Source organism: Loxodonta africana, chromosome 19 (genome assembly GCF_030014295.1).
Source record: "Loxodonta africana isolate mLoxAfr1 chromosome 19, mLoxAfr1.hap2, whole genome shotgun sequence".
NCBI classification, from domain to species: domain Eukaryota; kingdom Metazoa; phylum Chordata; class Mammalia; order Proboscidea; family Elephantidae; genus Loxodonta; species Loxodonta africana.
Genome location: NC_087360.1, coordinates 75,388,641 through 75,532,819, shown reverse-complemented (window position 1 = coordinate 75,532,819; position 144,179 = coordinate 75,388,641). Strand labels below are relative to the sequence as shown.

Here is a 144,179-nt window from a genome sequence, read left to right as displayed (position 1 = left end):
TGCTGTAGGCCAAGATTTCTTCAAAAATTGATCATCTTAAAGAAGTTAAGAGAGATAAAAGCCAACTGCTACTCTGGAAGCAGATATTTGCCGCATGTATTTGACAAAGGGCTCATACAGAGGAAAAAAAAATCTTCTATAAATCAATAAGACAAAAACAGACAACCCAATACAAAAATGGGCAAAAACCTCAAAAGTCATTTCACAAATGAGGATATCCAAAAGCCAATAAACATATGAAATATTGCTCAAATTAGCTAATCATCAGGAAAATGCAAATTAAAATAACATGCATAGCAGAATGGCTAAAATAAACAGGCAGAAAATACCAAATTTTTGTGAGAAGGAGCAGTATCTGAAACAGAGAGAACGTAAATTGGTACAAACACTTTGGAAGATTGCTTACCTTTGTCTACTAAACCTGAACATATGTGTGGCCTGTTACTCATAAATTTCACTCCTTCATGGACACCTGTTATGGATTGAATTGTGTTCCCCAAAAATATGTGTTGTAAATCCTGACCCATAGACCGGTGGATGTAATCTCATTTAGAAATAGAGTTTCTCTGTTATATTAATGAGGCCATATTAGTGTATGGTGTATCTCAAACCATTTGCTTTTAAGATACAAAAGGAGCAAATTAGGAACAGAGACAAGCAAGCAAAAACAGGGAAAACTGACACTGTGCGGAAGACACTAAGGAATGCCGAGAAGAACACTGGCGAAGCTAAGACATGAATTCTCCCCAGAGCATATCGAGAGAGCCTTCCCCTAGAGCCGGTGCCCTGAATTCAGAATTCCAGCCTCTTAAACTGTGAGAAAAGAAATTCCTGTTTGTTAAAGGCACCCACTTGTGGCATTTCTGGTATAGCAGCACTAAGAAACGAAGACAACACCGAAAGTAAAATGTACATCCACATGTATTTTATGTTTACATGTGTTTTACACACGGAATGAAATGCCACACCATCACCACGATCGGTTGCAGATCAGATCTCTGAGATTCATAGGGTTTTCACGGACTGATTTTTCAGAAGGAGATTGCAAGGCCTTTCTTCCTGGTCAGTCTTAGTCTAGAGCACCACTGAAGCCTGTTCATCATTACTGCAACCATGAAAGCCTCCACTGACAGGTGAGTGGTACCTGCGTACGAGGTGCATCGGTAGGAAATTGAAGCTGCGTTTCCCACATGGAAGGTTAGAATACTACCACTCAACTACCAATGGCCTCATAAGTAGATACCTCGGGTATTTCAAAATTTCATAGCGAGTTGTCAGTCATTCAACTCATTGGGTTGTTCTAGACAGGCCAGAGAAAAATTCAAACCCCAGGTCACTGTTAGCCCCACAGGCATCAGGATGAATCTATATACACACAGAATGTAGGTAGAGCTCGTTTTAAATCAACTCTTTAGATATTTCAAGTATATGTGGGCTCTTGTTATATTTTCTACTGAATTACGGAAATAATGTGCATAAAGAAGTCAAACATTTACTCAGGCTCCATTTTTTATGTTTTTCAATTGTGGTATAAAATTGTATAAGGGGCACAGCACTGTGTTCTTAGGGAGAAATGCGTAAATTGGACGTTGAAGACCATTGGTGTTATTAAATTTGGTGTTCAAAATCTAAAAGGAAGCCTTTCCTTCGGTGAGAAATTAGAGGTTCTCCATGGGTGCAACCAAGAAAGAAGGAGCCTGAGAACATGCTGATGTTGAGAAATATGTTATGTTACAACATGAGCTTGAAACAAATATTTTAAGAGAAACTCCTATTTTTTAATAACGCAAATGTATTGATGAGACTAGAAATGTGTGAGACATAAAAATCTATTTTAAACATTTGTTTTAAACATATATTCTATGTGTCCCCAAACTGAAATGCTTAGTTATTTACAAAGAAAAAATGAGAAAATAAAAAGGAAAATGTGATGTTTCCTTTTCTCCTAAAATGGATTAAAAGGAAAAAAAAAAAAACAATCTGACCCTTCATATTGCTGGTTATGTCTTCCTGCCTGCAGCCTGATGACGTGCAAAGACAGAGGAGACAGACAAGGGATGAGACATTATTCTGATATTCTCAAATTCCCATAGAGGATGTAGTGGAAATGACAAAGCGGGTAGTCTCAGCACTCTGTTCTGCTGAGCTAATCGCCCGCCATTCAGGCTGTTTTGAGAGGAAAACGTGAGATACCTAAAGATGGCCCCGTCTAAGGTGAACCATAGAAGAAGCTATGTTTAGTTTCCAGTGCCAGCCCTTCTGCTTTAGATTCTGTGTTAGAATCCTACCTCGTATGTGTGTAGCTGGGAGCCCTGGTGGTATAGTGGTTAAGAGCTTCGGCTGCTAACCTAAAGGCTGACAGTTCAAATCCACCAGCCCCTCACTGGAAACCCTATGAGGCAGTTCTACCCCGTCCTATATGGCCGCTAAGAGTCAGAATTGACTCAATGGCAGTGGGTTTTGGTTTTTATACAAGCAGCTCCAAATCTGTATGGAAATAGAGTTTTCTTTGTGATGCTAATGAGGCCATATCATGGTAGGGTGTGTCTTAAACCTAACCACTTCTGAGCTATAAAATCAAAAAACTTGTTGCCAAATCAAAAAACTTGTTGCCGTCGACTCAATTCCGACTCATAGTGACCCTGTAGGACAGGGTAGAACTGCCCCATAGAGTCTCCAAGGAGTGCCTGGTAGATTCAAACTGCTGACATCTTGGTTAGCAGCCATAGCACTTAACCATTACACCACACCGCCAGGGTTTCCTCTGAGCTATAAGGAGCAGCATAAACACAGAGACAAAGAAGCATAGAAGGGAGAAGACAGATGACATGTGAAGATCCACAAGAAACTGAGAAATGAAAGGGGTACAGATTCTACAAAAGACAAGGATCTTCCTTTAGAGCCCACAGGGAGAAAGCTTTCCGTTGTAGCTGGTGCCTGAATTCAGACTTTTAGCCTCTTAAACTGTGAGAAAATAAATGTATGTTTTTTAAAGCCACCAACTTGTGGTATTTCTGATACAGCAGCACTAGATAACTAGGACAGCTTCTAACCAGTACTTGGCTGTGGGTGCTTGCAAATAGAAAATGGTCTGAGACAATGATCATGCTCAGGCTTGCCTCTGATATTTCATCTTCTGTACAAGGAGTGGGAGCCCTGGTGGCATAGTGGTTAAGAGCTTGGCTGCTGTCCTACGCTAGGGTCTCTAGAGAAGCAAAACCAGTAAAGCGTATAAGTATATATACAGAGAGATTTATATCAAGGAAATGGCTCATGCGATTGTAGAGACTGGAACATCCAAAGTCAGTGGATCAGGATAGAGGCTTCTCTTGATTCACATAGCTGCAGGGGCTGGCAAACCCAAGGTTGGTAGGTTGGAGAGCAGGGCTCTTGCTCACAGGCTGTGAAGACTGAAAAATCCCAAGACTGCCAGGCACGGCTGCAAGGCTTCTCTTGACTCACGCAGCTGCAGGGGCTGGCAAACCCCTGATCAGAATATCAGAGGGCATGGCTCCCACTCACAGACTGTGAAGATCGACTAATCCCAAGATAGGCAGATAAGCTGATAGCTCAAGTCCCAAGAACCAGAGATCAGACGAACAGGAGGCAGCCACAGGATCCAGAGCGAGCAAAAAGCCAGAAGTCTGCTTATATTTGGGTGCAGGCCACATCCCCAAGGAAACTCCCTTTATACTGATTGGCTACTCGCAGCAGATCCCATCATGGGAGTGATCACATATAACACTGAGAATCATGGCCCAGCCAAGTTGACACATAATCTTAACCATCAGAGCCGCTAAACAAAAGGTCGGTAGTTCCAATCCACCAGCCAATTCTTGGAATCCTATGGGGCAGTTCTACTCTGTCTCATAGGGTCACTATGAGTTGGAATCAACTCGACTGCAATGGGGTACAAGCGCTGAGGAAGGTTTGAGTTTGTGTGCAGATATGAGCACAAATCAGGAGTGAACCTGAAAAGAGAACAGTTCTACAGAAAGATAGGAGGAAAGTGACCTAGAGGCACCTGATCCACTTAAAATTGATAAGCTCGTATGCCAATAAAAATACCTGAAACACACAAAATAAAAGTTAAAAAGATTGCCATTAGTATTTTCTTTCAGTCTCCATTTACATTGTACAAGCCAATATGAAGCAATAAAAACTTGGAGTAACTATTAATATAGACTTTCTTCACTTTTTCATGGTGGGCAAAAAGCTAAGTCTGTGAGATTAGATCTTGGTGTAGATTTAGATAGCCTATAAGTTTTTTCCTAACTTAGAATAAAAGTCGATGTACTTTAATTTTTAAATGATATTAAAGTAGTAGGAGTTACAGTTGTAGTGTTTCAAGAATGCTCAGGTATAATAAGCTACCAACCCCTAAACCCCGCGCTCTCAAGTCAGTTCTGACTCATAGCGACCCTACAGGACAGGGTAGAACTGCCCCAGTGTTTCCAAGGCTACAAATCGATTCAGAAGCAGACTGCCAAATCTTTCTCGGTTGGTGAGTTTGAACCACGTACCTTTTGGTTAGCTGTCAAGTACTTAACTATTGTGCAACCAGGGCTCCTTTAAGAAGCTACAACCAAGCAAAAATTGAAGTGTTTCACTCCCTTCTGATTTGTCTGTAGACTTGGCCTCAGTGTTGAAATTTTTTTAAGCTTAACGATCCATCCTATTACTATGTCCGTATACATACATGCATATATACAAGTACATATACCCTGTTGCCATCGAGTCGATTCCCGACTCATAGCAACCCTATAGGACACAGTAAAACTGCCCCCATAGGGTTTCCAAGGAGCGGCTGGTGGATTCGAGCTGCGAAACTTTTAGTCAGCAGCCAAGCTCTTAACCACTGAGCCACCAGGGTTCATACAAATACATACACACATCTACAGTTAGAGAAACATACAGATACGTGAATGCACAAACACCACAGTGTAGTGATTCTCACTCTGTATAAAGGTGAAAACATTTTTAAACTCTGCACGTAGCCATTCTCGTTCCCAATGTAGTGATTCCCACGCTGGAGAAAGGCAACAGTTTTTCTGCTTATTGTTCGCAGTTGCCATGTATGAGCCCCTAAGCTTAAGATTACAGTTTCCTCTATAGCTAATATGTCAAGACAGTTTTCCCAGTTGCCTACAATGTTTGGCTGTCGTGCCTCTATAGTGATATTTCATTTCGAACAGTTATGGCCAATTACAGTAAAATCTATTGAACCTCATCTGGCAATTTTTAATGAGGAAGGGGGATTATGTGAGAAGAAGACACTCTCTGTGTTCTCTGCTTTTTAGAAATTTCCCTTCTATCTGGACTATCATCAAGAGGGAGAAGAAAATAATTTGGCTCCTGGCTGCCTGAGTGAATGCTTAAGATTGAGTACACTTATGTGTTCATATGTTCATCTAGTCATTCAACTGTCTGCCATTAACATTTACTCTGGATTGTGCATTAAACTAAGGTGAGCTATTAAAAGGATAGGGAGCTACGGCCTGTGTTCTCTGCAGCTGACGCACAGAACTTCCTGGCTCAGCAAGTGAAGAACCAGTTGACACAGACCAGGTAAAATGCGTGAAGGATTTGTAGTAAGGAGAGACTAGGGTTCAATAAGACATGTCTGGTGTGGAAAGTCCATCTCAAATAATGGAATGTGATCATTCTTATTCATTCTTTAATTTCCGTTTCACCTCACATGTGCACATACAGAGAGCAACTTAATGCCTTTAGCTTTGTTTCAACAGGTTGCCCCACCGCTGCACCCCCAAGAAAAACCTGGTACTTTAAAGGCTCATGTGCTGGTAGTTTCTTTCTTTTTGGGGCGGGGGGGACTGATCCTAGCGAAAGACTTGAGAAAGGGAAAAAGGAAGGAGTTAAAAACTGAATAAGAATATTTCATCAAGTTGGCCAACGATATAGGTGACTTAAGCTCAAGGCCAGGACTTCTAGAGTCTTGTGAACGTCACTGCAGTGACAAAGCTTCCATCCAGTGTTCCTTCTTGGTCCCCTTCTCTGGATTTACCCCCCCCCCCAGGCTCTCCTGGGGCCCTTCCTATATTCTCTCAAAGCTGTTTCCCTGCTACATTTCCTGTACGTTTAACACCGCCTAGGAGTCTGCTTCTCGAGAACCCAGACTAGCATACAGGAAAGAAACTTTGAAAATAAATAAAAATAGGAACTTCCAAAAACAAGACATTCTATGATTCTGTGCTGTGATCTACATTCTACCCACCAAATACGTCAATTAGACCTGAAATGCAGGCCTATGTGTACGTGCTTGGGTATACTTGTCAAAAGACATAGGTCTATACACAAAATTCAGATGTGAATATCTTTGTGCCTGAAAGAGAAGATGAGTTTACAAGGAAAATCCAGGATTACAGTCAGGGGTCTACTGAACTCTCGCCCAGAAATAAGCTGAGGAGTTTGGTAGTGAGTAATGGAAATCAAAGACTCACAAAAGCCATGGGATAGAGAAACCAGGCTTTTCTACTGCACGAAACCAAAGGCTGAGGCAGAACTTCCCTTATGTGAAATGAACCTGAAAAAGAGCAGAACAATTCTGGAACCACTCATTCACTGCCTGTAGACTCCATGGAACTGATCAGCTGAAGTGAATCACACACACACACACACACACACACAACACACACACCACACACACACACACACACACACAGTGAAAACAGCTCTGAGAGGACCTAGTCAAACCCGACGCTGGCTACCTAGATCAGCCCATTCTCATTGCACGGAAGTTCATGTCGGCCCATAAGCCATCTGATTTTGGACTTTACCATCTTGCTGGCAGAGTCCTTGTGTGGTACAAATGGTGAACATGCACAGCTTCTAACCGAAAGTTTGGAGGTTCGAGTCTACCCGGAGGTGCCTCAGAAGAAAGGCCTAGTGATCTACTTTTGAAAAATCCGCCACAGAAAACCCTGGGGAGCACAGTTCCACTCTGACACACGTGGGGTCGTCACGAGTTGGAAACGACTAAACACAGCCGATGCTGTCGGCTGAATGGACGCAGCCTCAAGGCTGCCAGACAAAAGGGGCAAGTGGCGAAAGAGGGAGACACGCTCCAATCAAGATAAGCTTTGAAACCAAAATTTCAAATCACCTGAGGAAAACGTACACCAGGGAAGACTCCAAAATCAGCAACAAGATCCATTTATGCAAAACGAATTTTTTTAAACGCATAATGTCATACTTTAAAATAAATATGTACAAAATCTCCCCCAAAATAAAGGAAAGAATCACATCAATAAAGATAAATGAGAAAATAGGCAAACGATTATTTTAAATATGGTCCATGCATATTTGTTTATTTATTCCATACTTATGTAAGGAGATAAATAAAATATTAAAATATATATATATATGGAGGATAGACTTAGAAGCTCCAATATAAATTCAATGGTGCCAGGAACAGAGAGAAAAATAGGGAATTGGAAGAACTAAAGTTAGAGATTTCCAGAGAGAAAGGGTTGTCTTCCAAGACTACACGAAGTGATGAGAACGGTGGAAAAAGAATCACACCCAGACACATATCGTAGACTGCAAAACACTAAGAAAAAAAAAAAAGGAATGTTAAAAGCCATCAGAGGACAAGTAAAATTATCTGCAAAAAGAAAAAAGAGAAAGACTGATGACAGCCTATTATTAAGTTCTCAAAGATAAAATTATGAGATTAGCTTATAACATAAGGTAAGGAGAGAGAAATTGCAAGTTACTTTTTTCCCATATAAGCTATCTTCAAGAGTCATTGTGAACTAGGCATTTAAAAATTGAGTAAAAACTAAAATCTTTTGTCTTAGAAGAGGTACAACCAGAATGCTTCTTAGAAGCAAGGACGGTGAGACTGCGTTTCACATATTTCGGACATATTGTCAGGAGGGATCAGTCCCCGGAGAAGGACATTAGGCTTGGTAGAGTACAGGGTCAGCGAAGAAGAGGAAGACCTTCAACGAGATGGACTGACACAGTGGCTCCAACAGTGGGCTCAAGCATAACAACTGTGTGGATGGCACAAGTCCCGGCAGTGTTTTGTTCTGTGGTACATAGGGTCGCTGTGAGTTGGAACCGACTCGACAGCACCTAACAACAACAAAATATTTTACCTGAACCTTTAGAGTACGCACTTGTAGCACAAAGAAAAGTAAACCTAGAATGAAGGAGTGAAATGCAGGAAGCAAAGCACAAGGAACAATGTCTTATAAAATTGAAATCATGTTATACACGTACAAGTCACATAAAACAGAAGTGATATAAAATATGTTTACATTTGCTTTGTATTTTACATAAAAAAAATAGTTTGACTTCAAAATCTACAGCCACATTTCTTGAAGGTAATGGTAAGCACATACTTAGAATGCCAATACCATTGTTTTAGTCAGCAACATGATAGTGATACTAAAAATACAGACTTGTCTAGAAAGATACACAGTGAAGTACAGTATAAATTAAAATTTTAACGGCTACCACTAAATCCAGAAAACTAAAACATAAAAACATGGAAATCAAGAGAATGTGGAAAGGAAGAACAAAGGAAAATGTTATGACCTGCCAACCTTCCCTCTTAGGGCCTTTCCCCAAGCTAAAATCTTTGCCTCGGATCACTTCACTTTATGACTCCAAGATAGGCGGGGTCCAAATCCATTCTAATTGCATTTTTTTTTAAATAACATCGGGTTTTTTTTTTTTTTTTTTAAGCCAGCAATGAAAAATAACTTAAATTTTAAATAATTGATGTGTGGCTTTCTAGAGTCCACCTTGAATGTTTACCTGGCAAGGGAATTAATTTCAAAAAGGAGCAGGTGTAATGCGTAAGAAATCCTCAGATGGGAGGGAGACGCCAGGAAAAACATTAGTATCTGAGCAGAAATAAAAGCGTGACAATTCTGTGACAGAAGTGTGCACTGGGGGCAAAGGAGCCTCAGGAGGTGGGGAATTAAATCCCGACTTTTGTCTTTTAATCCCTGTGCACACATCTGCCAAATACTGACCAAATGTTAGGCGGTGCCACGGGAAACTGTCAATATTGATATTGCTTATAGATAAAGGGAACTCACGAAGGAGACACAGACTAAGCAAACCAACTTCAACATGTCAAAGGATTCCAATTAAAATCATTTTTTGACACTGTCCCACATGTGTGTCTATTCATTATGCTTTTCACTGGTGTATCACTAAATGTGTCATTTTAATTTAATCATAAATTGATGATAAAAATGATCCATGTTCCTCTTTAGTATCTTGATCATCCTGTCTCAGGTCACAATTTATAAAATGATACCATCTTGCTAAAAAAAAAAAAAATTTTTTTTTTTTTTTTGCTGGCAGCATTTAACCAAACAGAGCAATGTTTTTAATTACAGTTTTCATTCCACCATTCCGTCTGATGTTTTAGAGGGAAATTACCCATAAATAACTTTTTTTTCTTTTGTAGATTGTCATTATTGTATCTTAATTGATGTTATGTTTTCACAATACTTACAGACCGGCAAACTGGATTAAAAAGCAGGAGGCAACTATAGGCTGTCTTTTAAAAACTAACATTTTAAATGCATGAAAATGAGCATACAAGGTGAAAATATAAGCAGTCTTAATGTTGTTGTTGTGTGCCGTTCAGTTGATTTCAATTCTAGCGACCCAATCAGAGAAGAACTGCCCCCTAGGGTTCTCCTGGCTGTAATCTTTACAAAAGCAGATCGCCACATCTTTTTCCAACAAAGCCACTAGGAGGATTTGAACTGCCAACCTTTCAGTCAGCAGCCAAGTGTTTACCTGTTTCATGAGAAAAATTACAGTTGTCCCGTTACCTTTAAAATGTTTTGTACAAGCATTAGAAACTCTTTTACTGTTGATTTTAAATATATAAGATGATTTTTAAAAAAGTAAAACTAATATTTATTTAGTTGTTGTTGTTAGGTGCCGTCGAGTCAGTTCCAACTCATAGCGACGCTGTGCACAACAGAACGAAACACTGCCCAGTCCTGCACCATCCTTACAATCCTTGTTATGCTTGAGCTCATTGTTGCAGCCACTGTGTCAATCCACCTTGTTGAGGGTCTTCCTCTTTTCCACCGACCCTGTACTCTGCCAAGCATGATGTCCTTCTCAAGGGACTGATCCCTCCTGACAACATGTCCAAAGTATGTAAGATGCAGTCTCGACATCCTTGCTTCTAAGGAGCATTCTGGTTGTACTTCTAAGACAGATTTGTTCATTCTTTTGGCAGTCCATGGTATATTCAATATTCAATATTCTTCACCAACACCACAATTCAACGGCGTCAATTCTTCTCCAGTCTTCCTTATTCATTGTCCAGCTTTCGCATGCATATGATGCGATTGAAAATACCATGGCTTGAGTCAGGCACACCTCGGTCTTCAAGGTGACATCTTTGCTCTTCAACACTTTGAAGAGGTCCTTTGCAGCAGATTGACCCAATGCAATGCATCTTTTGATTTCTTGACTGCTGCTTCCATGGCTGTTGACTGTGGATCCAAGTAAAATGAAATCCTTGACAACCTCAATCTTTTCTCCGTTTATCATGATGTTGCTCATTGGTCCGGTTGTGAGGATTTATGTTTTCTTTATGTTGAGGCGCAATCCATACCGAAGCCTTGGTCTTTGATCTTCATTAGTAAGTGCTTCAAGTCCTCTTCACTTTCAGCAAGCAAGGTTGTAACATCTGCATAACGCAGGTTGTTAATGAGTCTTCCTCCAATCCTGATGCCCCGTTCTTCTTCATATAGTCCAGCTTCTCAGATTATTTGTTCAACATACAGATTGAATAGGTATGGTGAAAGAATACAACCCTGACGCACACCTTTCCTGACTTTAAACAAATCAGTATCCCCTTGTTCTGTCTGAACGATTGCCTCTTGATCTATGTAAAGGTTCCTCACGAGCACAATTAAGTGTTCAGGAATTCCCATTCTTCACAGTGTTATCCATAGTTTGTTATGATCAACACAGTCGAATGCCTTTGCATAATCAATAAAACACAGGTAAACATCCTTCTGGTATTCTCTGCTTTCAGCCAGGATCCATCTGACATCAGCAATGATATCCCTGGTTCCACGTCCTCTTCTGAAACTGGCCTGAATTTCTGGCAGTTCCCTGTCGATATACTGCTGCAGCCATTTCTGAATGATCTTCAGCAAAATTTTGCTTGCGTGTGATATTAATGATATTGTTGTATAATTTCCACATTCGTTTGGATCACCTTTCTTGGGAATTGGCATAAATATGGATCTCTTCCAGTCAGTTGGCCAGGAAGCTGTCTTCCATGTTTCTTGGCATAATTTATTTGGTACACCATAATTAAAAACAGAAGGAGCCTTGGTAATGCAGTGGTTAAGCACTTGACTGCTAACTGAAAAGCCAGCAGTTTGAACTCATCAGTGGGTCCACAGGAGAAAGATGTAGCAGCCTGCTTCTGTAAAGATTACAGCCTTGGAAACCCTATAGGGCAGTTCTACTCCATCCCACGGAGTCATTATGAGTTGTGAAATAACTGAGAATTTCTTCGATATTAAGTTCTTGCCAACATCACTTCCTCTGGAATATCTTAATTCTTTTTGTCACAACCATTTCCCTCATTTTGTTGGAAAGTTCGCCTTCACTGAATTCCACTAGCTCATATCTAAAATCTCTCAAACAGCGCAGTGTCAGAATTCCCACTGTTAGCTATGTCTTCTGTAACTTCATTTACATTCAACTTGAATTTCACTTCCAGCATTATCACCTTTCATTTCTTTGTTGCACTTTAATCTTTTCTTGACCAAATTCCCTCTTTTGATATCCATTTTTATAAAATGCCATGTGGGTTTATCACTGGAAGACTTGGAGTGATTTATGGGCTAAGGAGCTAACGGTGAAGTTGTATTTTATGCAATTACTCATGGTGAAAATACCATGGTAACTGAAATTTAAACCCTGCTGTTTAGGGAGCTAAGATTTAGTTTATTTACCTAAATCTTGGATTGAATTATGTCCTCAAAAGTGTGTGTCAACTTGGCTAGGTTGTGATTCCCAGTATCATGTGGTTGTCCTTTGATGTAATTATCCTATGTGTTGTAAATCCTAACCTCTATGATGTTAATGAGGCAGGATTAGAGGCTGTTATGTTAATGAGGCACAATTCAATCTACAGGATTAGGCTGTATCTTGAATCAATCTCTTCTGGGATATAAAAAAGAGAAGCAAGCAGAGAGGTGGGGGACCTCCTATCATTGAGAAAGTAGACCTGGGAGCAGAAAGTGTCCTTTGGAGCCAGGGGCCCTGTACTGGGAACTCCTAGACCTGGAGGAAGACTGATGACAAGGACCTTCCCTGAGAACCAACAGAGAGAGAAAGCCTTCCCCTAGAGTTGGTGCCCTGAATTCAGACTTCTAGCCTCCTAAATTGTGAGAGAATAAATTTCTGTTTGTTAAAGCCATCCACTTATGGTATTTCTGTTATAACAGCATTGGATAACTAAGACGGTAACTGAATATTATCCTTATCAAACTCATTCAAAGTAAAGATGGCCTCTACAGAGACATCAATTGGTTAAAAGTTAAAGGATAGAAAATAATATTTCATACCAAAACATACACATACAAACACATACAGGCTATACTATATGTTAATATTAGAAAAAGTAGATTTCAAGAAATATAAACAGGGATAAAAAAGACATTTTGTAATAATATGGACAATTCATCAAAAGGACAACAAAGTTATAATTATGCAAAAACATAAAAAGAGACACAAAACAAAACTTATTATATATGAAAGGAGAAATAGACAAATCCACAAATATAGATGGAGATTTGAATATCCTTCTCTTAATAACTGATAGAAAAAAGGCAGAAAAATGATTAGAATAGTTGTTACTGTGTGCCGTTGAGTCAATTCCAAATCATAGCGACACTATAGGACAGAATAAAACAAAACAAAAACTAAACCCGTTGCCGTCCAGTCGATTCCAACTTATAGTGACCCTCTGGGACAGAGTAGAATTGCCCCACAGGGTTTCCAAGGAATGGCTGGTGGATTCAAACTGCTGACTTTTTGGTTAGCAGCCAAGCTCTTAACTACTACTCCACTAGGGCCTTACAAGGACAGAACTATCACATAGGGTTTCCCACAGAGCAGCTGATGGGTTGAACAGCTGAGTAATTTAACACCAGAGCTCTCCCAGGGCTCCTTAGAAGACTAAAAAAAAAGCAAACCCAGTGCCGTATAGTCAATTCCGACTCATAGTGACCCTATAGGACAGAGTAGAACTGCCCCATATTAGAATGCTAGAACTAGCTAATATACACAGGAAACTTCACTCAACCACAGCAAAATATATATATATAATGCACAAAGATAATGTACTGAGAGATCATATTTGGGAAAATAAAACAAGTCTTAATGAATTTGAAAGTATTGAAACCATTAAATTATACTCTCTGATCACAATGAAACTGACTTAATAAACAAACAGAAATGATATCAGAAAAATCCCCAAATATATGGGAATTAAATAGCATTACTTTTATATAACCCATGGGTCAAAAAGAACAGCACACAACGAATTAGAAAATATTCTGGATTGAATAAAAATGGAACACAAATATCGAAAGTGTGTAGGGTGCAGCTAACTGTCCTTAGAGATATATTTGCAGAATTAAACATTAGAAAATAATGAATTTAACCAAAATGAGTAGAAGAAATGAAATAATAAAGCCACGTCCAGAAAGCATTAACACTGAAAACAGAAAACAATACAGAAAATCAATCAAACCAAAATTTGTTCTTTGGGAAGATGAATAACACGTATTATCCTCTAGTTAGGACTAATCGGTAGGAAAAAACAAAAGGGAAAAGGCAAACTACAAATAGCTAGCAGGAGAGAGAGCACGTTAGTCAAGATCGCAAAGACTTTAGAAGATAACAAGGGAGTATTATGAATATCTTTATGGCAATAGATGTCAAAGCTTAGATAAAATGGATAAATTTCTTGAAACAAACTAACAAAATTACAAAACTCACAGAAAAAAAAAAATGTCCTATAACTTCTGAAGAAATTGAATTTATAGTTAAAATCCTTCCTACAAAAAAAAGAAGAAAGTTCCTGGTGTCTATGCTATTGAATTCTATCAAACATTTCAGGGAGAAATATTATAATTCTACTCAAACTCTGCCAGGAAAACACAAAAGGAGAAAACACTTACCACCTTATTATATGAGGTCAAAATTACTCTGATACCAAAACCAGACAAACACATTAAAACTACTGACCAATATCTGTCATGAACATGGTTACAAAAATCCTCAAGAAATATTACCAAATTTAACCCATACATAAATAATTAGGATAATTCATCATGACCCAGTGGGGTTTTGCAAGGTGATTTAAGTTTCCAAAAAAAAAAAAAAAAACAATGTCAAAAGATTAACTAACTAAAAAAGAAAAGTGACATGCTGATTTCAAGAAATGCAGAGAAAGATTTTGATAAAATTTAACACCAATTCATAACAAAAAATCTCAGTAAAATAATAATAGAAAGGAATTTCTTTAAGCAGATAAAGGGCAATTAAAAATTATAAATAACAGCGTGCTTAATAGTGAAAGACTGAATACTTTTTCCTTAAATTTGGCAGCTAGGCTACTTTGCCCACTGTCACCATTTCTATTCGACATCATACTACAAGCCATACCTAGTAAAGTACAGCTATAAAAAGGAATAAAACACATAAAGATTAGAAAGAAAATCTGCCTTTGTAGAATGAATGGTGATGTATAGAAAAACTTAAATATACATAAAAACTATCAGAACTAATAAGTGAGCAAAGCCATAGGATACAAAGTCAACACACAAACCTCAGCTGTATTTCTATATATTAGTAAAAAGAATCTAAAACTGAAAAAGAAAAATAACCATTTATTATGCATCACAAGGAAACCCCAGTGGCGTGGTGGTTAAGCGCTACAGCTGCCAACCAAAAGTTTGGCAGTTCAAATCCACCAGGCGCTCCTCGGAAACTCTATGGGGCAGTTCTACTCTGTCCTATAGGGTTGATGTGAGTTGGAATCGACTCGATAGCAATGAAGTTTTTTTTTTTTTTATGCATCAAAAAACAAAAAAGAAGAAGACCCTCATTAAGATGGACTGACACAGTGGCTGCAACAACGGGCTCAAGTGTAACAGTGATTGTTAGGATGGCGCCAGACCGGCCTGTGTTTTGTTCTGTTGTGCATAAGGTCGCTGTGAGTCAGAGCCAACTTGATGGCACCTAACAACAACAACATGCATCAAAAAATGTGAAATACTTAAGGAAAATTACATAGAAGCTATGCAAAGATCTGTGCACTAAAATCTACAAAACATTGCTCATAGAATTTTGAAAAGGCTTACATATTTTGTGAAATATTGAGAAGAGTCAATATTGCAAAATGCTAATTCCTCCAAATAGGTCTCTAGCTCAACAAAATCTAAATCGAAATGTCAACAGCCCGTGAACTGATGTTAATGGGAGAGGAACAACTCCGAAAAGGAGGGTGGTACTGTTTGGACAGCTCGAAGAGTGTAATCAATGTCACTGCATCGTGCATGTAGAAACGGTTGAATTGGTGTATGCTTTGCTGTGTATATTCTCAACCACAACAAAGTAAAATAAATTATTTTAAAAAATCAGCAATTTACCCTAAAATTTACACAGAAAAGCAAAATAACTACAAAAAGGAAATCAATTTGTAACCAACTTTGGAGGATGTACATTACTTCCAGACTTATTTTAGCTATTAATAAACCAGACATGTGCTACTGGCATAATGTTAGAAATACAGGTCAGTGGAACAGAGTAGAGACTGCAGAAATAGGTCCACATATATGGGATCAATTGAATTTCAAGAAAAGTATAAGGGAAATTCAATGGATAAATGAGTTTTTCAAAAGATGGTGCTATAAAATTTCGATATCCATATGAGAAAAAAAAGAACCTAGACTCTTCACTTACATATGTACAAAAAATAAGTTGAAATAGATTAAATATCTAAATATATAAACTAAAACCATAAAACTTCTGAAAGAATACATAGTAGAAAATCTTAGTGACTTTTGGTTAGGCAAAAGTTTTTTAATAAATCAGTGATAGCATGGAATCTAGAAGAAATAAACTGATAAATTGGACTTCATCAAAATTGAAAACTTCTTTTAAAGACAATATTAAGAAAATAAAAAGACAAACCAGAGGAGAGAAAATATTTGCAAAATATATTAAAAAGGACTTATATCCCGAATATAGAAGAATGTTTACAATAAATAATAAAATGACAAATAATCCAGTGAAAGAATGGACAAAATATATGAAAAAACACTAAGAAGATATACTGGTGTTAAACTAACTGATGAATAGATCCTCAGCGTTATTAGACTTCAGGGAAATAACAGATTAAAACCACAACAAGATCCCAGTATACACTCACCAGCAGAGCCAAAATTAAAAACATTGAATAAATGAGGATACGGAGCAACTGGAACTCTGAGCCAGTCCCGAAAGGTACCGAAAATAGTACAAACATTTTGGAAGTTCTTATAGTTAGACATATATTACCATAAAACACCCAGTGCCGTCGAGTCGATCCCGACTCACAGTGACCCTATAGGACAGAGTACGCCTGGCGGATTGGAACTGCCTTATGACCCAGCAATTCCACACCTACGTTTTCCGCTCAAAGAGGAAGATCCTCAAGGAGATGAGCTGACACAGTGGCCTCAACAATGGGCTCAGGCACAGCAGTGATTGTGAGGACGGCGCAGGACCACAGTGTTTTCATTCTATTGTATGTAGGTCACCGTGAGGCAGAACCAACTCAAAGGCACCTAACAACGACAACATGAAATAAACTAGTTGATGAAATTATGACTATTAAAGCAAGTAATATGTTTCCTTTTTCTTTTATAAGATCCATACTGCTGATAACTCATTTCATGGGTTTCATTTTTCCAGGTCAAATATCTTAACTCCTTTTAAAAAGTTTCATAAAAGTTATAGTCTTTTATGCCTTCGAGTATTCTCTTCTAGAATCTCTTCAGTGTTTCTACCCTTCTTCAAAAATAATACACTAATAAATCTACTAAGTTCAAAAAAATTAAGTTGGAGGATATTTGGAGAAAAATTAACTGTTACAATGAGATAAAGAAAATGAGCTAAACTTAATCATCCCCCAAAATGTGCATACTAGAAACTTGAATTATTAATAAATGTGCCTTCATAATTTTTACTTATATCACTGTTTCAAGCAATATTTTTATGATCTAGGAGAAGCAATGTTTCATACCCTAATTATTTTATGAGGGAAATATGCCCCAGTATTAATTTGTTCACTTATTTGTCTATATGCATATTTGTTCAAAATCACTAAGAGATGTTAAGGAGCTGCTCTTAAGAACTGAGTCTCTGGAACTGAGCACTCTGGCTTGGATCTCAGCTCAGCCACGTAGGAACTGGGTGACCTTGTACAAGTTCTACCAACCTCTCTCTGACTCACCAGACTGTATCATTAAGGTAATAACAGCACCTAGGGCGGAGTAGAACTGCCCCATAGAGTTTCCAAGGAGCGCCTGGTGGATTTGAACTGCCAACCCTTCGGTTAGCAGCCATAGCACTTAACCACTACGCCACCAGGGTTTCCTCAAAATGGTTACGAGTGTTAAATGAAATGCTGCAGACTGTCAAACATGTGTTACAGCTGAACCAGTTGCCGTCGAGTCGATTCTGTGCAGCTAGATTATTTATGTTCAAGAGTAGTCAAAGGTAAAAACAGCCCTAACCAGGAAAAAGCCTATTTAAAATCTTTATGCTGAAGTATAAAAAGGTATTCATTTTTCTTTTTACTCTAAAATTGAGATTTTTGTATCTCAAAGGATGGTCATGGTCACGCCACTGAATTCATAGTAATACAGTTCCTTATTTAACCTGAAAAAAGAAAAAAAATGCAAATTTTATAATGCCGATATCCTGTGGATATTTCACTCACGGATGATTTGATAACATTCCTCACTAATCCAGGCATATATATTCTTAGATTGGTGCACATGTCGAATCTGGTGATCATTCACCTTCTGACTTAAGAAACTTTATATGTATTTCAAATACTGATGTACATCGTTATGTCAATCACAGATTACACAGTTTATAACTTTATTAGTCAAGTTCAAAGTCAACAGCCTTCTAGTTTGTTAGACTTACAAAACTACTCTGGAAAAACTGGGGAGTTATTATATTTATCAGACAACAAACATAAAAACAATTGGTATTGTTCAATAACGAATTACAGAGAAAAATAAACATGAAAGTATAACCAAAAAAAAGAAGATGGGATTAACCATTAAAATACGTTTCTTAACCAGACTTTATTTCTGTGTTTTAAATTCTAATAAGAATGCAAAATATACTCCCATGTTACTGTTCTCCACTCATGGTTTATGACATGCTGTAAAATTTTCTTATGGTTTGATTCAGTCTACATTTGAACACAGAAAAGTTTTCAAAAATATTTACCTAATAAAAATTAAAACATGCTAGCTGGTTTGCAATAGCAATTTAAACCAGTGAGAATATTCTCTGTTTTAGAAAGACTCACAGTTCACTGGCTTCGACCCTGTCACAGATGTTACCTCATGAGAAATACGACCCCTCTTACATCCTGATTGAATAACTCTGAAATTTCCTATTAGGTTGAAATCTCTCACTAGTTCTAATGGACTCATTATTCTCAGCACCAGCTAAAATTCTAGTATCAAAATACTAACAAGTGATTATTCTATTAGAATCTATTTTTCTAAATGTGTCATTTTAAAAAGGCAATTTGCTACCTTTCTTCACTTAAAAAAAATTCTTTTCACATATACCAGAGATCCCATAGTAATGAAATATTAAAGACACTAGTGAACAGCTTTTTTTTATACTTTCAGAAAATGTTTTTAGAGAATATCACAGGATCCTGATTACCTGGCTCTCTTCAAAATCACGACACCTAACTCCTTCACACCAAGTGCTGCATTTCTGAAACCCTTTCTTTTTCTCCCAATATTTTAATCATTCCTTTTCCGAGCCTACACAGCAGCTTCCTCATATTTCAATTATGCCGTTCTTCTCACAGCCACATTTCTACATCAAATGGTCTCCAACTCCCTATCTCTGTATCTCTGCTCCCCTCCTTTGATTCTGTCCTTGTCACCTGCAGACATTCTACCTGCTCTTTGCTCTAGCCTAACTCTCAGGGACCCCTTCAATGCAGCCCGTGTGTCAATTAACCTGGTAATAAAAATAGATGCATTAATCGTGTAAATATACTTACATATTAATAACAACATTAATCTTTTGTACTGTGTAATAGTTTGCAAAAGGCTTCTACACGTTTTCTGATCTGGTCCTCACAATCTCTGTTGAAGCTATGCAGTCACGCCTGCATGCACGAACGAGTTAATTAAAGACGTCATTAATATCTGGAAATCAATAAATATATGCTGATTGTTTAGATTACTATTGTTTTAATACAAACTCAAATAACATCTAGTTCAATCTAATACATTCTGGATCTATTACTGCTCAAAAGTAAAACAGAGGAAAGAAATTTCAAGCTTCAGTCCTTAGCTTTAAAAACCTCTCTCTCTCTCCCTCTCTTTCTCTCTACATATGTATAAATATATATATATATATATAAACAGGAAATCCTGGTGGGATAATGGTTAAGAGCTTGGCTGCTAACCAAAAGGTCGGCAGCTCGAATCCACCAGGCTTTCCTTGGAACAGTATGGGGCAGATCTACTCTGTCCTATAGGGTCATTATAAGTAGGAATCAACTCCAAGGCAATGGGTTTTTGGTTTACATATAAACAGTCATGGGATGATGTTTGATTTAAACAAACATGACAATCTGGGAACTCTTAAAATTAAGGAAACGTATTGTTTTTCTCGTCTGGAATCAAACTTCCCATTTTTAGCTGTAATGCTCAGGTGGATTTTCAAAAACATTAAGGAGTAAGAAAACTATAGCAGAAAACAATTGTCTTATACTACCTTTCATCTTCAATTATCTTGGTGAGTTTCACACTAATTAACATAAATTTTGCACTTTTATCTAAGTTTTTGTTTATTCAATCTCTTTTCCTTATCAGTACCAGCTGATTGATTACGTTCCTTCCTGATCTTCTGTTAAATAAAACGCAGAGTGAATTTAGAGTCCCTGCATAGTCCCTGAATAACAAAGTTACACTGATAGTGTCTCCTTGAGGATGGTGTGTCTGTCATCCATTAGGTTTCTCACCAACTTCACAGCAAGGTGCCTTCTAAATTTGTGACTTAGCTAATTTGCAAATAACTACATACCCTGAACCTTCAGATCATTTGCAAGTAGTCAAACCTCAAATACCCAGGACTATGGTCCCTTTTCTTGAGCTAGCCAGCCTTCTGTTGATCTATGGATTCCATCACTAAAGAAGGAGTAAGTAGTAAACTTTCTCTGACATGCAAAATTACGAGAAGATAGTCAAGGTCACCTCATTGTGCTATGTCTGGAAAAGGCAAGGAAAGTAGGCACGGACAGCAATGGTGACAGGATGAGTAAGAGGTAAAACAAATTAGGCAACAACTCTTTTGGCGAATATTTTCAAAATGAAGGAAGCTGAGCATTGTAACTTTAAGTTACACTACTCAACATGCAGGCAGCATTATACATGGATATAGAAAAGAGAAGAGTTATAAAGAACATAAACATTCCTTTCTTGTATGGGTTTTCAAATCAACAGGGAAAGAATAAATCATTTAATAAAGGGTAGTGGAGAATCTAAGGAGTCTTTGTGGCTCAATGGGTAAGCGCTTAGCTGCTAACCTTGCAAACCAACCCAGTGGCTCCCTAGAATAAAGACCTGTGATCTACTCTTGTAAAGATTAAGGCCAGGAAAACCCTATGGGGCCGTTCTTTCGTGGGGCTGCTGTGAGTCGGCACCAACAACAACAATGGAGAGTTTGATGATCGTCTGGCAAAGAAAAGCTAGATCTATGCTCTACACCACCAAACATTAGAAAAGAAATACACAAAACTAGAATAACTATTAGTGCACCAACTATGTTACTTCATTTTGACATATGATGTATGTACATAGTGATATGTACAGTTTAATTAATTATACAATGAACACACAGGAAACCACCCTTCAGGTTCAGAAATGAATCATTTCCAATCACAACTTCGTCCTTCCCCCCCAGACAACTGCTATTATGACTTCCGTGATATGCATGTACTTTCTTTTCTATACATTTTAACATATGCATGCATCCCTAAACAATAAATTCGTTTTGCCTGTTTTTGAACTATATGATAACCCATTGCCCTCGCGTTGATTCTGACTCTTAGAGACCCTATAGGACAGAGTAGAATTGCCCCATATGGTTTCCAAGGAGTGACTGGTGGATTTGAACTGCTGACCTTTATGGTTAGCAGCCAAGCTCTTAAGCATTGTGCCACCAGGGCTTCTTATATGATAAGAATCATATTTTATATATTTTTTGGACCTTACTTCTTTTCTTTTTTTTTTTCAAAGTGATGACTATAAAATTGGTTTGGGCTGTTTTCTTCATCTGAAGTTTGCCCATTTTCATCAGTAATTTCATCTTAAACTGTGGCCCGTGGACAACTGTGGTGCTCAAAATCTTTTCAAGGCGTTCACGAGGTCAGAGCTGTTTTCATTATGATTTATAATTCTATGATACCATTTGATTTTTTCACTGTCTTGACATTTGCATGGTGGTTCAAAGACACGAGTAGGTAAAACTGCTGGTGCCTGGTGCCTTATGCTTGAATTAATGCGATGACACCAGCCTTAGCATGAACCAACCAAAATGTCACAGTAGCCATTGTGGCCTTCTCCACAACGCCTTCACAGAGAAAAAATATCTGCCAATTTTACTTAACAATGTCCTGATGAAGCCCCCCAAAATATTAATTTCATGAATGCTCAAAGATTAAGTATACTTTTTAAAATATTCCATACGATGAAATGAGAAGTATGTGCAAAGCATCTCTGCTGCACTCCAGAGTACAAAGGAAAAGCACATAGGCACTTATAATGTGTGAACTGCACTAGCCACTTTTTCATAAAACACCATTTTTGCTTGAAAGAATGACTGACAGGCTTAAATAATTCAGACTTGAGTATGAGACCAGCAGCCTGTCCACCATCTTGAATAAGCAAAAGGCTCTGTCTGCCATCTTCTGTGATACATGAACTAAACCCCTATCTTTAAGCTATCTCCTTATTTAGGTATGCTTCCTGCTTCTGGCCAATTTGAGGAAAATAAGAGACTGGGGTCACAAAATCAGCTGAAACTGGCAAGAACTAGATCTGGCCTGCCTGACATGTGCAGAACCATTGGCCCCTCTCCTCTGAATGACCCCAGAACTCTTCTCCCACTGACAGAACCAAACTTTAGCTTTCCCGAGAATGGGGGAAAGCTTTCATAAGTGAGGGGTCCGAGCCTAAGATCCAGTCTGAGAACCCCCCCCCCCAACTCTCTTTAGACTGAGTAAGCGCAGAAAGGCTGAACTGCCCCAGAAAAACCTTTTTGGGCCAGGCCAATCAGGAAGCTGGACCCACCTTGAGACGTTCCTAAAGACCCCAGACCCAATTTACTTCACCCATATAAACCCCTTGGGCTATTGTTCTGGGAGCCACCTTGGCTGCACAAGTCTCGGTGTGGTCCTTTGTTGGCCAACCAAATAAAGCTTCTTTCGGTTTCACCGGTTTCGTGCCTGTGTGGCACTTTAAGGAAACAAAACTGGTCATATCTGGTGCCAATGATATAATTACCCATTTCAAGCAAAAATTAGAATTTTTGAAATTGTAGGCTTGACACATTTCCAAGACTACATTACAAAATTGTGCAGAGTAAAAGACCCATTCAAAGTGCAAGAGGAGGCCATAGTTTTTAATGTAACAGAGTATAAACCATTAATAGGCTCTTAAAACTCAGCAACAAGAAAACAAACAACCCAACTAAAAAGTGAGGAAAAGATCTGAAAGAACACATCACCCAAAGAAGATATACCAGTGACAAGTAAGTACAGAAACAGATGTTCAACATCAGATGTTATTACAGAATTGTAAATTAAAACAACCATGAGATGCCACTACATACCTGTGGGAATGGTTATAATAAAGAAAAAAAAAAAAAACTGATAACATCAAATGCTGGAGAGGATATGGAGCAACAGGAATTCTCATTTATTGCTCACAGAACGTAAAGTGGTACAGCCTCATTAGAAGATGTGACAGTTTCTTACAAAGCTACCCATAGCCATACCATATGATCCAGCAATCCAGCTGCTAAGTATTTTCCCAAAGAATTTACACATGAATGTTTATAGCAACTCTATTCATAAATGTCAAGAATTGGAAGCCACCAAGATGTCCTTCGATAGGTGAACGGAAAAACAAACTGTGGTACATCCACACAATGGAATATTATTCAATGATAAAAGGAAATGAGCAATCAAACCACAAAAAGACAGGGAAGAACCTTTAAATGTACATTCCTAAGTGAAAGAAGTCAGTCTGAAAAGGCTATGTTCTGTGTGATTCCAACTATATGACATTCTGGAAAAGACAAAACTGTAGTAAAAAGATCAGTGGGTGCCGGGAGGTACAGAGACAGATAAGGGGAAAGGAATGAATACGTGGAGCACAAGGGATTTCCAGGGTGGTCAAACTATTCTGTATAATATTGTAATGATTCATATATGACATGGATTTGTCAAAATCCACAGGATTGTACTACATAAAGGGTGACCCCTCATATAATGTATGGATTTTAGTTAATAATGTTATCGATATTGCTTCATCAATTGTAACAAATGTACCACAGTAATGCAAGATATTAATAATAAGGGAAAACTGGACACGGGGAGAGAAGGTACTTGGGAACTCTCTGTATTATCTGCTTAATTTTCTATAAATTTACAGCTGCTCTAAAAAAATTAAGTTTATTAATTAAAAATGTTTTCATGGATATGGCTTCAGATTCCACGTCGCAACTAGCCTGTGAGAACTATGACTTGTTGAATTTTGGTGTGATATCAAAGAATAATATTTACAATAGTCTTAGAAGGCTATTAAGATACTTCTCCCCTTTCCAACTCTGCATCTGCATGAGACTGGGTTGTTTTCATATTTTGCGATCCATACAACACATGACATCAAAAGGAGACATGCAAATCCAGCTGTCTCCTATAAGCCAGCCATTAAAGAGACTGGCAAAGATGTAGAGCAATGCCAGTCTTCTCTCTACTCTGTGGTTTTGGAATATATTCATATTTTTTATAAAACATGTTGTCTTAGTTGCCTAGTGCTGCCATAACAAAAAATAGAAGAAGTGGTTGCTTTAAAGAGAGAAACTTATTTTCTCACAGTTCAGGAGGCTAGACACTCGAATTCAGAAAGTCGGTTCTGGAGGAAGTTTGTCTGTTTCAGCTTCTAGTAGCTGCCAGCAATGCCTGGCATGCCCAGGCTTGTAGCTGGATCTTCTGTGTGTGTCTGTCTTTATGCTCATTTTCCTTCTGTATGTGTTTATTCTGCTCTTTTTATAAGACAACACTCAGAAGTGATCAGGTTTAGAACCTGCCCTGCTCTGGTATGACCTCGTTAACATAACAGAAGAAAATCTGTTTCTGGGGAATGGTGTCCGTGCTTCAGCTTAGTGGCTGAGAGATGCAGTTATGGCCTGGCCCTCCTTCTCTGGCCCAGATCCCACCAGAGAAGGCCTCAGAGGTAGTACAGGCAGTCCCTGGGTTAGGAGCGAGATCAGTTCCTAAATCTCTCTTTAAGTTGAATTTGTAGGTAAGCTAGAACAGGTACATGTGGTTCTTATTTAGTTTCAGTTAGTCAAATGTTTGTCTTAGTATATAGTATATATTTTGCCTTTCTATGCATATAAAGCACTTAAGAAACACTTCCAGACCATGCAATGTTTTCATGAGCATCAAAAAGTAGTGAGTGATTCATTATCACAAACCACTGTATTTAACTCAAATTTTTAATATAACAGGCTTTAAGGCAGGACGTTCTCAAGGGTGAGTTTTCCATAAGTCGGATGTTCAAAACGAGGGGTCTTCCTATAGTTCCCTTGGTGGGTCAGTTCTGAGTTGTTCTCAGGGTCATATCAAGAGGCCTGGTCTCTAGAATTTGCCCCTTCAGTCCTTTCAGCCATTTTGTAGTTGTCTTACTTCCTGAATCAAATCATTTTTTTTGCTTAAAACTCTTTACGTGCTTTTAAAAACCCAGATTTTGGTTTCATGCATTGATTCTGAGTAAAATCCAAAATATTTAAGATTGATAAACCAACAGAATTTCTTATCTCTATAAGCTTATAAGCCAGGAATCAGAAAAAATTTTCTGTGAAGGGTCAGATAGTAAATATTTAGGCTGGGGGGGGCGTGGGGAGAATGCAGTCTCTATTGCAAATATTCAACTCTGCCAATTTAGCATAAAAGCAGCGATACATAGTACTTAAATGAATGGCTGTGTTTGTGTTTCAATAAAACTTTATTTACAAAAACAGGCACTGGGCCACAGTTTGCTGACCCATGCTACAAGGATAAAATAATTCAGGTTTTAATAAACATTTGATTAAAGTATCTTAAGAATCCTAAATGTAGTTCTAGAGTGAAATACATTTGTAAGATCCCTTGACTCCAAATTTATACATATACTTCCACAATTTACCTTCTATTTAAGTAAAAAATAGAAAGTATGATTTGAGTGTCTGTGATTCATAAACAAAAAAAGTATGTATCTTTCACAGGATCTGTGAGTCTCATAAATTGAAATCGTATTTCAAAACACTTCTGAAAGTTCTGTAGAACTCATTTTATTTGGAATTGTATAAATTATTCTTAATTACATTTTGTGAAATACTCTAAAATTTTAAGGTGTTTTACCTTATTTAAAAAGAGACACATATACCGCACTAAGAAATAATATTTTTTCCATGCTGATTTAAATACAGTATGCTTTCTGCATGTTATGCCATGTTATTTTTTGATGTCATGTAACTTTCTTTGCCATCTGTGATTGAATATTAAATACACTTAGCAACTACAAAGTTCTAGCATATTTTGCTATCTGAACTGGCACTTTTCATTGTTTCAGCCCAAAATGACTCATGTCACTTATGTTTATATTTCATTGGCCATAATAGTCAGGTGGCCCAACATGTAGTCTTGGAAGTGTGGTCTCTAAAATACCCAGGAAGGAAAGGAGAATCTACTATTGGTGAGCACTAGCAATATCTTCCACTCTCCCTTCCTGATTTTAAACCTAGATGCAAGGAGTGTTTCATATTTACGTCACCCACTTTGTCTATCCAGGTAGTTAACTAGTAATGTTGTTATTGGGTGTATCTGAGTCGATTCCAACTTACAGCTACCCCATGTGATCCCATGAAACCCACAGGGTTTTCTTCAATGTTATCTTTACAGATCACCAGGTCTTTCTCCCACACAGCTGCTGGGGGGGGGGTTGAACTGAAAACCTTTCAGTTAGCACCCAAGTGTTTAACCTTTGCCCCACAAGGGTTCTTTTAACTAGTAACAGATCTTTAAAAATGTAATTTCAAAATACAGACCATGTAAAAATATTGATACCTTACAAAAATGTACTATATATACATTTTCAAAGGCCCTGAAATGGACACCAAAAATTTAAAAAATAGTGATATCACCGCAAGCAATATTATAATAACAATAAAGGTAATTGGCACTTATGAATTTTAACTAAATGGAACACACTTCTAAACTCATGCAATTTCCACAACAACTCTCTGAGTTAGGTTACTCTTTTATCCCCATTATACAGATGAGGAAAACTGAGGCACAGAGGCATTAAATAATTTGTTCAAGGTCACATAGCTATTAAGAAGTAGATCTAGGATTTAAAACCAGAGAGTTTGACTATATAGTTGGCTTTAACCATGATGTTAGGACACTATGATTTATACGCATCACAAATTAAGTGTGATGTTATACATAACAAGAATCCTTCCAATTGCTGTAAGATTTAAATCACCAACTTGAATTGCGGAATTGTCAAAGATGAAAAGAATTCTATTTGAGATAAGTAAATAAGAGACTAGAAAATACCACAATGCATCTCCTTTACATCATATTTCCCAGTTGGGTTTACTGGGTCAAATATCATGCCAACACTTATTCTCCTAAAATTAGTTACTGAAGATGAAAGAAGAAGATTCAATGGTTTTACATTTTCAAATTTTTACATTTCAACTTACTCTTCACAATTTAACAATACACTTAGAGTGGGTGTACAAGATGTCAAGCATTGTCATATACATTTTACAAACAAGTTGCTGTTGTTAGCTGTCCACAGCCCCCAACCCATGGTAACTCCATGGACAATTGGATGAAAAACAGCCTGGTCTTGCGCCATCCCCATGATTGGTTGCAGACTGGACCATTGCGATTTTCAGAAGTAGATTGTCAGGCCTTTCCTTCCAGTCTGTCTCAGTCTGAAGGCTTCACTGAAAACTGATTAGTGTCATAGCAACACGCAAGCCTCTCTGACAGACAGGTGGTGGCTGCCCATAAGACGAATTAACTGGGAATCGAACTTAGGTCTCCCAGATGAAAGGCGAGAATTCTATCAGTGGACAACCAATGTCCTCTAACAAGTATGAACTCAGTCAATTCTAATAAGTCCTAATTTTATCCTAATTTTACTGATGAGAAAATTGAGGTGAGGTAACTTGCCTGATGTCACTTAGTTTGTGAGTTCCAGAGAAAGGATTAAAAAATTTGACAGTCTGATACTAGATCCCGTGTTGTATTTTCCATGCTATTTAAATAAAAATTCTGTGTATAATAATAAGTTATTAAAAGAAAGTAAAAATGTTTAGTTGCTGAAAAACACTACAGATTCTATAATGTGCTTTAAACAAATAAAATACCATGTTCCTTTATTACAATACTTTTTACTTATTGATTTATACTAAGTCTTTAAAAGTCCCACCTTGCTCATTTTTCCCACGTTGTGTGACCCCAGCAAGTGATTTGTACATGAGCACTGTATTTTGAAATGCCAGAGCTATCATAACGTCAGCAAGAATTTTCTAACAATTGGTCCAACTCTGCCTCCAAAACTCAAACCCACTGCCGTTGAGTCGATTCCGACTCACAGCGACCCTAGAGGACAGAGTAGAACTGCCCCGTAGAGTTTCCAAGGAGCGCCTGGCAGATTCGAACTGTCAACCCTTTGGTTAGCAGCCGTAGCACTTAACCACTACGCCACCAGGGTTTCCTGCCTCAGCTGGAAGAAATTTTAAAATAATATTTTGGTATAGGTTTAAAAGGCTGGGTGAGTGGAGTAATTGATAGCCCAGCTTCTGTCACCCACCATCACAGTAAAACAAAAATAAACAAAAATCTCCTCCAGATGATAAGAAAATAGTCAGAGAAGACTATGCCCCTTGGTTAAGATAAATGCCATTTCAAGTGCTAGATAAACTTGTTGTAAGCACTATGCCAGATGGGAAAGGATTCATGTAAACTTTCAAGAAGCTTTTGCCTTGTGGAAAAAAAAAAAAAAAAATTCTTAAGATAATTTGTAATCCTACCTAAAAGAGGGCTAAAGATTTAACATTGCAATTGCCATTTATATTGTAAAGAAAAATGCAATCGTGAGCAGTTTACATCAGTTCCTTCTCTTCAGTTGTCTCAGTCATTCTCTTCTTGGAACTATCATTCAAAATACGGTGTTGCCTTTGTGTCCTTTGTGAGATATACTGCACTTCGCTTGATGATGAAAAGTTGCCATTTTCTTTCATCTGCATTATCATATTCCTTCTTCTTAGGTGCTTTTTAGATGATATCCTCATCCTAAAGAGAGCTGCAGGAATCCATCAGATCTGTTCAGGCACCTGAGTCTAATTAATGAGGTTCTAACTATTGTTTTTATTGGTAAATTAGGGTTTCCCAGTCTCTAAGCATTGAGTGGTTCTTTACTAAAGATCGCAAAGCGTGTTTCATACGCATATTACATATCTAATGAAGAGGACTAAAACGTGACAAATTTTCATGCAAGAACCCATGTATTCATACTGCCTATGATTCAGTAGACATAACAAACCATTTCTAAAGTTAAAAGTGGAATCACGTAAACTTCTAAACTTTGAGCTATCACAATGGAAAAGAAGAAAGGGGGAGAGAAGCAAAAAACAAAAAAAAAAGTTATGTAATCACAGTGGTGATTAGCCAGACAAGAATACTGGCTATTCTTGGAACCACCCTGTGTCTCCACAATCAGCTTCTCTTTGGTTACATCAATTATCATCATTACTGTAGGAGGAAGAACTCTGGCTAATATAACCAAAAAAAGAAACAAAAGGAAAGAGAAGCAAGCACCAGAGAGAGGGGACCTCATACCACCAAAAAAGCAGTGCTGGGAAGCAGAGCACATCCTTTGGACCCGGGGTCCCTGCACAGAGATGCTGCTAGTCCAGGGGAAGACTGAAGAGAAGGAAAACAGAGAGAGAAAAATTTCCCCTGGAGCTGACATGCTGAATTTGGACTTTTCACCTACTTTATTTACTGTGAGGAAATAAACTTCTCTTCTTTAAAGCCATCCACTTGTGGTATTTCTGTTATTGCAGCAGTAGATGACTACGACACCCTCCTGCAACATCAATATTTTATCATGGCCCTGATTTCACTAGTTCCCCAAGAGGTGCAGCATTGTTTTCGGATTACTATCCTGGTGGGGAGGGAGAAGTGTTAGCAATTCCATTTGGTCCTTTCCACCATAAGAGTTTTCACTCCACAGATCAGAGAACCAATGTGGATTCTGCCAATTACTAAACATGTATATTTTAAATACACTTTCTGTGCCTGGGAAGATAAATGCAGGTTGGGTCTGCCGTCCCCAGGACTGAGTACGACACCTTAAGCTAAAACTGTCCATAAGTTAAGTCCCCAAAATGGCCTCAGTTCAGAGCTTACACTTTTTTAGTGAATCACCTTCATATATTGCCTCTGGACCCTCTGGAGATGGCATCAAAAGAGGTCTGTACTGTAGTCCTGTATTAATTTTCTACTGCTGCTATACCAAATTTGCATGAACTTAGTGACTTAAAAGAATACAAATTTATCTTCCAGCTATATAGGTTAGATGTCCGAAATGTATCCTACTGGGTTAAAATCAAGTGTCAGCAGGGCTAGACTCCTTTACAGAATCTCTGGGGGAGAATCTATTTCCCTGCCTTTTCCAGCTTCTTGAGGTTGCCAACATTCCTTGCCTTGTGGCCCCCTTCTTCCATCATCAAAGCCAGACTTCCATGGTTCTGGCCATTCTTCCATGCTCACATCTCTCTCTCTCTCTGAGTCTCTTCTGCTTCCTACTTCCACTCTAAGGGCCTGTGTGATTACATTGGTCACACCCAGATAATCCAGGGTAATCTCCCTATTTAAATGTCAGCTGATTAGTAACTTTAATTCTATCTGAAACCTGAATTCCTCTTTGCCGTGTAGCCTAACATATTTGCAGGTTCCAGGGATTAGGACACAGACATCTTTGAGTGGGATAGTAGGCATTGTTCTGCTTACCTCAAATCCTATCATCAAGTTGCTGGATCATTTCTCAAAGGGCCCATCACTCAAGAAGTGGTGGATTTTTGAACTGGCATAGTTCTGGAACTAGGTAAAATGCCATGAATCTCTATTACAATGACAGTTAGGTTTCGGCCCATCGGGTTTAGACATTTTCTGCTTTTATAAGTCAAGTAGCTTCTGAAAAGGCCACCCAAAATTCATAAACAATAAATATGTATTTCATTCCTCAATAATTAATATGGAGGACAAACTCTCCTTTCTTTCACAAATCATCTGCTGCTCTATCCATTTGTCAAGAGTAATTAGAAACCAGAGATCACGGGAGCCATCTGATTCTGTCCCCAAAGGTCAGCCGCCTGGGGGAAAAGAGAAGGGTCAAGAAGAATAAAGAATAGATCTAAAGGGGCAAATGAGAAAAAATTCAAGCCTACCATCTCTCACCACTTTGATCTAATCCATTATTGAGTACCATTAAGTTTGCCTCTGGATTACCTTTATGAACTTCTCTCCACACTGCTGGCAGTACCTTAGTCCAAGGCACCATCTTCTTTCTGCCCCACTACTGCACTAACTTCCTAACTAGTCCATTTACATCCAATCTGATTTCCCACCTCCAATCTATTGTCCACATTGCAAAGAAAATCAACTTTCAAGTCCAAGTCATCTGTCTTATTCACCTCACTTCAAAACCTTTAACGACTTTCCACTGTTCAGAGAAAAACCTCTCAATCCACTGGCCTCCTACCTGACTCTCAGCCTTATGTGGAACCTTGCTGCCAACTTCTGCTTCTTTTTACTCCAGCCACACTGGCCTTCTGTTGGTCCTTGGGCTCTTCATATTCTCGGCTTCTTCAGTCGTGTGGCTACGCTCTTCTTTCTTCTTATGATGTTCTCTTTCCCTTTCTACCAATTCCATTTCCATCTCTTTTTCAGATGGTAGAAGTCCTACTCTGTGTCCCCAAACTAAGTAGCTATGCACGTTTGTTTTTTGCCTTCCTAGACATCACAGCCATTCTTTTCTTACTGTCTTTTCTGCGCCACAGAGAAAATTCGAGGAACAGCATTGCTCAGAATTGCCTTACCCATAAGGCTTCTGGTTAAATGGTGCATTCAAGAGATTTGCAAGGCCAAAAAGAAGAAGGCCTTTACTTTCTGAAGGTAATTGCAGGCAGATGAAAGAGCAAAAGACCGATTTGAGCTTTGGTGGCACTCCTGGAAATCACCAGCAGTAGCTTCTAGAGATACAGGGATAATGAAGATTTTTAGAATAAGCAATTATGTAAGTTCATGAAGGCTAAGTGACTTCTGTGGCATAAGGGAAAGGCCATCACAGAACGTACGTTCAAGTTCATTCTTGGTCACTGGTCAGGCAGCCCTAGATAATTTATCTGAAGAAGCTTTCTGTTCTCTCATTTTAAAATAAAGAGGTTTCCCTTACAGAATAAAAGAACATGGAGCACGTGAAACAGCAATAAAGTAAATGGCAGTGTCTAGCTTGCTACAATCTACTGAGTTACGCATCCATTCTGTTCTCTTTTTGATCCTGTAAACTTACATCCCATAATGTCAGGAGATATAAGGGAAAGAACTTTCTAAATGAGTTTTCCTCAGGCTTAAGTTAATTGTTTTTTTTTTTTAACCACTTTTAAGCTTATTTAAACGGCATTTATTTCTCACTATAATCCTGAAGACATACTTCCCTAAACTCAACGCAGTGTGCATTCGTGTTTTTAAAATATCACCTAAAATGAGCTCAGCGTCACATTTTTCTTCCTAACTTGCATTTTTTTTTTTTTGTTTTTTTTCATAAGGCACAATCACGAGGAAAGGGTGATGGTTCATGTTGCTTTTGGGAGACAGCTGAGCTTGCAAGAAAATGAGCCACTAGTATTTCCTACATGTCCTGCCCGTTCTACTTCCTCAACTTGCAGGAGTGTGAGACTTCTAGGCCCTGGATGCACTCTTTTGCCTTTTCATTTTTTCATGAAAGCCAGACATGATATACCAGGTAATAGGGATGTGAATAGGCCTTGAGTGTGAAGTTTTATGTTAATGTGAATTTGGCTAGGACTTGGGCTGTGTTTAATATTTGCTATAGCTACAGGCTCATAGCCTACCCATTGCCGTCGAGTGGATTCCGGCTCAGAGCTAGCCTGTAGGACAGAGTAGAACTGCCCCATAGAGTTTCCAAGGAGGACCTGGTGGATTCAAACTGCTGACCTTTTGGTTAGCAGCTGTAGCACTTAACCACTACACCACCAACGGGTTTGGTTTTGGTTTTATAGCTGCGGGTGTCAGAAGCTTGAATTTCCTCTACTGTCTTTACTTTTGTCTCTACTCTTGTCTTTGGAAGGAGTCCTGATGGCATGCAGTTAAAGCTCTCAGCTGCTAACCGAAAGGTTTTGGGTTCAAACTCACCAGCTGCTCTTTGGGAGAAAGATGTGGCAGTTTGCTTCCGGAAAGATTTACCGCCTTGGAAACCCTATGAGGGCAGTTACTTTGTCCTATGGGGTTGCTATGAGTCAGAATTGACTTGACAGAAGCAGGTTTGTTTTTTAATTGACTTTGGCTTTCCCTATGGTTGTTGTTAGCTGTTGTTGAGTCAGCCCCTGACTAACAGCGACTCTGCACAACAGAACATCACCCTGTCCTGCCATCCCCATGACGGCACTGTTGTGACTCACAGGGTTTTAATTGGCTGATTTTTGAAAGTAGATTGCCAGGGCTTTCTTCCTACTCTGCCTTAGCCTGGAAGCCCTGTTGAACCCTGTTCAGTATCACAGCAACATGCAAGCCTCCACGGACAGAGCTATGGTGGCTGTGCTTGAAGGGCATTGGCCAGAAATCGAACTCAGGTCCCCGAAGGTGGGAATTCTACCACCGAAACTAAAAGCCCTTAAATTAGATCTGAACCTTGCATCTCTTTCAGCTTCAATCCCATTACTACACTGCAGCTCTGTTCTTGTGGTGGTAGAGTTTGGAGGAAGGGAAGTGTCTATCATTCTATAAATCTTAGTCTTTTAGTGGGCCTCTACCTGAGCACTGACCTCCTTCACAATAGGTTTTTAGTCCCCTGCCCTCCACGCCCTCTCCCCTTAACAGGAAGGCTAAAGAGGAAGGCTAGAGAGGGCTGGAATCGGATCATTGTCCTCAGGCTGATCAAGTGAGATAATGCTTGAGAGTCAGAATCCACTCGATGGCAGCTAACAACAAAGCCACAGGGTCTGAAGAGCAGCCTTTATTACGGAGAACGCACTGGGTGTATTTCAGACTGGTTACTTTCCACCTCCCCCTGCCAGAGGCACCAGTGACTTTTCCTGACTCTTTTTTTTTCTTTTCTTTTCTTCACCTTGAGGAGCTGGTGGTGTTCTGGAAGTAAAACCCACGAGTGTTGGGCGTTCCTGTGAGACTGCAGCCCCCAGGAGCCTCACAATCACGCTGGTCCACGCTCTGTCTCCAGCTAGCTGCTCCTGCACCAGGTAAGCTGATCTGGGCTGCGATTCTCTGCTATTGCCTGTCTCTCAGGAGCTGGGGTTGGCCCTTTGCCCTGATACCTCAATTCCCTGGTGGGCCCAAGGAAAGTCATTGATTTTCAGTTTGTTGAGCATTTTTCCCTCCAGACATGGGTGACAACTGCCGAGCTTGTTAGATGTAGGAGTTAAAACTGCAAGCCTTCCATACACCCCCTTTCAATAGTGACAGTACGGTAAAGGCAGAGCTTCTCAAAGGAAAAGAAGTATATCGGTCCTTCCACCCCACTGAGAGTTGGCATGTTATTTTATTATAATTTTATGTTATTTTTAGAAACATAAATTTAGACCTAAATTCCATATCTGGAGAGAGACAAATAGAGAGAGATGATTTTTTTTAATGGGCATTTAGATTGGCTAAAGAATGTGGAAGTAAAAGGGAAGTGGTTGGCATTCTGGAAATAAAGGTCTGTGCATAAAAATACCTCAGAGACATGCTAGGCATACAGCCCACTCTGATGGAAATAAACCTCATTAGGATAGAATTTGGATCCCTGGTGGCACAGTGGTTAAGTGTTTAGCTGCTAACCCAAAGGTCGGCAGTTTGAATCCACCAGCTGCTCTTTGGAAATTCTGTGGGCGAGTTCTACTCTGTCCTCTAGGGTCCTCCAAGGCAACAGATTTTTTTTTTTTTTTTTTTTTTTTTTGGTTTAGGATAACCAAAAAACCAAACCAAACCCAGTGTCATCGAGTCAATTTTGACTCAGCGACCCTATAGGACAGAGTTTAGGATAACATTTAAGAAAGATTGCAGTCTTATTTTTTATCCCCAGAACTTGACTTTCCTAAACATGTAGCATTGACCCAAAACAAACAAACAAACGAAAAACCACAAAAACCTGTTGCCGTTGAGTGGATTCCAATACAGGACAAAGTAAAAGTGCCCATAGAGCTTCCTAGGAGCAACTTGTGGCTTCGAACTGGCAACTTTTTGGTTAGCAGCTGTAGCTTTTAGCCTCTGTGCCAAAAGGCTTCCCCAGCACTGACCAAAAAAACACCTGTTGCCATCATGTCCACTCTGACACACAGCAACCCTATAGGACAGAGTAGAGCCGTCCCACAGAGTTTCCAAGGAGCACCTGGTAGATTCGAACTGTCAACCTTTTGGTTAGCAGCCATAGCTCTTAACTACTATGTCACCAGGGTTTCCATAGCATTGACAGGGGTATCCAAATTTAACAGTATGGGAAGGGGTTGTTAAACTCGAGACCTCAAAAGGACCTCACTGTAAAGTGAGAATTGTAAAGGAAATAGAATGAGTTCTGATGTTAGTCTGCAGGTCCTCTTTACTGAAAATTTGGTAATAAAAACCTAAGGGAGTCTTCATACCAGCCCTTCCTGGATCCACCTCTGCCATCCTGCTTCTTCTGGTCTGAAGACTGCCTGGCTAGAGCTGCTGGTGCTTGCTTCATACTGATGACTCATAGCGACCCCATGTGACAGAGGAGAACTGCCCCTTAGAGTTTTCTAGGATCTAATCATTACGGGAACAGATTGCCAGGTCTTTTTTCTTTTGAAGCATGGAGCCACTGGGGGGGGTTCAAACAGCCAACCTACCTAGCACTTAACCATTGTGCCACCAGGGCTCCTTCTATTACTCTTAGCTTTTTAATGATTATTTGAAGAATGGTTGTGTGACATTTTGGGTTTCTGTCTCTGAAACGCAGTACACGGTCTCTGCCTCCTTTCTACCAGGCATTTTATCTTCCCAGAGATATGTTCTCTGGTACCTGTGGGCATGCTAAGAGCTTTTGGGCCACCTTTTGACAGGAAGTATCTCACCTCCTGTTTGGAGCACCAAGAAGTGCCTGTGGAACTGAACACCTTCCTCAGAAGTATCAGGTCATTAACGTGTGTTATATTCTTTCTGCACCCAAGTTTGTTTGTGTTGAAACTTGAAGAATGTGATTTAAAAAATGAGATGAAAGTGTGAAATTCTGGCAGGATGGCAGAAGGCGAAGGGCATTCTTCTGAGGTCAAGCCTGAAACATCCCCCCACCCCCTTTCCTCCACTGTAGGTCTGGGGAAACAGCTTGTTAGGTGCTCAAAAGAGGTCTGTAGCTAAGGCTTACATCAGTAGAGATGGAGCAGAAGTGGGCATTGTTACATCAGTACTTCCACTGGGTAGCATCCATATCTTTTCCTCCCGTGTCTTGTGTTGAATCAAGAGGAACAAGAAAAACAAATCACTTATGTATGGGGTCTTCCCTCAAAATTATATATTATGAAAGAGGAAATACTGTGAATTAATGAGTATATAGCAAGCATACCTAATTTAGAAACAGGAAAAGATGAGATTTTTATCTGTCCCGTATTATCTGCCCTGCTTCAATAACCCTTATTTTCCTTTTTACTTCTCTTTTTCTTTTTTAATGTCCTAGATGGGAAGAGGAATGAGTTATCAGACAAATTTAGATTTTGCAAACTATTGCACTGATGAAAGTATTATTGAGATGCTTTGTTAAGGAAGATTTTCAACACAGAGATGTGTCATTTCCTTTCCTCATGGACCAGATGCTGAAATAGTATGTAATAAAGATTTTAGGTTTCATTTGTAAAGAGAGAGAAGTGGATAAATCAGTGCTGCCTTCCTTAAGACAATAGGTAAAAGGTTTATTTTAATGTTGTCTCCAGAATTGTTTTTTTAATGTGTCATATATAATATCTGTGTGTGTGTATCTATCTATTTGTCTGTCTATCTATCTATCTAAAAGGAGTTCTGGGGGCACAGTGGTTGGAACTCACCAGCCACTCTGCAGGAGAAAGATGAGGCAGTCTGCTTCCTTAAAGATTTCAGCCTTGGGAACCATAGCGGGCAGTTCTACTCTTGATGGCAGTGGGTTTTTTTTTTTTTTTTGGTTGGTGTGTCTGTGTGTGTGTCTGCAAATATTTATATATACACATGGGCACATACAATTTTCTGGTAGAATATTTTGTTTTATATTTGTTTTTTGTTCATTTTAATGATAAATATCAGACATTTCTGCTAGGTTCTATGAGTGAAAAACGTGTATGTGAATAAATATACATGAAATATACTAAATACTTGGTAGTTTAAATTAGCAAGACATTTCTTCATAAAATTGTGCATATTTAATTTTTTTATATTGGCTTTATTCAGAAATATGATTTAGCATATTTTAATTGCTTTTGGTATCTTTTATGTACCACTTTGGTACTCAGCCAATTCCCTGTTTTTACCTTCACTTGTTCATATAGCAAATATTGGCTGGGCATCTACAATACACACTTCACTGAACTGCTTGTGGGGAAGGAATATGGGGGATAAAATACATGTTCTCCCTTCAGGGAGTTCATGATCTAAGGCATATAACCAAATAGGCGTAATATAATTTGATCACCTTAAGTGGCATCAAAGTGCTTCAGATAACTGCTGTGGGAATACCTGAAAGGACAAAACTGCATTAAGGGGAGAAATGACTGTCAAAAACATCTTCATGGAGATGTTAGAATCTAGGCTCATCTTGAAGAATGGGTAAGATTTACACAGTGTGAAGTGGGGCTTGGTATCTCATTAGTCATGTGAGAATAGCAATAGAAAAGTCATAGACCTGAGAGGACGGATGTTTTATACCATGGTTCGGAGCTGAGACTCCGAAACTACGCTGCCTGAGTTTAAATCTCAGCTCCACTACTTCCTAGTTGTGTAGCATTAACGACACAAACCATTTGTAGGTTTTGGCTTCCAAACCTGTAAAAAGGGGAAAATAATACTACACATCTTATTGAGCTGCTATGAGGATAAAATAAGAAAGTTCCATATTTTTTTTAACGGTACTTTTAAATCATGGGGATTCATTTGTTGACTGTTTTCTGTGTACCACGAAATTCACAAAAAATTATTTTTAAAACTCGTAGTAAATCTTTGAGTTGATATTACGTATAAAGAAACTACAATTCAAAGAGGTTAAAGATTTCCCAAAGGTCATACAGCTAGGAAACTGTCCAGCCCAAATTCAAATCTAGATTTCAAATTCTAAAATTGATGCTCTCTCTCCTCACTACCAAGAAAGAGCACCAGCTGAATCCGCACAATACGGACGTTTCCATTTCGTACAGACAGGTTTCTTAAGCGTGGAACTATTTATTTCACACATAAGTTAATTCTGTTTCACCTGACATACATTTTTAACTGGCTTACAAAAAAAAAAAAAAATTTTTTTTTTAATGAAATTGAAGTTTTTGTAAGGAAGGTTATAAAGTGAATATTTATTACAAATCTTAAAGATGAAATAAACTTTAAATGTATGATGAAAAATCTGAATAGGGAACAATCTTTGAAGAGAGAATGTTCATCATATATGGAAAGAAAGATAGTAAATATCCATGACATATAAAGAGTTTATTCACATATATACATAAAAGATAGGTTCTCTGGGATGTATAAGAAATGTGTATGAATAAACAATAAACCAAGAAGAAAAAAATAATAATCACGTAAAAATATACCTTCCACACTAAAATATCATCATCTCTACTAGTAAAACATTAAAAAAGAGGAGGAAAATATAAGAGTTCCATTATAGGAAAATGGCAAAATAAATAAGATACATATATTTGATGAATGGTGGCTTAAACGGTTTAAGTGCTTGACTACTAGCTGAAGAATTGGCCCTTCAAACCCACCCACAGCCTCAGAAGAAAGCCCTGTTGATCTCCTTCCTAAAGGTCATAGCCTTGAAAACCCTGTGGAGTAGCTCTGCTCTGCACACATGGGGTCCCATGAGTCAGAATAGACTCGATAACAACTAACAAGAACGACAGTCATTGTAAACATGAAAACATCACATAAGGAATGAACATGTTGATACGATCTAAAGAGAAAAGCAAAATGGCAATAATATGTACACTATGATATCAACTAGAAACCCTGGTGGCGTGGTGGTTAAGCGCTACAGCTGCTAACCCAAAGGTCGACAGTTCAAATCCACCAGGCGCTCCTTAGGAACTCTGTAGGGTGGTTCTACTCTGTCCTATAGGGTCGCTGTGAATCAAAATCAGCTCCATGACAATGAGTTTGGTGTTTTTGTGATACCAACTATATACATGATGATTATGTACAAAGACTTGAATTTAATCTAAAAATGAAGGTACTTTTTCTTGTGTTAAGGTGATGGGAATGACAAAAATTTTGTCCCAGCCAATCTGTAACATTGCTATTCTGTTTTTATAACTAAAAATAGGAGAAAGTAAAGGTAGTTCTAAACAAGTCATCAGTGAAATTCTTTCATTATGGTTTTTCTCCTGTTGCAGTGTCACTCCCTTGTATGAAAAGCTGATATTGCAGAGATGTGTTTCACTTCTGTGAGAAAGTGCTTTTAATAGATTATACAAATGCAGGAGATTTCATAATTCTTTCTCAGTGCATTGACATTTGGTAGGAAAAGTAACTTTATGTGAAGGTGCTTTTTCTCCCTCCTTTGGAAATGATATTTAACGTTGGAAATGATATTTAAAGGCACGCTTGAATTGTGTCTATTGGTCACAGGTGGCTGGCAAAGCCTCTTATGTTTGTTTACTCTGACATGACTAAAAAAATTCAGATGATGATAATGGAGTAAAGAGCTGGAGGAACGTGGAATAACTGATGCCTTTGGGGAGGAGAGGGAATCGATTGTTGGGGGTGATTTTTTTGGTTTAGTTTGTTAGACGTACACAATTCATTTTATTTTCCAATTGAGTAAAAGAACTTTTACAACTTCCACATTAGTGAAACATATACTTTTCTTAAGGCATAACCCCAGACGTGAAGTTCAGTCATCTTGCAAAATACTTTGTGTTTTATTTTTTTGTCTTTGTCACTCATTTACTCAAATGTTTGTAAGGGCACCTACTAACTACCAGGAGCTGCTCTTATCGCTGAACTAAAGAGATAAATCCTGTATTTTGGATGTAACTGCAGCGAGAGGAGGCAGACGATAAAGAAGATAAATCAGGGAAACATTTTATATTAGATGATGATGAGTTCTTAGAGAAAAATCTAGCCAGGAAGGGGACGAGGAAGTGAAACAGGGTATAGGCAGTCTGGAGGAGAGCAGAGCTGTTCCTAAGTCTGTCTTTATGTCAAATTTGTAGGTAAGTCAGAACAGGTGCACACAGATCTTACTTAGCATCCGTTAGTCAAATGTTTGTCTTAGTATATAGTATATATTTTACTTTTCTATGCATATAAACACTTATGAAATACTTTCAAACTGGGCAATGTTTTCATGAGCATCACAAAGTAGTGAGTGTGTTCGTTACTATGAACTACTGCATTTAACTCAAATTTTTAATATAATAGGCTTTATGGCAATTCCTTGTTCAGTACTAGTTGTCTGTAAGTCAGACATTCCTGACCCAGGGACTGCCTGTAGTCAAAATTTGAAAAGCAATGTTTAAGGGCCACCCTGAGAGTGAGATTTTAGTCTGTACCTGAGTGCCATGGGAAGCAAAGCTCAGGTTTTGAGCAGGAGGTGACAAGATCTGACTTCCTCTTTAAGGGTACCATGCTGGAGGCTGTGGGGAGGATGAAGTGGAGGCAGTATAAATACAGCTGGAAGACCAGTGCTATGAACTGGATTCTGTCTCCTCTCCTACAAAATATGCATTGAATTAATTCCTAGCCTTTGTAGGTGTGTATGTGGTCCAAAACAGGGTTTTCTTTTTTTTGTGTTAATTAAGTCATAACAGTGAGGGGTTGGGTGTCCCAAACTGAATCATTTCTGAGGTATAAAAAGACCAGAAGAGTTGCGAGTTGCTCACAGGGGGAAGAGAAAGACAAAAGAGAGAGATGCATCTACTAGTCCAGGGAAGCCAAGGATTGCTGGCAGCTACTAGAAGCTGCAATCATCAGAAAAGGACCTTCCCTAGAACCATGCCCTAAACTCGAACTTCTAGCCTCCTGAACTGTGGGAAAATAAATTTCTGTTCTTTAAAGCCAGCCACTTGTGGTATTTCTATTATGGCAGCGCTAGGTAACTAAGACAACCAGTTAGAGAGCTATTAAAATAGTTGAGGTGAGAATAAGATGATGGTACTTGGACCAGAATGGCAGTGGAGGTGCTCATGAGAAGCACTTGGCTTTTGCATGGGGCTTGAAAGCAAACCAACAGGATTTAATAAGGGATTGGATATGGAGCATAGAGGATGTGGCGGATGGAGGCCAAGGACGACACCTAGGTTTGGGTTATACCTGTATTAGAAATCCAAGTAGAGATATTAAGCAGTTGAATGTATGGGTCTGGAGAGGTCTAGGCAGGAGATACTCATTTAAGAATCATCAAGGGTATAGATTGTACTTAAAACAATGAGGCAAAAGAGATAAATAAGGGAATGAATATAGAGGGAAGAGAAAACAGAATAAAACTGAGGCCTGGCACTCACTGATATTAAGAGATTGGGGAGTTGAGAGGAATAAGCAGAAAAAAGTAAAACTCCCCTCAATGTAATATCTCAGTGCAACCATCAGCATCTGTCTTCTCAACAGAAGACCCTTCATTTTTATACATTTACTATTTTTTGATGTCTCCAGAATCTGCTTCTGCCGCCATCATTTAAATAAAACAGCTCCAGTCCCACACAGCAGGCTATGGATGTCCTCACATGATATCTTTTTTTAAATTCCTTTCATTTCCATGACCCTGACTGCCTCTTGTTCTTCTCCCTCACTGTCAAAGGATTCTTCCTTGTCTTTAGTACTGGTTTTTCTTCCTCTACCTGCCCATTAAATATGTTTGTTCTCGAGTTTAGGTTACTTATATTTTTTCTTGAAAAATATGTTATACTGTTTGATTTTTTCCTCCTATTTTTTGTTAAAGTGTTATATCTTAACACTTGATCATGAGTTATTTTCAATTTTCATGTCCTCTTTTTAATTGCCTCTTGGGTGTTTCTCTTAGCTGCCTTCCACATTGCCACTACCCAAGATGCCTGGCTGGGGTAGATGAAAAGGAAATTCAAAAATTAAGACAGAGTGGAAAGAATGGATTAAGGGAATGTTTAGAAAGCAGAAAGTCAAGACTTGCTAAGGTCTCGGATCTCGGGGTCTCGGGGTTTCGGGGTCTCGGGTCTTGCGGATGAGTGGTTTACAACACAGCCCCGACTTCTGGTTTGAATGATCGCTTTGCTAGCTCTTACCTCTGTCTCGCAAATATGCCTGACTGAATCATATATTCCTTGTTACACAGTAATAAGCAGATGATAGTAGTAAATGGTTATAATAACAAAAAAAAGAATACTGAATATACCATAGGCTTCCAGAAGAAGGAATAAATCAGTCTTAGAAGAAATGCAACCAGAACGCTCCTTAGAAGTGAGCTTGAGAAGACTTTGCCTATCTTACTTTGGACACATCATCAGGAAAGACCAATCACTAAAAAAGGACATCTTGTTTGGTAAAGCTGAGCGTTGGCAAAAATGCAGGAAACCCTCAATGGGATGGGCTGGCACAATAGTCACAACAATGAATATGAACATGCCAACGAACATGAAGATAGCACAGGACTGGGCAACATTTCCTTTTGTTATACATAATGTTACCGTGAGTTGGAGCCAACTCACCACCAGTTAACAACAACATAACAAATAATTCATATAAATGGACGATATGCTGACATCTGTCTCAGAAGAAGTACAGCCAAAATGCTCCTTAGAAGCGAGGATAACAAGACTTCGTCTCACATACTTTGGACATGTTATCAGGAGCAACCAGTCCCTGGAGAAGGACATTATGCTTGGTAAAGTGGAGGGTCAGTGGAACAGAGGAAGACCCTCAAGGAGATGGATTGACACAGTGGCTACTACAATGGGTTCAAGCATAACAACGATTATAAGGATGGCACAGGACCAGGGAGTGTTTCGTTCTGTTGTGCTTAAGGTTGCTATGAGTCAGAACTGACTCGACACACCTAACAACAATAGCAACTAGTTGCATTAGAAAAAAAAAATTCTGATTCTGAGATGTGAGATCTGAGCTGGATATATTGGCTCTATCAGAACGCAGGTAGTGTGGTTCAAGCCTTGAAGGTAGATGAGATTCCCAGACAGAGTATGAAGACTAAGGGCAAAAGGCAGTAACAGCGGGAAATGCCAGCAATCCTATGATGGCACCATCCGTGACAAACCTAATCTTTTCTTTTTCTGGAAAAATAATGCTAATATTTCATGATGCTCTCCCACTGTAAACTGCCCCCAGAAAACAAGCAGAACTTCCCATGACGTGCCAAAGTAGCCAGAAGGGGAAGACTTTTCAACAGATTTTAGTGTTCATCTTACTTCCAGCCTTCTGCTCCTGTCAGGGGTTTTATATAACCCAGTGTGGTCAGCTAAGTAATCCATCCACAGACATTTACGAGATATTTTTCAAAGTTTTGATCTACCCAAACAGACTGTAGTTTGAGATACAGTAATCTGGAAAATATTATCATCTATATTGTTGTTGGTAGGTGCCATCGAGTTAGTTTCAACTCATAGCGACCCTATGCCCAACAGAATGAAACACTGCCCGGTCCCGAGCCATCCTTACAATTGTTGTTATGCTTGAGCTCATTATTGCAGCCACTGTGTCAATCCATCTTGTTGAGAGTCTTCCTCTTTTCCACTGACCCTGTACTCTGCAAAGCATGATGTCATTCTCCAGGGACTGATCTCTTCTGACAACATGTCCAAAGTATGTAAGACACAGTCTTGCCATCCTGGCTTCCAAGGAGCATTCTGGCTATACTTCCACTAATACAGATTTATTCATTTTTTTTTTTTTGGCAGTCCGTGGTATATTCAATATTCTTTGCCAATACCACAATTCAAAGGCATCAATTCTTCTTCGGTCTTCCTTATTCATTGTCCAGCTTTCGCGTGCATATGATGTGATTGAAAATTTCAAGGTGATATCTTTGCCTTTCAAAGAGGTCCTTTGCAGCAGATTTGCCAATGCAATATGTCTTTTGATTTCTTGACTGCTGCTTCCATGGGTGTTGATAGTGGATTCAAGTAAAATGAAATCCTTGACAACTGGACAATCTTTTCTCCATTGATCATGATGTTGCCCATTGGTTCAGTTGTGAGGATTTTTGTTTTCTTTATGTTGAGGTGTAATCCATACTGAAGGCTATGGTCTTTGATCCTCATTAGTAAGTGTTTCAGGTCCTCTTCACTTTCAGCCCTTCTATAGATGAGGATGATCATCTATAGAAGCCTATAAAAGATAGATCAAAGTTGAGAGATTTAAAGAAAAACAAATTTGAACTCAGTCTCTATCTCTGCGTGAAAGGGGAAAAAAAGCAAGATCTTTAATGGACAATATATGTAGATTGTGATGCCAGCTGTATAAACCCAGGTCATGACTGCCAAAAGAAAAAAAATTTTTTTTATTTTTACTTAATTTGTGTAGGTAACAACTTCAGTTTATATTTTGGATAGTTTGTGAAAGCAAGACTGATTAATGTGATCAGGAAAATGAAAGAAAAAATCCACAAGCAGGATGGCAGTGAGCCATTCCTGCTGGATCCTCTGCCTTTTAGTTTGTGCTTCCATGATACTGATCCAGTCTACAGTCCCATATTGTCCATGCTATCACGGCTTTTAATACGTTGTTTTCCATTCCTGGATTATTCTTCTTACCCAAATCACTGTTCATTTCTCAAAACTCTAACAAGGTGTCATCTTTTCTGTGTTCCTACCTTTTTTTTTTTTTTTTACCTTTACTACTCACTTTCCCAGTGGACTTACTCACTCTTTCTTTTGTCTATATCTGTGCCTTGTATGTATATGTATCACGGTGTCAGGTGATTATCAAGTTTATTGTCTCCCGTATTAGTATGAGGTCTTTGATGGTTGAGAATATTATATACACATTGATCCTGTTGACTTACAGAGTACTTGATACAATAACACACAATATGAATTTGTTGAACTGAGCTGCATAGAGATACAGATACTTCCATCTTATTAAAGTCATTGATTGAAAACAGTACCTTCCATCTCTGTTTTCATTATGTAGCAACTGGCATTCTAGGGTTCACCTAAAAAAAAATGCATGTTTGTAATTTTCCCCCAGAAAAGTCCTTTAAGCTAATTTGGACCCTGTAGTTTCTGTGCTGCAGGTTTATATGAAAGACCATGTGGAGCTTCTGAGCAAATACACAAATAAAATTAACCTTTTTCGTCTTTTTTTTTTTTTTTTTTCCTCTTTTAGGCCAACTAGACCCCTGAGTTATCCTTCTGGAACTGCCACTGTCTCTTCTCTTTAAAATAATAAAATGTTTAACTTTGGTTGAAAAAAAGCATTCTTAATTGCTTTAACAAAGGCCTGTAATGCATATATAAAGTCTTTAACAAAGGCCTTTAATGCATATATAAAGAACTAGACACACAGAGTGGAATACATTCCCCCAAACAACTCTGAGGAATGTATACTGTTGCTGAAGCTCATGAAGATACCTTTTTCCCCCATGATAGCAGGTCTTCGTTTAAAGGTGTCTTAACAGGCAGGTTGCTGGAGGCAGATATTACAGAGAGAGGCGATGGGAGAGAGAGAGGTTAGGGCTCCTGTCTCTCCATCTACGGTCAGGATATGTGTTAAACAGTGGTTCTTAAAGAGGGCTGGGTGTTTGGAAATGTGCAGGGATGAGGCTTGCTTTGTTTTTTAAGAGGGGAGAAAGAAGAGGGATTAGGAGGCAGAGCAATGATTGCACATGGTTAAGCTCTCCATTGTAAACTGAAAGGTTGGTGGTTCGAAACCACCCAATGGCTTGACAGAAGAAAAGACCTGGCAATATGTTACCATAAAGATTACAGCCAAGAAAACTCAGTGGAGCAGCTCTGCTTTGTCATATTGGGTTGCTATGAGTCGGAATCGACTTGACGGCACCCAAGAACAGCAACTGACATTTAGTGGGTGAGAGCCAGGGATGATAAACCTCCTACACAACCAAAACAGTTCCACACAAAAAGAACTGTCCCCCCAAATTATTGGTACCATTCCCTTTAGAAATACAGAGGGATGTGGCCTAAGCTAGTTGTCAACTGGACATGACAAAATAAAAACAAATACTGGTTAGGCAGTGAGTGGCAATGTCACAACAGCAGAGCACAATCTCTTTTCCCTAAGACTTGGTTCATGTTCAAGGAGGCTATCAAATGAGTAAGACAGACGTAGAATATGAAAAAAATCGAAATCACGTACAAAACCTAGTTGCCAAGAAATTCCCTACCATCAAAAGCACACCATTTTGATCCCTCTATCCTCCAAATGGCAGCGTTTTATTCTGTTGTACCATAGGGTCGCTGTGAGTAGGAATCGACTCAATGGCACCTAACAACAACCATCTTTACGGTGAGCAGATCACCAGGTCTTTTCTCCCTCAGAGAGCCTGGTGAGTCCAAACCTCCGACCTTTAGATTAGCAGTCAAGGGCTTTAACTACTGTGTCACCAGGGCTCCCCTACATATGGTAGACATACAAATTTAACTAATTAAGTATATTTATCTTCTTCTTAAAATTGCATTCTAATCATAAATTTCAATTTGACATAAAAAAAAAAAGCCTTAAGCATATATTTTTCCATTTGTTTGATAGAAGCCTTAAGCATATATTCTTCCATTTGTTTGATAGAAGCATGGAGCAGTGGGACAGATTTACCAATGAACAGGAGGAAGCGGATAACCGCTCAGAACCTGTGAGATTTGACGCTCGCTCAATGACAGCTTTGATTCCTCAGAGTAAGTAGACGGGGGGTATGGGGATGCCCATGGAGGTTGTTATTAGAGTTGTTGACAATATGTAAAATTATAGTCTTGAGATTTATCTTAAACATGTATGAATGTTAAAATAGCAGCTATCTGATGAGTCTACCCCTCTCTTGAGACAGAACAGAAAATGAGCTTAAACCATTAAGTAAAGATCCATTGCATTAGGTTAAATTGGTTCACAATAGATTGACATTTCTGATTTCCAAGTCTCAATACCAGTCCTAGAGATGACTATGGTCTTACCATCATGAACTAATATTTAAAAATTGTAGGTGGTAGGTACTGAAACACACGTTTGTACAGGTTACAACTGGAAATCAAAAGAAGCGCTATTCAGCTGTAGCTGGACAGGCTTGTTCAAGGAGGCAGGACAAAGGACTTCATAATTCCACTAAGTTTTGGAAACCTTGGCGACTTAGTGGTTAAGAGCTATGGCGGGAGAAAAAAAAAAAAAAAAGCCCGTTGCGGTCGAGTCAATCCCTCCTCATAGCGACCCTATAGAACAGCGTAGAACTGCCCCCATAGAGTTCCCAAGAAGCGCCTGGTGGATTTGAACTGCCAACCTTTTACCAAGGTAATAGATGAGATGAAGGCAGTCACAGAGACATTTCAGTAAGAGGAAGTAACATATGCAAAGATAAAGGGCTGTGAATGAGTTCTTGGCTAGGCAAACCTGAGATACAAGTCACAACTCCAGGGCAAGGTGGACCTTTGTGCTGTGTGGAGGATGGAGGGGGGTGTGTGGCTCTAACCACAGAAGCAAAAACAATAATAGTAAAAGCCGTTATAGGCAGAGATACTAAAATTTGAGAAGGACACAGGCATTGGGGACAAAGAAAAGGCAACAGAAACTTTTGATCCCTATTTAAAAGGTAGAATTCATACAACTTGTGATTTTAAATCGGAGATAAGGAAGAAGACAACTCATTGGTTTCAGGCTTAGTTGACTTGGTAGGTAATCTTGCCCCGATTGTGGGTTCTTATTTTTCTTTGCTTTCTACCTTTTTGTTTGTTTTCTTTTTTATTTTTTCATCTTCTTATCTTTTCTTTTCCATTTAATCCCACATAGAACATTATTGAACAATGTCTAAACTTTTATTTAGGAGTTTGTAACCTGAAATCAAATTTTACTCCTTTTTTTTTTTTTAAATTGAACAATAAAGACAAAAGCCATTGAAAAGAATTTTGGAATAGATGTTTTATTCACCTACTCAGAGAAAGGTCATCTCATCTATTAAGTTTCCAGTCCATATTGATTTATCTCTATCATATTTAACATCTCATTACGTGAACCACCGTTGCACATAAATGCACAATGCTAAAACGTTATTGTTACAAATGTGTCTTGAAATGCCCAGAGAATGGGCTTCAGGGATCTGTTCCAAAGTTTAGTCAAAGTGAAAATGTTTGAAAAATTCATATTGTCTTAAAGTACTTGAAAATTTTTATCTTAACCCAGAATATACAATAGCCAATGTTTTCTGTCTAAAAGTAGTTTGGGCTTTTGTTTTTTAGGTCCTAAAAATGGCCCTAATCTTCAAGAGAAACTGAAGTCTTTCAAAGCTGCATTGATTGCTCTTTATCTCCTTGTGTTTGCACTTCTCATACCTGTCATCGGAATAGTGGCAGGTACTGTATTCTAGAGTTCTGAAGCTCAGCAACTCACCTGTAATTATTTATCGCAGAAGCAAAAAAATAACTGTCCTTTGCATATGGTAGATTCATAAGGAAAACTTCATATTACAAAGTATTCCTCAAATTTATTAACTGGAAAAATAGATTCTGAAAATTTAAGTGGAAAGGGTAGTTTTTTTTTAAGTCAAATACTACCAAAATCTCTCTCTATATATTTTTTCTGGGTCTAGCAGCATGAAAGGAAATATATGGGTGTGACGGTGGGTGTGTGGGTGGGTGAGTGGACATGTTTCTCTCTCTGTAATGTGTGAAAATGTCAACAAAGGGGCAAGATTTAATACATATTTAAGATTTAGTTGTTTTCAGAAGTAAAATGGTTTAAGTAAGAATATGTAAAAGCAAATTAATCCTTAAATCTTTCCCCATTTTTGGTATCTATGAGAATTATTTTTTTCTATTTTATATTACCTTTTTGTAGTCAAATCTTAAAAGTTATCCTGCTACAAAGCTACTGAGATGGAACTGGGAAAGAAAACTGTTCTTGCATAATAGGCGTTTACAATAAATATTTCTCCTCTCAGTTCTGATCTTCATGTTTACAGTAGAATTTAAACTATCTTTGCTAGTTCTGAATTTAATCTTTCTCTGAAATACCTGGAGTAGTATATATATTATTCCTGAAGAAGCGTAACACAGAAAAATCCATCCATTTTAGTGATTAATGTGATTTTAAATCATTGAAGTGATTGCTATTGATTATTACAAATTTAGCAACTGAGCCTATACATTCTCACCATGAATCATAGCTTTTGTCCTTGTTGTTGTTGTTAGTTGCCATCGAGTCGGTTCTGACTCACAGCGACTCTATGTACAACAAAATGAAACACTGCCTGGTCATGCATCATCTTCACAGTTTGTACCACGTTTGAGCCCATTGTTGCACCCACTCATTGAGGATTGTCCATCTCAGTCCATCTCATTGAGGATTGTCCTCCTTTTGCTGACCCTCTACTTTACCAAGCATGATGTATACTTCTTTAGGTACTGGTCCCTCCTAATAAAACGTCCAAAGTACACAAGATGAAGTCTTGCCATCCTCACTTCTAAGGAGCATTCTGGTTGTGCTTCTTCCAAGGCAGACTTGTTCATTCTTCTGTCAGTCCATGGTATATACAATATTCTCCACCAACACCATAATTCAAAGGCATCATTCTTCTTAAGTCTTCCTTTTTCATTGTCCAGCTTTCACATGCATATAAAGCAATGGAAAACACCATGGCTTGGGTCAGGTGCACCTTAGTCCTCAAAGTGACATCTTTGCTTTTTAACACTTTAAAGAGGTCTTTTGCAGCAGATTTTCCCAATGCAACACATCGTCTGATTTCTTAACTGCTGCTTCCATGGGTGTTTATTGTGGATCCAAGTAAAATGAAAATCCTTCACAACTTCAATCTTTTCTCTGTTTATCATGATGTTGCTTATTGGTCCAGCTGTGAGGGTTTTTATTTTCTTTATGTTTAGGTGTAATCCATACTGAAGGCTGTAGTCTTTGATCTTCATCAGTAAGTGCTTCAAGTTCTCTTCCCTTTAGCAAGCAAGGTTGTGTCATCTGCATAAGGCAGGTTGTTAATGAGACCTTCTCCAACCCTCATGCTTCATTCTTCTTCATATAGTCCAACTTCTCAGATTATTTGCTCAGCATACAGAGTGAATGAGTATGGTGAAAGCATACTTTCATACAGCTCTGATGCGCACCTTTCCTGATTTTAAACTGCACACTATCTCCTTGTTCTGTTTGAATGACTGCGTCTTGGTCTATGTACAGGTTCCTCAAGAGCACAATTAAGTGTTCTGGAATTCCCATTCCTTGCAATGTTACCCATAATTGTTCAATAATTTCCACATTCTGTTGGATCATCTTTGGAATGGGCAAGTATATGAATTTCTTCCAATCAGTTGGCCAGGTAGCTAGCTGTTTTCCAAATTTCTTGGTATACACAAGCAACCACTTCCAGTGCTGCATCCATTTGTTGAAACAACTCAGTTGGGACTCTGTCAGTTCTTGGAGGCTTGTTTTTTGCCAGTGCCTTCAGTACAGCTTGGACTTCTTCTTTCAATACCATTGGTTCTTGATCATATGCTACCTCCTGAAATGGCTGAACATCGACCAATTCTTTTTGGTACAATGGCTCTGTGTATTCCTTCCATCTTCTTCTGATGCTTCCTGTGTCATTCAATATTTTGCCCATAGAATCCTTCAATACTGCAACTCGAGGCTTGAATTTTTTCTCCAGTTTTTTCAACTTGAGAAATGCTGTGTATTTCCCTTTTGGTTTTCTATCTCCAGGTCTTTGCACATTTCATTATAATACTTTACTTTGTCTTCTCAAGCTGCCTTTGAAATCTTCTGCGCAGCTCTTTTACTTCATCATTTCTTCTATTAGCTTTAGCTACTCTACATTCAAGAGCAAGTTTTACAGTCTCTTCTGACATCCATTTTGGCCTTTTTTTTCTTTCCAGTCTTTTTAATGACCATTTGCTTTCTTCATGTGTGTTGTCCTCGATGTCATCCTACAGATCGTCTGGTCTTTTGTCATTAGTGTTCAGTACATCCTATCTATTCTTGAGATAGTCTCTAAATTCTGATGGGATATACTCAAGGTTGTACTTTGGCTCTTGTGGATTTGTTTTAATTTTCCTCAGCTTCAACTTGAACTTGATCTGAGCAAATGATGGTCTGTTCTGCTGTCGACCCCTGGCCTTGTTCTGACTGATGATACTCAGCTTCTCCATAGTCTCTTTCCACAGATATAGTCTACTTGATTCTTGAGTATTCCATCTTCGCGGTCTATGTATAAATTGTTGTTTATGTTTTGAAAAAAGGCATTTCCAATAAGTAGGTCATTGGTCTTGCAAAATTCTGTGACGTGATCTCTGGTGTCATTTCTATCACCAAGACCATATTTTCCAACTACAGATTCTTCTTTGTTTCCAACTTTTGCATTCCAATCACTAGTACTTATCACTGGATCTTGATTGCATGTTTGATAAATATTGGTAAAAATCTTCAATTTCTTCATCTTTGGCCTTAGTAGTTGGTGTGTAAATGTGCATAATAGTCACATTAACTGGTCTTCCTTATTGGCTTATGGATATTATCCTATCAATAACAGAGTTGCACTTCAGGATAGATCTTGAAATGTTCTTTTTGATGATGAATGCAACACCATTTCTCTTCAAGTTGTCATCCCTGGCATAGTAGACCATATGGTTGTCCAATTCAAAATGGCCAATACTAGTCCATTTCAGCTCATTAATGCCTAGGATACTGATGTTTATGCATTCCATTTTGGTTTTGACAGCTTTCAATTTTCCTAGATTCATGCTTTGTACATTCCACCTTCCAATTATTAATGGATGTTTGTAGCTCTTTCTTCTCATTTTGAGTGGTACCACCTCAGCAAATGAAGGTCCTAAAAGCTTTACTCCATTCATATCATTAAAGTTGACTCTACTTTGAGAAGGAAGCACCTCCCCAGTCCTATTTTGAGTGGAATGCCTTGTTCACCATGGGTGACCCTGCTGGTATTTGAAATACCAGTGGCATAGCTTCCAGGTTCAACATGCAAGCCACCACAGTACGACAAACTGACAGGCAAGTGGCAGATGAAACACATAGAATAAAATTTAGGTTTCCATATGTTGGAACCCATGCTGAAATTTATCAACTGATGCCAAAAATGAGACAAGTACAATTTGTGGAGAGTAGTAACTTTCTCGTGTATGTTTAGTTAATGGATAGTCAAATATCCGTAGTGATACCTGTATTGGCTTTTCCTGTGACTCTCCCTTTTGCTTCCTACCTGATAAATGAGAACCTATTTTTAGTTTGCCTCCCATTTTATTCCAAGAGGCCTGGTAGAAGCAATATAACCAGAGATTTAAAAATCTAAGTAAGAAGAGTAAGATAAAAATATAGATATGTAAAGGTAAAATGTAATGAATTAGATCATTTCAAAAAAAAAAAAATTACCCCCTAAAGTCCTGTATACTTCTAGCAGTAGGTCAAAAATTTGATAAGTATTCTAGTGCCAGTTGAAGACATAAACCTGGTCATTTAAATTAACAATTCCTACACATAATATAAAAGCAAGCCAGTTTTTTCCTGAGAAGCTTTTCTAGTACTGAGAGCAGAGAGAATTACTTCTGTGAGTCTTTGAAGAGAAGAGAACTTGTAAGCTAATGACCAACACCTCAACGATGTCTTACAGTTTATATGGCCACATTTTTCATAGGGCTATTATTTAAATGTATTTCAAAATAACCTAATGAATTTTCTCTGGGAAAAAAAAAAATAGAACATTTTACTTGGGCTAAACCTGACATCCTTCAGGTACATGGCTCTTTGGAGAGTCTGGCTTGAATTAGGGATGAATTTGAGGGTTTCATCAGGGGTGTATAGGTTGCACAGTGGTTAAAACGCTCCACTGCTAACTGAAAGGTGGGCAGTTTGAATTCATCAGCCGCTCCACGGGAGAAAGATATGACAATGAACCTCTGTACAGATTTACATCCTTGGAAATCCTATGGGGCAATTCTACTCTGTCCTGTCCTATAGGGTTACTATAGGTTACAGTCAGAATCGACTGGATGGCATTGGGTTTTTGGTGGGTAACTCTCCACGTCTCTGTGACTGTTAAAGTGTCAGCCATTTGCTCTGACAAGAAATAGCCTGGGAGTAAGATTCATTTTCATGTGCATACTCATCAATTTAACATGAAAATGCTCTTGAATAGAAGGCCAAATCTCCTTTGCTAGGAGGAAAGTTAAGAAAATATTTTAAGACAGAGACAAAATTCTGCTGAGAGGAATAATGACAACAACGACAGTAAAAACTGTAATAGTAACTAGCATTTTTGAGTATTTACTATACTCCTGGCACTATAAGCTTTCCACAGATTATTCTCCGACAACTACCCCCTGACCAGAGACTGCAATGTTCCTCACTACCCACACGAGGAAACTAAGACCGCCCAAAAGCAGAACTAGGACTCCCACCCATGAATTCCGACTCCTACCCTCTATACTCTACTGTCTCCCAGGGTAATTGAGTTTTCATCCCAAAATGGAGTGAGCCAATTAAAAAACCACCACCAAACACAGAGTTGCCATACCTTTAGCCAGGAAAAGTTTTTTCACAGGTAAAATTTAATGTCTATTTTGGCCATGAAAAATAAACAAAAACAAAAATAGGCCAAACAAATGATATAGTCACCTAAGTAAAAAAAAAACCTAATGTGTCTGGCATGAAACAGTTAACTTCCTGATGAGCTGAAGCTATCCCTACATTGTTTATCTAGATGCTTCTCTGATGTTTAAAATGCATACCTGAAAGATGTTCTGTTGTTGGGGATTATTAGCTCTAAGCCAGGAAGACCATGGGTCCATTCAGAGCCAACCCCAGATGCTGCAACTTCAGATAGTACCAGAAAGAAGTCTGAAAAGAATTCAGGGTTCGGATTAAGTTCAAAATCCCTGGGCTATAAGAAAACGTTACCAAGTCAACACCTTTGTTCTAAGGTTGGCAATGATGGATATGAGGTAGTTTTTTTTTTTTTTTTTCCTAAAACTGCAATAGGTACCTTGTAAGATTGAGAAGAAGCTAAAAATTTTGCAATCTTAAATTCACATTAAACCACCCAGATTCACCAGTGCAACAAGCCCACTCTGTGTATCATGCATGAGGAAAAACAACTGAATGTCTGTTTATGTCTTACTTAAGTTGTAGATCACAATATTTTTCAAAGTGACCAAAATGTAATACATCTCTCTACATGATATAAAAAATAAATAAATAAATTAGATAAAATGTATCCTTAAAATGATAATTGGTAGGTGAAATGAAATATTGTACATAAAATATTCTATTCAAATTTAAAGTCTCTTATATATTGAATTGTATCATTTTAATTATAAAGTCTACTCCATGTTTCCTTTTCTTAAAGAAGCTGCTTGATGGCTTTCATACTAGAGCATAATAATGTCGCATGTCAGGAAGACATAATCTATGATTAATGTTTATAAATTGTTATGGAAACACTGAAGATTCTTTAGTTAAAAACAAAATAAATTTTTACTGGGAGAAGATATTGCCCACATGAAAGAGTAAATTGACCTATAGAATCAAAATAACACTTTCTCTGCTTTTTTTGCACAAGCCATCAAAAGGCCACACAATCTCTCTCTCCAATATTAATGGAAGAAATGAATATGTGAAAATACGATCTCTGGTATTCTTTACCTAGATTTACGATAACAAGAAGTTTTAAGAAAGCGTGGATTAAATTAGTTTTCTCTCAAGGTCTGAGGAAACTAGCAATGTTGTGTTTTTAAACCTATAAGCAAAATGTATCCTTTAACCATCAACTTGCTTTGAACTTGATATTAAATAAAAACCCTTGGTCACATGACTTTCATAAAATTAGGTCCTCCAATTCCATACTGTGAAAAATATTTGCTGTATCCATATGAAATATAGTTCTTTTTCTACCAATGAAAGTAAAATTATACTGGTGGGCAATTAGAGTAATATGGCTAGCATAGGAACTACTATAAAACTACGTAAAGCATAGAAACTACTATGCATGGGAACATCCAAGCCCAAAATATTTTTGATATTACACAATATTAATTTTCTATAGTTGTCAATATTGGGTTTATAGATGCTTAAGTCACAGATATTCAATCAAAAATATTAATTGCAATAAATGCTAAAGCTCATTAAATGCTTATTATGTGTTAGGAACTGTCTAAGCTTTAATGTATGCTAGCTCATTTGACTATTTAAACACTAACTATTGGTATCTGATTATACAGATGGTGAACTAGAAGCACAGGAAGATTAAGTAACTTGAGGTCACAGCTTTGAAAGGACAGGGCCAAAATTGCTAACCCAAGTGGTTTGACCCTAGAGCCTGTGTTCTTAACTGCCACCTAAAATGCAATAATCATCATAAACAGAAACTTTTTAAGGAACAATTTCGAAATAATTTTCTTAAAGTTGTTGGATTGGGCTTCTGGTTGATAAAGTCAGAATCCATTCCCAATCAGTCTTATGTTCCTGTGATTCCTAAAGTAGTACTTGACACATAGTAGATGGTTAATAAATAAATCACAGAAAGGATGACTGCATGAGCGATGCTGCCAACCCAGGACGTGTTCCCTACACTGAACTTAATAAATGTGATGATACACAATCATGAAAGACACTTGTATGCCCCATTTACCCATAAATTAAAAAAAAAAAAAATTGCCACTGAGTCCGTTACAACTTATAGTGCCCTACAGGACAGAGTAAGAACTGCTCGTAAGGTTTCCAAGGCTGTAAATCTTTATGGAAGCAGAATGCCACATCTTTCTCCCAAGGAGCGGCTGGTTGGTTTGAACCGCTGACCTTTTGTTGAGCTTAATCACTGCACCACCTGGGCTCCTTATCAATAAATTGTTGTTGTTAATAGGTGCTGTTGCACCGGTTCTGACTCATAGCGATCCCGTGTAAAATAGAATGAAACACTCCCAGTCTTGTGCCATCCTTACAATTGATCAATAAATTTGGGAGTATAAAAAAATACACACTTAATATGTGAGTATTACTATCATGGGCCTTTCCAAAATATTACCACACACGTTTTATTAGCACAAATAAACTAACTTTAAAAAGAAGGTCACCTGGAAAAACATAATAGAATTTTTTTTTGTTAGGGTTTAATTGCATATATAATACAATACTTTTCTTATAATAACAGCTACAATAGCAGCAGTCACCAAACAGCTTCTTTAAGAGAACGTAGTGAATACAGCAGACTCCATAATTAAGAGAATACCTTACATGATAGGAGCTCCTCGGTGGCGAAAGTGTTAACATGCTCAGCTGCTAACCAAAAGCTTGGAGGTTCGAGTCTACCCAGAGGCACCTTGCAAGAAAGGTCTGGTGAGGTACTTTCAAAAATTCAGCCACTGACATCCCTATGGAACACAGTTCTACTCTGACATACATGGGATCGCCATGAATTCGAGTCAACTAGCCAGTAACTTTCATATATACAAAAAAAAAACTTGCGGTCAGGTCGTTTCCGATCCATAGTGACCCTATAGGACAGAGTAGGACTGCCCATAGAGATTTCAAGGTGTAATCTTTATGTTGTTGTTGTTGTTAGGTGCCGTCAAGTCAGTTCCAACTCATAGTGACCCTCTGTATAACAGAACAAAACACGGTTTGGTCCCTAGCCATGCCCACAATCGTTACGCCTGAGTCCTTGTTGCAGCCACTCTGTCAATCGATCTCATTGAGGGTCTTCGTCTTTTCCACTGACCCTGTATTTTACCAAGTATGATGTCCTTCTCCAGGAACTAACCCTTCCAGACAACATGTCCAAAGTATGTAAGATGCAGTCTTGCCATCCTTTTGCTTCTAAGGAACATTCTGGTTGTACTTCTTCCAAGGCAGATTTGTTCTTTTGCCAGTCCATGGCATATTCAATATTTTTTGCCAACACTACAATTCAAAGGTGTCAGTTCTTCAGTCTTACTTATTCATTGTCCAGCTTTCGCATCCATATGATGTGACTGAAAATACCATGGCTTAGGTCAGGTGCACCTTAGACTTCAAGGTAATATCTTTGCTTTTCAACACTTTAAAGAGGTCGTTTGCAGTAGATTTGCCCAATTTAATGCATCTTTTAATTTCTTGGCTGCTGCTTCCATGGCTGTTGATCATGCATCCAAGTAAAACGAAATCCTTGACAACTTCAATCTTTCCCCCATTTATCATGATGTTGCTTATTTGTCCAGTTGTGAGGATTTTTGTTTTCTTTATGTTGAGGCATAATCTGTACTGATGGCTGTGGTCTTTGATCTTCATCAGCCAGTGCTTCATGTCCTCTTCACTTTCAGCAAGCAAGGTTGTATCATCTGCATATCTCAGGTTGTCAATAAGTCTTCCTCCAATCATGATGCCCCATTCTTCTTCATATAGTCCAGTTTCTTGGATTATTTGCTCAGCATACAGATTGTGTATACAAGGCACTTCATATAAGGCACTTTAAAAAGAGTTCTAATATGTGCCAATCAGGGTTGTGTTTATGTGATATACACACTTGATCTCATTCAGTCCCAAGAGCCACCATTACTTTTATTACTTTGAGGAAACATAAGCAAGGAGAGGATTGGTAACTTGCTCAGAGGAACCCAGCTAATGACTGAGGGGCAGAGCTAGATTCCAAAGCCAGGTAGTTTGTTCCTGCCTAAATGCCAAGCTCTCATTTATATAACTGATGCCTGAAGCTAAGGCTGGAACTGTTTCTTATTTGTTATCTCAAAAACCTATACATATTTGTAATTCTCAAAAGCCTATAAAGCTGGTACTATTGCTATATCATTTTTATTAAGAAAACCAACAGATTCAGGCATAGTTGTATATACAGATTATTTTAAACCACATGAAGTTATCCTTTTCATAATAATGGCTAAATAAGGAAATCTAATGTGGCAAACTTAATGTGTAGATTTAAAAAAGTACAAATATAGAGAAATATATGGAGCTATGGAACCCTGGTGATGCAGCGGTTAAAAGCTAGGGCTACTACCCAAAAGGTCAGCAGTTTGAATCCACCAGCTGCTCCTTGGAAACACTATGGGGGTTGGGGGAGCAGTTCTACTCGGTCCTATAGGGTCGCTATGAACCCAAATCAACTCAATGGCAACAGGTTTATTTTTGGGTATATAGAAATACGGAAGAACAACAAAATCCTAACCTAATCACTGATTAAGCAATAGTGTTCAACATTTTCTTTATTGTGCATAATTATGGGCTATTTTTATCTGAGAGGTTAATGTCCCTATATTACTATAGAGGCTTTCAGCAGAATCGTTAGCTTATTTGGAGAACACATGCCCATTTGGAAATACGTATCAGCAGCTCAGCATGTCCCCAAAATTCCATTTAATAATTTTTTTCTTCAGAAAATAGTTAGCTACAAGATTGTTCATGAAAACATTGACTAAATTAGTGAAAATAGCAACAAACTAAATGTTGGGGTATTGTTAAATAAATTCTGGTTGATCATACATAGACTGAAATGCAATTAATAAAATCAATTTTACAGACATTAAATAACATGAAAATATTTATTATACAGGATTAAATTTAAAAGTAGCTTCCAAATTGTATATAAAACATAATGTTGTTTTTATAAGATGAATATGATAGCAGAAACAGAGCCAAAATGTTAATAGAGTTTACCTCAAGATGATGAGATTAATGGTAATTTTATTTTATTCAAATAATGAGTTTTCTCTAAAGAGTTCTGCTATTGATATGTGTTTTATAAGCAAAGAACTTTCAGAAAAATATATCTTTTTTAAAATAATTTTTATTGTGCTTTATGTGAAAGTTTACAAATCAAGTCAGTCTCTCACATATAAACTTATATACACCTTACTACATACTCCCATTTACTCTCCCCCTAATGAGTCAGCCCGCTCCCTCCTTCCAGTCTCACCTTTCGTGACCATTTTGCCAGTTTCTAACCCCCTCTACCCTCCCATCTCCCCACCAGACAGGAGATGCTAACATAGTCTCAAGTGTCCACATGGTACAAGTAGCTCACTCTTCGTCAGCATCTCTCTCCAACCCATTGTCCAGTCCAATCCATGTCTGACAAGTTGGCTTCGGGAATGGTTCCTGTCCCAGGCCTACAGAAGGTTTGGGGACCTTGACTGCCGGGATCCTTCTAGTCTCAGTCAGACCATTAAGTCTGGTCTTTTTATGAGAATTTGGGGTCTGCAACCCACTGTTCTCCTGCTCCCTCAGGGGTTCTCTGTCATGTTCCCTGTCAGGGCAGTCATCAGTTGTGGCCGGGCACCATCTAGTTCTTCTGGTCTCAGGATGATGTAGTCTCTAGTTCATGTAGCCCTTTCTGTCTCTCGGGCTCATAATTGCCTTGTGAGCTTGGTGTTCTTCATTCTTCTTTGTTCAAGGTGGGTTAGAATCATTGATGCATCTTAGATGGCTGCTTGCTAGCGTTTAAAATCGCAGATGCCACACTTCAAAGTGGAATGCAGAATGTTTTTTTAATAGATTTTATTTTGCCAATTGACTTAGATGTCTCCTGAAGCCATAGTCCCCGAACCCCTGCCCCTGCTTTGCTGACCTTCAAAGCATTCAGTTTATTCAGGAAACTCCCTTGCTTTTGGAAGAAAAATATATCTTTAAGTGAAAAAATTACAGCCCAATTTCCTTCCCCATCAACTAGAATTAGGCCTATGTAAACTGAACACGGCAGTTCTCTGCCAGCTCCTGTTACGGGACAGGAGGAGCAGACATTTTAGCCCTACAGTGAAGAACACTACTATTTTTACTACATATTGTTTTTTCCATCATTGTTATCATTCATTTTCATAATAACTCACATACTTGACACGTTTACTTCAGAGACCATGTTAAGCACTATCTCATTTTATCCTAACAGTCTCATGGGATAAGCTACAAGGTTCGCCACAATCTGTAGAATTTTCTCTAACTAGCCAAGCCAGATGCAATGTTCTGGAAGATTCATGCAAGCAGCAATTGAGAAAAAAAAGAAAGGCTCCTGGAATAAATTCCAATGTAAAGTAGGAAAGGGAGCTGTTTCTCTCTAGGTAATATGCCTAGTGTGGGTCCCACATTGTGTATTTAATATGAATACTTGATTTAGGATCGCATTCAAAATTTTGTGGGGAAATGGAATGGAATGGAATCATACAAAATGGTAAGGAATGATACAGAATGGATAGGAATGGTATGGAAGTAAATGGTGTATACATGTAAGAATACAGCCATAACACTTTATTTTCAATTAAATATGCAGCTCAACTCCTGAAGTGGGAAATGAAAAATTGCACAGTTGGTTCAGTTAATACAAATGGTGTATCTCAAAGTCTCCTTGGAAAAGGAAATGACAGCCAAGATGAAACGAGGTTTCAAGAAATTGTTATGGAACGCGTGAATATCCTGGAGAAGAGAATCCACTATATTGCAGATATGGAAACCAACCTTATAGACTTGGAGCGTTTCCAGAATTTCAGCGTGACAACTGATCAAAGATTTAATGATGTCCTTTTCCAGCTAAGTACCTTAGTTTCCTCAGTGAATGGACATGGAAATGCAATAGATGAAATCTCCAAGTCCTTAATGAGCCTGAATGCCACGCTGATTGATTTACAGCTCAAGATAGAAACACTGAGTGGCAAAGTTCAAGAGGACACATTTAAACAAGAAGAGGTAAGGTTTTTTGTATTGGAAGGTGGCATGCTAGGAATGAATATATTCAGCTGATCCTGTCTCCTCAGGCAGTTCAGGAAAGTAAGAGTTGTAAACCATGTCTCAACATCATCCTATTTACTCCTCCGGCAACCTTACTAAAAAGTGTCAAATGAATTTACCTAGTGACTTCCCCAGGACTCTTTCCCCACATTGGATATAGACTTTGGGTATTATAATGTTGTAAATATGGTCAGATTTCTTCATTAAATTGCATAACTAAATCATAAACTTTAGATTATCTGAGTGGATCTGTAGAGTTAGGCACTCATTTGTGAATTTTACAACAGACCCTTTTGATGACTTCTTCTTCATCAAAGAATGGAAACCTTATTCACATGGATACCTACAAAATCTAAATTTAAAATTTTGTTTTGCCACTTGCAAGAGATATGTTTTTAAATGCATAAAATCTATATTGAATGAATTAAATTTTGAATGATGTAAGCAATGGTAACTGTCATCATCAGATCCAATACACAATAAGTTTTCCACTCCAGGCAAGCTATGATATGCATTAAACATTTAGAAACACAGCTGTGAGAACAGCATGATTACAATCCATGTGGAAAGGTCAGATACCCCCTTACGTTGGCGCCAAGAGAGCAGCGTATGTTCTAGCACCAGTGACTAGCAGAGTTTATTTGTAAATTACCAGATATTAAATATTTTAGGCTTTGTGGGCCATACAGTCTCTGTCGCAAATACTCAACTCTGTCCCTGTAGTACTAAAGCAGCCATGGTCAATCTGTAAACAAATGTGCGAAGCTATGTGCCAATAAATCTTTATTTACAAAAGCAGATTGTGGGTTGAATTTGGCCCATGGATCCTAATTTGCTGACCTTGGTCTAGACTCTTCTGCCGCCAACCCTGGTTTAGATCTGAAGTACGTTTTACTAATGAGAAAGAAGTTACGAAGCAAATCACTTATTTCAAACTGTAATTTTTGTTGTCAAGTAATTATAATTGTTATTTTTCATAAAAAATACACATGATTAAAACTTTATCACTCAAATGAAAAAATATCTTCATATTACAAAATACGTAATACCTAGGATCATGCAAAACATATAAACTTCCCTCATAGAATAAGTAGTGCTGGTATATTTATAGTAGATTTACCACAATGGATATGTTCTGAATTAGTAGAGTTTTCTGTGCAGATTCACAATTACACAATAGTGATTTTAAAAAATGGATGCCACTTATAGAGCAAATATAAGCATCCAAAGTTATAACATCAGATGAAAATTAATTGAATTAGTGACTGGAGAACAAGATTAAAAAGCTAAAGAACAGAAAGAAAATTCTCCTTCATTATGAATTGACAGGTAAAACCACTGAGAATTTTTGATTCCTTGCATGGTCCACATCTCATTGAGTCACACGACAATGACATTGCTATTTAAATATGGGGTTCCTGACAGTGAAATTTATTCTAACACCAACCTTGTCATTCTATTTCTATTCCATGTCACAGCTTCCAAAATCTGTTGGTGTTTCTCAAACCCTTAATAAGTATCTAAGCTTATCAGATGCTATTGGGATGTCAGGGACTGAGGTTACCAGAGGTTTAGAGAAAATGCACAAAGAAGAAACTGTCCCTAGGGTTGAGGGAGGTGGGAGAAAATGAAAGAGAAACATCAGTTACGGGAGTAGACATTGACTGCATTGAGAGGGAAAGGGAGGGAGAAGACATATTACTTTATGTAGATACAGGGTCAGAGGGGCAGTGAGATGGGGTGGTGGACAGAAGAGGACCAGATGGGAAAACAAGGACATATTTGATGGTGGGAGTGTCCCACATCCAGCAGAGGTGATGAAATGTCTGTGAGCCCACATAAATTCAGATTTTAGATATCGCACTAAGATGGAGACCACTTGGAAAGCAGAGGAAATTGTGAATATGTTCAAAATGATAACTAATAGAAATAATCAACATCTGGAGATCAGTCATCTGTTGGAGTGTGGTTCGATTGCGCTTATGTTTTGGAGGGTGTTCCAGCACGAGGGAGGTACAGGAAATGGTGGAACTTCTAAAGCTAATTATTTTTAAAGACAGTAGTCACTTGTAGAGATTTGGAAATGAGGTGAGTGTCAGTGTATGCATTGGGACGGACTCACATCCCTACTGCCTGAAGAACCTTATTCATCTTTAAACCTTTAGCCTAATGTAGGGATAAATAAATGAATGCTGGAGTCACTGCTGTTTGAAGTAAAGGCTTATCAATAATACCAGAACAATGCTTATCAAGAGCAAGCCAAACATTAAGTTGGAAGAAAAAAAGAACACTGGCACGAAATGAAAGCCATGGGTAGAATCAATCTCGTCCATTCTTCATGGGAAGGATTGTAAGACTGTGAAATCCATGGCTTTATTTCCAGACGAGCCAATGGCATGGAGGATGGGGCAGGTGTATGAATGCTGTGCAGAATTTTTTAAAAATCAAATGCACTTTTCCTCCTTCCAGCAAAAATTATTTCAAGTGAAATCTGGCTAATGTGAGCACCACATGACGCTTCCAGAAAAGGGAATAAAAGGGCAGCCTTGGATTTAAGGATGAAAAATATAGGGGATTCCTGGGTTCTAGGTAGCAGAAGGAAACCCTGGTGGCATAGTGGTTAAGAGCTACGGCTGCTAACCAAAAGGTGGCTGGCAGTTGGAATCCACCAGGCATTCCTTGGAAACTCTTTGGGGGCAGTTCTACTCTGTCCTGTAGGGCCACTATGAATGAGACTCAATGCCAATGGGTTTGGTTTGGTTGGTTTAGGTAGCAGACAGGGCCCTGGTGGAGCAGTGGTTAAGCTTTCAGCTGCTAACAAAACGGTCAGCAGTTCAAATCCACCAGCTGCTCCTTGGAAACCTTGTGGGGCAGCTCTACTCTGTCCTATAGGGCCACTGTGACTCAGAATCTACTCAGTGGCAGTGGGTAGGTAGCAAAACCACTTCTCCTTCTTCTCTGCTCTGTGTATACCTAGAACTACAACATAGCTATAGCAATTTATAGCCACCTAGATTTAGGATTTATCATTTTGCTTTGCCCTACAAACATCCATGTTGACTAATTCACTTTTACTGTATTACCATATCATATGGAAAATGCAAAATGATCACGTAAAGAGGAGATAGTCTAAACTAGAGCAAGATTGTGGGTGCAAAAGATACAGTTGGGGCAGTAAAAATGAGTGAGACCCTGCTTCCAGAGAGTGACACTGAAAAAGGCCAGTCTGGATTTACTTTCATGTCTTTCCAAAGGTTTGACACCAGCATTGCCTTGATCCTCTCACCTCAACTTGTCCAGTCCTGTCCAGGAGAGTGTAATTTTCTCTTCACACCTGGATTAAGGAACCAACACCACTGGTTTATTTCTGCATGTGAATGGGAAATGAGAATCCATCCACAGTTAAACTCAGAAATAAGTATAAAAGAATAAAGCATATCATGAAGATTGAGGATGGACTAAAAATAGAATAAAGAGGCAGAAAACATAACTAGAAGAAATTAGAAGGTTTGGTATATATGAAAGAGAAAGCCCAAGTCACCCCCAAGAGAAAGCCCAGCAAAGGACCTAAGAGGAAAAGTAATAAAAATATAAGTTGCCAGAACGTTATGGCTGAATGCTTAAGGTCATTACAATTTGAAAAGCAAAGTAAATAGCAATGATTTATGCTAGATCTCTATTACCACGTAAACTTAGAGTGATGGCACCTAGTATTTGAGTCAATAGTCACTCCTATGCAGTTAGTATGTAAAAAATTAGTTCTATGCATTTGAAGGACAATGTGGCAATACTGAGCAAAAACTTTAATGTTTAGTCCTTTTGATCAAATTCACTTCCGGGAAGCTGTCATATAGAACCACTTGTACAAATATGTAAAAATATATGGAATAGTGTTCACTGAAGCATTGTTTAAAATTGTTTATTAAAAAAATGCACAGCTCAAGACGCTTATCAATAGAAATCTCAAACTACCATTAAGTTATTGAATACCATTAAGTTACCGAAAATAAGGCAATATCTAATAATAAAATATTCTGTCTCTAATAATAATAAAATATCCTTTAACATTATTATTGAGTGAAATATAAAACCATTATCTAGAACATAGTATTATCTTCTGTCTTATTGTCACTCTACGAATGTATATTTGGATGCATATAAATATGCACAAAATAAGTATCTATATGAAAACATCAAGTTATTCTTAATGTTCAGTACTACTGAGAATTATGGTAGTAAAGTCTGGTTATTATAAAACAGTTTAATGCATAAATAAGTTATAGTCACAGCATAGGAATATGTTGCCACTGTAAGTAACCATATGAACAAATTTCACCTCAAAATAAGTTACAAACTATTCGGAAAGATTTTAATTTTTTAGTATTTTGATATTTGTATTAGAGAATAGAAGCATAACAGATGTGTTCCACTTCTTTAGGGAGGAGTGTAGAACATTCAGTCATTTCGTCAAAAGAGGAAATGTATCAGAACTAAACCATCCTATTCTTAAGGTTTTCTAATTTCTGTATTCTTATTTCATGCTATTTCTGTAGTATTATTTATTTTTTAAAACTTGAATTTTCAAGGATTTTTTTTTTTTAATTACACATTTGATAATTAGGCATGTAACGCAGATTGTGGATGCTTGCCGTGTCTTTCAGGAAATGAGAAAGTTAGAGGAGCATGTGTACAACACATCAGCAGAAATCATGTCTATGAAAGAAGAACACGCACATTTGGAACAGGAAATAAAAGGAGAAATGAAACTATTGAATAACATCACTAATGACCTCAGACTGAAAGACTGGGAACACTCTCAGACATTAAGAAATATTACTTTAATTCAAGGTAAAATATCTTCTCATTCCTTCAGAAAATGATAAGTTACAACACACATATGCAGAAATTTGGAATTCAGCATCCTATGGTTTACAATAACTAATTTGTTAGAATACATTTTTTACACATACTCAGAGGAAGGAATCTTAAGTTCGGGACTTGGTAACATAGCCAGTAGCTGGTATACTTTAAATAGAAGGAGATAAACAAATAAAATGTCTTGTAAGCGCTAATGAGTAGGTCATTGTTGAAATCATACCATATGTACTGAAGACGAATATGGGTTCTCTGGTTGTGGGGTACAAAGTTCTCTGAAAACAAAACAAAACAAACCCATTGCCAGCAAGTCGATTCCGACTCATAGTGACCCTATAGGACGCAGTAGAACTGCCCCATAGGGTTTCCAAGGAGCACCTGGTGGATTCAAACGGCCAACCTTTTGGTGAGCAGCTAAATAATTAACCACTGTGCCACCAGGACTCCTCCATAAATCAAGTTTGTTAATTCTGTTTCTCAACTTCCAGGTTCTTAATTACTTCTTACTAATTTTTTAATTAGGAAGCTATTCTGAATTCTCTGAGATAATGGTGGCTATATTATTTCTTCTTCAGTTACTGTTAGTAGAACAAAGTGAACTGAATCTTTTTATAGTAACTTTTAGTTATTATTTATAAATATAATATTTATAAAAATATATTATTATAAATATTTTTCTTTTACTTTCAACATTTTATTTTAGCTTTGTCTCGTAAAGAACACTTACCTTGATTTTTAATTTTTTCGATGCAATCTGACAATCTTTTCCAATTTTGCTTATTTCTACATCTTTGTGCTTTATTCCTGTCCAGTTTGTTCTATGCTCCTTCTGCTATTCCTTCCTGCCTACTTTTGGATTGAGATTTTCATCTTCTTATTCCATTCTTTTCTCCACTGGTTTTGAAATCTTTTAGAGTCTACCTCTATGTTGACAGTTATCTTGAAATTTTGCTGTAAAAATTTATCTTAAAAGTGTCTAATGTGGCTTAGTATGTCTTAACTTTCTTCCTAAAATATGCAAGGAACTTAAAATGCTTTGTCTGATAGCCCCCTTCCCTGGTTTCCGGCTGGCTTTTGTATAAACTAACAAGTGCTTAATCACGTGTAAGTGTAAGATCAATATTGTGAGTTCACGTGCCCTTTTTACAGAAACATTTGCTAAATAATCATGGAGGTAAAAGGGACAAAAAATGTTTCTAGCACATTTCTCATGTCATTGTAATTAGAGTCTGAAGGACTAAGTAGAATTTCTTTGCTGAAATCGTGGATCAGAGGCACTTTTGATGTGATTGTGGAACAGAGTTTTGAAGTCTAAATAGCAACCAAGACCAAAGAAAATGACTGCAATGGACTCCAAGTCTCCTTTCTTTAACTTCTGCACGTTCTTTTCTATAGTATGGTAGTATGGCAGAATAGGTTATGACATTTCCTTCCTGTTGATGTAGACATGATTAAAAAAAAGATCGTTGTTAAAGAAAACTGACATTGAAGGATATGTGCAGACAGAATAGGAAAAACACATTCAGACCACATTAAAAAAACTCTAGCAACAGACCAGCAGTGGGAAGATGAAGATGAGAGCTACAGCAAGAATGGAGCAGAGACCAGTTTTGGAAGGCAACACTAGAGGACTGTGTTGATAATTTTCTCGAAGGCTCTAAAAAGAACCTCAGAGTAAAATGGCGTGTGATTTCTTTACTTTCACAAAAATAAATCTAAAAGACACTGAAAACATTTATTGAGAACCTTCCCACAGTTTGTTCTAGGCAGTGGAAGAGACATAACAACATGTAAAAATGAAATTTACAATGTAATAGGTGACACATGAAGAATTAGATAACAATAAAATCGAAACATCCAACATACTCAGTTAGAACTATTTCAGGAAAATCCTTACCTGGTTTTCTTACTCAAGTGTCAGTGTTTTATATAAAAAATGCAAACAGGAATCAACTCAGAATTTTATAAAGTAGCACAGATGTATTTGTTGTGAGTGATTGAACAAATGCTCCAAAATGAGAGCTTTATACGGTTCATGTAGTTTGTTACATGCAAAATAATTGAAAGGATGGTAATTCTGAGATAATTCTATTTCTTGCTTATAAGAGAAATGGTGGTAACTCTTAACCTCAGAGGCTAAGGCACTAGGTCTGGACTGTACGTCCCTTGTTTCTTGCCTCACATTTTGCTGTTTCCTGAAATGTCTGTGTCTTGTGTTAGAGCTCTAATTACCACGTCAAAGTCCTTGCTTATGCACTGTTTTCCAAATGCCATCTTTGAGTGCTATGGATCTGCTCCCCTCCAGTTTGCTCAAGAAAATTCAGGCTGCGAATTGAGTCACTGGTTCTCCCCTCCTTGGCCTCTGTGTAAAGATGAATGATTGGCACTGTGCTCATGATCGTGGAAGTTAAATCCTCTGTGTCAGAAAGAACTACAGTCTGCATAGAGTAGGAGATGCAAACAGATTCTCATTGGTGTAGATCCAAGACAATGCTTGTGCACCACTTAAATGTATGTCTCTCAACAACAAGCAAGAGCTTAGGATGCTAGTTAATCACTTTGATGCCCAGTAGTGTGAAGCTTGCATGATACTTATGTGAAAAAATATGCAACAAAAAAAAGATACTGGAAAGAAATATGATGATAGAATTATGAATCATATTTTTCTTTGCACTTTCTCTTTTTTCTCTAGGCTTTTATGTTGCCTTTATTAAGTAGAGTTGCTTTCATAATAAAAACACAATAAAATATTACTGTCCAATGTTTTATATGAAGACAAAGGAGCAATGTGCCACTCAGAAGAGCGACAATCTCTTGAAATTACAGAGGAATTACAGAAGGAAGATTCTAAGTCCCAACCTGGACCTTGAAAAATGGGATGGGTTAGATAAATGCAGATAAACAGGGAACAAGGACTTCAAAAGAAGCAAATATACACAACGTATATGTTGGACAAATAGACTTATTCATGAGACAAACTTTATCTATTTATATGGGCCATGTTAGAATTCCTCAGTTTTTTTGTTCCCCCCAACCTGATTAAAATTTCTAAACAGATGCTCTCTACCAATGGTGCTAAATAGACTTGAGTGTTCTCCTTAGCTGGGAGTGTGTGGCCAACCCATGGCAATGGAAAATGCCTCCTTTCAGACATCACTATTTCATTATTATATACTACATCAAGGTTTGTTTTTTTCATTTTGGAGTCGAAAAGAAAAGTGCTAAGTGTTCTGCTATGAATGAAGGGAAGAATACCATCTCTGTGTACTCCTCATGGAAAGGGAATGCTGGTACAGTTGCCTTTAAGTTCTAAAGACATGCTCAGTGCAATCATTCTAAAAGAGTGATTAGCAGATATCTGTTGGACACAGAAAATTCAAATGAGCAAGTCAATGTCATTCAAACTTGACACTCAGGGGCCACCTGGGTAATTATGAGGCCAAGACATACACGTCGTTCCCAACCTCTGCATTTGATCAGATCTATAATATGGAGCCCTGGTGATGCAGTGGTTAAGAGCTTGGCTGCTAACCAAAATGTCATTAGCTCGAATCCACCAGCCGCTCCTTGGAAACCCTATGGGGCATTTCTACTCCGCTCTGTAAGGTCACTATGAGTCGGAATCAATTCGACGGCAACAGGGTTATATCTATAACATATAGAGAGTTTGCTCAATATATATATATATATATAATTTTTTCTTCCTTAACATTACTTTTTTTTTTAATTGTGCTTTAGGTGAAAATTTACAGCATAAGTTAACTTCTTACAAAACTTTGTATGTCAACCTCATACAAAAATTTATACATAAATTGTTTTGTGGCATTAGTTGCAATCCCCACAATGTGACAGAACACGCCCCCTTTCCACCTGTGTCCATTCGACCAGTTCCTGTCCCTTCCTGCCTTCTCATCCTGCCTCTGGATAGGAGCCGTCTATTTGATCTGGTGTATCTGACTGAACTAAGAAGCACACTCCTCACGTGTATTACTTTTTGTTTTATAGTCCTGTCTAATCTTTGTCTGAAGAGTGGGCTTTGGGAATGGTTTCAGCTCTGAGTTGACAGAGCAACCAGAGGCCATATTTTTGGGGTTCCTCCAGTCTCTGTCAGACCATTAAATCTGATCTTTTTATGTGAATTTGAGTTCTGCTCCATACTTTTCTCCTACTTTGTCTGAGACTCTCTGTTGTGTTCCCTGTCAGTGAGGTCATTGGTGGTAGCTGGGCACCATCTAGTTCTTCTGGTCTCAGGCTGGTGGAGTCTCTGGTTTACGTGGTCCTTTAGTCTTTTGGGACAATATTTTCCTTGTGTACTCAATAATTTATGTAAAAACGTATACTTCTACTCATTTTCACCTTCCTGGCTTTGCATATACCCCTCTCCTATTTCCCAAGAATTCTCTTCCTTCTCATTCTACCTGTTCTTCAAAGTACACCTAAAATCACACTTTCTTAATAAAGTCTTCTTTAACTAATGTCACTCACACTTATCTCCAATTCTTTGTGAAATATCTAAATTTAGAGTCAGTTCCAACAAGATGGATTCCGGTTGTCTACAGAGTGTGAATTCTTGTTTCTCTTGAGAGTATCGCACATGGCATTATTAAATCTTTACTTGTACATTTCCCACACAATATCTAACTCAATATAGCGACATTCACCTAGCTTGTGCTCAGTAAATACTGATTTAATGCAATTTTTCGTCATTGACTCAGTGCCCTTCCTCCAGCCCACAGGTTCTCAGAATCTTAGAAAAGTGCTGAGTAGGAATAGATATTTATCATATGATGTGGTTGTTTAATTTAGGGCCATACCATTCTTACAGGTACAGGGCATTGCACTATTCTGTAACAGAGCACTGCTGCATTTGAGAAGCTCCATCTAACCCATCCTATTTATTGTACAACAAATAAAAGATTCTGGATTTCCTTACAGAGCTGTCTTTTTGGTAAAATGACTAACCTCTTTTATTTATGCTTTACAACTGTGATCAGTAATTAAAAATTTTTTTTTTAAAGGTCCTCCTGGACCCCGAGGTGAAAAAGGAGACAGAGGTCTTACTGGACAAAGTGGCCTACAAGGCATTCCAGGTCCCATGGGTATGTTAACAGTAACTACTTAGTAAACTACGGAGATAGTTAATACACATTCATGTGTTTGTATGTGTAGGGGGGAACAGCTACTTTATTTGTCCCTTGTAGTATATGTGTGTGTGTTGGGGACAGCATTAAATGTTTTATCAGTCTAACTACTGTAATATATGGAATGGTAAGCACTGACTTGTGATTTTCTCTAAAAGAAGTTAAATGTTTTAGCTGGAGCTATCACATGGAGTTGTGTGTAACCCTAGAGGTGTCATCCATGTCATAGATGATACAACACTAACATGGCAGACCTACCCTTAGGTCACATGCAAAGGAGACTCTGAAAATCACCTTTGCACTAAATATATTTTCAAGTTATCTGATTTTTAAGATAAAAAAAATTACGTTAATACGAATCAAAGGCAAATTCAATTATATTTCCTATACACTCCTTGATTGGAACATATCTGGCTAAACCCATGAAATTTGAATGTCAGTATGGAACAGGATCCAAATGACTCACCTTTGCCGTCAGCAACTCTGTATTTTACTTAGAACAAAATTGCTTCAAAATATTTTTCTCCTTCTATATTGTAATCTTGAAGGCAATATTTTGAAAGAAGATAATAGAAGACACAGAAAAGGAGAGCGTGAACTTTCTTAAAAAATAAAGAAAGAAAGAAGGCAATACCAATAACATAATTGTCATGCTACTCCTGGCTAAAATCAAACCCCTCACATGTTCTTTGAAAGTGGGGTATAGTGCAGGGTCTAATGATAACTGGAATGGCTCATGCTGATTAAAAACAAAAAAACTGTAAATACTATGTGCTTCATCTTATTTTTCTGTCTTTAGATTATAAAAAACTCTCCTTTCAGATCGATGTATTGACCAGCCTAGGTTACATCAGAAAAACATCATTTTTTAATGAAAAGTATGAATTTGACACCTGCTTGATCTTTATACCACTGTGCTTAAAAAAACAATATATAAAGCTTACATTTTAAAAAGACATAAATATAAGCAAAAGACATGTCTTTTTAAAATGTGTATATATGTATATATATATACGTGCATAAAAAAACAAAATATATATATATATATGGAGCCCTGGTTGGCATAGTGCTTAAGTATTCAGCTGCTAACTAAAAAGTCAGCAGTTCGAATCCACAAGCCGCTCTTTGGAAACTCTATGGGGCCGTTCTACTCTGTTCTATAGGGTCACTATGAGTTGGAATCATATATATGTGTGTGTGTGTGCACATGTGTATGTATATATATGTGTATGTACATGTATACACACACACACACATATACATTGTCAGGTAAGAATTTTTATTCAGAAAAGTCTTTCTACTTGCCTAGCACTCAGCAGATCATAACAATGGCGCATTAATGTCATAAGCAGGGAAAGTAACCCGTATCACAGCAGCTGCCAGAGCTGCTATTTTCAAGGGTCTGTCAGCTCCTCCATTACAAACTGCAGTTGTCTAAGCTTTATAACTCAACCATCAAAGTTCAGGCTGGGCTACAACCTGCCGTACAAAGCTTCATCTTGGGAGCGTCTTTTGCAGCTGCTCCTGAACTAGGGATGTATGAAATAAAACAGAAAGAGGAATTTAAAACTTTCAGCTTTTGTTAATGGCAGAAATAGATAGCATTGCAAAACTTCTTCAACTCTTTTAGTAAGGGTTTAGTTTGTTGCCATTGTTGCTGCTCATTTCCACAAATAAGCATTATTCAGAACCTTCTAGAAGAGAGCTGAATTTAGTTACGGGGAGATAAATTGATTCTTAGGCTGGCCATTCGGGTGAGATTTGGTTTGGGGCACTGCAGCAGCAGTACTCAAGCTACCACAAATCTCTCCTAATGGACTCTTCCCTACTAATTGCTGCACTCTGTGCTGGTCTCTGTCAGGTTGCCTAATTGGAGTCCTGGTGGTGCAGTGGTTAAGTGCTGGGCTGCTAACCAAGAGGTCAGCAGTTGGAATCCACCAGCTGCTCCTTGGGAGGAAGACGCGGCAGTCTGCTCCTGTAAAGACTACAGCCTTGGAAACCCACGGGGCAGTTCTATTTTGTCCTGTAGGGTCAGTCGATATGAGTTGGAATTGACTCGACGGCATAGGGCTTGGGGTGTTTTTTTTATATGATACTGCAATCAAGAAGTATTTGATGGATCAACCAAAAAACCCAAACCCATTGCTGTCGAGTCATTTCTGACTCATGGAGACCCCGTGTGTTACAAAGTAGAACTGCTTCATAGAGTTTTCTTGGCTGTAATCTTTATGGAAGTAAACTGTTCGCACCACCCAGGAACCATGTGATAAACAGGATAATTCTACTTCCTGATTAAAGCAAGTTAATTAAAACCCCGCCCATGCATCCAGGAGACCCCACAAAACTTAGCTTGAGAAAGTCAAACTTACGTAGACCTACATCGCAATATGGAAATCTGAAAAAGTTAAATGGTTATCTTAGTGGTCTTAAAACATAAATACTTCAAATATATTACTAATTAATATTCATGTACTGGCATGGCTATTATATTAAAAATATGCTCTATCTCAAAAAAATAACAAACTCCTTTCAAAATGTTCTTTCCCTGAAACGTAAGCAGGGGGGCATGGCCTTTCACTTGAGAAAATGTATATTGAGCACTTTCCCTGTGCCTGGTGCTCTCCAAGGCACTGTGGAACATATGGAAAGAGATATAGTCCCTGCCAAGCACAGGGTTTACAGTATAATAGGTGATTATGTAAATGCGATGATTGTCATGATCAAGGACTCTAGGTGCTGTGTCATCTGAGATCCTTTGGGAGCCTCTTCAGTTCCTAAAGAAAACCTTCTGTGGACAATCTAATGGACTATTTCTGCCCAGTGGGATCAATAACAGGATAGCCTGACCTATAGGCCCAGAAGAGCACTACCTACATATGAGGTACCGACAGACATAAGAGGCCACAAAAGCCTCCTCTGGCTGCAAAATTTCCATCATGCATTCCTTTTTTGTGACTCCTGTAACAAATTACCACACACTGGGTGACTTATAACGACAGAAACTTATTCTCTCACAGTTGTTGAGAGAATGACAATCAAGGTGTTGGCAGGTCCGTGCTCCCACTGAAGACTCCAGGGAAGGTCCTTCCTTGTCTCTTCCATGCATTTATAGCCATACATTTCTTTATCCCACCCCACACACCACCCCAGTCTGTGGCCCAGAAAGACTTTCCAGTGACTTTCAACAAGGATAACAACAACAACAAAACAAAGCAAACCAAACCAAACAACAACAAAGACCATGCTCCCTCGATATACGTTTTGGTAGTGAAAGTTGATGGCTACAGGCTGTTCTGTGCCTGAGAATTGAAAGTGAGTTTCTTCGGGAGGTAACAAATTGTGCCAAGAAAGGAGTATTTCTTATTTTTCTTTTCTTCCTCCTGAATTCAAAACTATAACTATTAACTATGCATATATCATTAAGTAAAACTAAATGTAGCAGCCTTAAAGCTAGTCAAAATAATGATTATATTACTGTTACTACCACTAGTACATTGTGAAAAATGGGAATTCCAGAACACTTAATTGTGCTCATGAGGAACCTGTACATTGATCAAGAAGCAGTCGTTTGAACAGAACAAGGGGATACTGTATGGTTTAAAGTCAGGAAAGCTGTGAGTCAGGGTTGTATCCCTTTGCCGTACCTATTCAATCTGTATTCTGAGCAAATAATCTGAGAAGCTGGACTATATGAAGAACGGGGCATCAGGACTGGAGGAAGACTCATTAACAACCTGTGTTATGCAGAGGACACATCCTTGCTTGCTGAAAGTGAAGCGGACTTGAAGCACTTACTGATGAAGATCAAAGACCACAGCCTTCAGTATGGATTACACCTCAACATAAAGAAAACAAAAATCCTCACAACTGGACCAATAAACCACATCGTGTTAAACAGAGAAAAGCTTGAAGTTGTCAAGGATCTCATTTTACTTGGATCCATAATCAACAGCCATGGAACCAGCAGTCAGGAAATCAAAAGATGCATTGCATTGGGCAAATCTGCTGCAAAAGAACTTTTAAAGCTTTGAAAAGAGGTCATCTTGAAGACAAAGGTGCACCTGACCAAAGCCAGGGTGTTTCCAATCACCTCATATGCACATGAAAGCTGGACAGTGAATAAGGAAGACTGAAGAAAAATTGACGCCTTTGAATTGTGGTGTTGGCGAAGAATATTGAATATACCATGGACTGCCAAAAGAACGAACAAAACTGTCTTAGATGAAGTACAACCAGAATGCTTCTTAGAAGCAAGGATGGTGAGACTATGTCTTACATACCTTGGACATGTTATCAGGACAGATCAGTCCCTGGAGAAGGACATCATGCTTGGTAAAGTAGAGAGTCAGTGAAAAAGAGGAAAACACTCAACGAGATGCACTGACACAGTGGTTGCAACAACGGGGCTAAGCATAACGATTGTGAGGATGGTACAGGACCAGGCAGTGTTTCGTTCTTTAGTACATAGGGTTGCTTTGACTTGGAACGGACTCGACGGCACCTAACAACCACCACCACCACCACTACTGTTACTTGCTAACATTTACATGGTGTTACAATGTGCCAAGCACTTTACTAAGTGTTTTTCATGTATTAACTCTTTTAGTCATCACAACAAATTTATGGTAGAAGTACAAATAATATGCCCATTTTTCAGATGTTCAGGGAGGTTAAATGGCATTCCCAAGGACAATCGGGAGTTGGTAGGTAGCAGAGCCAGTATTTCAATCCAGACAGGCATGATTTCAAAGTCCATGCTCTTAACCACCCTGCTAGACCACAGAAAGAAGCCTGGATTGAGAGCTGGGACCCGGGCTATGTGAATAATTTGGTAAGCAGCCTTGTATTAGCGATTTGATCTCCCCAGTCTTCTGTGCCTGTATCTGCAAAAAGATGGATTTGTACAGGGTGATATCTAAGGTCCCTTGGAACTCTGGCATCCCATGACTGAGGGTTTGGAGAATGCTCTTACTGTTGCCTACGAGTTAGAACCAGGAGCCTGACCCTTTTCCTCGGACCAGATTATTACAGAAGATTAGCAAATAGTCACCTGAAAGGCCCAGAGAACCTGGTCTCCTGCAATGAAATTCAATTGTGGTGCTTAAAACAAAAGGCCACATTTTCAAACATCATTAAACAAATAAGCCATAAAACTCTATGTACCACATGAATTTTGCTTACGCATTTTCCTATATAAAATAGATGCCTAATGATCAACCGATTTCTATGCAAGTACCACATGTACCTCATTTATGGATTCACTTATTCACCCACTGAAAACCTAACATACTTCACAGCTGAACAGCTGTATTTGGAGTGTCACTGCAATATCCTCAAAGAGCCACCATTAGAGAGGCCCTTTATGATCCCAAAGCCTTCTGTTACATTTCTCAGTTTTATGACTGCTGAAATTATAACCTTTATTGATATGGTAACTTACTTAACATCTTTCTCCCCTCACTGCTGCTCCACCCTAGGAGGTCCACATAGGCAAGGACCTTTGTAACTCCAGAACTACGAAAGACTGGCACAGTGTATGCCCTTAGTACATCTTTGTAGAATTAATAAAGGAAAATTCTAATGGTAAAAATGGCAGTCCGTGTGAGTGATACTCTAAAAGAGTGGGGAATTGTTCTACCACCAAACTTCACAGTTCACAGACCACAAAAATGAAAGGATATTGTCAGTGTTGATATTTGTAACTTGAGTGACAGATCTCAGAGGCCGTGCATGCAGGGGAGTCTGATGGCTCTTCTTGGAAAACGAAGAGAAGAATAGATACTATTAACCCATTAGGTTGTCCCGAGAACAGGTGTTTGGCCTTTCTTAAACTCTGCTGTGGAGTCCGACCAATATATTACTATTTCTAAACATAATTTATCCTTTTATTGCTTTGGATATCTGCTTCATTTGGGCTGGAATCAAAGTTTTACGCTGGGTTGGAAAAGTATTTCTTAACTGTTTAGAATAATATACTTCTCAAACTGAACATTTCTTAGAGGATGTTAGCCCAGTGGGGGGGGGGGGGGGGCAATATGAAATGGTGAACCTAAAAAAAAAATTTTTTTTTTAATGAATTAAATAGGCATGATCACTACCCTCCTGGAACTTGTAAACTCATGGCAATATTATTAAAGGTTGACACTAAAAAAGAGATGTACAATCAATTTCTTACAATGTGCCTCCAAAGCCATCAAAATTGGATTCATGGGACCTCTGTGAACTTATAATGGCACTCCAATGGGATTTTAACAGTTTATTGCAAACCAACAGACTCCAGAATGAAATACTGTATTCTGGAGAAATAAGTTTCCTTTTAAATGCATTTTTTCATGGTCACCAAAGTGATACTGGGTAAAAAAAAAAAAAAAAAAAAAAAGCTGTTTTCATTTAAGCATGTAAAACCATGTATATATATATACATATATATATAACATATTTCATAACTGAATCCTTCATATATTATTTACTACACTGTTTGGAATAATGATGAGATGTGTAAAAGTAAGTCCATGACACATAGTTGGTGATATATTCCAGAACTAGGACCCTCCATTTTTTTTATAAGTTATACTTTAATACTTCTAATTCCTTGAGCTTTTTTTTCTTTCTCTAGAACAAATCTTAGAAATTCCGTTGTCAGCTTATAAATTTCAGTGTTATCTAAAGTACAGCAAAATCCAGTCATTTGAGATTCCTTATTAGCCGATGTATGCCTTCTGGTTAAAACACCAAGTTTTTTGTTTTGTTTTTTTTCTTATGTGCCTTTGTTTGCACTAACAATGTGTCACTTACTGGATAGCTACACTGTACTAACTAAAATATTTATGCTTATTACTTATATTAAATATCAATGGCACACATGAAATTTTGGGAAAGATACTATTCTTCAATTCGGAAATTCACCTATTTCATATTCTGTCACGAAAATATATAGATTGTTTCATTATACCCCCAAGTCTGTAAAAAAAAGTTAATTCTATCTTTTTTCCTTCATTAACCTGTAGGTCCCCCAGGTCTTAAAGGTGATCGGGGAGCAGTCGGCTTTCCTGGAAGTCGGGGACTACAAGGCCCAGTTGGGAGGCCGGGGCGGCCAGGTATTACGATAATGAATACTTTCTTTGTAGACTGTGTAAAACACACAGCATAACATACGTATGCATTTTTTAACTTGTCTGATAACAAAACACGGTCACCACAGTATAGGTAGCAGCACTCACGAGGCAATTTATTTTGTGATCTGAAACATTTTGAAACTAATTTCTGACCACCTGAGGAAAGTTTCTATGTCCTGAAGGAAAATAGATTAAAAATAAAGACACAGGATTTATAAATTCTACACAACAGTAAATCTCCACGAAGTACGGTATCTATCTTACAACAAAGAGAGCAGAAAGATTGGCAAAGAGAAACAAAAAAGCAAAGTGGAAACGTTCCTTAACCCCAACTCATCCAGATTCATTAAGTTACAGTAACAAAACACAGAGAAATCTGAAATCCTATCCTGTGCAGAGTAAACTGCTTGGTTTTATATACTAGTGCTTAATAACCAACATTGTTGAGCACTTTAAAATTTGCATGATGATGTCATTTACACCCAGATGGTGCAAACAGTTAAGCACTCGATTGTTAGCTGAAAGGTTGGTGGTTTAAACCCACCCATAAGCTCCTCAGAAGACAGGCTTGGAGATTTGCTTCCTAAAGGTCCCAGTCTTGAAAAGCCTATGGAGCAGTTCTACTCTGCACACGTGGGGCTGCCAAGAGTAAGAAATGACCCAACAGCAGCCAAAACAACAACACGCCAGCAGTCTAACCTTGAACTTGGCATAAGAAGTTTAGAAGAGAATGGGCAGACTGTGTCCTAAGTTCAAAGTAAACTATCACCAAAACAACAGGGTGTTTTCAATAGCATCAGTGCTTATAGGCTGTGTCAACGATAATTCAGCTAGCCACAAATAAAAACCAGCTGCCATCGAGTTGACTCCAACTCGTGGTGACCACGTACATGTCAGAGTAGAACCATGCTTCACAGGATTTAAAGGGCCGATTTTTCAGAAGTAGATCACTAGGCCCTTCTTCTGAAGTGCCTCTGGGTGGACTCCAATCTCCAGTCTTTCAGTTAGCAGCCCAGAGCTTTACCTGCCTGCACCACACCGGGACTCCTAGCTGTGAATCCCCAAAATCCAAATCCGTTACCATGGAATCAATTCTGACTCATAACGAACCTATAGGACAAAGTAGAACTGCCCCATGGCGGTACCAAGATTGTAATCTTCGCAGAAGCAGACTGCCACACCTTTCTCCCAAGGAGCGGCTGGTGGGTTCAAACTGCTAACCTTTTGGTTGGCAGCTGAGTAGTTAACCACTGCACTACCAGGACTCCTTTGGCCATGAATAAGAAACATATAATCAGTCCCCTCCTGATACCTGATTGCCTGAACCAAAACAATATATTTATGTACCAACCATCTCTAAAACCAGCTAGGCCCATTTGGTAACATAGAAGAAGAGTTTTTTTCGTTTGCTTATTTGTTTGTTAATTTGTTTTTAATTATTCACATCATTTAGGAATTGATGAATTTCCTATACAAATTGTGTTCAATAGATAAATGTAAAATATTTTAAATATCTTGAGTTTAACACATTTGCAAGTCCTACTCAGATTCTAGGATAATTCAAATAATTCTATGAAGCCATGAAAAATATTTTACCTGTACTCTAAGTTTTAAAGTAGAAATGTTGTATAAATATACTATCTATTTTAAATAGGGAGTCATTCATTATTCTTGGCAAAATCACGGTAAGGTTTTGTTTGGGATTCTTTCTTGTGCAGTACATTTGTAACTTTCTGTTCACATTAAAGTCATAGGAATCAATTTTATATCAGAATATCACTATAGGCTATGAATAAATTAAAGCTACTAATTTGTCTTTCTAGAAAGTCTACACAACGGGACAAAGTGGCAGAAATTTTAGAAAAGTTAAGAAGGTCTTAGTATTTCAATCAACCATTTGTTTATTTCACACAGTCCTCTTTATCTGGTCAGGGAAAGAGGTTAGGAATAAACAACAGAGGAGACATGTAACTACAGGACAACTTCTCATTTACTGAGAAGCAATTTCCGTCACTGAGTGCCTGTATCGTTCTAAACACTGAGAAACAAAACAAGCCAGTTCCTCATTGTTACAGATTGAATAGTGTCTCCCCAAAATATGTGTCCACTAGGTTAGGCCATGATTCACAGTATTATGGGGTTGTCCTCCATTTTGTGAAAGGAACCCTGGTGGTGCAGTGGTTAAGCACTCTGGTGCTAACCAAAACGTCGGCAGTTCAAACCCACCAGCCAGTAGCTAAGATTAACGAGAAGAAGGATGATGAAGAATTCAGGGAATAGGAAGAAGCATTAGGTTTGGGAAGGAGGAGGTCACATTTAAATTGAAATAACTGAAAAAGAAAAGAGGACTACAGATAAAAAAATTTTGGTTGAGCTAATTAAGGTATGTTTATGGAAATCTCTAACCTAGAATCTGGCTCATAGAAATATTTCTAAAAATTCTTGAAATAATAATAATGTTGAAAACACAGTTTAATACTGCCTCTTAAGATTTTTAAAGTTATGATATCAATGTATTACCTACTACTCTACTTCTCATTTTTCAGTGACTTTCAGAAATATCAATTCCTTATTTTTAGTTGAAAAATGGCATTTCTGACAGGAGATGGTTAACTCTAGGTTGCGACTCTAAGCTCCGGGGCTTGTATTTAGCAAGGATATTACTCTAGAGGGGCAATGTGTTCCTGTTCTCTAAAAAGGACATTTTTGATGTGTTCAGGCTTGAAGAAAAAGATTTCCAGGTAGCATCTTCAAGGAAGTCTCTGAATCACGCTACAATGACATAAAACATTTTTTCTTTTCTAAGAAAGAGGAAAAAAAAGTGTCATTTTACTACCTTTAAGAGTCAAAGTGGTAAAAGAAAAAGAAAACAAAATAAATAAAACTAATTTTTTCATTCCTCATGAAACTATAAGGACCTCAAGTGGGTCATTAGCTCAGGGCTTTGGCTTGAGCAATTCTGCTCTTAAAAGAGCCAAGACAAATTGCAGTGGGAAAAGACTTCCAATAAGAGAGCCAGGTCTCTTCCTTTCTTTGTAATTATGGAATTAATGTTGAAATGATTAAATTAAGCCTATTCCATTTTTTTCTCTTTTTTAATTCAAAAAGATCAATTTTTTAAGACTCTCTTAACTCTTGAGCTTTAACTCAAAAAGTTTTAAATTTTGGTGCTACACCTCCTAAAAAGATACCATCAAAAATGTACAAGAATTTCATGGTGTTTTGTGCCAAGTTACTTTTGCCACTTTAACGGTACCTGAAATGACTCAACTGCAATTAAAAAGTGAATTTAATAATGTAGAGTTTAATCATATATGCAAAGCACTAGAGATGGTTTCTTCGTAATACTCTGATAAGGGATGGCTGGCATCTCATTAAATCTTCAAAATAAAATTTCAGTTGAGAAAAATTTATGCTTTATAGGTGCTAAACCTGAAGGCTCAAGCTATTCATTACACATGATATTTTTTAAATTGGGTTAATTAGGGGACAAAAAGTCTTGCCTAAGGAATGAATAAGGGCACATGTTCCAAAACAAAGCACAGATGAGGACAAAGTAAACTAGAGAAACCAAAAGAACTCCAAAATAAAGACTAAAACATTAAAATAAAATTAAGAATAATTGTTTGAAAAAAGTGAACTGAGATGAAAAAATCTTTCTCATTCACTGATAATAAAATCACAGGGGGCGAGTTTCACCTAAGCTTTGTGAAATATTGTAAAATAGAAATAATAGTGATATCTATCACCTCTGAAATGTATCTCATTATGGAAGGTGTTTAATGAAAATTGTTAATTTTCAAGGCAACCTTGCAATGGGAAACTTTTTTTTTTTTTCACATTTCCTGAAGAATAGATTTTAGCTCAGAAAGGTTTAAAGATTTGCCTTGAGCCACACACCTACTAAGTGGCAGAGAAAATAATTCAAGACAAGAATTTTTTATTATTTTTATTCCAAAATTCATGATTGTCAAACAATATCCTCTGAGTTCTTGACTAGAAAGATGCAGGTTCTTGATTTTATTGGAGAAAAACAGAGCATTAATGAAGATTTTGACCTAGAGACAGACAGCATTAGGATCAGTTCTGCATTTATGCCAAGAAGGTGATCACTGCACAATGGATATTGGAGGGCAGTTGGAAGAAGAATCAATAACCAGAGCAGTGCCACTCCTTTGGGATGAAACTGTCACCATTACAATCTTATGTTGGCACGAAAGGATTATTTCCTGGGGACCCCTTTAAAAAACGAAAATGTGTGTGAAGTAGCAGGCCCTTAGCAAAGACCAAGTTTCTGGACATATTTCCCTATCTTTCTGAAGACACAGCAGTCACGTAAAGAGATCACCGCCTCCTAATGAAATGAATGAGGTTTCTCAAGGCCAAAACTTGCAGTTGCTCCAAGCCAGCCAGTGAGTGGTACCATGGAAGAAAGGCCTGTTGATCCACAAAGAGTGTAGCCAAGAAAACCCTATGGAGCAGTTCTACTCTAACACATGGGTCACTGTGAGCCAGGATCTACTTCATAGCAATGGGTTTGGGTATTTTCGTTTACAGACTGATATGCCCCAAGGTTCCTCTTAGCTTCCCCAAAACCTAAAGACCCATCGCCCTCGAGTTGATTCCAGTTCATAATGACCCTATAGGACAGAGTAGAACTGCCCCATAGGGTTTCCAAGGAGCAGCTGGTGGATTTGAACTGTTGACCTTTTGGTTAGCAGCTGCGTGTTTAACTGCTGCACCACGAAGGCCCCAGCTTCCCCAAGGGCAGGGGTAATCAGGATTTCAGCATTCTTAGGAATTCTTTCACAGCCCAGGGCTTAGTTTGCTCTTTCCTCAAAAGCTGAGAAATGAGATGGATACAGTATAACAGGAATAGAAGAACATGGTTTAGGATGATTCATTTGGGTTTCCAAAATGGAAAATACTAAGCTTTCTGGGCACAGTCAAGGAACAGGAAGAAAGGAGAATGACTAAGCACAAAACAAACCACTTACACCTCAAATTTTTTTTTTTTTTAACCAGTAAGTCTGGTCTTTTTGTGTGTGTGTTTTTATGAGTTAGAATTTGGTTCTACATTTTTTTCCAGCTCTGTCCCGGACCCTCAATTTTGCCTGGTGTAGGAAAAAATAAACCAAAAAACCAAACCTGTTGCCGTCAAGTTGATTCTCTGTAGGAAAAAGGGACTTTTAACGCCCTCCTGAAGGAGCCCTGGTGGTGCAGTGGTTAACCGTTGGGCTAACCAAACCAAAAGGTTGGTAGTTCTAACCCACCAACCACTCTTCGGGAGAAAGATACGACAGTCCATTTCCCAAAGATTTACAGCCTTAGAACCCCTATGAGGAAGTTCTACTCTGTCCTACAGGGTCACTATGGGTCGGAATGGACTTAATGGCAGTGGGCAATGCTCTTGTAAATAATACGAGATAATGTGTGTCAAGGACCTACCCAACGCAATGCCAGGATCATAATAGGACTTAAAAAATAAGAGCTATCATCATCATCTACATTATTATATTTCAGTATCTCTAGGTTGTTATAAGTTGATATTTTAGAGTATCTTGTGATGCTCTGTCTGCATTTAAAGCAAGCATTACTTTTGCCCTATTTTTAGTCTATAAAGTAATATGTACCTTTTTTTAAACTTTTTTTTTCAAGGTAATCCTGGACAAAAAGGCCAGAAAGGGGAAAGAGGCAGTGGAAGCACCCTGGGTAAGTTCATAGTTCTTGTTCTGTCCATGCATATTTGACTACCTGTGTGATAGGAGAGCACTGAACTGGAGGCAAATGCTGAAAACTTCAGCGTTGATCAGTAGAGATTCTACGGAAGCCAGCCAGTTTTCTCCAAGATAAAGCATACTCGTTGGGGTAAAACACATAGATTAAATGATCCAACACAGTGAATCTCATTACATTTGTATTTTGTTTTTTTTTTTTTTGTGATGAGCACTATTTTCTAAAAATTCCACATAGAAAATTGTACCAGTTTCAACCCACTGAAGAAAAATCAAGCTTATGAATAGAAACAATTATTGCCTCCTTACTGTGGTTAAGACGACGGCTGCTAACCAAAAGGTCGCCATTTTGAATCCACCAGGCGCTCCTTCGAAACTTTGGGGCAGCTCTACTCTGTCCTATAGGATTGCTGTGAGTTAGAATCGACTCGATGGCAATGGGTTGGTTTGTTTTTCACCTACTAACTGAGCTCACTTAAACCTTGTAAGAATTTGGATATCCAACGCTCCCTGCTTCCAGATTAATTCCTGGTGGCCAGGTTTTATTTTGTTTTGTGTTACTAAAAACTTAAAAAGGTGATATTTCATGCCCTAGGGCTTCAAAAGTTTGCCAATAGATTTCTCAATGGAGCTTCATATTGTGACACTGTGTTAAGGATCTATAAAGGAACCTAAAAATTGGGATGGTCTTCAGTGTGCCCTGCCATCCATCAGTGGTTGTGTTCCTAGGCTAAATCTACACTGATACGATGAAACGATTATGAAAAAGAATAACTTCTCCAGATCAAAGGGCTCCCAATAGGAGCTATGCACACACCCAGCCCAGCGGTCATAATCTTGACTCGTCAGGGGTCTGTTGTAGATAGACCTTTAATATCACAGATTCCTTTTTAAAATTTAACCCTTTTTAGCTGTAATCATTGTTTTTTTTTTTAAAAAAATACAGTGCCATTTTTTCTGCTTTAGCAAAAATAATTAGTTTAGCCTAATATTCTGTGAATACCACATTTAGACAATTTAGGGTACTTATTGTGAATACCAACCATTAGATTCTAGCTATGCTTTCAACAACTGTTGCTCATGTATGTTTGCCCCAAAGTTAAGCAGAGTGTGTTATACGAAGTGCAAGTCATCTCAGAGTGTTCTAGCATTGTTCAATGGGGAGAATGGTAATGACCATTATGAAGATATTAGGGTAATGGTAACATTGGGATATCTTTTCCCTTCTCCTTTGTGTCCATTCATCCTTCAGCATGGTTGCTTTTGTCTGCTGTAGACGTTGTGCTTCACTGGTTCCCATTTCTCTTTGTCACTCTGGTTTTTTTCACTTGGGCTCCACTTATAATTCTCTTACCTGTCTTCATCTTAATCTCTACCTCTATCTTTTTCTTTATCTCCTTTTCTCTTTTCTTGGGGCTTTCCTGGGCTTCTTCACATTGACTCTGAACAAGTTTGGCAAATCAGGGAGGGTACTTATTTATCTTTTTTAGTAAGTAAACCGAGTACCCACCCTGTCTTCTGTTACCTGAGATTATTAAACACTTTGAACTTTTTTTTTTCAGATAAGCTCAGAAATGTTTTTATGTTAGAGATGTTCTTTTGACTGGGGTGTGTATGGGGGCATACTCTCTCTGAGAGAGCAATAAGAGAAAGACTTCTGTGTGTATTTGTATATAGTCTCAATATTCCCATACACACACACACATCCCAATCAATGGAGAGACTGTAACAACTCTATAATGTAGGAGCCCCATTGGTGTAGTGGTTAAGAGCTCAGGCTGCTAACCAAAAGGTCGGCAGTTCAAATCAACCAGCTGATCCTTGGAAACCCAACGGGACAGTTCTACTCTGTCCTCTAGGGCCATTATGAGTCAGAATTGACTCAACGCAACAGGTGTGTTTGTTTAATAATGTTTGAAAAGAGAAAGGATTATATACATCATCATCTATATAGTATAGTCTGTTTTTTCCTTAATAATATGCTAGTAATCTGCCCGTTAGTAAAAAAAAAAAAAAAAAAAGTTGTACACATAGCTTAATGCTTGCACATTATTCCATTATACAAATACACCACAGTTACCACGATATATCCATTCAATCCCCAAGTCACAAACATTTAGGGATTTTTGTTTCATTTGGTTTGGCTTTAACAAGCAATACTACATTCAACATGTTCGTACATGATTTTCTGGGAATATTTTCTAAAGAGGATTTCCTCAAAGTAAAATTAATAGTTTAAGGGTTATATGCGTTTTAAAATTGGATAGATTCTTCCAAGTGGTTCCAAAAAGGCTGTACCAGTTTTTTCCATATGAAAGTACTGATTCCCCAGATCGTCAATTAATTCTGATATATGAAAATTTGTATAGAATAACTCTCCATAAATTTTAATGTAAAATTAACAGTAATATACATTTTATTTTATATGAAATATGAAAAATTTTAAAATGCAATTTTAATATGCATTTTTTACATTTTTGAGACATGATTTAAATATAATAAAAATAATCTTTGATTTCCTCTTTTATTGTATGTATCAGGACCGGTACATCTCATGACCTGATCATATTAGGGCAGGACCCTTTTAAGATCAGGTGGATTGGGTGGGACACCCTCTGCTACCATCTTAATAAAAGACCCTTCATCTCTGGATAAGTCATCAGCACATCTGACTTCCAAGATCCTTTTTTGGCTCCACCAAGCGACCTTGGATCCCGTGTCTTTTTCGGCTTCTGCATGGCTTCCTTTCCTGGTCCTTGGTGGTGTTTGGGCCTCTGCTCCCATGTCCATATCTCTTCTGACTCCAGTACTCCACCACCGCCACCCCTCACCCTGGACACCTCCCATGTAGTGGCTGGCAGACTGCTCCAACCAGTCCCCAGAATACAAGCCAACAGCCCTCTTCCATTCACCCACCTAATAACACACTGGATTCTAGGAGAAATCTCATGGTTACTGATTTTACATGTTTCCTTTATAGTCAAAAACATATTCACCCACAGGGATAGGGATGACCTAAAAGAAGACTTATTCATTCAATCATTCATTCATTCAGACTACTTTCACTGTGAACCTCCTGGGACTAAACATATAATCTCTGATAAGACCAATGCTGTCTCCGGTCTTACAGAGCAAATCAGCCATGGGAAACACAGGCAAGTAAACAAGCAGTTGTATCACAGCAGAGCTGTACTGGGGGAGGAACAAGCTCTGTAGGTGTGCAGAGGAAATAAAGACTTGTGAATTTCTTAGACTATTCAGAAAGCTTATTTATTTTGATTTGTTTATTTTACTTTCCTGTCTTCTTCTTCTCCAAATTACACAGTATTTTTTTCCAAGTTTTAAAATGAGATAAATGGAGCTTGGACAATTTGTTCAACAAATTGGAGCCAAAACAAGACTTTTTTCTTTAAGTACCCAGTCATTTCAAGCAAAATATCTTCAGCAGGAAAAAATGTATTGATATCTTTTTGACTCAAAAGAGTTCTTTGTATTTTACGTGGTCGGTATAGATCCCGGGGGAGAAATTGCAACAGAACTGTAGATTTTGGTGTAGTGAAGACTGGGATAAAAATGAGAAAAGGAAAGAAAAGGCAGACCAGAAAAGGGAACAGGAAAAATGTGAGATTCCATGTTATTTTTGCGTGTCTCTCTATTAACAGACCACATTTTCACAACTCTCTTTTCTTCACCTTTTAACACATAGCCCTAGGTTGACATCATTACGCTTCTAGCAGAATTCTAAGTAGTATGCCTATCTGTAGCTCACTGCTTCTATTCCTTCCCCTGTAAAATGGACATCTTAACCCCTACCTCACAGGGTTGTTGTGAGGATCAAATAAAATATTGTGTGTGAAGACGGCTCTGTAAAATCCTAAGTGCTTTAAACACATAAGGTATGGTTCATAGGGTTCTCTCTGAACTAGCAGTGCTGTTCCATGCTGATACAATGTAGGCATTTTAAATATGCCATCAGAAGAGGAGTAAAAGCAAAATGAAAATGTGAGAAGCCAAATAAATGTCATGGGCTAAAAGAGAGGTGCTAGAGAATAAGACAAGATTTTACATTAGAGCAATGCAAGTGTGACCAGATTTCAAATCAGTGAGTTAGTGTGAGCTGAGCAGAAAAGCAAAAGTTATAAATAAAAGGAGAGACTAAACAGGGTGCACGCCAGAGGCCAGAAGCCATTACAGAGGTCAGAACAAAATGTCAGACTAATAAGACAAGAGCCTGGGCTCTGAAGGACAAAGCAGGAGCCCAAGACCCTGGTGATGAGAAAGCTCCAGGAAAAGTTGAAACAAATTAGAGTTGTCAATGGTACTGTCCATCTGTGCCAGCTTGATACAAAAATCTCAAGGGAAAAAGTGAGGTCAGGGCAGGGGTCACTCAGATGTACAGGTAGTCCTCGGTATTAACAAACTGGCAATTTTGTGTTGGGGGCGGGAAACAGTTGCCACAGAGTAGATGCCAACTCATGGTGACCCCATGTATATAATGGTACAACCGTACTCCACAGGCTTTTCGGTGGCTTAATATCCGAAGTAGATCTTTAGACCACCTCTGGGTGGACTCTAACAGCCAACCTCTTGGTTAGCAGCCAAGCACTAACCATTTTTGCCACCTAGGGACTAGCCATCTTATACAAACATCTAGAAACAATTTGGATCTCTTTACCCATGGTTTAAGTTGATGTGACTCCCTCTCCCAGTCCTTAGAGTCGCTTTGCACTGAAGGCCAGGCAGAGCACTGGGGATCTGCTCTTGTCACCAGGCCTTGGTCCACATTGGTCTCAGAATGGCCCAGATCTCAGAGCTCTTGGGAGACCATTCCAGGACACTGAGTTCACAATTCACCTGGCATCCCAGATTGCAAACAGATTGTTAAATGTGTGAAATAGTAGTCTTAACTTTCCAAATTAAGGGAGAAAGTGTCCCTTTCTCTCACTAGACAAAAAGGAATGCTGAATGCCCAGTTCAAGTGCACAAATTATACCAGTCTTAATAATGCATACACATTATTGAAGACAGACACGTCTGTGGGCTTTAACGTTAGTCACAACAGTTTGTCTGCTGTGTTCTCACCCTAGCTTGGAAGGGTGTTTTAGTCAAGCTAAGGGATGCCTGCCATGTAATTAACCACTGCGTGTACAGCTGTGTTTCTATTTTCTCTATGCTCTTTGTTCATGCTCAATGAGACTGTGGTAGGATACGAACCTGGAGCAAGAATTTGAAGCTCATACAGTGATTTGAAAAGTCCATTTCTTCTTCATTTGCTTTCTACTGAGGACTCAGCTCAATCTTAAATGAGTTCTGGCCTTTCACAAAGCTTTCAACTGATCAAAGCCTTTTTTTCCCCAGTCACTAAATAATTATAATAACAAACACTTCCTGTACACTAGCTACCTTCAGTGTATTATAAACTCTTCTGTTCCTCACAACAGTCTGCAGGGTAAGTACTATTATTATTCTGATTTTATAGCCTAGAAACTGGGGCTTGCTCCTGTCAGTGTAAGAGCGAAACCTCAAAGCCAGGTCTGTCTGCCTCCAAAGCCCCTTTGTAATGGAGAATCCATGCACCATTCCCGCACTAGTCCTAGGTATTTTTTGCATAAATATCACAACTACGCATGGGAAGTGTGTGAAGAGAGAAAGATCTGCAATGAGCAGTTTGTTTTCTTGGATGGCCTAAGAGTGAAGACCCTGCAGAGATAAAAGCTCTTACTGTATGGCTTTCATTAGGTCAAATGCCACAAATCATAATTAATCTTTACTTGTTTACATTACTACCTTCATATACTATTCTAGCTCTGGCTCCCAGCCTCTCCTCCAAGTCCATTACTCAAAAACATATTCTTCCAGGAATGCTCATGGAGCTTCCATTACTGTTAATGAGAGTTACTTACGCGCACCAGGGGAAGGCACTACCTGTTAATATGCTATCTTTGTTCCAGCAACTGGCTGAGTTTTAACATCTTTCAGTATAATTTGGCTGCTTTGATGTCTCTCTTCTTTTGCCATTTCCTTTCTTTTTTTTTTTTTAACTCCACAATGTACTTATCTCAGTAGCACAATTAGTAGTTATCAGAGTAAACTTGAGCAGTGATGGCTCTAGGTAACTTAGATAAATGATGTTCGTTCTTGACGGTTTTGTGGTGTTTAAAGCCTGTAATTCCCACAAACTGCTGCTAAAAGCACACAGTGTTCTTTCATTTACACAATCTTTGTGTTCTTCAATAGTGTGCACAACTAATAATTTTTTTTTCTTTTGTAAATTAAAATGCAGATTTAAATGAGTAATGTACCCTGTGGTTCGCACCTGTACTGTTTAGTTCCAGTCCCAGCTGACTCTCACAGTCTGACTCTCACCAGAGCCGACTAGGAGGAACAATCCTGGACAGCTCCGACTAGGTCTGTTGCACCAGTGAAATCGGGAATTCCTTCAGCTATGTGCCGGAATGCAGATGGGGTGGAGAGACGGAACATATCACCCACCTTTGTTCCACAACCTCTGATGACCAAGTGGCTTTCCCAACCCTCCTCAGAGAGCTGAGTCCTGGCTTTCTATTCTGTAGTAAGAAATTCACTCTTACAGTAAAGCAAGATCTTTTATTTTGCTTATATCAAAACACCCTCCGAGTGCAAGTTCTCAACCTATTATTTGCCCCCTGTCTTTGTGGCATCTATGAAAACGTGCAGCTCTACAATATGAAATTCAAGACAAACTCCCTAGAAGCTTACAGTTGGCTTGTTTGTACTTGGATTGTCCAAAGAAGTTATGTATTCTGGCTTAATCTACAGATTTTTTTAATCCTCTTCTGGAGTGCTATGAAGCCCTGATGGTATAGTGGTTAAGAGCTACGGCTACTAACCAAAGGTTGGCAGTTTGAATCCACCAGCTGCTCCTTGGAAACCCTATGGGGCAGCTCTACTCTGAGTTAGAATTGACTCGATGGCAAAGGGTTTTGTTTTTGTAGAGTGCTACAGTTATTTCCATTTTTTTTTTTTTACAGTTATTTCCATTTCCTACTTCCCTTGAATCCTTACCCATATCCTGCTTGATCCACTTCAAAGTGAAATACCTGAATTGCAGCAACCTTTCAGGTGTTCATCATTAGGGGGAACTACTTAAAAAATACTAAGCCCTGGTAGCACAGTGGCTAAGTGCTTGGCTGCTAATCAAAAGGTCACCAGTCCAAATCCACCAGCTGCTCCTTGGAAACCCTACAGGCCAGTTCTACTCTGTCCTATACAGTCACTATGAGTTGGAATCGACTCGATGGCAATGGGTTTGGTTTGTTTCTTTGTTTGTTTAATGTAGATTATTCAGTAAAGTGAAAAGTACCCTTCTTTCAAATGATCTTTTGTGCATTCTAAATTTTTATTTCCTAGAAATGTTAAAAAAGAAGAGGTAAATCCCGCCAATTGAGCACAAATATTTCATTCCTATGTATATTTTCATTGAAAATTCACAACTCATAATATTGTTCATATGTCTCTATTTGATATGTTTATCTGTTCTATTGCAAAATGTCCTTCATACTAAAGTCTCTCCTGTTACATTCTCTCTCACTTTGTCCTGTTAACACCTGCACCCGCACCCAGAAACACTTTTCATTCCAAAATAACATGCAGTATATTAATATATTTATCACAGAGAGTGACTGTTATATCACATAAAAAGTTATGTTGAAGTCCTAACCCCTGAACCTGTAAATATGACTGTTTGGAAACAGGGGTTTTCTTTTGTTAGTTAATGAGATCATACCAGAGTAGGGTGGGTTTTAAACCTAATCACTTCTGAGTGGCATCTTATGAACAGAGCAGAATAGCACACAGAGGGAAATCAGATGCCATGTGAGGAGTATCTGTAAGCAAAGGAACACCAACGATTGCCAGTAATCAACAGAGACTTGGAATGAGGCTCACACAGGAAATCGACATGACTGAGCCCCTGATTTGGACTTTTAGCCTCCAGGACTGTGAGAAATTAATTTCTGTTCTTTAAGGCCACCCACTTGTGATATCTTTTGTTATAGTAACACTAGGTGCTAAGAGAGTAGTTAAATGAATAAATCATTATTAATGTATTGAGGCTTTTATATAAAAAGAAGAAAAAAAAAAACCATTGCTGTTGAGTCGATCCCTACTCATAGTGACCCTATAGAACAGAGTAGAACTGCCCCACAGGATTTCCAAGGTTGTAACCTTTAGGAGAGCACACTGCCAGATCTTCTCTGAGGAGCAGCTGGTGGGTTTGAACCACTAGATCTCTTGGTTAGCAGCCCAGCACTTAACCACTGCACCACCAGGACTCCAACTAGGCAACCTGGCAGAGAATAGTACAGAACACAGCAATTAACAGGGAAGACTCCATTAGGAGAGATGTGTGATAGCTTGAATACTTCTGCTGCAGCACTCCAAGCCAAATGGCACCCAGATAGCCAGCCTAAGAATCAATTTATCTCCCCTGTAACTAAATTCAGCTCTCTTCTAGAAGGTTCTGGATAATACCTATTTGTAGAAATGAGCGGCAACAATGGCAACAAACTGTACCCTCACGAAAAGGGTCGAAGAAGCTTTGTAATGGCATTTGTTTCTGCCATTAACAAAAGCTGAGACTTTTAAATTCCTCTTTCTGTTTTATTTCATACATCCAGAGTTCAGGAACAGCTGCAAAAGATGCTCCCAGGATGAAGCTTTGTACGGCAAGTTGTAGCCCAGACTGAATTATATGGTTGAGTTATAAAGCCTTGACAATTGCAGTTCTAGGTACTTGGATAGTAATTAAATGAATAAATTATTATTAATGTACTGAGGCATCTTAAAAAAAAATCAAACCCATTACCATGGAGTCGATTCCTATTCAGAATGATCCTACAGGACAGAGGAGAACTGCCTCATAGGGTTTCCAAGGCTAGAAATCTTTGTGGAAGCAGACAGCCACATTTTTCTCCCATAGAGCCACTGCTGGGTTTGAACTGCTCACGCTTGGTTAGCAGTTAAGCACTTAACCATTGCATCATCAGGGCTCCTTCTGAGGAATCTAGCAGCTACTTAATACTTTAGTGATATTTTAAATAAGAACCTTCTAAGTCTTTGAAGTAGGGATTTTAGGGACAAAGTGAGCATATTAGGAGAGAGGTTTTTTTTTTTCTCATTTGTAAATTTATACGCACATTGTTACGTGACCCTAGTTGCTATCCCTGTAATGTGACCTCACACTTCTCCTTTCCATCCTGGATTTCTCACGCCCATTCAACCAACTCCTGTCCCTTTCTGCCTTCTCATCTCGCCTCCAGACAGGGGCTGCCTGTTTAGTCTTGTGTATCTACTTGAGCTAAGAAGCACACTCTTCACAAGTATCATTTTATATCTTTATAGTCCAGTGTATTCTTTGCCTGAAGAGTTGGCTTCAGGAATCGTTTTAGTTCTGGATTAACAGAGAGTCTGGGGGCCATGTCTTCTGGGGTTCCGCCAAACTCAGTCCATTAAGTCTGGTCTTTTTACTAGAATTTGGGTTCTTACCCCAATTTTTTCCTGCTCTGTCAGGGACTCTCTGTTGTGTTCCCTGTCAGGGCAGCCACTGGTGGTAGCTGGGCACCATCTAGTTCTTCTGCTTTCAGGCTGATGAGTCTCTGGTTTATGTGGCCTTTTGTTTTTGTCTCTTGGGCTAATATGAGGATAAGAGAGGTTTCTGATGTGATCAAATCACAACACAACAGGTGTGACTGCTTAGTTCCTATTAATAAACTAAAGGAAAAAGCTTGTATTTTCCAGTTTATACCCACTGAGGTACTCAATTTCTCTTTTTATTTGAAAATAATCAAAAACACAAAACATAAGTTAAAAAAAAAGAAAGTGTCAAGAATTGAAATTCATGTCTGTGGGTCCCTCATATCTGGACATTTGTAGCAGGGTCTGAGGTGTTCCAGAAAAAGGAAGGTCCTGCCTCAGTTTTCTTTGCCTGTCAGTTTGCTTTTAAAGAGGGCCTATAAAAAAAAAAAAAAATTTTTTTTTTTTTTATATCTTACCCCTAAAAACATTGAAGTATTCTGTTGTTTTTATAGTTAGGAGAATGATCCCACTTTCATTTAAGTTTCTTGCCAGTACTGAGCTTTCACATTCAGTCATGTTCTTTTACATTACGGTGTTTTACGGAATCATAAAAATTGGCAGGGTAATGCAGTTTAAGTAGACCACAACTGATAGTAAAGAGGTTAATGGCAAACAGAATGACCTGGGAGATCACTTGTTATGTCATTTATCAAATGGCTTGTGTTCGACCACTAATTTAAACTTTGGCTCTCCAAACCCTCCCAGTGGCACTGTGGAAGAAAGCCCTAGTGACCTGCTTCCATAAAGATTACAGCCAAGAACTGTGGAGCACAGTTCTACTCCGTAACACATGGGTTTGCCATGAGTTGGAACCAACTCGATGGCAACTTTTTTTTTAATGTATTTGTCAGAACTTTTTATTTTATTGTGCTCTAGTTTTTTTTTTAGAGGAAGGTTTAGAGAGCAATTAGCTTCTCAGTGAACAATCAATATGCATATTGTTTTGTGACACTGGTTGCCAACGCCAAAACTTGTCAACACTTTTCCCTTCTCAACCTCGGGTTCCCCATTTCCATTTGCCCAGCTTTCCTGTCCTCTCCTGCCTTCTCGTACTTGCCCCTGGGCTGGTATGCCCATCCAGTCTTGTATATGTGGTACAGCTACATGTATTATTATTTGTTTTATGAGCCTGTCTAATCTTTGGCTGAAGGGTGAACCTCAGGAGTGATCTCAGTACTGAGTTAAAAGGGTGTCTGGGGGCCACACTCTACTTTTTAAGCAGAAAGTAACAGAAACTTGCTTACTGAAAGAGAATGCATTGATTCACATAATTAGGAAATCCAAGACAGGAGTTTTTCTTCAGGTATGGCAAGATCCAGGAGTTCAAACTAAGTCAGTTGGATTCAATCTCTCTTTCTGTTACATTCATGTCAAGTAGAGTCTTGCTTTGTTCCATTATCTTCACACCTAACTATGTGTGAGAAAGAATACTGCCTTCTTGTCTTTTAAAGAGCTCTCCTTGTTTCTGCTTGGGTCTGAGCTTTCCCCTGGACTGACCACTGCATCTAGAGAATGGGGCATGCTCATTGGCGAACGAGATCAGTGGTGGAAAAGGCAGATTGCCCTTTCAGAACCTCCGAGTGCAGGACACAGGGCACTAGAAGAATGGATCAACATATATTGTTCAATAATACTTAGCAATATTCTTGCTGATTGCTCACTGGGCAGAGATTTATTCAATTCTTTGATGATGTGAAAGATTTAGAACTGGACTACTATGGACAGCATTGGAATGACCTCTGAGTCATTTATCATATAGAGATTGCTGGACGTGACATCTAGGCCTTCTGATTTCATGGGGCTGGGTTGCAGCTAACATATTTGATTTCCAAAAACTCTCCTTAGGATTCTGAAACACTGGGTGGTTGAGAAACTCTAACATATGAATATTTTGTCCTGTCATTACTTATTCACCGTCGTTAGGCCAGAAATCTGTATGTTTAAGAAATAACAATATCGATAATAACAATAATAGTATATTGAATGACTCTGCTACGTGAGTTACTCTGCAAGCACTTTATATACCTCTTCACTTATCCACACAAGAGATCTATCACTCTTCTCTTTTTCCCACAAGGATTTAGAACAGTTAAGGAATCTGTGCAAACTCAACGTTGGTATGTATATGGTGGGTCTTGGTTTATCTGATTGAAAATTCCATGACTCACCTAGTACATTGCATTGCAGCTCAGAACAATGTGACTTCCCCTCCACCCTTTTGAAAACCCATTCTTGAGCTGAATTAAATCTTCACCACAATCCTATAATTATGAAAGATATCATAACAAGTGAAGAAATTAAAGTGTAAACAGGAAAATGATATGTCCAAGTCATAAAGAGAGTTTGCAGCACAGCTGGGGCTAAGAGTCCTGGTCTATAGACACTTCTTGTTCCATGATACTGATTCTCTCCCTTCTCTGATGAGTGAGAACTGTATCTGCTCGTTTGAAATAAAGCATGTAGTTCCTTAACCTCACCAGAAGTCCATATATTGAGATACACCCTTTTTCTTTTTAAGCAGGATTTTTTTTCCATGTTTTCCCACTTTTTGTTATTATCCAAAGAAAATACACCATCCTATATATTTTTTTGGTTCTCAGAGAGGATCTGTTTGGATTACAGTATAAAAGTCAAGATTTAAGCAAGCAAACTGAGGTAATGTTGCCTGGAGGAGGGAAACAGCTCCTTTGTTGGAATTTTGAGGCTTCAAACAAGCTGCTGATAAATACCCCTGGGCATAGCTGTTGTACAGGAATTGCAGCGTCTTCTGTCTGACACAGATATAGCAAAGACCATACACACTATTGTGTTCTACCAATTTCAGTAGGTCAGTCTGATCATAGCATTCACAGTATTCACAATCCAAGGAGAACATATATTGTCTTTCAATTCCAAATACAATTCGAGGTATAAACACCCAGAGTCATTTTGGAGATTATTTTCCGTTCATAAAAAGTCAAAGACTCTATATTGAATTACCAGCCTTGCCAATAACTGGAGAGGCTGAACTTTAGTGTGCCAAATTTGGGACATAATTCTCCCAAGATTCACATGTCAAATTCCCTGCAGTCTCTGATTTTAAAGACTCCCAGAAAAAAAAACTTTTTTTTCAGAATAAAATGTAATAAATAATTTTACTACTACTGTTTTTATAGTACCTTACAGTTTTTTTACAGTTTAAAATACATTTTTTTTTTCATATATTGTCCCACTGGAAACCTCAATCCTAGAAGGCAGGTGTTATTATATTTATTTAATAAGTGGGCAAATGAGGACTCAAAGAGGTTAGATCATTTATCATAGTCTCAACGGCTTATAAGAAGGGACCTCAGAAATATTATAAGGTCTGGTTGAAGTCTACACTTCCAAAAATCGGAATGAATTTATGCCATTTTATGATACGAGCTTTCTAAATTAGCTCTGTTCAATATCTTGATGGGTGACATGATTTTTTTTTTTCCGTGCCTCAGGGTTTTAAGTGAAGAGCAAAATTTTAAATACCCTAGAAACAAATAAAATTTTCCCTTATACATTTTTAAAGGTTCTCCCTTCTAAGTAACTATAGAATTTAAGACTCACTTAGAAACAAAATATTAAATAATTACACAGTTGTTCTAAAATTATAGCAAATATTCCATATGTGAACACTATTCCCTGAAGACAACAACATGCTTTTTGAAATGCAGACATTTTTATTTAATTGGCAAATTTGAAAATTTAGCTGTAGAAGCAGCATTACAGCTCATGATACTCTGAAGAGAACGTATACGAACAACCATGCTGTTTTTCTTGTCTCGTTTGAGTTCTAGTTCTTTTTTTTTTCCCTCTACATAAACCAAACCAAACCTACTGCTGTGGAGTTGATTCCAACTATTAGTGACTCTATATAAACAGAGTAGAACTGCCCCATAGTGTTTCCAAGTAGGGGCTGATGACTTTGAACTGCTGACATTTTGGTTAGCAGCCATAGCTCTTAACCACTGTACCACCATGGCTCCATAGACAATAGGAAGCAGGACAGAACTGGCCAAGGGGCCACAGTTTGCTTACTTCTGGTCTATAAGCCAAAAAAAAAAAAAAAAAAAAAACCAAACCCACTGCTGTTGAGTTGATTGCAATTCATAGCAACCCTACAGGATAGAGTACAACTGCCCTACAGGATTTCCAAGGCTGTAAATTTTTACTGAAGCCAACTCCCATCTTTCTCCCACTAGCTGTTGGGTTCAAACAACCAACCTTTTGACCTCTTGGTTAGCAGCCAAGTACTTAACCACTGTGCAACCAGGGCTTCTTTGGTCTAGAAGAGTCCTTCCAAAATAATAGAAAATGATGATTGGAAATAACAAAGGCCAAATAAACTTACATCAGAAACCACAGGGCAGGTCTTCTCGATGTGCTCATCCTAGTTGTTAAGAGCTCCTCTTTGAGAAGGATAAACATTAAATCGGAGTCAGTAGAAAAAAATTCATCAGGTGATTAATATCACAGACAGTATTAATTCCATTGCTTTCATCGCAAAATGGAAGCTTCTAATTTTTCAAAAATTGTGAAAATAAAAACTTCATATTTGTATGAGATTTTAAGGAAGGCGTTGTTTTATTTAATCTTCAAAATAACCTTAAAAATATATGAACCTCGAAGGTAGGATACATGTTTTATTCAAATTATTTCTGGAACCCATGGAAGTGCCTGGCACACAGAGAGTATTCAGATGCCTTTAACTAAGAGTGGATATCATATTCTTTTTTTAGCAGATGAAAAATTTGGTCCCTGAGAAGTTCAATGGCTTATACAAGGTCACAGAAACAGTGTCAGAGGCAGAATTAAATTTAAATTATCTGACTCCTGGGCCAATTTTACTTATATTCTCAAGTCACAGATATGAAGAAGAACATAGGCCTAACATAGACTATAATTAATATTGCTTACATATACTAAGATTACTGAAATATCTTTATATAATGGACTTATTGTTTGACTTTTCAAAACTCCACTTCAACAAAGAAATGCCTCCTCCGCCTTCACTCCAGGAATCCTATGTTAATGCAAGTGACCTTACGTGCTGCCCCAAGCTGATTATTTCATAGACGGGCATCTGGCCCAAACTAGGCCAAAGGGTTGGCAGTTTGAATCCACCGGCCGCTCCTTGGAAATCGTATGAGACAGTTCTAGTCTGTCCTATAGGGTCACTATGACTAAGAATCAAACTGACGGCAAAGGGTTTTGGTTTTAGTTTTATATATGTATATACAAACACACACAAGCACATACACACATATGCACACACACACATTTTACCCATGGAAAATATCTTTAACTAAATATGTTAGCTTGGTGCCAGAGAAGAAGTCCAGACATCTCTTATATCCACACAACGCTGAGTTGACTAAATTCAGAAAAAAATAATGGTTCTCCAAGTGTGGTCCGTACACCAACAGGATCATCATCACCACAGTCTTACAGAGAAAATGCTGCAATTGAGGCCGTGCAAATTGATAAAATTACTAAAAACATTTTGTATTTTATCATCACCAAAACTGAGCAATCAAATGGTGTATGATGCAACCCCTGAAAAAGTCTTTTCACTGCCTCTTTCCTCTTTATTTGTATGGTCACCTGTCCACAATCAATTTATAATTGAAAAATATTGCAGTTGTCAGGAATGCATAGGCATATTCAAACATTTTGGTCCTAAAGAATCGAAACAGGGGGACTTTCTCCCGCTCATAATCACAGGAGCATAGAGGATTTAAAAGAAATCTGCAGCCAGCCTCTTTGGAAGGTGATTGATCAGCAGCTGTTTCTGATATCAAATGTCTCTTCTTCTAAACAAATGATGTGATCTTCTAGGTCAGCGGTTCTCAAAGGGAGGTCCCTGCATCAACAGCATTATCATTACCCAGGAGCTTCTGAGAAGTTCCTCTCCAGACCTGCTGAATCAGAAACTCTGTGGGGACTAGCAATCTGTGATTCTGACGCGTGCTAACGTTTGAGAACCACTCCTCCAAGGCAAAGCTCATTAATGACATTTTGGAAGGAGTTAGAGAAGCCCTGGTGGCGCAGTGGTTAAGCCCTTGGCTGCTAACTGAAAGGTTGGTGGTTCAAACCCACCAACCCCGGGGAGAAAGGTGCGACAGTCTGCTTCCATAAAGATTACAGACTTGGAAACGCTATGGGGCAGTTCTGCTCTGTCCCGTAGAGTCACTCTTGGTCAGAATTGACTGGATGGCAATGGATTTGGATACTTGGGGTTAAGCGGTAAAGAATGCACAGTGAGAATGCTTACATACCCTTGTTGGGGCAGTTAGACAGGCTCATAGAAATTTTTTTTTTTTTTTTTACATATAACCAAATGCGTGAACATGCCTGCTTTTCCATGGTATGCATGATAAATATATTACGTTTGGATATACTTGACTTTGCAAAAATCAACTTTTGGGTGTGATGCTAGTTAACCTAACTCTAATATTTAAAAACATTACACAATCTATTCTTGAGACAATAAATTGTATAATGTTTTTAAATATCAGCTCACTAATGCCTAGGATTCCTTAGGCAATTATGGCGAATGACTGAGTCACTCAGGTATTTTATTCAGTAATTGAAAGTTTGAATACTGTAATAGCAAATCATTTTCCTTTTTAAAAATATTTTTAACTTACGTTTATTAAGTGAATCCTGGTTTATGCACTTTGGTAGGATTACATTAATTCAGTATTTGGCAGTGAATTATACTTTGGGGGAATCAAGAAGATAATTATAATTGTAATATTACATGTTAACTTGCTAGCTTTTTATGTTTCTGAGTATCTCATTCAGTTTTATTACAAGAAATGATCTTTTTTTTTTTCACACATTATAAGATTACTGACCTTTTCACAAATTTTATTCAAATTAGAAAAAGAAAGGCTACTGAGTATTTCTTCAAATGATTGAGCTCTGAAACCCATAACGAAACTCCATTTTTACATTAGCTATTCTGGCTGTGACAATTGCATCTTGCTTTTTTGTAATATAATGTTCCTCAAAATTAGATTTGAAAGTACACATTTAAATAGAACTGATTCGTTGACTTTAGGATCATTAGAGAATATCATTATTTTTATTTAGGACTAACTAAATTTTGAAAAACATTTTGTCTCTGCCTTTTATTCTACGTTTTAACCAAATACTTTTCAGCAAATACTTGTTGTTGTAATGTGCCGTCAAGTCGGTTCCAACTCATAGTCATCCTGTGTCCAACAGAATGAAACGCTAGCAGGTCCTGCACAGCCCTCACAGTAACTGATACGTTTGAGCTCGTTGTTGCAGCCACTGTGTCACTCCATCTTGTGGAGGGTCTTCCTCTTTTTTACTGACCTTTACTTTACCAAGCTCAATGTCCTTCTCCAGGGACTTACTCCTACTGATAACACGTCCAAAGTATGTGAGAAATAGTCTCGTCGTCATCCTTGCTTCTAAGTAGCATTCTGGCTATACTTCTTCCAAGACAGATTTGTTCGTTCTTTTGAACTTTGACCGATTCTTTTTGGTACAGCGGCTCTGTGCATTCCTTCCATCTTCTTTTGACGCTTCCTGCATCATTTAGTATTTTCACCATAGAATCCTTCAATATTTCAACTCGAGCCTTGAATTTTTTTTCAGTTCTTTCAGCTTGAGAAATGCTGAGCGTGTTCTTCCCTTCCGGTTTTCTATCTTCAGATCTTCGAACATGTCATTATAATACTTTGGATTCTAGAGCCGGCCTTTGAAATCTTTGGTTCGGTTCTTTTACTTCATCATTGCTTCTTTTTGCTTTAGCTGCTCGACGTTCAAGAGCAAGTTTCAGAGTCTTCTGACATCAATTTTGGTCTTTTCTTTCTTTCCTGTCTTTTTAATAACCTCTTGCTTTCTTCATGGTTGATGTCCTTGATGTCATTCCACAACTCATTTGGTCTTCGGTCTGTATTGTTCAACATGTCAAATCTATTCTCGAGATGGTCTCTAAATTTGGGTGTGATATACTCAAGGTCGTACTTTGGCTCTTGTGGACTTGTTCTAATTTTCCTCAGTTTCAACTTGAACTTGGAGATGAGCAATTGATGGTCTGTTTCACAGTCAGACCCTAGCCTTGTTCTAATATTGAGCTTTTCCCTCGTCTCTTTCCACAGATGTAGTCAATTTGATTTCTGTGTATTCCATCTGGTGAGGTCCATGTGTAAAGTCACCATTTAAGCTGGAGAACAAAAGATATTTGCAATGAAGAAGTCGTCGGTCTTGCAAAATTCTATCATGCCATCTCCAGCATGGTTTCTGTCACCAAGGCCATATTTTCCAACTGCCTATCCTTCTTTGTTTCTAACTTTTGCCAGTAAATTACCACCAGTAATAGCACCAATCACCAGTAATTATCAATGTATCCTGATTGCATGTTTGGTCAATTTCAGACTGCAGAAGTTGATAAAAATCTTCAATTTCTTCATCTTTGGCCTTAGTGGTTGGTGCATAAATTTGAATAATAGTTATATTAACTGATCTTCCTTGTAGTCGTATGGATATTATCCTATCACTGACAGCACTGCATTTAAGGATAGATCTTGAAATGTTCTTTTTGACGATGAATGCGACGCAATTCCTCTTTACGTTGTCATTCCCAGCGTAGTAGACCATATGATTGTCTGATTAAAAATGACCAATACCAGTCCATTTCAGCTCACTAACGCCTACGATATCCATGTTTATGAGTTCCATTTTATTTTTGACCACTTCCAGTTTTCCTAGATTCATATTTTGGACATTCCACATTCTGATTATTAGTGGATGTTTACAGCTGTTTCTTCTCATTTTGAGTCATGCCACAACAGCAAATGAAGATCTCGAACACTTGACTCCGTCCAAATTATTAAGGTCAACTCTACTTTGAGGAGGCAACTCTTCCTCAGTCATCTTTCGAGTGCCTTCCAACCTGGATGGGGGAGGCTCATCTTCCGGCACTATACCAGACAACGTTCTGCTGCTATTCATGTTTTCACTGGCTAATTCTTTTCAGAAGTAGACTGCTGGGTCCTTCTTCCTAGTCTGTCTTAGTCTGGAAGCTCAGCCGAAATCTTTCCCCCATGAGTGACCTTACTGGTATTTGAATACCAGTGACATAACTTCCAGCATCACGGCAGCACCCAAAGCCCCAGAGTACAACAAACTGACAGACGTGTGGGGAAAACAAATACGAGACTAGTACAAAGTATTTGAAAAAATTTCGGTCTTCCAGGTCAATTTATTTTGTAATCTTAATTGCATACTTTTATGTATCTGTCTCTAGGTTCAAAATGTGTATGTTGCCTTTTAAAAATACCAAAGAGCCATCTCATACTGATGTAAATCTCTTTTTAGTGTGATTAAGATTTTATAAAATTTATCAGATATCAGGTGGACATTGCAGAATAAACACAGTATGTATTTCCCCATATATTCAAGATTTGTATGATTTTATCTCATTATTGTTTTTCTAAAAACAAAAACAGAAAAAAATTTGTCTTTGGGACAAATTCCAGTGCCTTCATAACAGGAATATTCTTGTGATGTGTAAATGAATATTATTACCAGTATAATTAGCTTGTTTATCATGGGAAAAGATAGAGTATTGGTCATTTGTTTTTGTGCTTACAACTTTAAAACTATCTGCTCCTCAACGTACTAGCCACTGAAATTCACTGCATTGTGTGAAATTTGCGTGTTGGCGTGCCAAAAAAAGGTTGGATCACTTCTTTATATATTTTTCTAAATAGTACGCAAAACCTGTATAACATTAATAAGCTTGCAATTGTTGAATTTTAAATTCATTGGAGCATAAAGTGTTCTACTGTCTATGACTTCTTTAAATGTTAAAACAGAATGGATTTCACTTCTCAGCTTTTACTAAGGCAATTTTGGCAGTTAAACTCTTTACCAATAGGTGGTGCTGGAAAGTTTTCTTTTTATTCCAGTAGCCGACCTTACTGGAAAAATGAGCCAAAACGCTTTTTAAAAAAGAGAATGGATTGTAATACAATATGTAGATTATTAATGGTTGCTTACTTTTTTTGGTTGTTGTTTTGTTACAGCTCCAGCTAAGACAGTTCGACTGTTTGGAGGGAGCGGACCCCACGAGGGTACAGTAGAGATTTTCCACAATGGCCTGTGGGGCACAATTTGTGATGACCACTGGGAAGTGCGCAGCGGACAGGTAGTCTGCAGGAGTCTGGGATATCGAGGCATTCTAACTGTGCATAAGGCTGCTCGTTTCGGACAAGGTAACATAAAGGAAATCTTGTTTTTTATAAAATAAAATCTCGGCATTCTCTAAATACATAGAAATAGGGAGAGGATAAGAGGAAAGAACTCTGTGTGGGATTTTTTAAATGCCTTTTTCTAGAAAGTAGAAATAAAAAGAAACATGAAAGGCAAACGATTGGGGGGTTGTTGCTTAGGGGGTACTGTGTTTCTGTTTGGGATGATGAAAACCTTGTGGAAATAGATAACAGAGACCAATTGTACAACGCGGAGAGGGTAATTAGTGTCACTGAATGGTACACGTTAAAATGGTTGAAATGGCAATTTTTTTGTTATATATATTTTATGACAATAAATTTATTTTTAAGAAATAAAAAAAAAGAAACAAACACAAAAAGCAACCTATCATGTTTAAATTTCATTTAGACTCACTTGGTTAGCTGGAGAGCAATAACGTGGAGGAAAACAGAGTGATTGGAAAGGCAGACGAAGAGAATTGAGGAGTGACTTAATGACACAGCCCACATGCCTGGGTCTGGTGGGCACTGAGAATTCCAGGTGCTCACTCCTATTCTCTGTTCTGTGGAACTGGAGTAGAGGGTGGCTTCCTCTGCTTTTACGTCCCATGATGTCCCACAGGCAGGGAGATGTATCAACCCTGGTATTCCCAGTTGCCAGTTGAATCAATTCCGACTCATGATGACCCTAGGTGTGGAAGAGTAGAACTGTGCTCTATTAGGTTTTCAATGGCTATTTTTTCAGAAGTAGGTTACCAGGCCTTTCTTCCAAGGCATCTCTAGGTAGAACCAAACCACCAACCTCTCAGTTAGCAGACGAGAGTGTTAACCAATCGTACGACCCAGGGACTCTTTACCCATTATGCATCTGTATTCTCAAAGGACCAGGAAAAGTCATGAAAGGAAAAGAAGTAATTACATAGTCTCTGGTGGAGCAGTGGTTAAGAGCTCAGCTGCTAACCAAAAAGAGAGCAGTTCAAATCCACCAGCCATTCCTTGGAAACCCTATGGGGCAGTTCTATTCTGTCCTATAGGGTTGCTATGAGCCAGAATCAACTCGACAGCAATGGGTTTGGTTTGGTTTTGTCTCTATACCTACTACATTCTGACTTATCCTCCTTAAAGAGCGTGACAGGAAAAAGGAAGACAAAGGTTACTTTCTCCTGTCTGAGGTTGATAAAACATTGAATAATTATTTTACTGTGTGTGCATTTCTGTATTTTCACCTGGATGACTCAGTAACTTGTTTAAGAATGTATTAAAAGAGCTAGGGTAAGAATTTGCAGAGGATAATATATTTGAATATGTATCTGTTACATTCTTACTGCCTCAATTGCTTTTTTCTAAACTTGCATCACAGGTTTTATGTATAATTACATACTTAGATCCTGAATAAAGAGTTTAGACAAAGGTAGCCATACATATATTGAATTTATAGACTATCTCAAGAACAGATTTGACATACTGAACACTAATGACCAAAGACAAGAGGAGTTGTGGAACGACATCAAGGACATCATACATGAAGAAAGCAAAAGGTCATCAAAAAGACAGGAATGAAAAGTCTAAAATTGATGTCAGAAGAGACTCTGAAACTTGCTCTTGAACTTCCAGTAGCTAAAGCCAGTGGAAGAAATGATGCAGTAAAAAAGCTGAACAGACTGTTTCAAAGGACGGCTTGAGAAGACAAAGTAAATTGTTATAATGAAATGGGCAAAGACCTGGAGTTACAAACCAAAAGGGAAGAACACACTCCTCATTTCTCAAACTGAAAGAACTGAAGAAAAAATTCAAGTCTCTAGCTGCAATATTGAAGGATTCTATGGGGAAAATATTTAACGACACAGGAAGCATCAAAAGAAGATGGAAGGAATACAGAGAATCACTGTTCCAAAAAGAATTGCCCGATGTTCAACTGGAGCAATTAGCAACATCATGATAAATGGAGAGAAGATTGAAGTTGTAAAGGATTTCAGTTTACTTGGATCCACAATCAAAGCCCATGGAAGCAGCAGTCAAGAAATCAGATGACATATTACAGCATTGGGTAAATGTGCTGCAAAAGGCCTCTTTACAGTGTTAAAAAGCAAAGATGTCAATTTAAGGACTAAGGTGTGCCTGACCCAAGTCATGGTGTTTTCAATTACCTCATATGCATGCAGAAACCCTGGTGGCATAGTGGTTAAGACTTTGACTGCTAACCAAAAGGTCGGCAGTTGGAATCTACCCGGCATTCTTGGAGACCCTATGGAGTAGTTCTGCTCTGTCCTATAGGGTCACTATGAGCTGGAATACAGTCGATGGCAATAGCTTTGGTTTTTTTTTTTTGGGGGGGGGGTGCATATGCAAAAGCTGGACAATGAATTAGGAAGACTGAAGAAGAATCGATGCCTTTGAATTATGGTGTTGGCAAAAATCATTGAATACACCATGGACTGCCAGAAGAATGAACAAATCTGCCTTGAAAGAAGTGCAGCCAGAATGCTCCTTAGAAGCAAGGATGGTGAGACTTCATCTCACATACTTTGGACATGTTATCAGAAGGGACCAGTCCCTGGAGAAGGACATCAGGTTTGGTAGAATAGAGGGTCAGAGAAAAAGAGGAAGACCCTCAACAAGATGGATTGACATAAAAAAAAAAAAAAAAAAATTTTTTTTTTTTTTTTTTTTTTTGTGGCTGCAAAAATGGGCTCAAGCATAACAATTGTGAGGATGGCACAGGACTGGGCAGTGTTTCATTGTGTTGTACATGGTGTCACTATGAGTTGGAACCAACTCAACGGCACCTAACAACAACATTCTACTTAAAGACATTTTGCTAACTAGCCTAATCAGAAATCAGAAATTGTGGATAACACGTGAGGCTTTGGAATTACTTTTTGTTAATACATTAATTAATATGTTTTAATTATGATGGTTATTTTCCCTATAAATACAGATAACTCAGATATAGATACTGTATAATCTTTATCCTACTGTCCAAGTCTGATAAACAACTGGCTTCTCTGAAGTTTCTGCTGAGTATAAAATTAATAACAATTAACTTTCTTGATTCTATAAATTCATTATTCTAGGTAAATAGAAAAAATAAATTCTAGGTAAATAAAATGGAGAGAAAATTACATGCAAAATTATACAAATAAAATAGCAGTATTTCCAGTTAACCTTATCTATAAAATAGGGAAGTGTGTCCGATCACCACATCGGAAGACTAGAACAAGATAAGCTATACTTTGTAAACACACACACAAAAAAAGATGGTTAAATTTATACTATAATTCAATGAGTGATTACTATGTGCTAGGCATTGTGCTTAACACTGAAGACAAATGAAAATAAGTCAAATTATGGCCTGAGGAGTCACGAGGTGGGACAAATGATTAAGTGCTCAAATACTAAGGTTGGCAGTTTGAACCCACCCAGAGGTACCTTGGAAGAAAGGCTGACCATCTGCTTGTGAAAACCCTATGGAGCAAAGTTCTACTCTACACATATGGGGTCACCATGAGTCATACGTAATCCGCTTAATAAAAAAAAAAAAAGCAACTGGAAAAATAAAAATTCCTTTGCCTAAATGAATTCTCCATATCAGATTTAAGAGACAGATTTAAACAGGGGTCCCATGTTCTAAAGCCTTCAGAAGCCAGAAAGGTAATTTCATGAAGAGGCTAAATAAGACAATAGAGAGTGGTGACCAGGAGAGTTTTGGCACCCAGGGTCAGCTCCTGGTCATCAGTTTTTAACCTGTGCCTCAAAGGCGTGAAAAGAAGAAACAAAGGAAGAAAATATGCAGCCTGCGATAATCTTTGATGTTTCCAAAATTCCCATCTCTACCACACCGCCAGAATTTTTTTTCCTGGTAGAAAAGCATAGGACTAAAATTATTCTTGCACCTATAAAATGTGCCACCCCAAATCAAATGTTTTCAAAGTCCAGGAGCTAGAATTCCACACCCCCCCCCGCCCCCAAAACAGGCAGAAAGGAAAAAAAACTTTAACTCTTGATTGCTAGAGAATCAAATGAATCAGCCCATCACTTAGAAAGACTGGGCTGACGATTAGAGTCTCCACAATGTTGTTTGTGGCCAGAATACGTTTCTATGGTAACTGAGATCCACAGCATGAAAGGCTGCTTATTTTAAATATATAATTTTATAAAGCAGCTCAGATAAAGACTCACATCTGTGAGGTGGACAACTGCAGTTCTGATGCGCAGGAGGGATGTACAATTCTCCTCCCTGGTGTCTTTCTCACCTGGTAAATGGCTGAAAATTCTCCTGAATTCTATTTTGAAATAATAACATGTGGATGATTCAGATTCTCAGGATGTGCTTTTGTTGACAAAATGAAATACAGCGTTTGCCAATTGTTCAGATAATTTAATCAATGTGGACTAGCTCAGTCCAATAAAGAAAACGATCCTAAAATACTTTCCATCAAGATGAGTTCTTTTGTCGCTTATGTTATCTAGAGAGTTCACAATTCTGCATTTGGCTTTGTTTATTGAAGAAACAAGCCCAGTTGTACAGTTTTTTAACCACTTCTTTCTTAAAGTAAAACTTTATTACGAAAGAAAATCCAATTCAGAGAAACAACAGTAGTGTACGTTCTTTAATTCAGGGGAAACTAATAAGCTTTGGAAAATTCAGCTTGTGCTATAAAGTGTACAAGATGTATCCCCAGCTTTATTTCTTTACTGTGAGCAAGGAGTCTTGCCATGAACTTCAAAGATGGGTTTGCATTGTCGTTCCAAACACAGGTGGGAACACACACCATTGGAGACTGTTGTCTTATGATGGCATTACCTTTAACGTCTCGTCTCCAAGGTAAAACACTCTTTTTTTCCCAAAGCTTTTATTCATTTCTACTCATATCTCCAGGGATTTCTGGTCTAAAATACTAGTAAGAAAGAAAGGAAATAAGTAGCCTGAGGTACTGTGAAGAAAATATTTTCTATTTGAGTAAATAACGAAACAGTGGAGTTTAGTCTCATGTGGAATTATTGATTTGGCTATACAGAGACAATTCTCAAGTTTTAAAAATTTTTTATTGTGCTTTAGGTGAAATTTTACAGAGCAAATTAGTTTCCCATTTGATAGTTTGCACATGAAGTGTTCCGTGACATTCCCCTCAGTATGTCAGCACTCTCCCCATTTCTGCACTGGGTTCCCTGTTTCTACCCCTTCCTGCCTTCTCATCTTTACTCTTAGGCAAATGTTGTCCTTCTGATTTCGTATAATTGTGTCATTGTTTATTTTATGGGCTTGTCTATTGTTTGGCTGAGAGGAGCTCTCTGGGAATGAATTTAGTTCCAGATCAGAAAGGTGTTTTAGGGTCATAGTCTCAGTGGTTCCTCCAGTCTCTGTTAGACCACTAAGTCTGGTCTTTTTGGTGAATTTGATTTTTTGGCGTATGTTTTTATCTGTTGTGGTCCCAGTCAGAGCCATTGGTAGTGGTAGCCAGGTAGCATCTAGTTCTTCTTGTCTCAGGACCACGCAGGTTGTGGTCCATGTGGTTCGTTAGTTCTTTACCCCCTTGAGTCTTTGTTTTTCTTCACTCTTATTTGCTCTGGATGGGAAGATACCAACAGTTGTACCTTAGATGGCCACTTGTAAGCTTTTAAGAAGCCAGCTACTGTTCACCAAAGTAGGTTGCAAAACATTGTCTTTATAAACTATGTTGTGCCAATTGATGCTGACGTCCTGTGAGTCTATGGTCCTTCATCCTCAAGCCTAGAAACTTCACCCCATGAGGTGTTTGGTTATATCTATATTAATTACTATATTAATTCTATATAACTTATATTACTATACATGCAGCACCTACAATTATGTATGTAGAACTATCCACAACCAAACCTGTATCTGCAGGTGGGTGTGCTTTTTTACACCCTCCTACACCTCTTTAGCATACCTATCTACCTATGTATCCACTTGTAAGTTATTGTTTGTTAATACTATTATCGAAGGACTGTTTATGTTACAGTAATTATCGTAGTTACCCTTTATTCTTGTGTTCCTCCCAGGGTCTTCCTTTGCCATTTTCATGTCGAGATGACTTCCCCCACATTGTGTATTGCCTTTCCCTTCACCAATATTAACACGTCTTCTATCTAGTTAGTAATTTTCCCTTCCCCTTCTATCCTTAGTAACCATCAAAGATTTTTTTTCCTGTGTGTAAACCTTTTCTTGCTTTTTTTATAATAGCAGTATCATACAGTATTTGTCCTTTTGTGATTGACTTCTATCATGCAGCATAATGTCCTCCAAATTCATCCATGTTTGAGATATTTCATGGATTCCTACTCTTTATCATTGTGTAATACTCCAGTGTGTGTATATGCCAGTTTGTTCATCCATTCATCCGTTGATGGGCACTTTGGTAGTTTCCATCTTTTTGCTATTGTGAATAATGTTGCAATGAACATGGGTGTGCATATGTCTATTTGTGTCATGGCTCTTATTTCTTTAGAGTATATACCTAGGAGTGGGATTGCTGGATCATATGATATTTCTATCTCTAGCTTTTTAAGGTAGCATCATACCATTTTCCATAGTGATTGTACCATTTTACATTCCCACCAGCAGTGTATAAGAATTCTAATCTCCCCATAACCTCGCCAACATTTGTTATTTTCTGTGTGTGTGTGTGTGTGTGTGTGTGTTTGATTAGTGCCATTATTGTCAGAGCGAGATGTATCTCATTGTGGTTTTGATTTGCATCTCTCTGATGGGTAATAATCATGGGCATTTTTTCATGTGTTTCTTAGCCACCTGAATGTGTTCTTTGGCAATGTGTCTGTTCATATCTTCTCTTAAGTTTTCTTAAGATAAATGACTACTTCTCTAATATTAGTGTCTATTTTTTGTGAGGCTGTTTATTTATGGTAGTTGGCAACTGTCTACATTATACTAAATTTTTATTATAATAAAACTATGAAATGTGTATTTACTTTTCCCATTTTCGAGTGCCTGTTATTATTGTTAGTTGTTGTCTCGTTGATTCCAACTCATGGCAACCCCACATGTGCAGGGTAGAACTGCTCCACAGGGTTTTCAATGTTATCACTTTTTGGAAGCAAATCTCCAGGCCTGTCTTCCAAGGTGCCTCTAGGTGGGTTGGAACTGCCAACCTTTCAGTTAGTAGTCAACCATTTAACTGTTTACACCACCCACAGACTTTCAAGGGTCTAGTGAAATGGCATCAGGATTGGTGGAAGACTCATTAACAACCTGCAATATGCAGATGACACAATCTTGCTGAAATCAAAGAAGACTTGAAGCACTTACTGATGAAAATCAAAGATTACAGCCTTCAGTATGGATTACACCTCAACATAAAGAAAACAAAAATTCTCACAACTGGACCAACAAGTAACACCATGCTAAAGAGAGAAAAGATTGAAGTTGTCAAGGATTTCATTTTATTTGGATTCATAATCAACACTCATGGAAGCAGCAGTCAAGAAATCAAACAACGTAGTGCATTGGGCAAATCAGCCACAAAAGATCTCGTTAAAGTGTTCAAAAGCAAAGATGTCACTTTGAGGACTGAGGTGCACCTGACCCAAGCCGTGATATTTTCAATTGCTTCATATGCATGTGAAAGCTGGAGTATGAATAAGGAAGATCAAAGAAGAAATGAAGCATTTGAATTATGATGTTGGCAAAGAATATTGAATATACCACGGACTGCCAGAAGAATGGACAAGTCTGTCTTGGAAGAGTGCTCCCTCGAAGCAAGGATGGCGAGACTTCATCTAATGTACTTTGGACATGTTATCAGAAGTAACCAGTTCCTGAAGAAGGACATCATGCTTGGTAAGGTAGAGGGTCAGCGAAAAAGAGGAAGACCCTTGGCAAGATGGTTTGATACAGTGGCTGCAACAATGGGCTCAAAATTACAATGATTGTGAGGATGGTATAGAACCAGGCACTGTTTCTTTCTGTTGTACGTAGTAGAGTCACTGTGCGTTAGAACTGATCTGACAGTACCTAACAACAACAGTGAAGTGAATTGGAAAGACTTTTATAAATAAGGAAATGTGAGTTTAAATCTTAGCTCTGCTGCTTATGTCTGAGAGTTTCAATTTCCTTCCTCATAAAGTAGAAATAATAATACCAACCTGATGTATTTGTTTTGAATTTTAGATAAACTACCATATAAAAGGAAACCCTGGTGGCATAGTGGTGAAGTGCTACAGCTGCTAACCAAAGGGTTGGCAGTTCAAATCCGCCAGGCGCTCCTTGGAATCTCTATGGGGCAGTTCTACTCTGTCCAGTAGGGTCGCTATGAGTCGGAATCGACTCGATGGCACTGGGTTTGGTTTTTTTGGTTTACCATATAAAAAGAAGCCAACACAAGTGTCACTCAGTCGTGAGAGATTATCGTTACAAGCGACAATACGAACTGTGTAATTAGGATTGTATTAACCCCTCTTTGTGAAAGGTAAGTGGGCCAGATCGGTACGATTGATGTTGTGTAGCGATGCTGCAGGGATCGTAAAGAACCAAACCTGAGTTGAATGTGATTTGCTGTCGTAGAGACGTGGCTGCAGAAACATACCTCACAGGAACTCTGTAATGATCTTCCCACCATACTCAGTACTGACCCAGCTCTTGTTCCAGCTCTCTGCCTAGAGTTTACTACCAAACAATTGGGGGAAGATTATGAGAATTTTAAAATCAAAATCATAAACCCAGATGGGCTGGAAGGAAGGAATAATCGAACCGAGGTTGTTTGTTCTGAGGACAAGTCCTGAGAAAGAAATTTCATGATCCGCTTCATCGTCCATTGTATTTTCAGAAACAAGCTTCCACTGTGAGCTGGTTTGGGATTAGACACGCAAACCACCTTTTTTATGTAAAACTGCTCAAACTCCTCCTCCTCCTTATTCTTCCACATTTCCGCTAAGGTTTCACTCAGGAGGAAGGGAAAAAGCAATTTGAATGCAGAATAGAGACAGGAAAGGAAGCTTAGAAACGTAAGTAGAGGGGGAAGGAAGAGACTCATTAGTGTTCTAATTATTTATCATTTTTTCAGAAAAGAGGAATCAGGTCAATATTATATGTAGTTAACAAAATTAAAACACGATTTTTAAAATTTATTCCTTTTGTGTAATTCCTCCATTAAAGAAATAATTAGATTTTCTGTACGTAATTTCTTCATTTTTTTTTTTTTTCTTCTGGTTTTAAAAGAGCAAACCTGGCTTCCCAGAGATAACCCTTGGGAGCTGGAGGAACAACTCTTTCTTGCAGCTGCAAGCACAATGGTTTCTAGGGATAAAGCTTAAAGCTGCCCTTTTAAATCAGCTCTTTCACTTGGATGCACCTTTTGTATAAAGTCCAATGTTCTTTGTTTTTCCTGAGTAGATGAAAAGGTTAAATTCAGGAAGGACTGTGAGGACACTGGTGCTTGCTGTTGCAGGAGGCAGGAGCAGAAGAAGTCACTCCTATCTCCCTAGCCAGGTTTTCTAGCTCCATGTCCCCATTGTCCTCCAGTAGGAAATGTGGCTGAGCGTTCGCTGACAGTGGGCATTTGCTCCAGGTGCATCTGAGCTTGTATGCTGATGACGGGAGCAGAAGTAAGAGGTGGGCCTGCAACAGCATCTTATCTTCTCCCAAGTTTATAGCGCTGAACCTCTAAACTTACAAGCAAAAGTGAAAGAAAAGTCTAAACATAAATGCCATCTTTTAATCATTTTAGCCTACTATTCTTTGCTTTTTTTTTTTAACCCATTTCACATTCGATAATCAATTTTCTACATGGGCTTTTCAATAATGCAAGGATAAACAGAAAGAGACCAAAAATATAACTGCATCGCTGAATTATCTTTTAGTGAATGGTACTAAAAATAATCTCAAAGATTAATAAAACATATCAAGAGATCGGAACTCAATTTATTACAAATTGTCCCCTGACCACTGAAAGTTTTAAAATGTAAATGTTTGGATGTTGGGTATTGTGAAAACTACTATACAGCCTACAGTATTCAAAGTATATGTGTTTCCTACTTATAGTAACAAAGACAATATAAGTATGTAATAACATTGTTTATCGTGTGCTTACTACATGATCTCATTTAATGCTCACAGTGCCCCTGATAAATAGATATTATCACCCCAGTTTTTCACAGATAAAGGAAGGAAGGCTGACAGAGGTCATAAAAGGTGCCCAAATTTGCAGAGTTATTAAGTGAGGGGTCCAAATCCATGCCTCAACCTGGCCCCTCACTCCTTGGGCCTTTCCATAGACAGAACGTCCTTCTTAGGTTCTTCATCCTGAAGAACTTCATATCTGAAGAAGCTACTTCTTCAGGGTCTTAGAATTATAGAATTTTAAAGGTAGATGAAACCTCAAAGCGATTTTAGCCCAGATCCATTTGTCCGCACGTAATAAAACGGAGGAAGACTCCTTCAGAATGACAGAACTAGCAATCAGAACTGTAGTCTTCATTACCCATTCTTCTCAATTCTGACTATCATGCCATGTTGCATCGGGATGGAAAATACAAAGTTTTTCATAAAGGAGAAGGTGTTGAAACAGTACTTTGTAACAGAAGTCTTAACAGTGCTTCCAATCCGTGCCGCACAGCCACGGCTGGATATTATCAAAATATGTTCAAACACTTCTAAGCTGTAGTGATTTTTGTTCCCCTGCTTATGCATTCAGCAGCTAATTTCATCGCTTTATATCTGGCTAAGGTATAAAATCTGATTACTATTCTTCATAACAGTGGTGGGGTAGCGAAGGTCAGGTTAATAATACTCAAACCCCCAAGGAAACATCAATATTTTTTTTTTTTTAAGAAGAGGAAATGGTATCCTCTGTCAAGTATACTCTCAAGCATCACAAACCAAGTTCATGATGCTTTCCAAGTCGTGGAAAACAACTTTATCATTGCCTATTTTTGAAAACACAAAAATGAACAATTTAGCCTTCCTACAGCCCTCAAGTTATAAAGGAAGCCATAGATATGTAGACACATAGGCAGACAGACAGACAGACAGATATAGACAGACTGGATTACAGAATTAAAACATCTAAAATACACAATAATTTTCCTAAGTTTTCTTTGAATAGAAAAGTTAGCTTGGAGGTTAAAAACAGAAAAAGGGGTACAGCAAGAACAAAAATCCTTGAGTAACAGTTATTACCTAAAGAAATGAAAACAAATTTGTTTTTTAATCTTTAAGGTTTACATGAGAATAAAATTTTATGAATTTTATGTTACCTTTGCATTAATTTTTTAATGCAGAAAACAATTTCAAACGAGATGGGAAATACGTATCAAATAAATTTTTCCCTTAGGCTCAATAGTCCTGATTATTACAAAAATAAAACAACAAATCTTTGGAAATTATTTCCATAATTCTCTTTGGGCTTATACGTAGCCAACAAATGTCCTAAAGGTTTAAATGCCATCATGTTCTGTTGTTTGGCCCTATTCTCTCTGTTATTTTGAGTAAATCTTACTTCTTTTCTGAGGCTTGGCTAATTTACCTGTGAAGTAGATATAACTGCCATTATTTCAAAAGGGCTATTATAAGAAATAAGTTTAATGAATCATATGTGAAAAAACCTAGCATACTGCCTTATGCATTTTTTTTTTCGTTGCCATTAAGTCGATTCTGATTCTTGGCAACCCCGTGTGTTTCATAGTAGAACTGTGCTCCACAGGGTTTTCAATGGTTGGTTTTTCGGAAGTAGGTTGTCAGCCTTTCTTCTGAGGCTCCTCTGTAGGGACTTGAACCTCCAACCTTTCAGTTAGCAGCCAAGTGTGCTAACTGTTTGTACTACCCAGGGACACCTGTCTTATGCATAGGCACTCAAAAAACATGTTCATTGTGTCTGAATCTTTACCACATAACACAGACCAGAAGTACCGAATGGCCCAATGTATCACATTCGGCAGGAAGTACACCAAAACAGGAATTGGGTTCTAGCTCCAGGTATCAACTCTGCCACTGATTACGTTTGGGGCCACGCTTGCTTCCTCTGCCCAGAACGTAAGCCCTCACTAGGAAGTCAGCTCAAGAAACTGGAATTCTGTTTTGTTCACTCATGTAGGTACTCAGAAAAGATGTGTTGAATGACTCAAGCTAATAGTGCCAAGTATTGAAGTAAACGATTGATTAAAGGCACTGCCCTGGGCAGACAAGCCAGGCAGAGCACTGGCCTGACATACAATAGCTGTGTGAGCTTCGGCAAAGTTACTTTGTCTTTCTGATTTTCAGTTTCCTGAACTATAAAATGGCACAATATTATGCTTACTGTTTTAAGATGATTTGATGATTCAATGAGATAATAGATAAAAAGTACTTTGAGTATTTCTAGCTACCTAGCTAATTTTCCAAAGAGTGGGCTTACATTTTCATTATTACTAATACAGCTTTGGTACGTAAAACCTTTGCCCTTCTAATAAAAATATTGTTTGAATTCTAGAGATTTAATTACTATAATGACCAATGGAAAAAGACAACTTTCATAATCACCATGAAATTACAGATCAAAATACAATTTTGCTTCGTATTTGGATCTTTCTAGTGAAGGCACGTGTGTTCTGACCTAAATCATCCCCAAATTAAGTGAATACTCCAATTTATATGTGGAAACCAAACTTTCCTCTCTAATTCTAAGAATAAACAAATATGTGATCCTTCAAAGAAAATGTCTATAAAAAACAAAAACAGCAAACACATTGCATCTGAGTTGATTCTGGCTCATGGCAACCCCATGTGACAGAGTACAACTGCCCCGTTGGGTTTTCTTGGCTATAATCTTTACAGGAGCAGATCACCAGGCCTTCCTTCTGCAGTGCCGCTGGGTGGGTATGAACTGCCAACCTTTAGGTTAGTAGTCAAGTGCAAGGAGTTTGCACTATTTAAAACCCCAAACCAAACCCACTGCCGTGGAGTGGACTGCGACTCATTGCACCACTTAGGGACCTGAAAATGTCTCTATAAAACCAAAAAACCAAACCCGGTGCCCTCGAGTAGATTCTGACTCATAGTGACCCTATAGCGGCCCTATAGGACAGAGTAGAACTGCCCTATAGAGTTTCCAAGGAGCACCTGGCAGATTTGAACTGCCGACCCTTTGGTTCGCCACCATAGCACTTAACCACTACGTCACCAGGGTTTCCAAAATGTCTGTAAAGACATCCTATAAACTGGCTTTCTGGTTTATAGATTCTCCCTTCTTTAATCCAACTTCCACACTTTTGCCAGATACAGAATTCCAAAATGTAGATCTGAGGATAGCATTTCATTTGATGACTCACAATGTAAAATTCAACAATCTTTACAACATGGCCCCAGCTTTCTATACAGCCTCCCCAATGAACACTCCTCCCCCCATTAATAAACTTTAGGTTTCAGATGCTAGGAGATTGTTGGTCCCAACGCATCAGGCATTTTCATGCTGCCCCCATTACAGGTGGCCCCCAACTTATAAGGGGGTTCCCTTCAGACAACTCCGTCATAAGTCGGTTCTGACATTAGCCGAATACCTCCTGTTTTTTCAGTTTTCATTATTATTGCCTTTTATTATCAGAATCTTTACGAATCAAATATTCGTCTTTGGGGTTGGAAACATTACATATAAACTAACAGATATGATGACATCAGCAAATTGCACTCTGCAGTGTTGTATGTAGTACATATCACGATAAGTTGTACAAAAAAAATGGAAAGTTGTAAGTGCGGTTCATCGTATACGTGGTATGCATGGAAAACTAGTGTGTTGTAAGGTTCATTCAAAGTTCATGTATGTTGTTCCTTACAAAATCCCCCACATCCGCTTATTTATTTATTTGTATGTTATATATGCATATTGCTTTAAATATTAAACGTGTGCATTTTAATTTTTATTATATAGCATTTATTGTGCTCACAGAATACTTCAAACATTAGTGAGAATAACAGCATTGAATATGCCTTTTTTAAAAAAAAACTCCTCATTTAACTCTTTGTTTTATAGCTACACAAAAATCTGGTTCTAAGTTGAAGTAATTTCTAAATACGTTTTATATAGCTGTTGTGACTGAAAGAGCACTCTTTACGGTAACATTAACCCCAATAGAAGAAACGCACTATTGATTGTGCCTACACTATTACTTGCTAATACCATCCACCAGTTTAGCAAATGTATCTGTTGAAAGGTAGCTGCTAATTGTTCATCAGTCTTGATGGATAGGAGAGTCTTGAAAATTTACCAGGAGGTTCGTATTTTTAGATATTTAACCAAACCCATGGAAACCATTCACTAGGAAGTTTTGCAAAGGTTCTGCTCCAAAAATTTCTTAACTGTAAAACGGACGAGAGCTTTCATAGGTGATACACTTACAAAACCTTCAGAGAATACCAGAAACAAACATTTTGAAGCATTCAGTTTTTAAAATTACCCTTTTAAAGAGTGGCTTTCTTTCAAAAAGCAGTTGTTTTCTTACTCCTTGATAAAATGGTGTCCTTATCTGGGAAGTGGGTATTAAGTCAGATAGTTTAGTTAGCGAAATGTCTCCTAGGTAGCCCGCTGCCCACAGCCACTGTGTAACGTGTCTGCAGAAGAGCGTCTACAAGGAGGTTAAGCATTAGCTCTGCCACTTTCTTGTTTGCTTGTGCTTGCATCAATTAGTAATAATCTCGATCCATAAATTTCCTTACAGCGCAGTTTTTAAGTCTCTTGCTGCTTGTATGAATATAATCAAAAATAGATAGCATATTTGGTACACCAATCACCCATAAACTGAAACGCACTGACAGCTAACAAAGAAAGGTGTACGCCATTATCAAGCTCCCACACCCCTCCAGAATAGTTCACGTTGCAGATATGCCCCAAGACTCCTTGACGTACAGGTCCACTTAATTTATTACATCATTATATATCTATGGATTACTATTAAAACTTATTCCCTTCCTTCTTTTTAGAGTTAAAAAAAAAAAACTAATCTATTCACACCTGAGATAAAATCAATGCCTCTTTAATCTGGGCTTCTGTAGGACTACGTAGGTACCTCTGTTATACCTCTTACTACTTTGCGCTTTAGTCGTTTACATGTTGGCAGAGTGGGAAGTTTTCTGGGCCAGGGGATTAAGTGTTGAATCCTAATAGCACTGAACTTGCACATAGATAATTATTAATACATTTTGTTAAATTAATGGATGAATTAATAGTTGGTCACACTAACAGCTAAACACAAAACTATATTACTAATACAGTTATATCTGGTTGTTCCAGGTACTGGCCCAATTTGGCTGAATGACATATTTTGTTTTGGGAGAGAGTCATCTATCGAAGATTGTAAAATCAAAGAGTGGGGCGCGAGGACCTGCTCACACAATGAAGATGCTGGGGTCACCTGCACTTCATAATGTATCATATTTTCATCCACAATTATGGAAATCATTACTGTTGCGGAGTTATTTTTATTACTTTGCTCTGTTAAAATCAGTTTAATGAGATTGAGTATTATCAAAAAAAAAAATCTTTAAAATCACTGTTTATATACATATTGAACACCTTACCTTCATACCATATATTTATACTGGACCAATTTTTAACTTCTCTATAAATAGGTTTTTAAATGGAATTTTCTGATATCGTTATGTGTCTATTTAAGCTGAAGTCTTCTGGGTCACGAATGCCAATGGTAATGGAAACAGCAGTCATTGACACCAACTTATCTTCACCACAAGATTACAATTTTGGTCTTCTTTGAAATCTATTTAGTTTATTTTAATTGCATTCTAAATAATAAGAGGGCTGGGAAGATGCCTATTGGGCTATGTTTGCAAAATCTCTGATCCATACAGTTTCAAAAGAAGAATCTTAATCATCTACTCAGATCTCTAAACGTGCAATAACTGTTAGGTAGCAATATTACTAATGATATGTTTTGGCCATGATGGGCCAGGGAGCTTTTTTGGGACTGAGCTCCTAGGCAAGCAGCCCTGCAACACCTGCAACTTGCAACTTATTTACAATACTATGTGCTTGGCTAATGCAAAACCCCCATCCTGGAATCTGCTATAGGGAAGGAACAAACAATGTACTCCCTTATAAGATGTTTTTCAGAAGGACCGACCAGATCTGGTCTGTCCTGAATTGAATTGTGTCTCCCAAAAAATATGTGTCAACTTGGCTAGGCCATGATTCCCAGTATTGTGTGGTTGTCCCCCATTTTGTGATTGTAATTTTATGTTGAGAGGATTAGAATGGGATTGTAACACCACCCTCACTCAGGCCACCTCCCTGATCCAAGGTAAAAGGAATTTCCCTGGGGTGCGGCCTGCACCACCTTTTATCTCCCAAGAGACAAAAGGAAAGAGAAGCAAGCACAGAGTTGGGGACCTCATACCACCAAGAAAGCAGCACCAGGAGCAGAGTGCATCCTTTGGACATGGGGTCTCTGTGCCTGAGAAGCTCCTCCACCAAGGGCAGATTGAGAACATGGACCTTCCTCCAGAGCAGACAGAGAAAGAAAGCTTTCCCCTAGAACCAACACCCTGAATTTGGACTTGTAACCTACTAGACTGTGAGAAAATTAATTTCTCTTTATTAAAGCCATCCACTTGTGGTATTTCTATTATGGTCACACTAGATGACTAGGACGTGGTCCCTGGAGCATGCGCAGACATCCGCAAGGTGACTGACAGATGACTTCTGCCTGATGAAAGTACCTGCCACAGGAATTGAACCAGTGCCACAGGAGAGACTACACAGGTGCAACACCCCATAATAAGTTCTGCTACAAATCCCAGAAGCCTCCAGGACAAGAGCCGTCTTAAAGCCATCTTAGAAAGCTGTAGTTAACAAATCCCTGCCCAGATGGGCCACCTCCTGGAAAACCCCGCCTATGCACATAAATAAATGTAAATCCTTTCCCACGCAAAAACCTTTAAAAACCCCTGCAAGTTCTTTGGGGAAATGCTGGGTAAGCGTTGCCTATGCCCTCCTCGTCTCTGCTTGCAAGCCTCTGTGCCTCACCTGTTCACCCTTGACCAGTAAAAGTCAAGAACCTTCTTCAATTAATGGCTCAGAGGTGCTGGCAACAATGTTCTAGCAGCTATTTTACCAAACCATAAAGTCAGTTGAAAGGAGGACATGTGAGAAGAAGCACAGACCGATCCTTGCTACTGGACAACATACTCAAACTGCGTGTGCCCAGATAACTGGGGGTTCCAAAATGCCATCTGTCAACGTGCAGCTCAGTTTGTTATGCATTTTAAATTGAGTTGAACTATTAGCTTGTCACAATTCTAAGGCATGGTGTTTAAATTATAAATAAATATAATTACTCCAGATAATGCAAATGTCTCGAGTGCAGAAGAAAAAGAAATTTTAACTACCTCTCTGGAGTCTTCTGTGAAGTCCATCAACATTCACAATCAGGGAGAGAGGCGTCTTCAGCTGTAAAGGGAAATAGACAGTGAGCACGCCAAGACAATTTCTTAGCAGTAATCAGCCCATCCTCAAGCCCATATCCTGGGGTATGAAAGGCCACGCTGGCACCCAAGGACTGTACCCTGGCACCCAGCTGTCTAGGTGTGCACAGAAAGACCAACAGTTTGCTATTAAAGCCCAACTAAGCCTAATCTCAGCCCTGAGAAGAACATAATCTTCAAGTTTCCCATGGCCTTCTAATAGGAGCACGTGATTACAAAATAGTGTTACCGTGGAAGCCCTCTACTGTTCTTCAGTGAAGATAAGCCACAGTGTGGGTCTAAGTATTTTTATTTTTTTCAGTAACCTGAAGTCTCACTCCACAAATAGTCAACAAGTACCAGACTCACTGCTCTCGCACTTGAAGAGGCAAAGCTCTGCTCTGGAACTTGGAACTATTGGAAATAAAAAAAATAAAAATGCATCTGGATCACGTTACATTCTTCTCTTCGTTGGACAAGGGATATCTTCTTTGACCCTGTAACTTTAAGGGGATGGACCCTGAATCTAGGCTGACTGATGCAAACACTGGCTTCACCTTGAGCTGGCAATTAATTCTCCGTGTTGAATTCCACTGTCTGGTAAACTAGCATCATTGGTAATGTTGATGATGTGTCTAATCCATAACCCAGAAAATACACTATCTGTAGTCTACATTAAAAAGTCCCCCACGCCAGAAGGCACCATGTCCCAGAATGTCCACCTCCATACTATTTGTCATTACAAAAAGTGATGATAACCTAATCCTCCCTCAGTGGTAAACAGATAAATAAAATTTGTTTCATTTTTACTACAGAATGCTATATAAAACTTATAACGAATAAATGGAATCTTCATACATAATCTCATAAAATATTCAGAGACTAAAGCTAATTGTAAAGTGATAATACAGTATTACATTTATGTTAATAAATACTAAAGACAATATTGTTTATGGATATATGCAGTAAATATACAAAATTGTGTACTTAAACAATACAATAATTTCAGCAAAGTGATTACCTTGGGGGAGGTAGGGAAGGAGATAAATGGGCAGGGAGAGCCATAGATGTATCTGTAAATACATACACAAATATAAATTATGACTATAAATATCAATATGTCAGAAGCAAATACGGCAACGCCTTAAGATCTGTTTGCCTTGGAGTGTCTATAGATTATTTTTCTGTGTGTTAAAAATTTTAATAAAACTAAAAAGAAATTTTAATATGAGTTTTTGACATAAAATAGGGTAAATCAAGCTGCAAGAAAGCCAGAAGGAAGATACTCCCTCCCACCATCAGTGTACGCCCTCTAGCTGGAAGCACAGGTTTTGACTATCAAAAAGCTAAAAAATAAGGAGGTCTTCTATTTCTTAAGTGCTGTTTTTTGAGGCAGTTTGAGGGTGTACCTCACCCAATAAAGAAGACTAAAGCATCCAGAAAGCAAGTAGGCAAGACCCTGGGGCAGGAGAGAGCTGGCAGGGGTGCAATGCATTCTGGGAGTTGAAGGGCCCCTGAGCAAAGGCCAGTCGAAAGAAAAGGCAACAGGAGGAGCCACAGAGAACACCTCCTCAAGACCATAGTTTTGCTAAGAACATCAGTGAGCCTGGTAGCAGTGTTTTCACCAGGAGAAAGTCTGCTAGACACTGGAAAAGGAAATTGGGCTAAGAGCTCCCAATAAACAGATATTATTCATACAATCATGTTATTTTTTTCATTTGAAAAATAAAAAATTAGAAATGATGTAGACCAATGTCCTTTTTTCAGATAGGGTAATTGAAGCACAGATAAATTAGATTATTTACTCAAGACTACCCAATTATTAGACCCACTGCGATCAATTTCAGCTCATTAGTAATGCTATAGGACAGAGTAGAACTGCCCCGTAGTGTTTTCAAGGAGCAGTTGGTGGATTTGAACTGCTGACCTTTTTGTTAGCAGCCAAGCTCTTAACCACTGCACCACCAGGAAGTAAAACCAATTTTCCTTATTCTCAAGTCATTCTTTTTTCACTAAGCAATAGTGCCTTGATTTCCCCATAAACATACAGGGTATTGGTGAACAAATGGTCTTCTGTGTGTATTTCATTTCTTCAGTATATTCCCATAGGTTAGATACTATAAGACTTAACATATGGGGAAGGGGTGGAATAAATAAAAAAATCCTTGACTGTATCTACTTCACGGGAATGCTATAGAAAAAAAAAAAAAATGATGTTAAGGCAAAAAGTCAAATCAAATAAGTGATAACTGACAAAAATTATTGTTTGTAGTGGTGCTACCCAACTTTCCTCCTCCTCCAATCTACCAAAACCTAACCATAACAAAAATCCCTATATTACCTAGGCAGATCCTCCCCATCTTCTATATTACTGTGGTGGATTTATATTGCATCAGCTTGAGCTGAGCTGGAACTATATATTCCAGTATGCTCTGCCCTACTTTGTCCTGGTTTATTAAGGGCCACTGAAGACAATTTGCCTGGAATTTGGAAGAGGAGAGTTTAGCAACTGTCATGTTTTTGTTACGATCAGAAAGTCAGTGCAGCTGGGCATTGAAGCAGCTTACCCTCATTGTTTCTAAACTGCTGGCTCACACAGTTCACATGGGACAGCAGGCCTTGTGGCTCTGAAGTTCCCTCTGGAGCCTTCTTCAGGCTGTCTTTACCAGGCTAGGTGCATGTTTAGCTCCTTGATAAATTTACCAACTTCTCCTTCAGGCCGCCTTCACCATCCAAGTTGGACACTTGGGGGAGTAAGACATAACACAGGTTCAGCTCATCCTCATGTGTGGCAATTTGTCCTTGTTCTCCCCCAATTGATGGTTTTCTTCCCTTCTAAACTGTGGACCCCAATGATTTCAGTTCCAACACCAGACACAACAACAGACTTACATAAACTACTTAACCAGAAACCTAAATCTACAATCACACAAGGTCTAATCTCTTTAACAAATCCCTTATATCATTTATAGAGTCCTTGGAGAGCCCTGGTGGCACAGTGGTTAAGTGCTTGGCCACTAAGCAACTGGTTGGTGGTTCAAACCCACCAGCCACTTCTCTGGAGAAAGATGTGGCAGTCTGATTCCATAAGGATTACAGCCTTGGAAAGCCTATGGGGGCAGTTCTATAGGGTTGATATGAGTCAGAATCGACTTAACAGCATTGGGTTCAGTTTTTTAGTTTTATGTCATGTGAATAGTTAAAGAATTTGGCTATTAACCAAAAGGTTTGGAGGTTTGGGTACACCAGGAGGTACCTCAGAAGAAAAGCTGGCCATCTACCTCCAAAAAAAATCAGCCACTGAAAACCCCATGGAGTGGTTCTACTCTGATACATAAGGGGTTGCCAGGAGTCACAGTCAACTCCATGGCAGCTGGTTTTTACATCATTTATGTTTGCTTCTCTGATTAAACCCTAACCACTACAGCCAGCCAAAGAGAAAAGACTACGATTTTTTGTTTGTTTGTTTTGTTTTGGGGGTGTTTTTTTCCTGTAAACTAAACAAATAAATGGAACAGGAAGAAGGTTAAAGAAAAGAAAGAAAACCATAAGAGCAGGGAACAAGGCAAGAGTAGCTATGGATTTGGGGATTTTTAGGCAGGAAAATGGACAGGAGAACATACAGCATTTGATAATTGCAGCTGTGGGCTCGATATTTAGATTTCCTTCAAGTTTCTGAAACATGTAAGTAAAAAAAAATTACTTTGGCTGCTGAACTGAGCTTTCTGAAGGCAAAACTATGCTGAGACTGAAACACACGGACCAAGATTTTAAAAGGCTCACATATAGGTTCAAATCACTGCAACACAGTTCTTTTTCTATCAAAATGTCAAACACATAGAGTAAAAAATGGAAAGTGACTATATTATTTTTAGTGACTCTAGAATTGAATGTGACCCTTAGAGATATTAGGGCTTCCAAGAATGAAAAACTTTAGAGTTACATGCATATAGTAATTTAGGTGAGAAAGAGGGAAAAAAATGGCTGAAATACATTTGTAAATCTTTCATCAGTAACCTCCCTAGAGCCAAGAATGTTCAATCAAACTCATGATAAAATACTTCGCTTTTTTGACATAAGTATTTTTGATTCTCTATGCTTACTTACATCATTTCCTTAAAAATACTGATAAAATTAATGACATAAACTGCTCTTTTCTTTGATAAAATTGCACAAAATTGCCCCACTCTAAAGGTTCAATGGCAGAACCAAGTGAAAACAGCTATTATTGTGAATAAGGGTTGTTAGAAAAGTCAAGGCTGGGTGGCTTCCAGAGAATGAACATGTCATGCGTCTACATCAGCTGTACAGTGATTGGATGGGGGCAGTGATAACCTGGGAAGGTCGATTAAAAGGAAAAAAAAAAAAAAAAAAGATCTCCAAGGGATAGCAAATTCCCTAATCATGTCTTCATTATCCACCAAAAATTTTGAATTAGAAGGTAAGTTGGTATGTGATATTTTTAAACACCCTATACTGAAGTAATGAGGTAAAAAACTAATGGAAAGAAATGGTCCTTGGGACTAAGGTAATGTTAGACAATTACTTTTATCTTAATTTTCAAATGCCAAAGTTGGCTTCTGACTTAAAATAGAGTCTTATTTCATATCACAGGATATAAGTGAAACAAGAAATTTAAGGGTGGCATTGTGCTAACCAAAGGGTCGGCAGTTCGAATCCACCAGGCACTCCTCAGAAACTCTATGGGGCAGTTCTACTCTGTCCTATAGGGTTGCTATGAGTCGGAATCGACTCGACGGCACTGGGTTTGGTTTTTGTTGTTTTTAACCAATGTCACAAAATAATACACGTAGTAATTCTTGAATGAGAAACTTATTTGCTCTGTAAACCTTCATCTAAAGTACAATAAAAAAAAAAGATACTGATCCCCCCACCAAAAAAAAAAAAGAAATTTAAGGGGAACACATTTATCATATCAAATGTCCTATCAATGGCTATGTACTTAGATTATATTTGGAGGAGGTCTCTACCCATTAACCTGAACTGCACTCACATAGAGAAGACAGAACAAGTATCCCCTACGGTAGAACACTACTTGTTATACATTTTTTTTTAAATAAAATGAGACTATTAATCATTATAATTTAACCATTAATATTGAGAGAAATTAAAACACAGGGTTGTTGTTTGGTGCCCCTGAATCAATTTTTTACTTATATCCACCCCATGTGACCCAGTAGAATCACCTCATAGGGTCCTCTTGTCTGTAATCTTTACAGAAGTACCTCTGCTGGCGAAATGGCTAAGCACTCAGCTGCTAACCAAAAGGAGGGCAAGTGGGACACACACAGCAGCTCCTTGGGAGAAAAGACCTGGCGGTCTGCTCCCTGTGGAAATGACTTGACAGCACACAACAACGATCGTTACAGGAAAAGATCCTTAAGGCTTCCTCAGGTCTTTCTCCTGCTGAGGTGCGAGGTGGGTTAAAACTGTCAGCCTTTTAGTTAACAGCCAAGTGCTTTACCGCTACTCCACCTGGGCTTTTTAAATCACACTTAGATAACTTAGATAGCACAAATATGTCCATTTTTCTCTTTCTGTAGGTTATACTATTCTCGTAGAGATGAAAAACTAAAACAGTTCATTACTATTTGCAAGCGCCTTCTCCATGAACAAGAAAAGGCACGCATCGATTCAGGAAAAGGCTGACTGGCATTTATTAGGAAGCCATATGATGTGGTCACTGTACGGTGCTGGAAACAGAAGACCCCTATTTCTGTACTGGCTCTGTCTCTTGCTTGCTGCCTGTTCCTTGGGGTATCACTTAACCTCCACTCCTCAGCTTCTTGGCGCATAAAATGGCAATGATTATGTGTGACCCCCCCAACTCAGAGTGCCATAGTAAGGATCAAATGTTGTTGTTTTTGTTAGGTGCCATCGAGTTGGTTGCAACTCCTAGTGACCCTATGAGCCACAGAACAAAACACTGCCTGGTCCTACGCCACCCTCATGACCATTGTTGTGCTTGAGCCCATTGTTGTAGCCATGGTGTCAATCCATTTCTTTGAGGGTCCTTCTCTTTTTCTCAGATCCTCTACTTTACCAAGCATGATATCCTTCTCCAGGGAGTGGTCCCTCCTGCTAACGTGTGAGACATAGTCTCGCCATCCTACTTCTAAGGAACATTCTAGTTGTACTTCTTCCAAGACACAGTTGTTCATTCTTCTGGCAGTCCATGGTGTATCAGTATTCTTCACCAACACCATTAATTCAAAGGTGTCAATTCTTCTTCCATCTTATTTTTTGTCCAGCTTTTGCACACACACAAGGCAACTGAAAACACCATGGCATCCATTTTGGTCTTTTATTTTTTTCCTGTCTTTTTAGTGACCTTTTGCTTTCTTCATGTATGATGCCCTTCATGTCATTCTATAATAGCATTAGTAGGATTAAAAATGTGACCGGGCTCTGTAACTTAAAATAGAAAATTTACTGGGTTGCCAGAACTTTTGATTTGCTCAGATCGTTAGGAGGAAATAGGCTGTGTGAATCATCTTAATTGAATTTACTGCAGGCTGTTGTTGTCAGGCACCTTTGAGTTGGCTCCACCTCGTAGACACCTTAGGTATAACAGACTGAAATATCAACCAGTTCTTCACCAATATCACAATTTGAATGCATCAATTCTTTTCCTGTCTTCCTTTTTCACTATCCAGTTTACACATGCATATAAGGTTATTTGAAGAACCCATGGCTTGGGTCAGGCGTACTTCAGTCATCAAAATGACATCTTTGAAGAGGTCTTTTGCCACGGATTTTCCCAGTGCAATATGTTGTTTGATTTCTTGACTGCTACTTCCATGGACATTGACTGTTGATCCGAGTAGAATGAAATCCTTGACAACTTTAGTTTGTTCTTCATTTATCGCAATATGGTTTATTAGCCCAGTTGTGAGTATTTTTGTTTTCTTCACGTTCAGGTATAATCCATACTGAAGGCTATAGTCTTTGACCTTCATCAGTAAGCTTCAAATGAAGGCAGTTTCCTCCAAACAAGCGTTAAATAAATAAAAAATGTGGGCTTTTCCAAGGCTCTCTAGTGGAACTTGGCTTGCCTAGTGTAGACAGGCAGCTCTGGGTCTCCACAGAGGTTCAGGGAAGGAAAAGGAGTGGAACAGAGGAATTTTCAGGAAGACTGATCCTAAATGGAGCCCTAGCAGAAATCATGGATCAAGAAGCATTGGTAGAAAGGCTCCCAGATGAATCTTCTTCCTCTGATTTCCAGAGCTTCAGTCCCTTTAATTTTCTCTTTTTATGTCAGTTCTCTCCTTTGTCTACAGTTCCTTTACTCTCCCCTCTCATTCCAGAAAAGTCCTAGGGTTTAATTTCAAAGCTGTTAAACTAACACTGGCCAGTCCTAGAGAAGAACGCCTGCCAAGGTCTTAATCCAAAACACCTACACATTAACTCAGCCAGCCAGCATCTGACACAGCACACCATCCTCCAAGTCAGGCTATGGAAAGTTACTGAGAAGCAGGAAAATAAGAAAGAAAAGAGGAAGGAACTTGGATCCTTGTTTAGAAGTGTTTACGATCTAAAGGAGAAGAATGTGGTTTGGCAAAGAGGACATTTTTATAAGCAGTGCCATGAAAGAATAAAACTTATACTCCCGAAGTAAGAAAACTGAGGGCTGAAAACAAATAAGCCAATTGGTAAAAGTACAAAAACTCTAACTCAGGAGTTTTTAATTGGATTTCAAAGGCATTTGGGAACTGCTGTAAGATCGTGGAAAGGGAAGTAATATCTGGTGATTGTGACTAGAAGAAAGCTGGTTTGTTGCAGGTTTGAGGGACTGATGGTATGTGATACCAGGCATCCATTTAGCTGGATAATGGGGCTTATTTAAGCTGAAAGTGATGTTCCTTGCTGCTGTTCTATGGCAATTTAGAGCTGGTCACAAACTCTGGAAAGAAGCCTTCTGGAAGCCAGTGTGAAATTAAGCCACTCTCTATGCTTAACATCTTTTTATCTTTAAATAAGGTCTGTATGCCTGACCTCTCTATTGCATGGTGGCACTGTTGTGACAAAAATAAGATTCTGATATGAAAATCTTTATAAGCAGCGCAGTTGAATAAACTTTAAATTACCATTATTATTATTGTTATTGCAGTCCAGGAAGAGAACGTGGGAGAGAGGCAGAGAAAACTTGTTTCTATTTTACACTCAAGGAGTGTATCTGGCTTGGTATCAAGTACAGAACTATGCATGAATACAAGATGAATTTTTAATATACGATAATATTCTAAGTTGCTTAGTAGCTCTGATGAATCATTTTGGTGTAATTATCTTATTTGATTGTATAATTTATATTATTACATTGCCAGGTGCCAGTGTCATTAGTAATAGAGACTGCTTTAATTTTCCGTATTTTTCTTACAGGACTGAAACAAGGCCCACTTTGGCAAATAAAAGGCTCAGTACTGTGTGGACCGTTTCAGGGAAAGAATTTTTAGCACAGGCAATGATGGTTGGATTTATCGGCGTCCCCTGTTTTTTGAGTTTTACAGTCAGACGTGAGTTTTTGCTGGTTCCACCGCATACAAGTTTAAACCCCAGAGGTATCCACCCATGAGCATCCATTTTCTCTTATGTTTAAATTGGGATAATAAAAGTGCTTTCTCACAGGCTTGTAAAAATCAGTAAAACAATGTGAGAGCAAATGAGGGTAATTTTTAGATGTAGCTGTTATCTAAGAGTGATTTGGGAACAAGAAGAATCTCTCAACTTCGAAAGACAATACTAAAAGCAACCTAACAGAGTCAGCACTGAGGAGCATGGATAGGGCTCTCTGTATTCACTTTACTTATTGTGTGTTAAAACTTTGACTCCCCCCAGGTTCTGAAGAAATATACTTTTAGGACAAGAAGCTGTGTATGCAGTAGGATGCTCAAGTAAGGAATTCATCATTTTGAAGTATTATAAATGTGTTTTCATAGCGATCAGAAGTTTTCGAAGGTCTGAATTTAGTTTCTAATGTCAGAGTTATAAGGAATTACAAAATGACAAGACAAGATGTGTAGAAAATTTCCTTTTGCTTCGATGGTTTGGAACTGGAAGTCTTGTAGAAACATTTTATTTAAATTTACATTAAACTGGATTAATTTTTTTTCTCCACAGGCAGAGGGAGACCTAGGCCCGTCTCAGCCTCTCCAGGAATTTCATGGAATGTGATCAGTATTGATACTTGACTTAGTCATCTAGTGCTGCTGTAACAGAAATACCTCAAGTGGATGACTGATGACTTTAACAAACAGAAATTTATTCTCTCAGGTTTCAGGAGGCTAGAAGCCCAAATTCAGGGTGCCAGCTCTAGGGGAAGGCTTCCTCTCTCTGTCAGTGCCGGGGGAAGGTCCTTGTCTCCTTTCAATATCTGTGGCCCGTGTTCCTTAGAGATTTCCAAGTGTCTTGGCATCAATCTTCCCCTGGATCTAGAAGGTTCTCAGCACAGGGACTCCAAGGCCAAAGGGCATGTTCTGCTCCTGGCTCTTCTTTTTTGGTGGTACTGAGGTCCCTCTCCTTTCTGATCCTTTCTTTCTTTTATATCTCAAAAGAAATTGACTTAAAATACAATCTAATCCTGTAGATTGTGTCCTGCCTCATTAACATAACTGTCTCTAATCCTGCCTCATTAACATCATAACTAACCAACCCTTTGACATTGAGTCCATTTGGACTCATAGCAATCCTATAGGGCAGAGTAGAACTGCCCCATAGGGTTTCCAAGGAGCACCTGGTAGATTCCAACTGCCAACCTTTTGATTAGCAGCTGAGCTCTTAACCACAGTGCTACCAGGGCTCCATTAACATCATAGAGGTTAGGATTTACAAGACATAGGATAATTACATCAGACCACAAAATGAAGGACCAAAACAACAAAAAATAAACCAAATCCATTGCTGTTAAGTCGATTCTGACTCATAGCAACCCTATAGGACAGAGTAGAACTGCCACATAGAGTTTCCAACGAGTGCCTGGTGGATTCAAACTGCCATCCTTTTGGTTAGCAGCCGTAGCACTTAACCTCTATGCCACGAGGGTTTCCAAATGGAGGAAACCACACAATACTGGCAATCATCCTCTAGCCAAGCTGACACATTTTGGGGGGGAGGGGAGGCAGGGGGACAAAATTCAATCCATGACAATACTTTTACTTGGTCAGCCCTGTATTCCCATTCTTGCTTTTGCTGAGTTAGTTAAATTTAAGGTTATTAGTGGTCCAAGAGTAGGTTTCTTTTCCTGCATTGCCTCATTATGGACACCACTGGAATTCCATTAAGCCCAAAATACCACAAACACAAAGCCTGAGAGTTCAGAAAGACAGATAACATTCCCATCAATATACACAACTCAGAACCAAAAATGAAGTTTCACTGTTGTTGAAAACCCCCACCATTGAGAATGTCTCACTATTTCATCTTAACCACCCCCTCGGCAAAAAATAAATAAACCAAACTCTTTGCAGTTGAATCAACTCCGACTCATAGCGGCCCTATAGGACAGAGTAGAACTGCCCCATAAGGTTTCCAAGAAATGACTGGTGAGTTCAAACTGCCAGCCTTTTGGTTATCAGCCAAGCTCTTAACCACTGCACCACCAGTATCCCTATTGTTGAAGACTTCCGCTATTAAGAATGTCTCATTATTTCATCTTACTTCCCAGGCCACATAATTCCTCTTATTTCCTAGCTCTCTCTTTCCCCAACTTCTTCTCTTTCCTCTCAGGCTCGAACGTAGCACCCAAATAAACGTCCATTAGCGTCTTATGCATCGTCACAGACGATCTATTTTTTTCACCGGCTGCTTGCCTTAGGAAGCTGGCTTACTTTCCCTCTCTAAGCTACCAACAAACACTTATCTAATATAGATAGCATTCTCTCTGAGAGAATCTGCTATGAGCTGCTAGAGTTTTAAAGACAGAACAACACCATAAATTGGCTAAAGACTGAAAATACACAAGCGTTTAGCTAGAGGCTGTGATAAAGACAAAAGCAAATTAGATATAACTGGTGGATGAGAAGTGGAAAGGAAGACCCACCAAGGTTACAGATGTGCTGAATTTATATTCGTGTTTTGCGGGAGGCTTTAGCAAATAAATAGGCATTCTTACTGAATGACTTAGCCTGCCCAGCTCTTAAACTAGGCCTGAAAACATGCTAGAAGCCCAATCCCCACCAAGCAAGTGTGACCTCAAATCACTAGTGCAGCTGTAGCCCTGGTATCTATCCTGTTTCCTAAGAGTCCGGAGGGTCCTTTGCCCCATGTCAAACCTCCCCATTACATCAGCTGCCAAATTACTGGGTATCTCCTTTGGTGCCTGATTATCACAGGACTTCCCTGGTAGCCTGCAGGCGTTCCAGGAGCCCCACCCAGTTTGCTGGCATCCCATGTCTTATTTAGTTTATGCAAACACCCTATCCCTTTGGCCTAGCCCAGTCCTCTGGACTAGTCAACCCTAAGTGTGTACCTGCTCATATCAAGAGACTGAAAAGCACAACACTCCCAATTGCTGGTGTGTCACTTGTTCTCTTTGGACCCCAGTGAAATATCAGTCCTGGTTCTGTATCCCAGTCATCATTCAGAAGAGCTAGAATTCTCTTTATGCCCTCCTTGTACATCAAACTCATGGATCCTGCAGTATCTTTCCGGCTATCATTTGAAAACCATGCAAATCTTTTATCGCTTTATTCTACCGGCAATGTAATACGTAATTTTACAGTCCAGTGCTTCTTAGCAATACTCCATTTAGAAGATAATGTGAATAACTACTCGTTCAAGCACAGGGTTGTTAATAGACCATAAAAAGGTATTTGTTCATGTAAAGTACCCCTCATTGCTTTCGCAATGTACCCTTTATCTAAGCACTGTATTGATGTCTCTGTGCAGTAATAATTTCATTTTTGAACTTTACAACAAGGCTTTAAGTGACAAAAAGCATCTGCTTAGCTGGGGAGGCATAACCTTCCCTGAGTGTTCATGCCAGGGCATTGTAGCTGGGCTCTCTGAATATTATCTGACTTCAATCTAATGTAAAACAATTTGCAACTTAAATAGCAGATAGGTTGGAGATATAATAAGTTAGTGATGAAGTGTTTTCTATTGCTGAGTGTTCTCTAAGATAAAAACAGTGGAATCTCAGAAATGGTAGATTTTACACAATGGAACTAGGGAGAAGGAACTAGAAATAAGAATAAAGGTTGTAGAAAGGAGAAGATGGCTTGTTGGTTTCCTAGGATTTGTAATACCCAAGGAAGGGTTCAGTAAGGCAGAGTGGTAGGCGAGGGTGGTGGGAAATGCCTCTCCTCTAACCCGGGCAGAATGGCACATGGGTGGGCCTGGTGGAGAGAGATTCGTCAAGGTTTAGCATATATTTTGTACTGAGGCATCTGAGATGAAGTGAGAAGATGTCCTAGCCTGGGGGTTGGGTACAAAAATGGGGAATCTGAGTGCATGTGACGGTGCAGTGGTTAAAAGCTATGGCGAGCTACACCTGCTAACCAAAAGGCCAGCAGTTCCAATCCACCAGCTGCTCCTTAGAAACCCCATGGGGTTGTTTTACTCTGTCCTACAGGATCGCAATGAGTTGGAATTGACTCGTGGCAACGGGGTTTTGTTTCTTTGTTTGTTTTTAATCATAGTAGGTGAGAAGGCCTGAGGGAAGGCAACAGAATCTGAAATTCAGGAGACCTGGGTTCAATGGCTGATTCTGTGTTTTATTAGTTTATTAGTTGGATGACCTTAGGCAAATTGTCTAAACTTCCATAGACTCACTGGCTCTATCTATAAAATTAATGTAATAATAATTATCACAAAGAGCCATTTTAAGCTGAAGGCTTCACTCTTTGGGAGCCTCACTAAATGTTACGCGCTATATTCTGACACAGTCCTTGGATGACCAGATGAGTGATCAGCATTGGGGATATTTTTTCATAAATAAGAGAGTGAGGTTTCTGGACCAAGAAGGGTAGAGGAGAAGCCCAGGGAGGGGACTAAGTTAGTTGCAAACTGGAACTGATGTTCAAAACAGAACTGAAAGAGATGACTCTGGGGCACCTAGGAGCCTGCAAACTTGAGGCAGAATCCAAGTGGGATGAGCTAAATCACCTCCAGCGGGTTGAGCATTTCAGGGTCCTAGCCTTCAGCACTGGGATGCTGTGAGCTGTTGCGCTCTGCAGTTAGGAGGACTATGAGTGTAGCACCAATGGAAGTCAGGAGTCGGCACTGCTGCCATGATCCGGATTAACCTAACAGGGGGCAGTGACTGAAGGCTAAGAGTTTTCTCTATTCTTCTGCCCGGAGGTTATTTCAGAACATCTTACCTCAAGGTTGATTGGCACTGAAACTAAAGAATGCTTTTCTAGTAACAGTCTTTGACTTCTATTGTAGATTTATGGATAAACTCATTTAGTTGCCCCCACTAAAACCAAAGCCAAACTTGTTGCCGTGGGGTCGATTCTGACTCATAGCAACCCTATAGGGCAGAGAAGAACTGCCCCACAGCTTTCCAAGGAGCGGCTAGTGAATTCAAACTGCTGACCTTTTGGTCAGCAGCCAAGCTCTTAACTCTAAACCCTCAAAAGTTGGCCTTCATAAAAATGTGGAAATAATTTCTGAAGAAAATTATACAACTTGCGAAAGGCATTCGTGTTTGCGTGGATATTCCAAGGAGCAGTCCGAGATGTGATTACGAATGCAGATTTATTAGGGGAGACAGCTGAAGGATAAAGGGGAGGAGATGGAGGTCTGAGACCTCTGAAAGGAGAGAGGAAAGGAAAGAGGGCTGGGTAGGAGGCATCTCAGACCACAGAGATGTTCTAAGAAAGTTGCTGCCGGACTGATGGGCAGTAGTCTGTCAGAAGAGACCTGTGTCAGGCAGAAATGGGCCTGTATCAGTACCCTGCAATGCTCAGTCAATGGCTGGGACCAGCGCAGGGAAGTGTAGCCTCAGCAGCCTGACCATGGAGATGGACCTAGAGGGGTGGCAGCAGCTGGGGCCTTCATCGATCAACAGTTCTCCCCACTGCAGGAGATTGGGAAAGTGCATTTTCACCGTCGCCACAATACTAAAAAAAAAAAAAAACAGCCAACAGCAAGAGATTCCATGTTCACAAATAGAAAGTTCAGACTTCATTAAAAAAAAAAAAAATTCCAATTCTTCCCAAATTAAGAGTGAATGCAATGCTAATAAAATCCCAACTTCTTTTTTTTTTTTAATTTGCTTTTGTTTTGTTTTGTTTCATTTTGTTTTCCTTTGAGTAGTACTTGACTGACTCAAAAAATTATATGGAAGTAGAACAGGAAAAATATACCCCACCCACCCACACAAGGAACCCAGAAGAAATAACTGGATGGCGAGATTTCCTTCTCTAAATGTTAAATATCGTAACACTATAGTAATTAAGAGAGGGTGGGATTGCTTCTGTACTATACAAATGAAATAGAATTTAGAACCTGGGGTAGGCCAACACATACATGGAAATTTGATACATGATAGAAATTGGGAAAAGATGCTCTCAGTTAATATGCTGAAAAAATTAGTCATCCAAATATGGGGAAAAGTGAAATCAATCACTGACTTATACCAACACAAAAATCAAATCGTGGTCATCTAAAAGACCTAAGTGTTTAAAGCAAACCTATAAAAATAAGAGGGAGAAATAACCCAGGAGAATACGTTTACAACTTCTTTATAAGAAAAATATTCCTTGAACAGGATGAAAAATATAAACTATAGGAAAAATTATTGATAAATTGTATCACATAAAAATATCTTTAAACAAATCCATATATATCAAATGGAGAAAGAAAAAGCAGGCCAAAAATTGAGATAGAATACTTGGAATGCATATAATCAGAAAAGAATTAGTTCCTATAAAATTACAGAACATCTAAAAATCAAGGTAGAAAAAGCACATGACTAAACAGAAAAGTGGACAAAAGATAGGAACAGGCACTGACAAAAGAGAAAGCAACTAGTAACTAAGAAAAGCAAGCTAAGTCACAATAAATTACCATTTAGCTTTTGGAAATATTTAAAAAGTCTAACAGTTTCAAGTACTGGCAAGGACACAGAACAAAGAGAATTCTCATAGCCCTCCAGTGGGAATTTAAATTCTAACAACCTATGTGGAGAATAATTTCTCATTATCTAGTAAATTTAAAAATGCACATTCTCTATAGCCTTTATTACACTTTTAGTCATAAAACCAAACTCGTTGCCGTTGAGTAGAGTCTGACTCATAGTGACCCCGTAAGGACATAGCAGGCCTGCTCCATAGGGTTTCCAAGGCTGTCAGCCTTTACAGAAGCAGACTGCCACATCTTTCTTCCAGAGGGCGGCTGGTGGGTTCAAACTGCCGACCTTTCAGTTAGCAGTCGAGCTCTTAAACACTGCCCCACCATTACGGAATTGTTTAGGTAGTCTTGGAAACAATTTAGTGGCAGAAAAAAAAAAAAAAAATGCATCTTACAGAATTGTGGTAAGAATTTAAACACAAATCCAGGCCCTTGTGTAAAAGAGAAGTTAAACAACACTTTCCTGTCCCAGCGTTAAATACAACTGGGCTAAGCTAACAATAGCGATTTGCTGTAGAGTCAGTTCCAACTTATGACGACCCCCACAGGTTTCAGGGTGCAACTGCCCTCCACAGGGGTTTCAAGGCTGTGACCATCAGAAGTGAATCACCAAGCTTTTCTTCTGAGGCACCTCCAGGTGAGTTTCAACTGCCAGCCTTTTGTTAGTAGTTAAGCACTTAAGCATTTGTGCCACCCAGGGACCCCAAGCTAACAACAGCCCTATGTTAAACAATGTTGTCCTTATGCTGAACAATACTGAGAACAAGCAAAATAACAGCTTGTTCCAAGAAAAACTTGCTCTTGAAAATAAACCTGTGAACCAACTAAAACAGCCTATTTAGCAAAGCTAACAATTCTCCTATCATCTTAAGATTAACAGACACATCCCTTCAAGACCCTCAGCTCGTTGTACCCCCAAACTCAAAGCCATAAGGTCATAAACCTGTCCATCCCAAATGATTTCTGCTTTGCAAGTAAAATCACTCATGCCAGGAGCTAAAACTCTGTAAATATTCTTTCCTGCTTTCCCCCTTCTGAAACACTTTTAAAACAACGTCAATGTGGTATTCTCCTTTACTGAAGCAAGCCTAATAAACTGTACTTGATCAACAGTTTGTTTAGTCGGCCTTAGAACAGTTAGCAGTGGTAAACATTCATTTAAACAATGAACGCACTAAGAAAAGATCTGAACTAGAGCTATACATACCAATATGAATAAATCTCACAGACATAATGTGGACTTAAAGCAATAACAATAAAACAAAAGGTGCTATAGAAACATATAGTTAAAATCTGAGGATTTGGAGGATAAAGGGAGAAAGAGATGGGATTGCAATCTGGGAAGGTACAGAAAGTTTCAACTGTATTTGTAATGTTTTAACTCTTGAGATAGGTGCCGGCCTCATCATATTGTGATGCAGACCTTTTTGTAATTTTAATTATTTTATAAATAATTTTAAAAGGAAAAAAGTGTGGCAGGGGTACAATATTTGAGCATACAAATATCTCTAGAAAATCTTCCTCTAGCACAGCATAATTGACCTTGACAGAGGAAAGTAAGGAACTGATTGGGGAAATAGCAAACTCCAAAGGAGCCTGAGGAAAAAAAAGAAAGATTGATTATACCCAGGAGTATCTTTTTCAAAGAAACTAAGAAGAGTGCTTCTAGAAGGAGGGAACGATAAGTGTCAAATGCTGCCAAGGTTCATGTATAGGAAGTAGAAGTGACCTTCTAATTCCTATACACCTTCTACTTCACAGCTTAGAAGTTTCAGAAGCAGATTGCCAGTCCTTTGTTCCAAGCAGACTTTGGGTGAGTTTGAACCGCCAACCTCTTGGTCTTGTTGATTTGGTGGCAATCGAGCAAAAGCTTGAGTGGAGTAGTAGGAATAGAGGTTGAGAAGCGATTTGAAAGTGGGAATGTAGACAGGGAGTAAAGCAACATTTATGAAAGATACGCATACTCCATAGTCCGCTATGTATACTAAAAATTTTTTTTTTTTATTTTTTTTTTTTTTTTTTTAGTATACTAGGCAGTGCAAATGGTTAACACACTCAGCAGATAATAGAAAGGTTGGTGGTTTGAGTCCACCCAGAAGTTCCCTGAGAGAGAGACCTGGTGATCTACTTCCAAAAAATCAGCCATTGAAAACCTCATGGAGCATAATTCTATTTGGACGTCGCCATGAGTCGAAACCGGCTCAACAGGAAATTTTTTGTTTGTTTCTGTTTTATACTTAGTGCAAGTGAACTCCGTTGTAAGATGGACTGGAAAAAGCTCAAAAACAAACCTACCGCAGAGAGATTTATCACACTTGCTCTTCTCTTGTGTACACTTGTGGCATACATGACAGACTTTATAATCACCTTCCCTACAGACAAGAATTCCAAGCATTTCAAGGGTTTCATTTTACCTGGATCCACAATCAACACCCATGGAAGCTGCAGTCAAGAAACCAAAGACACATTGCATTGGGCAGCTCAGCTGCAGAAGACCTCTTTAAAGTATTGAAAAGCAAAGATGTCATCTTGAGGACTAAAGTGCGCCTGACCCAAGCCATGGTGTTTTCAATCACCTCGCATGCATGCAAAAGCTAGACAATGAATAAGGAAGACCGAAGAATTGACGCCTTTGAATTGTGGTGTTGGCGAAGAATATTGAATATGCCATGGACTGCCAAAAGAACAAACAAATCTGTCTTGGAAGAAGTACAACCAGAATGCTCCTTAGAAGCAAGGATAGTGAGACTAAGTCTCACATACTTTGGACATGTTATCAGTCCCTGGATGATATCATGCTTGGTAGAGGGTCAGTGAAAAAGAGGGAGACCCTCAATAAGATGGACTGACACAGTGGCTTCAACAATGGGCTCAAGCATAGCAACGATTGTGAGGATGGCACAGGACTGGGCAGTGTTTCTTCTGTTGTGCATAGGGTCACTCTGAGTCAAAATCAACTTGAAGGCACCTATCAACAACAACAACAGACAAGCATCAATAGCACAGTACTAGTACTTATAGTTATTCAATTTGCATTTTAGAGGCCTTAATTTCTCTGACGACAGGCCGCTTAACGTAAATGAGAAACAACCGAAAGGGTCAACAGGGGTGAGTAAACTGGGGCAAGTTTACTCAGAGGGAGAGTCCAATTGTGGGCCCAGCTTTAGGGGATACATGGCAGCAGGCGAAGGAAAGGGAGAAGTGGAGAATTATTTAAATCCGGGATTCAGGAGGAGACCAGAGAAAAACAGGAGAAATAAAACCACGCTAGAAGTGAGGATTAGGGAAAGCCTTCCTCAATTTGCAATTACTGACCCATGAGAACACATTTAATACTTCCTTTGCCTTCAACAAATACATTCACAATTAAAAACGCATTATCTTTGCATAGCACATTGTAAAACTATGTTCCTCTCTTTTTGAAGCAGCCGAACTCACGTATTTAACTAAATGCTTACAAAATGTTAATCCCATGACAACAATGTCTGGAAAATTCTGTTTATCAAGTGAAGTCAGAAATAAATGATCACGAAGGAAGGTTAAATCAGAACATGATACCAAACTGTAAAGGTGGCGTAGAATATTATAATCAAAATGAGATTTTATCAACGGTCTGTTTTTGATGGGTTGCCAGAATTAGCAAATAACAATACATGATGATTAAATTTGAATTTCAGATTTAAAAACTTTTTTTTTTTAGTATAAATATGTTCCATGCAACATTTGGGATATATATTACAAATTTGTAATTTATTGTTTATATTAACTTCAAATTTCACTAAGCATCCTGTGTTCTATCTGAGAACTCTAGTTCTCAGACATTCTCTCTGGCCTTTCAATCTGATTTAAACATTTATGTTCCTTCTTTCTTAATACCTTTTTCAGTTTCTCTGTCATATTTTTTCTCTTTTTCTACATGGCATGTCTTTCAGAAAAGTAACAAACCGAATGAGAGATTTCATTTCTTCTAGAAGATCTTATACTTTAGGCTAATTGCTAATTGCTTTACTCACAACCTTCTCTAAATTACCTTATTGTGCATTGTTTGATGGATTTCTGGTAATAAAGTCCATTTGTACGATACACCTTTCTCAGAATTTTTTTTCAGAAGACCTGATCCTGGCTTTTACTTCTTTGAATTCTGTTTGTGTGAGAGCACCCTAAAATTCTGAGGCACTTGGCATAGCTGAAATGGCTGACACAGGTTTGGATTAGACTCCGTTTTGTTTAACGCTACTTAAGCGAAGATAAAAGAATCAAGAATGTGGTCAGGGCATGTGATAAGATGTTCCAGGAAATGTATCCAAGGGCAGGGGTCTCATGATTCCCGTAAAAGCTATTTTTAAAAGAATGTTGCCATGGCCTGTTCTCCTTAAAGATCAGCAGATAAGAAGAAAGACTTGTTCATATCTTTGTGTAAAAAACACTGCTTTCCCTGACCCCAACAGAGCACTCTGTAATTTTTATTCAGTGCTGCCCAGCTATAGCTGTTCTATTCCTCAATAAAATTCCTTTCCCTTCACCCCTAAAAGAGTACAGGATTTTCTTCTTTGACTAAGTCTCACCATCCTTGTTTCTAAGGAGCATTCTGGTTGTACTTCTCCCAAGACAGATTTGTTCATTCTTTTGGCAGTCCATGGTATATTCAGTGTTCTTTGCCAAACCACAATTCAAAGGCATCAATTCCTCTTTGGCCTTCTTTATTCATCGTCCAGCTTTCGCGTGCATACAAGGCGACTGAAAATACTATGGCTTGGTCAGGTGTACCTTAGTCCTCAAGGTTACATCTTTGTTTTTTAACACTTTAAAGAGATCTCTTGCAGCCGATTTGCCCAACGCAATGTGCCTTTTGATTTCTTGACTGCTGCGTCCAGGGGTGTTGATTGTGGTTCCAAGTAAAATGAAACCCTTATTTCTTGGGGACTGTAAACTTTGCTGACTGCTTTATACAGTGGGAATGGAAATACTAGTAAAATGGCTAAGAGGTCTCTGCTTCAGGGAAAAACAGGGACTTACAGTTTTTAGGAAGAGAAGCAAGCACTCTTGTTCAGAAGTTTACAAAAAGAAGAGGAGTAGCCAAACTTGGCAACTCTCAACTAGCTGCCATATATCAAGTGCTTACTAAAGAGAGTATCTCGTCTCAGGAGATGAGATAAATTGTTGTCAGTGATTTTTTTTTTTTTATCATGTTTTCAGTGATTTTCTTCTCAGATGCAGTTTATGATTAAAATTTTTAAAACTGTTGTACTTTCAGCTGACTCTTATTATAGTTCATATTTTTAATTGACAAATTATCTTTCAATGGTACTAATGTAGATGGTCTTCTGAGAGCAAATTCTGCTAGACAGAAAATATTTCCAATCCTATTTTTTTTTTCATTAAAATGTATAAATAACTCAATAATTTTTACCAGTACTTTTTTTGGCCTCCATTCAGAGCACCTTTCTTCTGTAAATATTCTTGCAGTTCCTATTTACAGTGCTTTTGACTGCTTTGTGAACTTTAGATGCTGCAAAATCATAGGCCTTCTCATTTCATTCCAGTTCAGAACTGAATGTAAATTATCCAACTACAAAAAGAAGCATCATTCAAATTCTTCTCACATGTTGAGATATTGAAAAGCACACTTATATACTTTCAAAAGTATATTTTTTATACTGTTTGAGTTCTCATCAATTAGTTTGCTCCATTCCTTGTTCTTGCTGAGATAACTTTCAATACCTTCCCTTTTGCAACCATTGTTACCAAAGACTTGTGGTCATTTGTTCATTTTTTTATCTGGTTTTACAAAAGCATTCACAATGATGTCGGATATTTGAACTTTGACAAAGAAAACCACGAGTTACTGGCACAAATAGATATGGGAAGTACATCTTAAGAATACATAATTACTCAAGATTAGGAGAAATCAATCTAAAAAAGTTGTAAAACCTTTCTGGCAATCGGAATGGGGAAGGTCATCTTCCTATTCACTTTCATTATGACTTTAAAATAAGAGCTGGACAAATTATCTTCCACGTTTCAGCTGGTTGGTTGTCTCCCAACTTCTCACATGAGATGAAGATGTTCCTGAAATTTAGCCTCATATTACAAGCTTTAGCCAAAAGTAGAAAAAGAAAAAAATGTGGACATGGGTTTTAAGGGGCACAGAGGACTACTTCCAAATGATTACGTTCCCCCTCCTCCTGCTGGAAACACAATGAAATTTTTCTCCATGCTTCACAGTGAGAACCTGGTGGGACTCCTAGAGGTACAACTCAGGAAAGTGTGGTAACCCCACCAAGGCTGGACCTCCAGTGGTTTTTTAATTTATAACTTATAAACTTTTTTTTATTATTTTATTTATTTATTAAACTTTAGTTCTAGAGTTAAGGAGGTGATTTCTTCTGTGACCAATTCTTTTAGAAAAAGCATTTTTGTTGCCCTCTACCCTCTGTTTTAGTTATCTAGTGCTGCTGTAACAGAAATACAAGCGGATGGCTTTAACAAAGAGAAATATATTCTCTCACAGCCCAGGAAGGTAGAAGTCCAAATTTAGGGCACCAGCTCCAGGGGAAGGCTTTCTCTGTTTGTCAGCTCTGGAGAAAGATCCTTGTCATCAATCTTCCCCTGGTCTAGGAGTTTCTCAGTACAGGAACTTTGGGTCCAAAGGACCCATACTGCTCCTGGTACTATTTTCTTGGTGGTATGAAGTCCCCCCTGACTCTGTACCTGCTTCTGTCTTTTATAACTCAAAAGAGATTGACTTAAGATACAACCTAATCTTATAGATTGAGTCTTGCCTCATTAACATAACTTTCCAATCCTACCTCATTAACGTCCTAGAGGGAGGATTTACAACACATAGGAAAATCACGTCAGATGACAAAATGGTGGACAATCACACAATCCTGGGAATCACGGCCTAGCCAAGTTGACACACATTTTGGGGGACTCAGTTCAATCCATGACACCCTCTAATTATCACATTCACTCTAGATTTTCCTCTAATCACATTTACAATACATTTTCTCTAATTTCTTTCTAAGCTTACTTCTTTTCTATGAAAGTAAATCATTGAATTCTTTCAAATTTCTAGCCAAAACGCATTGCTTTCCTTTTTGTTTCTTCCCTTCTTTCTGTTTCTAAGCTCATTGGCTCAGTTATTAAAACATAATAGTGTTCATATCATCTCTTATTTATATGTGTTTCTGCCTGTTTTTCCTATAGTGCATTATAGTGATTATTTAAAATATATTTTGTAAACACCTCTTTGGGTCAGATCATCACCCTTGCGTTTCTGAAAACAAAATCTACCTGTATTTGCCCATTGTTTGTGAGAACACCTCAGCCCCTCCCTGTTACACAAAATTAAAAGGTCTACGAGGTAGCAACGGTCTGAATTTAAGCATTCTAGGAAATCCTGGCGGCTTAGTGGATAAGAGCTACAGTAGCTAACCATAAGGTAGGCAGTTCAAATCCACAAAGTGCTCTGTGGAAACCATATGGCCATATGGGGCAGTTCTACTCTGTCCTAGAGGGTCACTATGAGTCAGAATTGAGTCTATGGCAATGGGTAAGGGACCTGCACATGTGAGTAAAGAGAAGTGACGATTTGAAATAACAAGAGAACAAAAACTTATAGCAAGTGAGAATATGAACTTTAAGAGAAAGGAAGTAAAAGACAAAGATGAGGTTATAAGCAATGTTAGGCACATCTTCCCTGAATTGTATAGTAAATGTATTAAGGAAGTGAAAGTAAGTTTCTCATCAATTTTTCTTTCTCATCAAATTTTTTAATCCCAAAGGAACATTTTCAATGCAGACTATGTCAAGCAGTGAGTGAGATTCTGTAAGGGGTTCACGGACCTAGGAAAGAATGACGTGCACTTGATGTTTCCCACATGGGTATGGGTGGTGCTCAAAACTGGGAATTTATACTTTACACCTGGCAGGAAAACTTACGACATAAATGACTGGATAAAGAAATCAAAGG

At 38.4% G+C, this 144,179-nt stretch overlaps 1 protein-coding gene across 2 annotated transcripts; it reads left to right on the top strand.

Moving 5' to 3' along the window:
* Positions 1–36,766: 36,766 nt before the first annotated feature.
* On the top strand, positions 36,767–122,394 carry MSR1 (macrophage scavenger receptor 1). 2 transcript variants are annotated; one of them, XM_023551163.2, is made up of 10 exons: positions 36,767–36,801; positions 46,811–46,917; positions 48,463–48,576; positions 60,489–60,901; positions 65,605–65,791; positions 70,837–70,917; positions 77,967–78,056; positions 83,733–83,786; positions 103,504–103,692; positions 118,926–122,394. In XM_023551163.2, exons 2-10 carry the CDS (start codon positions 46,815–46,817, stop codon positions 119,057–119,059), a joined length of 1,365 nt encoding a protein of 454 aa, XP_023406931.2. In that variant the 5' UTR covers positions 36,767–36,801; positions 46,811–46,814; the 3' UTR covers positions 119,060–122,394. The 2 variants fall into 2 exon arrangements, with proteins under 2 accessions (XP_023406931.2, XP_023406930.2); XM_023551162.2 differs by lacking the exons at positions 103,504–103,692; positions 118,926–122,394 and adding an exon at positions 86,350–88,069.
* The last annotated feature ends 21,785 nt before the right edge of the window (positions 122,395–144,179 follow it).

Coding starts and splice junctions, on each gene's coding strand:
- MSR1 (XM_023551163.2), top strand. CDS start 46,815: ATGGAGCAGTGGGACAGATTTACCAATGAACAGGAGGAAGCGGATAAC. Junction 60,902..65,604: donor ACACATTTAAACAAGAAGAG/GTAAGGTTTTTT, acceptor CGTGTCTTTCAG/GAAATGAGAAAGTTAGAGGA. Junction 70,918..77,966: donor AGGCATTCCAGGTCCCATGG/GTATGTTAACAG, acceptor ATTAACCTGTAG/GTCCCCCAGGTCTTAAAGGT.